General features: G+C 43.8%; 4 protein-coding genes and 2 long non-coding RNA genes across 15 annotated transcripts; 4 read left to right on the top strand and 2 right to left on the bottom strand.

Annotated features, from left to right (window-relative positions):
* Positions 1 to 16,446: 16,446 nt before the first annotated feature.
* On the bottom strand, positions 16,447 to 25,830 carry HUS1 (HUS1 checkpoint clamp component). Of its 2 annotated transcripts, XM_080977035.1 has the most exons (8): positions 25,564 to 25,691; positions 25,344 to 25,471; positions 25,082 to 25,258; positions 24,301 to 24,408; positions 22,918 to 22,992; positions 21,280 to 21,379; positions 17,972 to 18,091; positions 16,483 to 16,770 (listed from the first exon to the last, which is right to left on the bottom strand). In XM_080977035.1, exons 1-8 carry the CDS (start codon positions 25,613 to 25,615, stop codon positions 16,688 to 16,690), a joined length of 843 nt encoding a protein of 280 aa, XP_080833161.1. In that variant the 5' UTR covers positions 25,616 to 25,691; the 3' UTR covers positions 16,483 to 16,687. The 2 variants fall into 2 exon arrangements, with proteins under 2 accessions (XP_080833160.1, XP_080833161.1); XM_080977034.1 differs by lacking the exon at positions 25,344 to 25,471 and having other exon boundaries at positions 16,447 to 16,770; positions 25,564 to 25,830.
* Positions 25,831 to 25,933: 103 nt separating this feature from the next.
* Positions 25,934 to 42,968, bottom strand: SUN3 (Sad1 and UNC84 domain containing 3). 2 transcript variants are annotated; one of them, XM_080976925.1, is made up of 13 exons: positions 42,825 to 42,968; positions 40,657 to 40,797; positions 39,488 to 39,585; positions 38,389 to 38,479; positions 36,118 to 36,173; positions 34,036 to 34,124; positions 30,550 to 30,578; positions 29,709 to 29,880; positions 29,149 to 29,233; positions 28,169 to 28,284; positions 27,067 to 27,234; positions 26,443 to 26,535; positions 25,934 to 26,169 (listed from the first exon to the last, which is right to left on the bottom strand). In XM_080976925.1, the coding sequence occupies exons 2-13, from the start codon at positions 40,770 to 40,772 to the stop codon at positions 26,053 to 26,055; spliced, it is 1,230 nt and encodes a 409-aa protein (XP_080833051.1). In that variant the 5' UTR covers positions 40,773 to 40,797; positions 42,825 to 42,968; the 3' UTR covers positions 25,934 to 26,052. The 2 variants fall into 2 exon arrangements, with proteins under 2 accessions (XP_080833051.1, XP_080833052.1); XM_080976926.1 differs by lacking the exon at positions 42,825 to 42,968 and adding an exon at positions 42,592 to 42,795.
* Positions 38,512 to 40,638, top strand: LOC308460664. The gene is made up of 3 exons (XR_013978701.1): positions 38,512 to 39,460; positions 39,829 to 40,001; positions 40,275 to 40,638. It is a non-coding gene; the product is annotated as an uncharacterized lncRNA (long non-coding RNA).
* On the top strand, positions 42,632 to 61,182 carry LOC308460478 (uncharacterized protein C7orf57). Of its 4 annotated transcripts, none has more exons than XM_080976932.1 (10): positions 42,632 to 42,651; positions 43,528 to 43,584; positions 45,195 to 45,392; positions 46,435 to 46,555; positions 46,712 to 46,868; positions 52,226 to 52,273; positions 53,580 to 53,680; positions 55,153 to 55,268; positions 56,201 to 56,351; positions 60,377 to 61,182. In XM_080976932.1, exons 2-10 carry the CDS (start codon positions 43,530 to 43,532, stop codon positions 60,417 to 60,419), a joined length of 990 nt encoding a protein of 329 aa, XP_080833058.1. In that variant the 5' UTR covers positions 42,632 to 42,651; positions 43,528 to 43,529; the 3' UTR covers positions 60,420 to 61,182. The 4 variants fall into 4 exon arrangements, with proteins under 4 accessions (XP_080833058.1, XP_080833059.1, XP_080833061.1 ...); XM_080976933.1 differs by having other exon boundaries at positions 42,633 to 42,651; positions 56,201 to 56,218; XM_080976935.1 differs by lacking the exon at positions 42,632 to 42,651 and adding an exon at positions 42,992 to 43,126.
* LOC308460647 lies at positions 46,885 to 52,209 on the top strand. The gene is made up of 2 exons (XR_013978682.1): positions 46,885 to 47,755; positions 50,899 to 52,209. It is a non-coding gene; the product is annotated as an uncharacterized lncRNA (long non-coding RNA).
* A 3,097-nt stretch (positions 61,183 to 64,279) lies between the features above and the next one.
* Positions 64,280 to 75,016, top strand: UPP1 (uridine phosphorylase 1). 5 transcript variants are annotated; one of them, XM_080977018.1, is made up of 8 exons: positions 64,280 to 64,440; positions 67,037 to 67,099; positions 68,762 to 68,879; positions 69,102 to 69,260; positions 71,245 to 71,359; positions 71,465 to 71,674; positions 72,231 to 72,377; positions 73,449 to 75,016. In XM_080977018.1, exons 2-8 carry the CDS (start codon positions 67,053 to 67,055, stop codon positions 73,586 to 73,588), a joined length of 936 nt encoding a protein of 311 aa, XP_080833144.1. In that variant the 5' UTR covers positions 64,280 to 64,440; positions 67,037 to 67,052; the 3' UTR covers positions 73,589 to 75,016. The 5 variants fall into 5 exon arrangements, with proteins under 5 accessions (XP_080833144.1, XP_080833146.1, XP_080833145.1 ...); XM_080977020.1 differs by lacking the exon at positions 64,280 to 64,440 and adding an exon at positions 65,320 to 65,370; XM_080977019.1 differs by lacking the exon at positions 64,280 to 64,440 and adding an exon at positions 65,757 to 66,169 and having other exon boundaries at positions 67,032 to 67,099.
* Positions 75,017 to 142,964: the final 67,948 nt, after the last annotated feature.

Here is a 142,964-nt window from a genome sequence, read left to right on the forward strand (position 1 = left end):
TTCACCCAACAGCTGTTCAGGGGAGATTTGTCTGGGAGTCAGGTGCAGGTGCAGCCCAGTATGTACAGCTGCTTCAAGACATGGCTGACGCTAGAGGAGCCACTGCCACATTTTGGCCAGATGGCTCAGTTTGCCCATCTGCATCTCAGCTTATGGGATGAGCTTGACCCTCACACTGCCCATTGGCTCTCTGAAAGACTGTGGTTGAAGGCCTCCTGAACGGAAAACCTTCCAAGAGAGAGATGGCCTTGGGGAAGCAGGAAGAACTGAATACCTCATAGGCTCAGATTCCAGAATTAATTTTAGAAATCAGCCCAGTTAAACCAGCTTTCAGGAGAAATAGATGACACAGCAGAATGAACCTATAAAATGAAAGACAAGGGAAATCTTCTTGTGCCTATACATAATGCATGTATCAACACCACGTGCTCTCCCACTGAACAATGAGGACTGCAGGTAACGGATGGCTTCAATGAGCATCTTAATGAAGACTCCAAAGCAGGACAACATATTTAAAGATGGAAATTTTGATACATGCTGAACACCACCTTGATCCACTCAGACCACATTTTCAACATCTCACTCAATTTTGTCAATCTTAATTCTTCCCATTTTAAAACCATTTCTTATTGCTTTGGTATACTTTTAATCCCTAGGTGTGAGAGATAGAGGGCTGCTGAGAGCTCAATGAGGTTTTTGTTTGACCTCTGTTGTGATTTTGCTCTTACATTACTTTACTTACCGATTGATTTATCACATTTTATTATAAAATATTGTAATTTTTGCTTGATTATGTCCTTTACCACCTTGGCAGCCTTTGGGTCAAGGAGAAGTATATAAATAAACTGTAATCAGGTACCCTGTGGCTCCTAGAAGATGTCATCATGCAACAGTGGCCACAATCCCAGGAAACGGCTTCGACTGCCAGCTAAACCAGGGGAGGGTAGCCAATGGGTCTCAAACCCTTGGGGAGTTAGGGACTTCCCTGCACGCGAAGACGGGCTCTGGTGGATTGAGTAGATGAGACCAATAGTGAGTGAGTCCAACGGTCAAGAAAGCGGTTTCTGCCCCTGCCATAGAGGGAAGTGAGGGGCAGATGGGGCTCGTCCGCCTGGGAAAGGAGCCCATCTAGGAGAAGGAAAACTCTGATCCTAAACCTCCACCGCCTTGCTGGGTATCTTCAGGAGGAGAAAAGGCTCAGGGGGAAGCCCTCCACAAATCCAGAGTGGAGACAGTTGGATGGCGCCTTGTCCGCCTCCTTATAGCAACTCCTGCAGCCAAGCTGGTGCCAAACGTCTGGCTCTGCTTTCTTTTGGACCGCAACAGCGTGGCTGAGAGCGGGTCTTGTGTTTGGGCTGCCCAGGACCTCTGTACCCAGGCTTGCACCCCAGGGAGGTCACTCTGATGCTGCTAATGCAGGGGTTGGACTTCATCCCTGGAGGCGCACTCCACTGTTGCTTGAGATGGATGCTAACAATAGCTTCACAGTTTGGACATAACTGCTAACTATGGTTGATAAGCCCCCTGACAAGAGAGAAATGGAGAGTTGGGGGGTAACAGAGGACAAATGGAGTTCTATGTACTTATCCTTCGTTGCTGTGGAGCAGGGGTGGAACATCATGTGTGGCCCTGACCTGGTCCCAAGCACGGAGAATCCAAAGGACAAACCAGACACTCCAAAGGTCAAACAAAGACTCTGAGGAGCAGGCAGGGGTCTCTGATACTAGATGCTGAACTAGAAATTGCAAAAACCTGGAAGCCGACGGTCAACTTAATTTTTGAGCAACAGCTCCATAGACATTTGCATATCGTGCTTGTAGAAAAACATGCTCAGTGCACAATTGTCAGAAAGAAAGGCAACATTTTGACTTTTTAGCTACCTGAAGCCCACTCATAGAACATGTTAAGGGGCATAGACAATGTCCTTATCTTTTGTCTGACTTCCTGAGGTTGTGGAGTACCAGCTGAAGTAGCTTTTGTCCCCAGCCATTTGCACAAAATGGCAAACTCTCGGTTGGCATGCCCCACATCTTCCAAGTAAGGGGGACCTACCTTGTTACCACCCCCCAGAGTGGTGCAATCCAGAAAGATACTATGCATGGGAACTGAAATATAATTGTTGTGCCTTTAACTTTTCTGGTTATGTCTGCTTCTGTGCACGTAAGTACACAAGGGGTGTGGGACTGAGTTTGACCTTAGCTTGTCTAACAAGCAACTAGAGCAAACAAGAAAACCTCAGATATCTTCAGACAGAGTACAAAGAACCAAATGACTCCCTGCTAACGATGGAAAATAGCCTGTAATTATATTGCAGAGGTTATCTTGTGATTTATTTATGTTTTGTGCTACATTCGGAGGCAGCCTTTTGTAACTGTTCATTCATCTGGAAAAACTTATTAGGAAATATTTGTTTCTGTGTAGCTAAATATGTGCTCTTTGCGCGAAACGGGCGGGTGAGGAGGGGAGCAAGAGCTGTGCATGTTTAATTGACAGGGAGTTTGATGATCTCACTGTTGAGAGAGGATTTATTCCCAGGGATTGGAGTTGAAACAAAAGCCAAAATACTCATTTGGTGAACTTTAAACAATGGATATTGGAAAACTCTCACAAGATTACTAAATACCGTGTTATGTACTGTGGTTAGTCTCAACTATGGGTTCCAGCCTGCTTGTTGTGACAATATGCAGTTTAGGATTAACCACCAAACTGCACACAAAACTAAACTCCAAATTGAATCCTGGCAGCAGCAATCATGGTCAAGATAAACAATATATTTTCTTATATCAGTGTTACACCCCCAAAAAGGTACAATTAGTAAGCAGTTGCTGCCTGTGCAGTTAAATACATTTGCTCAACGCAAGCAGATAATGTCACACTATAGTAGTTGTTCTTCTTCCAGCATAGCATGCCACTAAGCCCCAGAAAGGAAGAACAGTGGAAGGCTGCATTTCACATGTGGTACAACGCTGCCCCCTCTGTTATATCACCGGGTGTTTGATTAAGAATACCAAATATTGCATTATTTTCTGTGTCTTTCCTCCAACCCTCGCACTACAAGCATTTGTTTCTGCCCCTTCTGAAAAGCAAGCGCTCTGTGTCAAGGAGAGAGCCAAACAGCCTCAGAACTGCAGCTGAACACCAGAAAAAAAGCCTGTTTTAAAGAAGTGAATGCTCCCCTTCATAAAACGGGAAATCTTATTTGCTTAAGACTGTTACACGCTGCCCCCAATCTCTGAGCAGTGTAAGGTTCCAGGGGCGCCAGTCGTGTTTACCCAGGTTCTGAGTTTCCCTTTGGACACTGAGGCGAAGCGGAGATTGTGGTGTCTTTCCACATATACACAACCTGAGCCTGGGATGGAGGGGCTTCCAGCCTTACACTCAAGAGGGTCCCGCTTCTTCCCATGTCAGGGTGGCCAGGACTTTTCCTCCAGCCCACATCACCCCCAGCTGCAATCCTTCCAACTCTATACACTCTGTCTTTTGAACTGAGTTGAAAGTGGGTCGCCTCTCATTTGCCCTCTGGCAGAGAGCCACTCCCTTTGTTCCAGTTAAGGACCCATCACTAGGCTTGCTTGCATTTTAACATACTAAATCCAGTGTCTGGCGCCCAGGAATTGGAAGGGGATCCCAGGCACCCCACAAACCAATGACAATAATATCGCTTTAAGAGCAAAATCATAAGGGACATACAGTGGTACCTCGGGTTACATACGCTTCAGGTTACAGACTCCGCTAACCCAGAAATATTACCTCGGGTTAAGAACTTTGCTTCAGGATGAGAGCAGAAATCATGTAGTGGCGACGCGGCAGCAGCAGGAGGCCACATTAGCTAAAGTGGTGCTTCAGGTTAAGAACAGTTTCAGGTTAAGAACGGACCTCCAGAACGAATTAAGTACTTAACCCGAGGTACCACTGTATATGAAATAAACAGGTTGGAATATACCTTTAAGGATCAAATTGTTTCAGCATACTGTTTTTCCTAGGTGAATAAGGAAACCATTTCACACTATGCAGCAACAGACCTGGATTTACCAGGGTGTACAAGCAGCAGTAGAGATTGTAGAGTAGAGTAGAGAATTTTGAGGTCTTAAATGTTCATAAGTGTACCAACCAAGCACGTACATAGATCAGCACAGGAAGAGCGACCTGAAACCATTTTTGATTCCCAAACTGATCTCAATTATTTCTCTGCAAGGTCAAAGGAAAATGGAAAAACCTCCCTATTGTCTTTTCCTTCACAAATCCTGTCTTAAGGGCACATTTAAGATATGAATAGGGTGTGAGTCTGACCTGGCTCAGGAACTAAGTATTTATCATTACAAAAGACTGGCCAGGCTCCCCAGGCAATCCAATCAAGTGACCATTAAACAGGTAACCTGGTGGACAGGAGGTAAACAAAGCACTCAGATTTCTACTGTAGACCACCCTTTCTGTGATGTAGGTATGATGTATCTGGGGGGTGGTCTTGATCTACAGGGTGGGAATTTCAGAAGTCTATATAAGGGCTTGCACACCATTGTTATGGGTTCCTCCTCCCTCCTGCATGTGGTGAGTGAGGACCCTGTTGCAACAGATCAGTAAAGATCAGGCTTACTAGCTGCTTTGCTTCTCAATATTCTCTGGTTGGCCTCTGTTATTTTCTCCTACCAATAGGGAACCTACGTAAGGACTCTATATGGGCTCTTGGATACCCCATAAGGGAAAAAGGGCAGATTTTTTTGTTTACAACAAGATCCAACCCATCTCTGCTCTGCAATGAGCATGTTCATATGTTGCTGGTGTCTCCAAACATGTTTCTCACATTTACACTTTATATTTTAGGTGGATACCTATAGACTAAAACAGGTAGTGGTTTTCAAAAGTGTGAGGCTGCTAGGGCCTTCCCAAGAAAATCACAGTCTTTTACTAGGGACGACACAAACACACACACAGTAGCCATTGATAGCCCTAACCTCCATCAATTTGTCCAGTCCTCTTTTAAAGCCATCTATGTTGGTGCCATCATGGCCTCCTCTTTGTTCCAGAGTTTGGCTGTGTGCTGCGTTCATAAACACTTTCTTTAATCTGCCCTGAATCTTCCAACATTCAGCTTCTTGGATGTCTAATAAGGAAAACTTGCAGATCCAGCTTTGCCCCAAACAGTTTATTCTAAAACTAAATTTCAATAGTGAGAGTCAACACACACACATGGGGGGGGGGCGGTTGAGAAGGGAGAGATCAGGGTAATACCACTGGGAAGGTTTCAAACAGGAAGTCCGCCTTCCTCTTTTGTAAATAGATTGAAGCAAAGAAGCTGCAAGCTAAAGTCTTGGAAAGCCTTTCGTAAAGGATTAAATTTCCATCGGTTAAAATTATTAAACCCCCCTTGGAAGCAGGAGAAGAGGGGGGAAATTTTAGATCGCCTAAGCCTGCAGGAGAGAGAGTGAAGAAAGATAAATTACCACTGTCTTGAGCCTGGGAACGGGCTGCCAGTAAGATTGACGTTTTGGGAAAGTTCATTGACTGTGAATAAAACGTATGTTGACAGATAGTTAAATAAGAGAAATATATTGTTTCCATTGTTTCCTTTTGCACTTAAAAAGGAGCAAAAGTAACTGAAAATTGAAACTAACTTTGTTGCTGGATCTGCGTTTAAAAGGACGGATACAAATAGAAATTGTTTCCTCTAGAGGGAGCTTTTGAAACTGTTGCAGGAGTGGAGCTGGGGAATTTTCCAGCTGCAGAGATAAAAGACCGTGAGAATTAGAGATTGACCTTGGACAAGAATGTCGACAGAAGAAGCCTTAGTGATTGCATTTTGCAAGATAAGTGCTTTATTGGAACAGCTTCATGAGAAGACGGATGTGATGACTATTAAAATTGATAATTTGGGACAAAAAATGACTGATTTGGGACAAAAAGTGAATATCTATACAGAAACTACTCAGGAATCGATTCAGGAATCTACTTTGACATGGCAAGTTGTGGAGAAGACGAGGGAGAAAGTTGTTGTTGAACCTCAAGTAATACAAGTGGAGAGAGCCCCAGCCTTACAGAGGCAATTTGATGAATATAAGCTGTTGCCTTCTACGAATGAATTTAGAGAAAGCCAGATTTGGAGGGATGGAGCCCCGCTTGGATTGGAGAAGGAAAGTTGGATAGATCCCCTTATGCAGGGATGTACTGGCTTTTGGGATCTGGATTTGGGTCAGGGGGAGATTGGAGTTGTGGGGGCCTTCAGCTTCGGAGGGATTTTGAAACACGTCCTGAAATATCTTTTGGACTTTAGTTTTGATTATGGAGAATGGGCTGACCTGTCGAGAAGGAATAAAGACATTGTTAGGTTGGAGCTTCCCCGAGATCTACTCCTCAGCGCCAAAGGAAGGAAATTAAGAACAAGATCAGCAGAAGATAAAGTAAAGTGCATGTATAAATATGAAGAAGATCTGCAGAAGGGACATGGAAAAGAGTTAAGAGCCTCGGACAGAAGATCACCAGGTTGATGGACCATATGGAATTGATAGAAAGGACTGGCAGAATCCGAGACCAGGGAGAAGAGACGGTGGAAGAAGATTGGAAAAAAGTTTAAAATTTATTTATAGAAATATTGTAAAATTAATGAGTGTTAGAAAAATGTTGGAATGAAATTACACGGCTTTAGTAGAAACGTTATAAGGAGTTAAGTACAAATAAGTTTCAGGGTATTAATGGTAAGATAAGGTTAAAATAAATTAAGACAATTATATGACAGAAAACAGTGAAAGATGGAAAGGATTTGCTGAAATAATTAATAATTAGAACACAAAAAAGGGAGGTGTGAGGAAGTCGATGAAACAAGTTAATGAAAGACAAAGATATGGAAATATTGGATGTGTTTTTAATTGTTTTTGCTTTTGCTTTTGTTTTGATGTATTGTGTTTTTTCTTTTTTCTTTCTTTTATGTATTGTAATGTATTGATTTGTATTGTTTACTTTTTCTCTTTTTCTTCCTTCTTTCTGTAATCTTTAAACTTTTAATAAATATTATTTTATTAAAAAAAAATACCACTGGGAGTGGCAGTTTAGGGAAGCAAAGGATTAAGAACTGAGACAAAGTCCTTGAGGCTTCCAACACTAAGAACAAGGAGCTGGTTCTAGATATGGGAGGGGACAGGAAACGAGTGTTTGTCCATGGAGTTTTCTTGGCAGGGACACTGGAGTGGCTTGCCAGTTCCTGCTCCAGGTGGATCACGTTTGGTCAAAACTCTCCACTATGACCTGTCCATCTTGGGTGCCCTGCACGGCGTAGCTCAGAGCTTCTCTGAGTTATTCAAGCCCCTTCGCCACGGCAAGACAGTGATCCATGAAGGGTGACAGCAGATGGTGACAGCAGTCACGAAATTAAAAGACGCCTGCTTCTTGGGAGAAAAGCAATGACAAACCTAGACAGCATCTTAAAAAGCAGAGACATCACCTTGCCAACAAAGGTCCATATAGTTAAAGCTATGCTTTTCCCAGTAGTGATGTATGGAAGTGAGAGTTGGACCATAAAGAAGGCTGATCACCGAAGAATTGATGCTTTTGAATTATGGTGCTGGAGGAGACTCTTGAGAGTCCCATGGACTGCAAGAAGACCAAACCTCTCCATTCTTAAGGAAATCAGCCCTGAGTGCTCACTGGAAGGACAGATCCTGAAGCTGAGGCTCCAATACTTTGGCCACCTCATGAGAAGAGGAGACTGCCTGGAAAAGACCCTGATGTTGGGAAAGATCACAAGGAGAAGGGGATGACAGAGGACAAGATGGTTGGATGGTGTTCTCGAAGCTACAAACATGAGTCTGACCAAACTGCGGGAGGCAGTGGAAGACAGGAGGGCCTGGTGTGCTCTGGTCCATGGGGTCACGACGAGTCGGACACGACTAAACGACTAAACAACAACAGGAAACGAGTGTACAGATTGAAAAAGAGTCACATGATGTAAATTCAAACCAAAGTCATATATATGTGATATATATGTTGAGAGGACAAGCCAACACCATTTTTTAAAAAAATCAAGGAAACACCCTGACAGATAATAATACAGTGGTACCTCGGGTTACAGACGCTTCAGGTTACAGAATCCGCTAACCCAGAAATATTACCTCGGGTTAAGAACTTTGCTTCAGGATGAGAACAGAAATTGTGCTCCGGCAGCGCAGCAGCAACAGGAGGCCCCATTAGCTAAAGTGGTGCTTCAGGTTAAGAACGGACCTCCGGAACAAATTAAGTACTTAACCCAAGGTACCACTGTAGTTCCAAATGTGTATTAGATTCCATTAAAGGCTGACCAGACCAGAGGAGCATCACACACCAAGACACAATGTTTGGGCTGTGACATGTTCTTCTAATGAGGCACTCATTTTGCCCCATTTCCCTGAGTGCAGGATTTGGCATGTTCTATTTTGAATGTTGATTATACACTGACATCAGAAATTGTTATTTAGACCCACGTTTCAGGAAAATGAAATTCTGGGCTGCTAAAAAGAAAGTGGGTTTTCATCATTATGTGGCACAAAGGGTAGCTTCCTTTGCAGAAAAGGCTGCCATGCCAAGGGAAAAGGACGCGGGCACAATGGCTGCAAACTGCCCTGAAGTTTTGCAAGCAAGAGAAATGAACCTTGATATAAGCTTATGATGTTTTGTATTAAATAAATAATGTGTGTTATTTTAAGAGTATGCTTTATGCTTTATCATGAATTTTGAATAGTGAGAAGGTATGGGAACAGATCAAAGAGATAGGGGAGGATTTGCGGTTCCAAATTTGAAGTTGTATTATGAAGCCTCGTACCTTTGCTGGGTTAAAGAATGGATTGTCATCAAAAACACAGATCTATTAGATTTAGAAGGCTTCAATATAAGATTTGGTTGGCACGCTTATTTGTGGCGTAATAAGGAAAAGGTCCACAAAGGATTCTCTAATCATATTATTAGAGGGCCACTGTTGGAAGTATGGGAGAGAAACAAAAAATTACTGGAAAGAAATACCCCTTGGTGGTTATCACCTACTGACATCTTAACAATAAAAAAAAATAAACATTGAAGGAGAAAGATGGACTTACGAAGATTTGCTAGTAAAAACAGAAAATGGATGGAAGATTAGGCCATATGAGGAGATAAAAAATAAATTGACAGGCTGGATCCAATTTCATCAAATCAATGCTATGTGGACTGAAGATAAAAAGAATGGGATGAACGGAAAAAAATCCAGATTCCAGGTAGAAATATTAGAAAATAAATCAAAACTATCAAAAATGTACAGCCAGTTGCTTGAATGGGACACCAAAGATGAAGAAATAAAAGAAGTAATGGTGAAATGGGCGATAGACTTTGGATACAACACAGAGTTTGATAAGTGGAAGAAACTTTGGGATAAAGGTATGAAATTTTCGGCATGCACAACACTTAGAGAGAACATAAATAAAATGATGTACAGGTGGTACATCACGCCGATAAAATTAGAAAAAATGTATAAAACCGGAGACAAATTATGCTGGAAATGCAAGATTAAAGAAGGCAATTTTTACCACATGTGGTGGTCTTGTGAGGTAATTAGAAAGTTTTGGGAGTCTATTTACAATGAATTAAAAAAAATATTTAAATATACCTTCACAAAAAAACCCGAGGCCTTCCTTCTGGGGATAATTGGAGAAGAAATTAAAAAGGAAGACCAAACACTCTTCCAATATGCAACAGTGGCTGCTAGAACACTAATAGCACAAAATTTGAAGACATCAAAAATCCCAACTATAAATGAGTGGCAATCAAAATTATTTGACTATATAGAATTGGCAAAAATGACACAGAAAATAAGAAACCAAAAAGTTACAAAGTTTAATAATGATTGGAATAAATTTATGACATATATTGAAACAGATGTAAAAAATCTAAAAATCACAGTAGGCTCGATATAACGCTTGCGACGCAAATAGTTTTAAGAAAATGAAACTGCAGATAGGAAACCTTTCGTAACATATTCCAAAACCGAGTTGAAGGGAAGTCAATTATTGTTGTGTGATTTAGTTATTTAGTTATTGTAAGCTTAACTTGTTGGTGTTTTATGTTATGTAATGTTTTTCTTTTTGTTGTTGGTTTTTTGTGTTTTTGTTTGTCTTTTTTGCTGCTTGAATGTTTGGTGTGGTATAATGAATTGAAACTAATAAAAATTAAAATTAAAAAAAATGAATAGTGAGTGAGTACTGATTTTTTAATGTAAGTTTATGTAAATTTTGTTACCTGGTTGAAATGCTGTTATCACACTCTGTGCTATGGTCTAAGGTGGTGGTTCCAAACTTTGGGGGGGGGGCACCCCCTTGGTTCCATAAATGCATCCCCAGTGCCCTACCCTAGAAAGACCACTTTTATTCAGAATAGCAGTTTGCACAACCCATTAAAGAAACAATAAAATTCATTGCACATTTATTCAAAATCCAATTAAAACTATTTAGTTTAATTAATTCAACAAGATGAACTTGATCCAGTGATGCTAGCTTTTCAAAGTTGTTTATACCTTCCGTGCCCCTCCACCCCCTTGCATCGTAGCCCCCTAGGTAATCCCACCACCCACTAAGGGAGCACTGGCCTTAGGACTAATGCCATAAAGGTTCCTTTTTTCGACCAGTGCTGCAGTGTGGCAGGAGTGAGCCTTTGCAATACAATAGGTATTTCTGGCCCAGCTTCTTCTAGCAATGCTTACAGCATCCTCACCCCACTGCCTGTAACCTGAGCTAGAGCTGGGCTAAGCGAAAAGCTCCCTCCTTGCAGTGGCAAAGTTCCTAATGCCCTTTTCCTCCTCCCTGTGCCCATTTCAGGATATCTTTTCAGGCCAAACGCTCACTGGGGGGGGGGGGCTGTGGAGAGGGAATTGTAGCTGCTCAACATGGATGGGATAACTGAATGCTCATAGGAAAGGCAACAAGAACAGATGAAAGGAAGTATAAGGTGGTGAGAAAAAGAAAGAACTGAAACATGGGAGAAGATGTTGGCAGAGAGGAAACAGCAACAGGGAGACAGCTGGTCTTTGGTGGGCTGTGAAAGAAGGCGGCAAGTCTGAGAGAGTGCCGGAAGGAGGCAAAAAGGCAAAGGGTGAGAGAGAAGAGAGAGAAACAAAGGCAAGACCAAGACAGGTGACATGAGGACAAACATAAAAGAAGGAAAGAAAAGAATGATGGAGAAAGAAAGGAGGCGGCAGAAGGAACAGGAAGCAAGTGGAGATGCAGATGAGGAGGGACAGCTGAATCCTTTTGGATGTCATGGAAGCCTTTTTGGTAAGAAAATGCAACCAGAATGGTGGTAAAGATGACCTGGCCTCTTGCACAACATCAAAGACAAGCTTTGCTGAAGAGAAAAACCCAGGGAAGCAAAGAAAAGACACAACTACTAAAAGGGTCCAAATATTTCCTCAACAATGCATGAAAGATGGGCTTACAGTCGTACCTTGGTTCTCGGACGGAATCTGTTCCAGAAGTCCTTTCGACTCCCGGAAACTTTTGAAAACCAAGGCGCAGCTTCCGAATGGCTGCAGGAGCTCCTTGCACTCAGTCAGAAGCCGCATCGGACGACCAGCTTCCAAAGAACATTTGCAAACAGGAACACTCACTTCCGGGGTTGCGGGGTTTGGGAGCCAAAATGTTCGAGTCACAAGGCATTCGAGAACCAAGGTATGACTGTACTAGTATTGGAGGGGGGCGGGAACAGCATCCGTCAGTGTGTGAAATGTAGCAAGACACAAGCAAATGAAAGTTTGAAATTTAGAAACAGAGCATCCAATTATTAAAACAAACCTGTTTTAATTTCCCCCCAAAGGGGTTTCCCCCCAAAATGGACACACTGTTTTCTGAAGAGCAAAGAAACCTTGCTCCATCCATTGCACACAGAGGAGCACTAGCTAGCTTTCCCATGTGTGGCCGCTGTCACAGGCTGACGGCTTCTTAGAGCCACAGGTGAGAGCTGAGTTCAGGGTGGTGACCAAAAGTGTCTCCCACTAGAGGTCTCTCCCTCTCCTTACACCTCATACACCCTGTAAACATCAAGGTGGTGTGCCACTGTAGCACATAAAGCACTATAGATAATCATTAGCATTGCTGGCCAATCAGCTGTAAAGGCCTGTAGGCATAGAAAGGTCTTCCAGAGACATCTGACAGTCTCGAGCAGCTTCTCTGAGGAGCCTTGTCTCCAGCAGCAAAGTCATCCACAGCCAATCCATCGCCTTCCTTAAGGATGAAATCCTCCACTTCCTTTGGAGACATGGAGCCTCACTCTCACATAGAGTTTGGGCTTAGGGTGCTCAGGGCCATCATCTCTGCTCCCAAGGAATGCTCAGTGTCCCTAACCGCACACGGGAATAATGTCTGCATGTGCCTTGGAACCAGAACAGTCTACGGAAACAGCCTAGTGGCATCCACCACTCACTGCCTTTAGCTGGTGGGCAGTCTCCGAAGCCAGGCAGTGGTCAAAGAGTGGGGCTTCCCATGGTGTGCTGCTAGGCTGCAGGCACCCTAGAGAGCGAGAAAGTGGGAGCAGGACTCCCCAGGACAAGGAACTGAGCAGATGAGCAAAGGCAAAGGCTGGCCCCGAAGTTTGTGCACCTGGAGCTCAGAGCTCTGCAAAGATGTCCACCTGCATCCCCAGTGGCCCCTCGCTGGCAGCTCCCAGTTCTAGCTCAACAGTTCCTGGTGGGACCAGCAGCACCAGCCGGATGGAGCGGGCAGGCGGCCGGGGGCGCGTCTGCACAAGTCACACCAAACCTGCTTCCCTAGAACAGGCAAACAGGTCCAAATCAAGAAAGCCCACCTTTGGTAATGCAGGCTATACTGCTGGTTTTCTTTTCAAAAACCTATTTCAGCCATCTGCATCTCACGAGAGAGATTAGAAGGGAGCATAATCGAAGTGTACGTGTACATTGTTCATTCGCACGAGCAAAGAGCACACGTGCCCCACAAAAGCCTTTCCCTTTCCAGAATCCCGCCGCGCATTTCCTGAATTCGCCCCACACTAGGAAGCAACTGCGAGAAGCAAACCGACAACAAACTTCATGTGGGGCAGCCCGAGAGCAAAGCGAGGTCGGCCGAGATTTCCTTGCAGGAAGGAAGGAAGGAAGGCAGCGCCGCCTTACCTGCTCGCCGCGTCCCTGCCCGGCGCCCCCGGAGCAGCGCCGCCTTTGCGCCCGCGGCCCCCAGGCGGGATCCGCCGAGAAGCGGCTCCGGTTGTCTTTCCGTTGCCGCTTTTCTCCCAGCCGCGCCTGCAGCCCAAGCCGGCGGGTCGGCGGGCGGGCGGGGCTTGTGCCGCGCAGGCAGCCCCTCGAGGAAGCGCCCTGCCCAGGAGGGGGATCCGGGCCCTGGCGAGGCCGCCATCCCGCCCCCCCCCCGCCCCGTGATGCGTTGCCCCAAATCACATAAGGCAACTGGATGCTTTTGTCTTTATTCTGTAAACTACCCTGTGATCATCAGATGAAAGGCAGTATAAAAAATTAATAATGATAATTGCAGCCATGGTTTCCTCTGGGTAAAATGACTTCTGATTTGGAAGTAAGACTGTCGTTCAAGGCACACTTAGCTGAAAGCAAATCACACAGAACTAAATTTAGTGGAACTTGTTTTCAAATAAGTGTGCCTATGACTGCAGCTTTACTTCAAAATCGGAAATAACTATCTGGAGAAAACAACAGCGGCATTTGTAATCCGCTTGCTGAGCAAGAAAGTGATTTGCAGAGATGTACAAGGGGTGGATCCCCATCCCAAACTGCAGCTTGGAACTTTCTTTTTAAAAATCCCTATGTGGTCCCCCCCCCCTTTTTTTTTTTGCTGTATAATTTAGTGGCAGGCCCATTCAGACAAGGACAAATCCCTAATTTTGACATTCATTTCAAAATGTCTGAACAAATTACCCAGCACCTACTGACCAAGTCAAGAACTTTCTTTCTAACACCACTACTAGAGTTTCAGCAGAGGAAAGGTTTAAAAGGCCTTGATGGGTGGAAAATCCTTGTGTTCTTTTCATTCTGCTTTGTCAGTTGAGAACTGACACAGGGGAAGATGATTTCGGTGGTGGCATCTGGACTTTCCTCTGCCTGCTTCGCACCAGGCAACTCCTGTTTTGAAAGTCAAATGCTGATGGCAGACTAACTGCACAGGGGACCTTCCTGCAAAGAAAACATCCTGCTTTTCCACTTCCACTTGACGCTGCAGTTTGCAAAGCCTTTCTGGAGACACAGAACAAACAGCATGGACCCACACAGACAGACAGACACACATTCTGCCAGAAAAAGAGAAGGATGTTATTCCAGGGCCCACCTATGGCAACATAACAGTTTGCATCAACTCCCAAAGCTTTTAAGTACAGGCGAAAACATGGTCCAGCTATTCACGGAGTGCTAACCAAAATATTGTTTCTCCAAGCACAGACAAAGCACACTTGCACTGCCTTGTAATTCATTCAGCTTAGGGACGCCCCCCGCTGTGCCTGCCACATCACATAAAGTTGAGGCTGTGTAGCGGTTTAGGGAAATGTATGTTCTGCCTTCTGACGCCATTCTCTACTCCAAGGGAAGGAGGGTGGCCGCATGATTTATTCATGCCTTGAGAGAGACATTGGACTCCTGTCAGTGCCAATTTTTCATTAAAAAAAAAATTCTGTTACTTCCATGGCTGATTGGTGGCCACTGAATCTTAGCAAGTGTAAGTATAAATGAGAAGAGTTCCTAAAGTTACGGTTCCTATGCCTGAAAGGAAAGAGGGTTACAAGTACAGACAAGCCTGGTGCTTCTTCTCCTTTCCCCTTTTACTGCTGTAGATGAGATATGAGAACAGGAAGAGGGTGGGAGTGTTTGAATTCTGCAGCTTCCTTGTGGTTTAAAGACATAGATCTCGAGTGCATGCTTGCCCCACAAGTTGTTGAAATGGAACACAGAGTGCAAGGGCCCTGCAGATAAAATGGTGGGACCTCTAGGAATTTCATCACGTGTTCCAAAAAATATTGCACTAAAGAGGCAACATATGATGGCTTGTGAAATTTTAGAATTGTCTAATATCAATATGCAGCACTCCAATTTTTTCAGGTAATCTTCCCAGAAATGTTAAAAATATAGAGACAGTCCAAACCTATTACATAAGTACTTTGAAAGGTGAGGACGCAATATTGGTGGGAGTTCCCTTTTAAACTTACAGTAAAGGCTGATGGGTTTCTGATGGCATCTATGCTTCGAGAGGCTAAATTTATTCTGGCCAGCCTGAATCTGTCACAAGACAGACATCTTGGATAACAGCTCCATACAGGATGAGCCAGGAATCCTGGGAACCAGTGTGTTCTAAGAAGAAAGAGAAATCCTGTTGCCTCCGAGTGCCTGTCTTGCTCCAACCCTGCCGTGCCTAGAGACAGCCAGTCAGCTCATGCATTCATAGCAGTAACCAGAGGAGGAATGACTATTAAGAAAATAAACGCCCTGGTGCATCTGAATCAGTGCAACCGGATGCCTTCATCTGCCCCAGCTGCAACAAAGTATGTCTCTCCCATATTGGTCTCTACAGCCACAGCAGGTGCTGCAATCTTTCAACCATTTGATTTCACCCCCAAAACACTCTCCTCCATTGTTTCCTAAGACAGCTGGATGCCAGCAATGAAATCCAATCGATTAGCAATTTAGGAGGTTTGTCCAGCTCAGGGGTCAGCAACCTTTTTTAGCCATGGGCCAGTCCACCATCCCTCAGACCTTGTTGGGGGGTGGACTATATGGGGGGGGGGTGAACAAATTTCTATGCCCCACAAATAACCCAGAGATGCATTTTAAATAAAAGGACACATTCTACTAATGTAAAAACACGCTGATTCCTGGACCGTCTGCGGGCCGGATTGAGAAGGCGATTGGGCCGCATCCGGACCCCGGGTCTTAGGTTGCCTACCCCTGGTCTAGCTAAATTAGTTATTTCACACCTTTAATTTCAGAGAATTAAAAGAATCTAACACAGAGCTCAAATACAGGAATGGGTCTAGCTTTCACCTCACATCAGAGACTAGCCTACCTTAATAAGCTTTTGATGCCCAAGCCTGAATTAAATTCTAGCACCTACAAACCTCTAACAGTATGATACATTTTTAGAATTACTTTACATACCTATAAATTAGTAAACTTCATTTATTGCTTAGAAAAGATGATCGTCTTAATGATAAACATTGTTGCCAATATATATATATATTGCCCAGTTAAAGTTTCTGATGTGTGTGCCCTGACCCTAGAGGTCCACAGCTACTTGGAAGTCAGAATCCTAACTGGGATCAATCTGTTGCCTAAATGGAAGCTCTGAGGGTACTGGAGAATTTTAATATGCAGTAATGAATGATGGAATGGACAGGAGGCGTAGAATATATGGAACTGACAGGTGACTGAGAAACAAGATTTTTTTAAAGAAAAAACCAACAGTTATTTTGCTGCATGGAGAACCAGAATAACTAAAGATCTAATGGACTGTTTCTTTAATAAAATATATAGCCCAGTCAAACAGATTTTTTTTTACTTCTTCTATTTACCAAATATAAGGTATTAAATATACAGTTCTCTGCACAGAATCTGATTACAAAAGGGGTTTAAACAAGCATAGCAAGCACTCGTGTCCCCCACCCCATCTTCCTGTGCCTGGTTCAGCGCCTTTGAGAAGACACTACAGCATTGAAAACAGGTGAGCTGGAACAACTGTTCAATTCATACAAGGGCTGGAATGAAATATTGAAGAGAAACATCTTCGTGGAGCAAGATGAAGTGAACAATCCTTTTGCTTGCAATATCTGCAAAACACAAGTCCATATTTTAAACTTCAAAGGATGACAGAGGGCCCAAAATATCATGTTCAACAATAGCCAACATTCTCCAGTTTTGAAGGCCAAACAGATGCAGAGGCCAAGCTGCAGGAGGTCTGGAATATTTTGAACATGGCTACCATCAACCTCCAAAACTTTTTTAAAACTGTTTTTCCCAACCAGGAGAAAGACAACAAAAAGAAAAGCTGTGTCAGGTCCTCCCTCCTAGACAAAAGGCACTTTCAACAACAGCCACTTGACAGCAGACCTGACTCTGCCTACAGATGCATATGCCCTGGTGGAGCTGGGCAAGGGAGGGCTGAGGTGAGTTACCGTATTTTTCGCCCCATAGGCGCACCTAGTTTTTTTTGGGGGGGGAAATAAAGATTTTTTTTTATTTCCCCCCCAGGTGCGGGGCTGGGGTGGGGGAAGCCCGAGCTTCCCCCGACCCCAGAACAGGCTGCTATCCGCAAGCTGTGGGAGAGCTGCGCGAAGCCCGAAGCCTGGGGTGTGCTGAGCTCAGTGCGCCCCAAGCTTCTGGGTGCAGGCAAGCTGTCCGCTAGCCATGGGAGAGCTGTGCGAAGTCGTGCAGCTCTCCCACGGCTTGCGGGTAGCTTCCTGAAGCCTGGAGAGCGAGAGGGGTCGGTGCGCACCAATCCCCCTCGCTCTCCAGGCTTCAATGAAAGCCTGCATTCGCCCCATAGGACGCACACACATTTCCCCTTCATTTTTGGAGAGGGAAAAGTGCGTCCTATAGGGAGAAAAATACGGTATATAAACATGATTCATACATACATATATAATTTTATTCGTATGCCACCTTTCCACAGTTAAAACCATGCTCAAGGTGGCTTACAACATGGTGTGTGGGGGGGAAACAGAACTTAATTACAAATATAATGAAAGTAGTCATAAACAATAAAGAAATATCAAAATATACACAACCAAATTTCCACATAAATCATAACATCTAAAATAAAGATAAGAAAAAATTACTATCAATAACAGCAACAATCCCCCCATGGTGTCCGGTTTGGCCCTAAGAATGCTGGTCCAAATACAGTGGTGTGTGGAAATGTTGAAATTTGCTTTTACAGGAAGGATATGGCAATCCCTTCCAAACACGTGGTATCTTCTTCATAGAGTGGCAAATGACTTGTTCAAACAACAGGCCAAAAGGGTCACTTACTACATAGTGCTTTTGTGGGATTCACTTGCTGCCCTGCAAGTAACTGGAGAAGTCTCTTAATGTCAATGCGGGCCTCGGCCATGGTCTCGAGATCTCTCTCTTGACTCAACTTTTGGGAGCCTACAGAAATTCACAAAAAATAGAAACTTTTATTAACTAGAACAAGTTTTTTAAAGGGTTGTACATAATTTCCATTAACAGTTTAAGGCTGTAATCTGTGCATTTTACTTCCAAGTACAGTGGTACCTCGAGTTACAAGCGTCTCAGGTTACAAACACTTCAGGTTACAAACTCCGCTAACCTGGAAGTTACCTCGAGTTGAGAACTTTGCCCCAGGATAAAAACGGAAATTGTGTGCTGGCGGCGCAGCGGCAGCAAGAGGCCCCATTAGTGAAAGCATGCCTCTAGTTAAGAGAACGGACCTCGGGAATGAATTAAGTTCGTAACTAGAGGTACCACTGTACATATGAACATGATCAAGCAGCCAGTATGTACTATGTTCTATTCCTCATTGTGACAACCACCTCATACTTCCATTTCAGAGAGAACAAACCAAGGCTAGTAGCTAACTTGTCAGCAGGGCAGTGGCTCTTTTTTGGGGGGTGTTATTGGGTTATTGTTCTTATTTTGTTTTTATATATTGTGATCTTTTCTGTGAACTGCCTTGAGACCTCCAGGTATAGGGGAGCATATAAATTCAATAAATAAAAAATAAAGTAAGTACCACGTGAGACCAGATCACAGCTCCAATCTCAGCCACTGGGGAGGGGTGGACCCAGAGCCACTTCACACGGATGCTTGCAAGAAAGTAAGTCTCTGGTTAGCTGTAGGAGCTACCAAAGCTGCCAGAAGTGGCTGAAGGAAGAGAGGAAGGAACTAGCAGTGGCAGGCACTGATGATGAACGTGTTGGAATGGGGCTCACTGACACTGACTACAGTAATATTCAGACCCTGTACTGCATCCAGCCAGAGGCTTCTGTACGCACAGAGATTTGTTCATAGGCAGAGGTGCTGTATTGGCACACCCCCACCCCAGAAAAAAAACACTTCATCACAACAGCCACCAGCTGAGCAAGTACCACACAAGAGCAGCAAGCAGGGAGGCAGGCAGGCAGGCAGGCCCCTGAAAAGTGGGGACTTTGAGGGCTGTGTGTGCACATGAAGGTTGGGAGAAGTTAAAAGCCTCCATTGGTAGTGGAAGCAAAGACGGCAGCAGAGACACCAGCTGCCCAGTCATCACCCATCTCAACTTCTTCTGAGGCAATTGTTATCCATACAATCTGCCTCTTGTGTCTCTCACCCCACACAACTCTCTTTCCTCGGTTGGAGTAATCTGGGGTGATTTTTGCACCCCCTGGGCCTGGGCAGTGGGGACCAGTTTCGCCAACCCCATGGTATGTCTCTGTTCATAGGCTCCTGTGTGTTCTGGTCATCATTGCAATACATTCAGGAAAAGGAGAAGACTAGTGTGTTACCAAAATGATTTTTCATAGTGCATCAGGTAATAAGCAGGACCACCAGGAGCCCCCAGTTTTAGTCATCATGTTTACCATGAAGTGTGCACAACCATCTTCTGTCACACCTAACAAATCCTAGCCACCATCCCAGTCTTGGAGCTGTGGTATCTGTCTGTGGAGATTATCTCTGCAAGTTGCACAGAACTTCAGAAACCCATCACAACTATGGAGAGCAATCCCTCCCCCAGCTGCAAGGATGGGAAGGAAACTGGCTTCAATTATGTACCTTCAAGGTGCTCCGAGTATCTCCGAAGCACAGGAGCAAACTGAGAAGCCCCAATCTTCTTCACAGATGCAAGAAAAGGAACTCTAGTACTGTGCCTTAAAAGGGCACCAGCAAATCAAACTAAGCCCAACCCTCCCTTGCCGCAATGGAGATCAGCAGGATATTTTGCTTCTGCGCTACAAACAACCATCTTTGTGTCCATATTGGATCTGTGGAAGAGGAGCAAACTGTTTCGGCAACTGCACCCGACTTCTGAGGCCCTTCTAAAGGACTGTGCAACTGCAGTGACAGTCTCCACCTCTCTCTATACAGTTCAAGCTGCAGAAGAAGACTAGAAGGAATTCCCAAGTCTGGAGCTGGGAAAAGGAACAGGATATTGTGCTATGATCACGGCACTTCTCCGTGCTTCTCTGGTAGTGCACCCCGTCCCTGGCTGGAGACAAGAGGAGCAGGCAGCCGTGAGATCTTGCAGTATAACTCAACGAGAGTTCTGTGAGATCTTGCAGGAAGCTGCCACTTCTTCTTGCTTCTCTGGTGGTGGTGGCGGCAGGGGTGGGGCACCTGCGAGAGTGCTGCCCCTTGGGATTCCACCCCCCAAGGCAGCTGCCTTAGTCCCCTTATGGGTGGCCCAGCTCTGGCTGTGATAGCATATGAGATCAGGAACAACACTTTGCAGGAGCAGCAAGAGCCTGGCAACCACACCTTTTTGGTTAATCATTAAGATCAGTTAAAATTTGTGAACTCCCAAGAATACTGACAAATAGCTATTTCACCCTATCCTCTAATTCTGTATTTGCAGAGGAGGTGGGGATTATGTTCTGGGCCCCCGTGTACATAAGTGAATTCTCATAAAGTGGGGAATGCTCTCTAAGCACCCTCTCTGCCGCTCTCTCTTCAATCCATACAAAAAAATACTAGAATTGAAGCTATGGGGCCGGTAGGAGGCTGGAAGACATGTGGGAAAGTGGCTGCTGTTGCTGCGCTACCGTGCACATCAGCTGTTACTCAGGGAGGCTGAGCAGTGTAAACAAAGCCCTGCTATGCCTCTGCTCTCTTCTAGGCTTCCTCCGACGTCCTCTTCAGGCTCTGTGGAGGGTCTTCTCACCAGCCACAAGGGCTCTCCAGCTCTCTCCTGCCATTTCCAGATATTTATTTATTTATTTATTTATTTCGTGGCACTGCACGTATATGTGGTCCCCTGCGAGTCATAATACACCTGTATTTTCCCCATTCATGATAATTAACTATGTATATTAGTCCATTGTTTGAAGCTACAATGTTATTTCAATTATTTGACCCGCAAATCAGTATTTCCTTCCTTTCACTTTGTTACTGACATCTGAGCGTGGGGAAAGAAAACTATTAAAGACAGACTCAAGCTAGCTCTATTTTACAACTATAAAATTGGCTAAAAATTGTTGGCGATTACTTTCAGAGCACTGCAAACCTATGCATGGTTACTCAGAAGCAAGCCCTTACTGCCTGATAAGTGTACACAGGACTGTAGCTTTTGTTGTGTACTTTTGTTAGGATCTGTTATCTGACAAAAAAAGAAAATTGCTTACCCCAGGGAGGATTCCCAAGGTCTTTAAAGTGGGTTGTAACACACACTAGATCAGTTTCTATTTTCAAGTTCATTTCTCCATTTAGATTTGCTTCTATTACCTACAATGTAAACAAAACAGTTCATATGCTTTTCACAACTACTAAATGTATTCTACCAACACCTGTTTGTCAAGGGAATGCACTTATAACAATTAAGGTTCTATTCCTAAATATAAGCCTCCAGACACATCAATAAATAAATGGAGACAACTCTGCTTAAGAGCTCTGCATCAACAAATCACCAAGCATCAAAAAGTCAGTTATATAAATTAGGGAGGTGTGTAAAAATATCATCCATGTGATGGTATCTAGTACTGTGAACAATGGAACAAAAGCGTCAACTGACTCAGACAAATAAGAAAGCCTAGCCTTCTCTGGTGCTGGTAAACCAGAAGACTGATCTGCAGATTTGGCAAGTGAAGCTTTCCAGTGCTGAGATAACACCACAATCTACTAATGATTTCAGATCAAGCTGCTGTTAAGACACAAGAGCAGGTAAAATTCTTGATAGCCAAAATTCCATAGCTACAAGTTAAACATGCATGTCATAAACATGCAATAAAAAAGAGGAAAATATTGTACATTCACAAGGTCAGTTTGGCAGGGATAACTAATTTGTATAGTCTTAGGGACCAGACAGTGGCCTGGGAATTATTGGCACCATCTCGCAATGAAGGCTGTACAGGTATACAGGACATGCAACCAGGTAAAGCAGTCTATATAAAATGTGTATCCTCAGGGCTTTTTTCCATATGGCACGTCTTAGGCACGTTCCAACTTAACAACTTTGGCTGGGTGATCCCCCCTTTAAAAAGCGCAATAACTTTGGGTGGGTGCTCCCCTAAAAAAGGTCAAGTTCTGGCACCACTTTTTCTAGAAAGAAAAAAAAAGCCCTGTGTATGCTTACTTATCACTTACAAAGTCGAAAAGAGATGGAATGTTGCAGTGTGGATCCTTTTTCCTTACATTACTTACTGGCATAGGCCAATGGTTTTCAAGTGGTGCCACGGTGCCCTAGGGTGCTTTGAATGATGGTCAAGTTTTAGTTTTTACCAGGTATCCCATAAGGAACTCAAGAAGCTGGTCAAGGAAGCAGTGGATTCAAAAAGGTTGAAAACCTCTGGGTTGAGGGATCATATAGGTATGATATGCTAGTCATCTCCTGTGGCTCCAATTGCTTACCAGCTGTGTACTCAGAGAGCAATCCTGGATAACTAAACCTTGATGGGAGTCTTACACGCAAAGTATCAAGTGAGAGCCAAGACCAGGCACCATTCACACAATTAGCAACTGCAAGATGGTCTTTTCTAAAGTAAATACCAAGCACGGGTATCCAATCTGGATCAGTACCATAGTGGGGGTAAAGAATTAAAGCCCTCCAGCTTCCCCCAAGGTCCCAAACTAGATTAGCCACACAAGCCTGCTATTTACTAAAATAAATAAATAAATAAAAAGTAAGAAAAAATGCACAATTTCCAGTTGTATGGTGTCTTGTCCAGTTTGACCCAGCGGTTAAAATGATTGCATAAAAACTCATCCCAAGTGATGCATCTCTCTCTCCCCACTTCTACTCCCACGTTAAGAATATAAGAACTTACTATAGAATTGGAGAGGTTTTTCATTCTCTCCACAACACTCTTCATGGTCTTCAGCGCTGGTAAATAAATGCTGACCTACAAAATCAAATCAACTCCCTTGAAAGTGCAGATGAGCCACGCCTGCCCCACACTGTTCCTGGGCAATGACCCCCAACGTCAATTTAAAAGGGATAAAGTCACATGCAAGGGCACAGTTCTATATAGCAACTACGAGAATGTTGAAGGGCGTAAGACACTGAGAAACTAGACTGATAATGAGAAAGGTTTGCAATAAAATGAACAATATATCATTATAAGCAGAAAGTGAACATTCCAGCAAGGCTTACAATGAACTATATAGCACAAAAATTATTGTTGTTGTATTGAAGAATGCTAAGCAGCTGGCCACAGGCTTCTGAATAAGGTCCTGTTTCAAAGAACTTCCTCAGATAACTGTAAAAAACATTCTTCACAAGGGAATGTTTACTCTCCCTTTCTTCTAATTAGAATAAGATAATTAAAGTTTTGTTTTATGTTTATTAACTTATTTGGAGAGAGATACATTTCTGAAGTCCTTGCAGTTGTCAAAACTGTAATCAGGGCCTTAAAACACTTTTGAGGAGATGAGTTTTTGGCTGAAATATGGATGCCTCCCTTAGCAATGAATTGTATTGGTGGTATGTATATTTGTTAACTGCTTGTGGGGAATAAACAACTGCTTCACATTAAGTGCAAACCAAGCCAATGAAATGGGAAAAAAATGAAGTAAACTCAGGTTGCATTATTTGAAAACACATTTGCTTTTGGCTGCGAGAGTTTTGGCTCTGAAAATATTTCAACTGCTCCAAGTTTGTGTTGTTTTTAAATGGGCAGCACTCAAGAGCGAGGACCAGTTGGTAGGTATGTTGGCAGCCAAGCATTAAGCTGAGTATTGTGAAGAGGGTGTGCATGGCTGTGTGAATGGTACATTAGTTAGGTTTGCAAGTCATATGAATGGGCAGCAGTGCATGAAAGAGTGAATGTGGAATGGACTCAGGAGATACTGTAAAGCACACTGTAAATTTTCACTGGTCTCAGATGGTAAAATACACATTCTCTCTAAAAAGAAGTTTTTGCACTAATTGCAATCCTTGGTAGAATAATGGCTGTAATTCGATTGAGTAATGGCTGTAATTCAAACATGAATAATGAAAAACAACTTTATGTAAAGTCAACTCATCCTCAGTTTACATTATCACAATGTGCTTATTAGTCTACAACACTTTTAGATTGAATGAAATCAATCATCTTAACTAAAAGGAAATTAATTTTGTTGTTGGAGTGGAATACCTTTGAGATGGGAAGTATTTGGAATACTGTTCAAACAATTTAACTTTGATATTGTGGAAACTGAAAGGGGCTCACATCAAAGTCGGGCACACTTGGTTCGCTGAAGTCATTCCACAGCTTTCTTGGGATAATACCCACAGGAATGTCGTGAGTCACGACACGGCTAGTGCTGGATAAAGAAGGCTAGAGAGAAGAAAACAAAAGGTTACATAACCAAAATTCACGACAGTGAAGGCTGTAATCCTATAAACACATATGGAAGAATGCCGCCTTTCTTTAAAAAAGGGGGGGGAGGGGGCTACGGCAGAGAAACTTCAGGTGTTCCAGGATGGGCATGATTATCTGGATCAACTTCAGTTCAGGCCTAGTTTTGGGACTGACTCATCCCCGGGATGAGTGTGGGGACAGGAGATACTGATCAACCGCGGAGACTCATACTCTCGGCAGCTTTTGATGCCATTGATCATGGTGCCCTCAGCCCAACTGCTCAGATGGGGCTCAAAGGCACAGTTACAGTGGTTTCATGTCTCCCTGCACAGGTGAGTCTAGAGAACAGCATTGCCCGAGTGTCCTTCGGTCCCCTAGTACCAATGCTATGGGGCTCTGCAGGGCACTATTTGGTCCCCAGCACTGTTTGACACCTGCCTGCAGCCCTGGGGGGTGGGCCCCGGGCCCTCTTCCCACCCCGGCTTCCACCATCTGGAACTGGGGCACAAATGGAGCTCCACCTGCCACTCGGGGGGAGGAATGCGGGCTTTCCTCCGGAAGAGACCTCACTTTTCACGGGCAAGAATCTGCCCTTTTTCCTGAGGCAGAGAGAGAGAGGCGCCCCCCCCCCGCATCCATTTCTACTCACCAATTCTACGGCGACAGTGAGGCAAGGGCAGCGCTTGTTCGTCAACTTGATTTTCACCGCCTTCGCATTCTGTGCCGTTTTTAAGGCTCGGGACAAGTTTTCCGGCGTCACCTCGAGATAGATTTCGTTTTTCTCTGCGGCTGCTCCCTCCATCTGGAACTCGTCGAAGACATTCCCCTGGAAGAGCGGAGCGGGGTGAGACAGACCGGGGCGCCCCCCCCCCCGCCCGGCTTCGGGTCCCGCCGCCCCGGCCCCGGCCTACCTGGCGGACCTCGCACCACAGGCGGGCGCCCCCCGCGGCCCCTCGGGCGCCCGCCACGAAGACCAGCCGCTCGGCCGTCAGGCGCAGCGCGCACGCCTTGGCCAGCTTGGCCACCGTCGCCACGGCGCCTGAGGGAGGAAGGAAGGAAGGAGAGCCGGGTGAGCCCCGAGGCCGCCCCGCCGGAAAGGGCGCCTTCCCCGCCCGCCCCCCCGCCACTCACGGCTGAAGTGCGCCAGGCAGCCGGCGTCCGAGATCTTGGCTCGGAAGCGCATCGCGATGGCGGGAGAAGCGGCGCGCCGGGAGGGGGGGGCGGGCGGGCCTCTCTCCCCGCTTCCCTCGGGGGCCGGAAGTGTCGCCAAGGACAGCCCCGCCCCGCCGCCGCGCCGGTTCCGCGGGAGAGGGCTCCGCAGGTCGCTCGCAACCGCTTCCTTTCGACCCCGAGTGCCCAGAAAAGCCTAAAAAGAAAACCCATCCTGTGGAGGGCATCTCCACCCCCTTCCCAATTTTTGTTCCCTAAATAGTTTAAAATTCAGCTATGCATCTTCTATGCGGTTATGAAAGTGACAAATAAAGCAACTTTCCACAAGCTGTTAACTGTTGTTGCATATTTCTTTTATAACTGAAAAAGCAGCGCAGCAAATTCTCTTCAGTTCAGCACTATGAGGCTTTGGCCTTATTTCTACACCAGCGGGCTCCCTTCGCAGAGCATCTAGATGTACTGCAGATTTCCATGCACCCTGAAGCGATAAATGCAGGTGTAGTTCGGGTGGCCCCAATTGCTCAGCACTTTCAGTTTCACGTAACTCATAGATTCAGACGATTCATTCTGAAAGTAAAGAAAGTAAGCATTTTAATCCTTGCCCTATTGGTGCAGCTGAATGAAATTATCCATCAGTTAAGTTTTCCCTGACATAAAATATAAGATAATCATACAGCCAGACTTCCGGAAACAGACTTCTGTTTTTCTGACTTTTACCCACAAGGTATTGGTGATCATAAAGACACACAGATCACATGGGCCAAGAGTATTAATTACCCAACTAGCTAACAACTGCATTTATTAGAATTTTGTGGCGATTTCCCGTCATATTCAACATACCTTCAGTTGGAATGTTTGGATTAAATCTCCTTCAGTGTCATAAAGAAACTGGCCTAGGAAAGTTCCCTGCTCCTCCTTTTCCTCTTTTAGTCCCTTGAGGGGGGACAGTAAAAAGCATATCATCAGCACTCAAGAAATAGGTTAGATCAGAAAACAAATGCACAGTTTCCAATGACAACTATGCTAGCTAGCAGCCCACATATCGGCCACACTTGCTAGGGCTGATGTGATTTGTAAAGCAGCAACATCTGGAGGGCCAAAAGTTCCCCATAACTGGCACAAACCAGTTACAGCATGTTTACTCAGAAGTAAGGCCTACCAACGCCCAGGTAAGTAGATCTAGGATTTACTTTTGATACATATGCTTCTGCTGTTAATGGGTTAGCAAGAATGTTCAGGATCCCTGAACTGTAGCTGCATGCACATAAGATGTTCAAAGCATTGGGAAATTATTTCAGCTAATTTCTTTAAGTTATCAATACAATTAAAAATACTACTGTTTAAATGTTATAGAGAAATGTTAAAGAGAAAAAATCCAAGTTGCATGTTATAATAATTTCATAATTTGCTTTGAAAAATACTCATTCCCTAACTCAAATCTGAAAACTGGAATATTACACTTACATAAATGGCAAAGTCTTTGGGAGCACTAGAAATCTCTCCTGTTGGGGAGACCTTCTTAGAAATATGCTCTATTGTAACAGATTTTGGAATAATTTCCTTGGCTAGCCTGACAACCGCTTCACCTTGATTCCCAGGGAAAGACCAGCAGTTTCCAGGGTGGTAATTGGGCTGCAAGAGAGCAGAGAAATTCTGAATGGGTTATATATTATGTGGCTAAGGTTATAGGTGCTATAATTCAGCCAAAGCAAATGAATTTAAACTGGTCCATGTAGTTAAAATTGACATTACAGGCAATTTACTTCAGGTTACGTTCCAAGGCACTGTGTGTTTAAGTGAAATCATGCATATTTGAAACACCATTGAAAAAGCCAGCAAACAGTCAAAAGTCAGACATTAAGCATCGCTGCCCCAATGCTGTGGAACACTCCTGCAGCAGAAATTCACTGGGCTTCCTTGCATTTGACTTTCAAATGTCTCTTGAATACTTTTTTTTATACCAGCAGGCCTATACAGTTCTTTAAATGGTGCTTGAGTCATTCTATATTGCTTCTAAATGGATTTTTATGTTTCTGTACACTAGCCCAATGTTCTGCAGTACACGGAACCCCCCATTTACATGCATTCAATATGTGCATGACTTTAAAAATTAAATATCCAGAGAAAACACCCCACCATTAATTTTCTTTTACCATCAATCTTTTATTTGACTTCATGCTCTGACATTTATCTTATAGCTCCCATTGTCCTTTTTCTTCCCTACTGTCGCACTTATGACTCATTTCTCAGCTTGTCTACAAAATTGCATAGCTCACACTGTACAGTATTCTGTTTTGATCACTAAAAGGCAAGATGAACCCTGAAAAAGTTGTGACTCGAGGCAATTTTCAAATTAATCATTCCTAAATCCCAGAGAATTTAAGAAACGCTCATTAGGATTTTACAAGAGCATTGGCCTGCCAGGCATAAGCAGTGTCAAAGGTTTTGGACAGAAAATATTGAAAAGGAATAAAATGGTTACCGGTACATAAGTGGAAAAAGTAGTATAGAAAGAAAATATCCAAAATAAGAAAACATGAATACTTTCTTGAAAGTTGATTTCTACCTCAAGAATTACATCTGGAGACCTCACAAAAGGAAGCATAACGAAGGACATCCAGAAGTATTTTCCTCCATCATGGCGGTAGCTTCTAGTAGTTCTGGACTGAACAATGTTGGCACCTAAAATCAAACAGTTGTAGAATAATACTTCTGATATTTCAGGCACACAACAGTAGTATAGCTTGTCACAGAAGACTATGCAGAGTCTAGGCTCTGCCAAAGTGCATGTGTGTGTTTACTTTTAGCTGTGCGAGTGGCTAATGGAGGCAGTTTGTCCACAAATGCACTTTCTCATAGTCTAGAGAAGGAAAACACACTGTGGAGATGGGAGACTACTGAAAAGGGCATTTATGCATGGGAGGAATTTTTAAAGGCTATGTCCCCAGTCGGTCTGTTAAAGGTAAAGGTAAAGGTAGCCCTGCCCGTATGGGCCAGTCGTGTCCGACTCTAGGGTTGCGCGCTCATCTCGCTCAAGAGGCCGGGAGCCAGCGCTGTCCGGAGACACTTCTGGGTCACGTGGCCAGCGTGACTAAGCGGCATCTGGCGAGCCAGCACCAGCGCCGCACACGGAAACGCCGTTTACCTCCCCGCTGGAGCGGTACCTATTTATCTACTTGCACTTTGACATGCTTTCAAACTGCTAGGTGGGCAGGAGCTGGGACCGAACGACGGGAGCTCACCCCGCCGTGGGGATTCAAACCGCCGACCTTGGGATCAGCAAGTCCTAGGCACTGAGGTTTTACCCACAGCGCCACCCGTGTCCCTAGTCGGTCTGTTAGTAATGCATAATAATAATAATCAGGAAAATGTCAGCAGGCCTTGCCCTCCCAATTTAAGGGCAGAATACTGCATCTTACTGGTGGAAACTGCTTACCAGAACTATCATCGTAATGATCACAGTGATATTGACAGACTCCTGTGTTTGAATAACAAAAAATGTCCAAAATACCATGGGCAAGTTTGTTTAACAACTGTTTCTAATACCTGCTGATTTGAGGGCATAGTCAGGCATTTGGACGTCATCTTCATCCAGCTTTTCCATTAGTTTTTTAAGCATCTTTTCAATACTCTGTCAATGGATAAGAGGTATAATTCATTTATCATTACCACAATAGGAAAACTTTAAAGAAACAATGGGCAACCTGAAGAATAATATTAAATTGTGACTGCAGTTTTTCAGAAATCAAAAAACTATAATTATTCATTGGGGGGCAGGGGAGGCAACCTGCACCTTAGAAGGTGCAGATAATAAAGGGTTGTCGTTGGCATTTCTGTTATTGTGCCTGACTATAGCATAGGTAGAATGAGGCCGACACTCTTGCCTCCCTCCCTTGGAATGTTGCTTGTTCTTCAGCTTCATGAGATGGAAGCTGAGAAATCACAAGGCAAAAGGTTGTGCGTATGTGCTGCAGTGTGCAATGGAGTGGCATAGTGTTAGCATCCAACTTATGGTACAGTTGTCAAGTAGGTTGGTCGTTCCTGATTAGAGTAAAATAGATACAAAAGTCTGACAGTTGTTTACAAATCACATTACTTCATCTTACCCATCTTGTAATGCCTTTGCTAGTATATCCTTCCAGTACTTTACTGACAGCATGATGGGCAATGTCCTTCATACCAGATCTCACATCATGAAGCCGCAATTGTAACTTATTCACCTGCTCCTTCAGAGGTGCAATTTCAAGTGCTTTTCTTTCCAAGATGTTATTTGCCTTGCTGGGGGAAAATAACAGAGGAAAGTACCATGCAAAGCACTGTTCCTTTAGTTGTGCATATATGTTCTGGCGTGCATGTGTCTGAGGCTGCTTTGCTGCAGTTCTAAGAATATTGTTACCTGCATTCTTTTATTGCTCTTGCATAAGCAAAGATGCATGTCTGGGACCTAGAAACTAAAGCATTTTAAACTTACTTTGCAGCCTGTGGTCTGTTTCATTGAAAAGGGGCCGAAATGGGGAATCAGCTGCTTCATATAGCTGAATGGAATAAAAAGTTAATATTCCTAGGCTTCATTAATCTGTCTAACAATGGGACTTAATAATCTGCTAGTAGGGCTCTCTATGTGCTAGCCCCATGTTTTTAAAACCGGCACCAGCCATTCTTTCGTTGTTAGCCCCCCCCCCCCCAATTAAAATATAATTAATATATCCTCTTACCAAGTCCCTTCAGACCTGGGTATGGGGAGTGCTGTTGACTAAATGGGACACAGCTGTGGGCAGCCTGAGAGCAGTCTCATAATCTTTGTGAGACTTTTGTGGGTGAGCTGTAAGTTTGTTTAGGCCCTGGGTGGGAGCCAGGAGAGAGGGGGAAGGTGTGTCAGATGGACAAGGAAATAAGGTACAGGCACTTGCCAAATATTTACATAAATTATTTTAAACTTGTTCTTACATTAGGGATCTCAGATCTTGTGTTTCACCCTGTATATAAAAAAAGGGGGGGGGAGAAGCAAGTTTAATTAGAAACAAGCTTACACCAAAGAGATCATTGCACAAAGGCAAGAAAGTAAAATAATGGAAATAAGAGTCTCATGCTTCTCATTACACCAATATCCTATGCACATTTGGGTCCCAGCAAATGGTCTTGAAGCAACTAATGCAGTAGCTTTGTTGAGGTTAAGAGAAGTTAAACAATCCTTTGGAGGGGTAAGCAGCTCTAAGTGGAATATAAGCAAACTAACTCTTATTCTGAGTAAACATGTTTAAATTGGATTTTATAATTACCCCCCCCCCATTTTTAAATAATTCAGCCACTGATGCCAAAGACAAAACACCCAGTGGCTTTTGGGTAGGGTCAGATCTAAGTAGCCCATGCCAGAAAATCTTGGTGCAGGAAAAAATGCTGGGCCATACTAAACAATATGCTAACTGAATTAATCTAGCTGATCTGGTTTGGCCCTTAGAGCAGTGGTGTGTGGTGAAATTTTTTGTAGGGTCACAGAGGCACCAGCTTGCAAGGGTGATGGGGGGGGCAATATCGCATGCCTGCATGAGCCTCGCACCTCCTTCCCTAAGCTGGGCAGAAGCTTCATGGGCTTTGCGAAGGAGGCGCCAGGCCTCTGACAGGATGCAGAAGGGCTCTTGGACCTCGTTGGAGCATCATGCCTCCCCAGGAGGGCTGTGCTATATCATCCGATACTAGGTTTTAGATCAAATTGTGATAATCGTTTTTTTAAAAAATGTGCTTGTAATTTATCGCATATCGTGTTTTTTGTGGTATTAAAAAATCACAATACTGGAAAAACCAGGAAGCCGATGCTTCTTCCTGTGGATGCTAACTCCACCTCGGTCAGCTCTTCCCTGCCTCCCGCAGCAGCAAGAAATTGCTATGAATGACTGCAGCAGGCTGAGTGAAATATCGCCCAGCAGAGCTTTGAGAACCGGTTAGCTCTCCGTCTCCCTGCCTGGCCAGCCAGCCAGCCAGCAAGCAGCGACTTCTTCCGGCCAGGCTCCTGCTTCAGGGCGCCAGGCTGGGAGTTGGCTTCAAGCCGGCAGCTTCAGACTTCGGGAGCCCCTTTTACTCCCCCTTCCTTTGGCATTTGGCCCTCTTCTGCCACCCCCTCCACCTGCCTGTGTGTCCGGGTGTCTGCCCCCCTCCTGATGGCGGGGTGGGGGGCGCAGCCACCAGCCGGGCTAAAAGCACGGCGTTTTTTATTAACCCAGCCAACAGTTCTCACTTCGTTTTCTGTAAGCTGCAGCCGCCCCCTTGTTAAAACTGTCCTGCTTGGGGGTGGGATGGTGTCTCCCTGACTCCCCCAGCGATGCTTCTTTCGGAGCCAGGCCAGGGCTGCGCAGAGGCTGCTTGAGCTCCATCTCTCTCCCCTCCTTGCTCTGTGAATGAGCCCCAATTCGCCTTCCCTGCCTCTCTCTCTGTCTCTCTCTCTCTCTCTCTCTCTCTCTGTGTTTTCAGATGTTTCTTCAGAATAAAAGGGGGGGGGGACACACCCAGTGTTTGTTGTGTGTGCCTTCCTTTGGGGTAGAAGCAGCCCACGCTGCCAGCCCCAAGTTAACTCTGTGAGTCTTTGGCTCTCCCCTCCCCTGACGCCAACAGGAGGGAAATACGCTCTTGACATGCTTGTTGGCTTGCAAGTTGCTTCAGAGTAAAAGGAAACCCCCCCCCCGCTTTGCGTTTGAGCCTCTTCTGGGTCTCCCCCCCCCCCTTATGCTGCTCATTTTCTCCTAGATGGCTACGCCAAGAGTGGACATTGACGAATGCCCTCGGATGGGGTGGAAGGCGCATTAGGCATCCTTCCCAATGTTGAAAGAGCTTGCAAATAAGTTTTTGGCTATCCCAAGAACAAGTGTGCAATCTGAAAGCGTGTTCAGCTTGGCTGGCAATGTTCTTCAAATACAAAGGGCATCACAACTGCCACAGAACACCAAAATGCAAATTTCACTTGCAAAAAAATATATATATATACATTTCATTTAATAATTTTGTTCTGTAAAATTTTATCCATGCTTTCCGGTTTGGCCTGGTTTATAAAAGAAATGCAAATTTTCCTCACAAAATATAAATTTTGTTTATATTTTGTTCTGCTAAAATTTATCCATTCCATTCTTTCTATTTTGGCCTCGTTTAGAAAAGAAAATTAACAAACAATCAAATAACTGGTGTTGTGCGATGTATACATTCAACTAAGACTCGATAGTGAATTATATTTGAGTATCTAAAAGTGTGAAACTGAATTTGCTTTTTTCTTGTTTAGTAATGTAATTAAATTTTTAGGGAACCTTTGGTATCTATGCTACTAATTACTTCCACAGTAATTTAATTTTAGAGAAAATGTACTATTATTGGTACAGTAGTACTATAACATAACAGTTGTAACAATATGTTAAGTAAAATTTTATCAGTTTTAGAGTTATACCCATAAGTAATAGCAGTTGCCAGCACCATGTTCACCTCTACATAGCTCCAGCCTTATTTTAGATATCGTAATGTTGAAAACCAGGTATCGCCCAGCCCTACTCCCTACTTAAGCTGGGCAGAAGTTTCCCGGGCTTTAGGAAGGAGGCTCAAGGCTTTAATACTTTTAATACTCTAATTTACCAGGAACATTTAGTGGACTAGGCTAGTCCCCCTAGTCCATTGACCGCATGCCACTGCCGTGGAGATAGTCCTCATTGCATTCACCCCCTTACTAAGGTATTTCCTCAAAGTTCAAAATCAGAAGGTTCTGCAGCTGACCTATAATCTGCCTTTAGTGCAGGGATCTTGCCAGTACAAACGTGATAAAAAAAAAGCTAATGGAAGCATCACTGAATGCTCACAAAGGTAAGGTGCTCTGAGGATGAGACTCCCTAATATTAGCCAAGCTGGAAATCTTTGGTTTTGCCAAAATTAGGGTCGCCACCTTTTTTACTGGCCCTGCTCTTATGCATTTAAACTGACATAAGCTGGTAAGCTGTCCCTGGCATGAAGTCAGAAAAAGCTTCACTGCAGTGCTATTTTTTGAAAGAAAGAGTTGCTGGAGCTCACCATGAACTTTCCCCTTGTTCTTTTAGAACGGCAATGGCACCCACCTGAGAGGTGCCAGAGTTGAGCTCTAGTGAGCTCCGGCTGGAAAAAAAGCCCTGCTTCACTGGCTTAGGTATGCTAGATGCTTTAGTTGAGATTTCTGCATAGCAGGGGGTTGGACTCGATAACTTTGGGGTCCCTTATGGTTCTATGAAACAGATGCAGGATTAGAAAAAGGTGTAATCCTACTCTCAACACAAAAGAGATCATAAGACATTCTATCTGTGAAACCTTCAAGGACAGCATTTGTTCTGGCTGCCAATTGAAATGAGATAATGCATAAACATAATTTGTGCTCTATAATTTCTCATATTTTACCTAGGGAGATTGTTGTAACAAAGCAAAACAAAAAATCACCTGGATGAGATCACAAATAGAGAAGTCCCTCCATTCTTCTCCAAAAATCTGAAATTTATTTCCATCAAATAGTCCCATGTAGGTAGCACCTATTAATAATAGTAATAAAAACCCTCTTTGTATTAACAAATTGATTATTCTCTTCCTTCTCAGCAGATTAAACATGGCAACAATCTCAGTATGTCATCCTACATGGCGGTGATTTTTTTCTAGAAAAATAGGTGCCAGCACTAACCATGAAGTTGTTGCAGTACCTCCTGAAAAAAGCGCTGCTACATGGGTAGGTTAGCTAACCCATAACATGGCTTTATCTGTTTCTTTTATTTCACACATTGTGTTCCCAAGTAAAACACTTGGAGCAGTGCAGGGGTTAAGAATGCAGAAGCCAGGCAAGAACAAAGGCTCTCTCATCAGCACTAGCGGAAATCAGAGTTAAGGTAACTAGACTGAGTACTGGGTCAGGACTGTGGAGAATAGAGTTCAAATCCCTTTGCGTAGCCAGGGAGCCAAAGGGGGTTCTTAAGCCAGTTGCTATCTGCACATGCTACTCAGGGTAGCCTTGAACCATAACTCAACTTCTTAACAAAAGTAGACTTTTAGACTTTCCCTTTCATAAGAATAAGGCCATCATGTCACCCAAATTGTTTTCCACCCAATTCACCATGAGGGAAGGAAATGGCATACACTGGACATCAGGCGGGGCCTCAGGGTGTACCTGACTTACACAGAGCCCTTAAGAAAATCAGAATCCTTGTCTGCCTCCTTCAAACAGGAGTCCCTGAGTAGGAAGGTACCTTGACACTATCAGCAGGTCAGGCAGGGACCGAATCATGCTTGCATACCAGGCAAAAGCCCAGAGTCCTCCAACAGGCATCAATATCACAGTGTGTGGAATCACCACCACAGCTTTTCACCTGGGCTCACCTGTCCACCTTCGCTTAAGTGGACAAATGTGCTTCTGCAGAAGCAGCTTCCGGCAGGAAGATGTTCCAGTGGGTTGTGGCTTAGGTTCTCCTCCCACATGGAGCAGCAGATGAAAACTGGTTTCCATCCTGTTCCTGTCAGCTCCACCTTGTACGCACCCCACCTAGGTCAAACCTAGGATTAGGGGGCAGCTTCTCTCAATCTGCATTTGCACAGTACTCTGGAAAGGTCAGACAGGGCTCCCCATGACAACTCTGCTGTCCTCTACCTGCCGCTAGCAGCTTTGCTCATATCTGGCGGTTACAGGAAGGCCACCTCCCATTCTGGCTGGTCTTAGCAATTTTTTATTTTTTTAAAAAATTAGCCTGCCTCTAGAAGATGAGTTAATTCATTCATGTATGTGCCATTCTATGCTGACCAGAAAGACATTTCACAGTAACTCCAACTTTCCATTCCCTGCTCTATAAAACATGTTATTAAATCACATGAATAATAGCTAGTACATAGAAGGACAGGTAACCAAAGTCCTCTTTGTGCCCATCAATTTAAGGTTACTATCCTCAGCATGCTGACAAACCTGCAATCCTAAACACATTTCATAGTGAGTAAGCCCCACTGGGAGTTACTTGCGAACAGACGTGCATAGGCTAGTGAAAGGTAAAGGTAAAGGACCCCAGGATGGTTAAGTCCAGTCAAAGGCGACTATGGGGTTGCGGCGCTCATCTCGCTTTCAGGCTGAAGGAGTTGGCGTTTGTCCAGACAGCTTTCCAGGTCATGTGGCCAGCAGGACTAAACCATTTCTGGCACAATGGAATACTGTGACGGAACCCAGAGCACATGGAAATGCCATTTACCTTCCTGCCACTGCGATACCTATTTATCTACTTGCACTGGCATGCTTTCGAATTGCTAGGTTGGCAAAAGCTAGGCCAGAGCAACGAGAGCTCACTCCATCGTGGGGATTAGAACCACCAACCTTCTGATCGGCAAGCCCAAGAGGCTCAGTGGTTTAGACTACAGTGCCATCCACGTCCAGCATAGACTAGTACAGTAAGTTCCACTGAATTATGTGAATCTTATGTCCTTGTAAACATGGCTAGCCATAATGTACACCAGTGCATACTCAGTGTATACTTAGCCCCGTAGGAAGAAGCGCACCAAAAAACAGTAGGAACAGGGTCACCCAAGACACAACTTTCTGAGCAGAGCTCGCCCTGCAAAACAACAAAGAGAATTGTTCTAGAATTACATTCTAGTCATATAAAACTTTGAACAAACAGCTAAGTTAGCTACTCCAACTTAGACACCCCAGAAAGCCCAGACTGTTGGTTCTATTATGGGCTTGATGCTGTTTACTGCTTTCAGGTATACTGTACAATAATCTGGTTCTAATTTCAATAAGATGGCTCCTTCAGATTTTTTAAGCATTCACTCCGATTTGCTTGAACAAATCTTACTCATCCTGTCTTTATTGAGCTTTCATTTTGATTTGTTTGCAGGGAGGTTATACAACAATGAACATTCATTCTGATTTTCTGGTGGGGTGTTTTTACATTTCCATTTATCATTTGTTCATTCTACACTTGTCAGTGTATTTCCTCACCACTTTCCTGCTTCTTTTTTAAAAAATGTGGAGACAGGAGACAGTGCTTTAACTGTTCAGATCTAAATTTCCTGGTATGCACTTCAATCTCCTGCAAAATAGTGACAGTTTAGAGGCATCTAGCTTGATAGTGAAATAGAGTTAGTGGATGCAACCTGGAGAAGTTCCCTTTACCTTTTAAAGCCTGCCTCCTTCTCAACCCCAATTAAGTGTTAGAAAAGCTCATGGAGAAATTGGCAGAACACATTTCCCCCGTTTTGAATGAATCCTGTTTCTGCACAAAAGCATTCATTGGCCGGCACAAGTGCATATATCTGGAGCGACTCTCCAAACTAGGGGTGGCTGGCATCGCTTTGCGGTGGTTCCAGTCCTACTTGGGTGGTTGTTCCCAGAGGGTGTGACTTGAGGAGTGCTTTTCAGCCCCGTGGAACCTTCAATTTAGGGTTCCGCAGGGCTCAATCCTATCCCCCATGTTGTTTAACTTCTACATGAAACCGCTGGGTGGGGTTATCCGGAGGTTTGGAGTACATTGTCAGCAGTATGCTGATGACACTCAGCTCTGTTTCTCCTTTACATCTGCAGTGGAAGTGCTGGATCAGTGTCTTGCCTCGGTCATGGACTGGATGAGAGCCAACAAAGGGAAGCTCAGTCCAGATAAGACTGAGGCACTGTTAGTGGGTGGTTCCCTAGACCAGATGGGTGGGAGATCACTTGCTCTTGATGGGGTTACACTTGCTCTGAAGGAGCAGGTTCGTAGCTTGGGGGTCCTCCTGAATCCTTGAGACTCAGGTGGCCTCAGTGGCCCGGAGTGCCTTCCATCAGCTTCGGCTGGTGGCCCAGCTACGCCCCTATCTGGACAGGGACAGCCTAACTACTGTTGTCTACGTTCTGGTAACCTCAAGGTTAGATTACTGAAATGTGTTATCAGTAGGGCTGCCTCTGAAGACGGTTCGGAAACTCCAGTTAGTGCAGAATTCAGCGGCCAGGTTGCTCACCAGAGCAAGATGGCTTGAGCATACTACACCAATCCTGGTCCAATTGCACTGGCTACCAATTAGTTTCTGGGCCAATTCAAAGTGCTGGTTTCGACCTATAAAGCCTTAAACGGCTCAGGACCACAATACCTCAAGGACCGCCTGTTTCCATATGAACCTACCCGAACCCTGAGATCATCTTCTGAGGCCCTTCTTCATGTGCCGCCTCCTCAAGAGGTCCGGAGGGTGGCAACACGAGAACGGGCCTTCTCTGCAGTGGCTCCCCAGTTGTGGAATGCTCTCCCCAGGGAAGTTCACTTGGTGCCTTCATTGTACACCGTGAGGTGCCTGGCAAAAACGTTTCTTTTTAACCAGGCCTTTGGTTGATCTGATTGACATCCGATGCTCTTTTAAATTGTGGTTCTTTTTTGGTGTGTGTGTGTGGGGGGTGTTATTGGGTTGTTGTTTTTATTTTGATTATATATACTGTGGTTTTTATGTTGCTCTTTTCTGTGAACTGCCATGAGACCTCTTTATATACGGTAGTATATAAATTCAATAAATAAGAATAAGCATGCATCATTGTTCGTTCCTGTGGATATCTCTGTGCAAGTGGAGGACTCAAACTGAGGAACCAGGTATTGCTTACTCCTTTGTCAGTCCCCCTTTGTACTGGTACATCAGTGCAGTGCAATGTATCACCAATATTAATACCTTGCAAAGTACAAAAATGGCACAGCGGCATGGTGCTAACACATGGCAAAGTGGGGCTTACTCCTGGGAAAATGGGGTTAGGATTGCAGCCTTTTTTCAGTTTGTTATTCAGAAAACATTCCCACCCCTCATATTTACCTTGATAAAGTGATGCAGACTCTTTTCACTAAGCAAAATGGAGTTATTAGGCTCAGCCCTATCAAATTACAGATGAGTCTAGTGAAACTTTCTGGAAAATACACACAAGAGGACAATTAAACAATGCAACACATTGTTAGAATGACTTTACAAAGCTCATGCTATGCAATTTCATGTTTGCTGTATTGGTCGTATTTATTCAGCAGATGCAGTTAATTTGTTAAGACCATACTTGCTGGCAGTTTTCCAGGAAAATGGGGAGGGGGTATATTGAAATCAATAGGAATTGAATGTGCTTAACTTTCATGAGATCACACCTTATATTACAGACATACTAGTGAAAATTACTGGAACATAATTTACAATTTGTTTTTTATAAATTGAAAAGATATAGCAAAGCTAACCTATAACGGGAGCCAAGTATGGGAAATGTAATTTTCCCACAGCTGAAGAATCTCTTATTTCTGTGAAATTCTAATTGTATTTATTGCCCTTATCCAACACAGATCCATTCTTCAGTATGTAACCTCAATGCAATTATTTCAAAAGAAATGTTCTCCATTTTCAATCATGCTGTTGTATTGACAAGCTGTTTGAACTAATGTTTATTAGCCTCTTTAATCAAGATTTGAAAAACAAAACAAAATCCAAGATTAAACTCTTTACACACCAGAAAAAAATATGAAAGCTTATGTCAACCAACTCCCCCACAGAAATGCTGCAAACCCATAGCATTATGAAAATAGACAGCAAATTTGGATAAAAAAGAAAATATGTAATTGTAGTGGCCCAATATGACTTTAGAACAGAGTCACAAAATGAGCTCTTGAGCTTCTAAAAATATTATTTCGAAATAAAAGGATAAAAGCAAAAAGAAACACTGTTTCAAGGGACAAACTACTTTAATTTAGTCAACCTGACCATTTTGAATCATTTTTTTCTTATTATGCTTTGGTATTTTTTGTTTGTAACACAGGACTGGAGGATGTGAAATAGTGAAGGAAATCTTGTCAACATGTTGGTTCAACATCTGGGTTCACAAACCATAAAAAATGCAAAAGCCCCCTTATAAGTGAGTAATAACTACAACTGAACTTACTCTTGGGTGGGCATGGACACTGAACATTTTTCCCTTTATGAGAGAAGAGAGGGTGGCTGTTGGTGCAGCTGCAAGGTGATTTTTTTCCTTGGGACAAACTACAAAATGAAAAAAGTGTTAGAGCTCAAGAAACGCCCAGGTGGATTTGACCAAAAGTCTTGTGCTTCTGGAAGATGCTTCTGGAAGAACCTAAGCAGGGCATGAAGGTGATGTTCATCCTCAGCATCTGCTGTTCAGAATATACTGCTTCTATACACACAGATTAATTTAGCTGCTATGGCTGGTACATCCCTGAAAGGCTAAGCTTATTCCGTTCTTTTTAAAATCCATTTAATCTACAGGTCACAATTTTTGTCTGTCCTGAACCTGAATGAGCTTCATTGAATGACCCCAGCTTCTAAATTATGAGGAGGTTCTGTTTTATTGGACTAATTTTACCTGTCTTTACCTATGTATTGCTTTTGATATTTCTACATTGTTTCATGGCATCTTGGATGCTAACACAGACATTACAGTGGTACCTCGCAAGACGAAATTAATCCGTTCCGCGAGTCTCTTCGTCTTGCGGTTTTTTCGTCTTGCGAAGCACGGCTATTAGCGGCTTAGCGGCTATTAACGGCTTAGCGGCTTTAAGAAAAAGGAAACAAACTCGCAAGACGTTTCGTCTTGCGAAGCAAGCCCATAGGGAAATTCGTCTTGCGGAACGACTCAAAAAACGCAAAACCCTTTCATCTAGCGAGTTTTTCGTCTTGCGAGGCATTCGTCTTGCGGGGCACCACTGTATAAGAAATATAAATAAATAATTAGAAAGGAAAACAAGTTTTTTATCCACTATCTATAGCAGGGTGGTGCAACCTCTCAGACACAAGAACATGAAAGCCACACACTGAATTAAATTTCCATATTGTAAATTAAAGTGTTTGTGTTATAGTTAATGCTATTTAAAATATTTAATTAAATATATATAAGTAAATACATGTAATAGATTTAATATCCTTAAATAACATGACATACAAAGTAATGTCTGTGCCATGCAGTCCCCAACCCCAAGCTACTACAGCTGGACAGCTATTTGGGAAGAATAAAGAGAGAACATTTCACCACATTTGTCATATTGTATGTTTCTTGAATACTGAAATAAATTAGTTAATATTCAAAATCATGCATACCTCTCCAAAAGTTGTTGGGTGTCAGAGTCTGAGGTCTCATTGTTACAGCCATTGTTTGCTTCATTAGAGTCTTCTGTTGAATAGATACTCCCTGAGCTCTTTGGGATTCTGTACATATTTTTATGCGCTTACTCCTTGATGCTAAAATAATATGAATAAGGAAATATATAAAAGGGAACTAAAAAGAATTGCAGCGTAAAGGTAAAGGTACCCCTGACCGTTAAGTCCAGTCGTGGACGACTCTGGGGTTGCGGTGCTCATCTTGCTTTACTGGCTGAGAGAGCCGATATTTGTCCGCAGACAGCTTCCGGGTCATGTGGCCAGCAGGACTAAGCCGCTTCTGGCGAACCAGAGCAGCACACGGAAACACCGTCACAGGGATTTGAACCGCTGACCTTCTGATTGGCAAGCCCTAGGCTCTGTGCTTTAGACCACAGCACCACCCGCATCCCTAATTGCAGGGTATACTGACCTAAAATAGCTAACAATGTGCCATTTTAAATGTGGGTGAAATGTTCATAACTGTATATATAAACCATATGTCTGAAACACTGCAGAAAAGGTCCTGAATAAATTGACCTCAAATACTTCTCTGCAACATCAAAGTGGAAAACCTCCCCATTGTCTCTTTCCTCACAAATCCTGTCCTCACAAATCCTGTGTTAAGGGCACATTCAAGATATGAACAGGGTGTGAGCCTGTGACCTAGGTTCTAGGGCTTGCCAATCAGAAGGTCGGCGGTTCGAATCCCCGTGACGGGGTGAGCTCCCATTGCTCGGTCCCTGCTCCTGCCCACCTAGCAGTTCGAAAGCACTTCAAGTGCAAGTAGATAAATAGGTACTGCTCCAGGTGGGAAGGTAAACGGCGTTTCCGTGCGCTGCTCTGGTTCGCCAGAAGCAGCTTAGTCATGCTGGCCACATGACCCGGAAGCTGTCTGCGGACAAATGCCGGCTCCCTCGGCCTATAAAGCGAGATGAGCGCCACAACCCCAGAGTCGTCCGCGACTGGACCTAATGGTCAGGGGTACCTTTACCTTTACTTTAATAACAAAAGAGTGGCCAAAACTCAAATAATGCAATCAGGTAATTTGCCAGACAGGAGATAAACAACACACTCAGGATTCTGTTTTAGACCGCCCCCCGTGATGTAGGTATGATGTATTGGGGGTGGTCTAGAGTTTGAAGGTGGGCAATTTTAAAAGTCTATATAAGGGCTTGCACGCTTGTGCTCCCCCCCCCCGTGTGCGTGTGGGGAGAACCCTGTTGCAACAGCTTTAATAAAGATCAGGCTTACTAGCTGCCTTGCTTCTCAATATTCTCTGGTTGGCCTCTGTTATGTTCTCCTACCAATAGGGAACCTATAAAAAGGAATCTATATGGGCTCTTGGGTACCCCAAGGGAAAAGGAGGTTTTTTACTTATATCAGTGTGAATGAAAAACATGTCAAACGTGCCATTACTATTATTGGAGGGGCACTTTCTACTTGAAATTAGACTTGCAAAAAGCATTTCTTCACCTTAAGCCGGACCTAAAATTACAACAAAAGTATAATTTCCTGAAACAAGTAATCAAACAAAAGTAAATTTAAAGGAATCCTGTTGGAAGTTTTACATATCAAAACTCCTTGAAAGGATTTGTACAGAACCAAGAAGAGGGGTTGCAAAAAGCCTCAAAGAGACCAACAGATATATTTAAGGAAAGCAGACTTGGTCTTGGCTGATCTTCTGGAAATGCAGCGGCAGCGTGCTGTCACACGGCCGGCCGGCCCCGCGCTCTGGCCCCCATATGGGCTGGGGCCTGCAGAGGGGGCAGAGGCCAGCAAGGATTTTGTGGGTGCCCCCCGGGCGTGGTGCCAGCGCTCTGTCACTCCTATTTCATAGAACCAGCCGAGCTTTCTTGGTGCGAGAGCTTCTCGTGGGGACAAGATTAAGATCACCTCTCAGCAGTGTGTATATGGGGACACACACGAGTGCTGGCTGTGCACGTGTGAATCCAGGTACACCCTCGTGGTAACGCGTTCCTGTTCGGACAAGCCACCTCAGAGGCTAAGGGAGCTGAGGTGACTGACATCTGCCTCGGGGCTTGAACTTCTCCCGCGAGTCCTCCTCGACTCCAGGGCTGCTGCGCCCTTTTGTAACCCGCTTTGAGGCCGGCGGGCGGGCGGCTCACCTCGCCGGCTGAGGAAGCCCCTGCCGCGGGGGTGGCCCTCCGTGGGGCGCAGTGGGGCGCCGGCGAGACCCCCTCGCTCGCTCGCTCGCTCTCTCTCTCTCTCCCGGCCGCCTCGCCTCCCTCCCTCCCCCGCTCGGCCTCCCGCTCCCGGGGCGCGCGAAGCCGCCGTTGCCGGGCGACGGGATTGTTTGCGGCCTCCTCCGCCTCTGGGTCGCTCTCGCGGCGGCGCCGGCGGCGGCCTCCCGTCCCACTTGGAACTCGGCGGCGGAGGGTGTCTTCCCCCGGGCGAGCTCCGGAACCAGGCGAGAGAGGGCGGCCAGGGAGGAAAGCGTCCTCCTCCTCTCGCGGAGGGTCTCCCGCCCCGCGCTCCCCCGGCAGCCTGAACCGAGGCCCGTCGGAGAAGCCTCCCCGGCTGGGTCGGGGGTGGGCGGCGTCTCCTTCGGGAGGGTCAGCGGGGAATCGGGTTGGCGGACCCGGGGATTCAGAAGGGAACCCGAGTCCGTCTCTGCCGCGACGCTGTGGGGAACGGGGCACTCGGTTCAGGATGCTCCGAGGTGGGCGGGAAAGTTAGCGCGAAGCCTTTCGGATTCAGAAGTGGGGCGGGGGGGGGGGGTCGGCCGGCTTGCCTGGCTTCTTTGGCGGGGATTTGGCCAAAGGCTTCCTTTTGAAAACACCCCCCCGTTCTCCTCTCCCCGTTCCGCAGGTATGAGGAATACAAATAAAGAGCCCCGCGGACCCCCAAATCGATACGCACCATGTGGCAAGTACACAGTTTATAAATGTGATCTTTCTCATGTAAAGCCTTTCAAAACTGCGCTCTTTTTTATTTTAGTGAAAATAGCTTACATTTGAATTTGACAGGACGCACAGAGCAAAGTATAATGACTGTGGATCAGTGTCTTCAGCGCAAAAGAAAGGCAAGAGGCAGGGGCAGAAAATGGTGGTCCTGACCACAGGACCTGCCAAGGCAGCCCCTGCCCTCCAGCCAGCCCTCAGCTATAGAGGCTCAGGAACAGCCAACGATGCTGTTTTCTATACGCCAATACTTTTTCCGTCTTAAAATCCAGCTACTACAAGTTCATTTTCTGTTTCACACAATTAAGTCCATAAGAAGTTTCCAATCCTTAATAAATGTCAGTGATTTTTCTTTAATTAATCACATTAACTTTGCCATCTCAGCTAAGTCGAATAATTTTACCAACCATTTCCCCATAGTAGGTAGGGCTGTATCTTTCCATCTTTGTGCATATATCTTTTCTCAAACTTTAGTTCGGGACTATATAATACCTTTCTCAGAACTAGATCCTGTGGTGTTTACAGTGTTTAGACATCTTCATTTTGTACAGTAAGCTCGCTACTTATGCACATTTAGCTCGTGTGCATTCAGCTTTACATGCTTGGCAATTTAAAAATAAAAGGGGAGGCAGGCAACCAGGAGAAAAGCTCCTATTCTCTCTTCCATGCAGGGGTGCCAGCTTGAATAAAATACTGGGGGAGCCCAGGTAAGCCACGCCCCACATAAATGTCGTGTGCACACACCATTTGAATGGCAATGCCCATCAACTTTGGGGGGTAGCTGCTCCCTCAAATATTTTATTGGTGGGCCGAAGGGACCTTGACCCCTAGGAGTTGGCTCCTATGCTTGCACACATACACATTCTTGTGCACACTTCTTGTTGTGTCCAGGAGGGAAAAATTGACCAAGATTCTAGTTTGGAGGAGAAGACTAAAAGAGGACCAACAGAAGCAGTCATGGAGCTGCTTGGAGACAAGAAGAAACAATTTGACTGGTGTGTTTTTGCAGTAAAGGGCAGGAAAAGAAGACCAGAAAAGCGGAAGTAAATGATGCCTTTTGGATCAATGAGGAACAGTGTAGAGCTAAAGGAGAAAGCCAGGAGGGTTACAGCAGCAGCCAAGCACCTTGCGGGGTTCACAGAAAGAGCTGGGGGGGGGGTATGTGTGGCCATTGGGCTGCAGGTTGGGCTATCCTGATGTAGAGACATTTCTATCTGACTTGGCATTGAAATGCCCTTGATCTTTCTAACTGATGAACAGTACCAGGAGAGGCAGCCAGGCTTTTAATTATGTGGGTTCCTGTTATATTAGGTCATTGGTTTTTGTAGTAATGGGGAGTAGAAGTTATATAAATTATTCTTTATAAATGTTTTTTTTTTTTTAAACTGGAATAGTTTTCCCGTTTTTCATTGTTTTTTATAATTATAATTATTACTTACTGAATATATAAAGACTGCCCTATCTATACCTGGAGGTCTTAGGGTGGTTCACAGAACAAAATCAAATTAAGTTTATACCACTTAATATAATACAAATCTCAAAATGTGATGTTCATCTTTTTGCTTGTTAATGCAGATTGGTACTATCATGTGCCACTCAAGCGATCAGAGGAGTCTGTTAATTCTGAAGCTCAACAGCAGCCAACATCCCAGATCCCAGGTCTCGGTGATTTTGGAGATCCTCACAGTGAGATTACATTTGGGGGGCGAAGGAAGTGGATTAAAGACACTGACTCGGAATATGTAAAGCTGGCAAAACAAGGAGGCCGACCTGGTAGTTAAAATTCATATGAATCTTATGGCGATTTCAGGAGGCTTGTACATATAAATGGTCTGGAAAGTGCTATAAGAAATTTGGGGACATTGGGGAGGATAAAACACACAAAATATGGATGTTCCATGCCACCTTGAAAGCGGTGATGTTGCAGAAATGCAGGTTCTTTTGTTTTGAAAGAACCCACAATTTTAGCAGTATTCTGTAACCTTTTGTGGCAATCTTGGTTGAATTCATACTTAACAAAAAATTGCACATTTACCTTTGAGTAAGGCCAACTGAAATCAGTGGGCTTACTTCAGAGTAAAAGTGCATTGACTCAAGCTGTAAATGCATCACCTTACCTGAAAGCAGCTATCAGAGGAAACTTGCACATTTTTTTCCAAATAAGTAACAGCCTTGGGGAACAATTTTATTTGTAAATCAGCATGGAGGGGAGTTAACCCAGGCATAAATGCAGTTGCTTTTGTGTTTTTATTTCTGTATATTGGTTTGCTCTGTTAGTAAGTAGAGATCTTCTGACAAATGATTGTTTCTCTTGAATTCAAATAGAAAAAAAAAATGAAATCATTTGATCTGTTTCCCTTCCCTCCTTTTCTGCCTCCATTTGGATATTTTCAGTATTCTTTTTTGTAGTGTAGGGAATTGGGGAAGGCAGGCAGATTTGTGTGTGAGCCATGGTGCATGAGTGTGTGTGTGAGAGAGAAAATAAGTTTCCCTGTCTACTTAAAAAAAATTCATGCTTGAAACATTTGTTGGGAAGGCACATTGGTTAGAGCAGCAGTGGACGACCTTCTCAGGGCCAAGGACCACATTCCCTCAGGGAAATGTGATTACAGGCTGCATACTAGTGGCAGGGCCAGCACCAAGAGATCCTGTCGTAGGTCTCTGCCACCTAGTATAGTTTGCCCCTTAATCTCATGGGGAGGGATAGAATGAAGCATTTTTCATATTGCCCTCTTGTTTTAAGAATGTCCAGAAAACTAGTTATCTATTTGTTTAAAAAAACAAAACTTAAATAACTTTGTCTCCTTCACTTAAGACTTGTTGAGACATTTTACACCTACTCCACGGAAAGTGTCTCTGGGGTCTTATGGTGCACCTGAGTGGTATACACATCATGGAAAACCTGCAGCAGCAACAGCAGCAGCTGATGAGTCTAAGTAAGTATTCTGTCTTCATGCTAATCTCTTTTGGGTGACTGAGGAAGAGTGGAGTTGAAGAATGTTGAAAGGAAGAAAATGTCACAGCATTTGGAAGCACCTGGAACCTTTCATAACAAAATACTTCACAGTAAATGGTAAAACTGTTTTCCGCAGGCCTCGAGTTTCAGCTATGCCAGACTACATGATCCACGAGGAGTTTAAGGCTGATCAACCTGCCAGCTATGAGCCTAAAAGAGGGCCTTTTGATTTTGATATGAAAAGTGTTTGGCAAAGAGATGCTGAAGACAAAGAGAACAAAGAGAAAAGAGAGGTATGTGAACCTCTCTTGGTTGGTGAGTGGGTCAGGACAGCAGCACCTCACGAAAATCCCAATGAACTAGCACACCTGGTGTTTTGTATTTCTCTGCCTAATAATGTGGGTCTCTGTCAAATTTGCAGTTGAAAATATATTCTTCTTCTTCTTCTTCTTCTTCTTCTTCTTCTTCTTCTTCTTCTTCTTCTTCTTATTTGTATATGCATCCATAGATTTCAGGGCAGATCTATATCAGGTATTGCTGTGGGTGCCAATCAAAAAATGGCCGCCATGGGGAAATGACATGGCATAACACAACACAGCTGCCATGGAGAGTGCGGCATAACACAAAATTAGAGAGTACAGTCGTGGTGAAGCTTTTCCCATGACTTTATTTCCCCACCAAAAAGGTTTCACTTACTGATTTTCTGTCTGCTACGATGCAGAAATGCCTGTTTTCCCCCAGTGCCAACCCTAAACCAAAGCCTAGGCTGCCATCCTGCATCCACTTACCTGGGAGCAAGCTCCATTAAATAAAAAGAAACTTACTTCTGAGTAGATTACATTATACTGTAAGTTAACTATACAGTGAATTCTTAATGAGTGCTTGATCTTTAACTGCTGTACAGCAAGTGACATGCCTCTTTGCAAATGTTTCAAATTTTCCTTTTGAAGTTAACATCCACTCAAACATTGTTTAACAGTATTTGCAGAAAATAACCTCTAGAAACTACCTGATCTCAGATGAAGCCACCACAAACAAAATGCACCCTGGCTGCTAGGGAAAGCAAGAGGACAAACTACAGAGATTCCAGGAACTAAAAAATAAGACCGAAGCAGGAAAAGTGCACTAAAGGGCAGGGTGGAAGAGCAGCTCTTTAGGACCCAGCATTTCCTGTTATCTGGTGTCCAAACAGCTCACTTATCAGTCACAAATCCGTCTTCACTCATTGGCTAAAAACATTGATAGGCAGGAGCAGACTGGCTCATTTCATAGAATTTGTGGAAGTGTTTAAAAATGATCATATCCCCTTTGGGGGCAAGGTGCTCGATAAGTTGGTCCAGCTGCAGGCATGCTTGGAGGAAACTGATCACTTGGATCCATTCCCCTCTGGTTTCAGGCCTGCCTGTGGCACTGAAACCACATTGGCCACTTGGGTTGATGACATTTGTTGGGAAAGAGATGGGAGCTTGAGTTTGCTTGTTCTGCTTGATCTCTTGGTGGCTTTCAATCCTGTTAACCACAATACCCTTCTAGAGGAGCATATTGTCTCAGGGAGGTTGGGGCTGGGGACCTTGTTCTTCAGTGGGTCCACTCCTACTTCCTGGGACATTTCTAAGAAGTAGTTATGGGAGGTTAGCATTTGGTGTCCTGTAGTGTCCCATAGGGTCGCATCTTGTTTCCCATGCTATTTAACATCTGTATGAGGTCTCTGGTTCTCTGATCAGGAGATTTGGAGTGGAACGTCATCAGTATGCAGATGACACCCAGTTCTATCTCTCTGTTTCATCTGAATCAGGAGAGGCAGTTGAGGTGTTAGACAGGTGCTTAGAGGCAGTGGTTTGGATGTGGGCCATTAAACTGAAGCTGAATCCTGAAAGTGGTGTTATGTGTCCCAAGTTCTGATGTCCAGGAGGTGAGGAGATGGCTTGTTCTGGTGAGAGCAGGTCCACAGCTTGGGGGTGTTTTTTGAATTCAGCGCTGACACTGGAGGCTCAGGTGGCCTTGGTGACCAGGAGTGCCTTTTCCCCCAACTGTGGCTGGTTCACCAGCTATGATACCTTTTAAACAAAACAATTTGGTCACTGTACTCCATGCTGTGATAACTTCCAGATCATATTGTTGCACTCTGTTCTGTGTGGGGCTGCCCTTGAAGTTACAACAGGAGCTTCAATTAGTCCAAAGTGCAGCGGCCAGATTACTGGCTGGCGTTCTGTTTCGATCTCACATAACCCCTGTTTTAAAACAGCTGCAGTAGCTGCCAATTTGTTTCTGAGCCCATGGTGTTCACAGTGTTTATAGCTCTGATTGACTCAGGCCCCAAAGCAACTTACAATCACAAAAATCAGGTGGGTCCTAAAAATATACCTCTCCGTAAGAAGAGCTCTGCTGGACAAGGCCAATGGCCCGCCCACTCCAGCCTCCTGCTGTCATAGTGGTCAACCAGATGCCTGTGGGAAACCAGTTATTACCCAACTTTCACCCTAAGGTCACATAATAATCACTGCCATGGGGCCTTAGGATGAAAGGGGGGTAATAAATGAAAATAATAATAATATTTTTTCTATTGAATTACACAAGTTTATTTGCACTGAACATGAAATGTCACCATATGATGCTGTTTCATTCAGAACCAAGCTGTGTCCTGGAACTGGAAAGAAACTATCAGCGGCTAAATTGATGTTGGCTCTGTATAGACTCCAGAATCCTTAAAACTAGACTAGTTGCAGACCCTTCCTTTACCTTCCAGCCACAGAATGTGTTGTAGGACTTAACAACACAATCCTCATATATAATGTCTTCCACGAACTGCAGCAGATTTGGGGGCTGGGGTGCAGACACTTGTATTTTTTGTCACTTTTAGAAAAAGCTGGAGTGTGCCTACAGTTTATAGAAATCAACTTTTTTTTGGAAAAAGTATGGTATTTGGGTGCTAAAATCTACCATATGTTTTGGATAGTCGTTTTTCTGTATGTCTCTCTTCTCTATGGGTCTGGCTACCTCTCAAGATACTGTATTGTTGCCAAACTCTGTACAAGGGTTCCCGAGGGGGAGATGGTAGTTTTCATCAATGTTTGGATGCCAAGGCACCATTTTGAATCAAGATGGCGGATCAAAGCATGACTTTGGTGTGAGTTTGCCTGGTTTTTGACGTAATGGGTCCAGACTACACCAATTTGGATGGTTCTGAAGATACTGTTGTCCCATTTGGCAGGATAGTTCCTACCTGCACCAGTTTGGATGCCTCTTGAGATACTGTCACCAAACTCTGCATCAGGGTTCCTCATATGGAGGTGGTCTCATATTCATCTGTCTTTGGACACCAGGCACCATTTTGAATCAAGGTGGCAGACCGAAATGTGACTTTGGTGTAACTGCTCAATTTGGTAGGATGGGCTCAAAGTACACAGATTTTTATACCTCTGAAGATATTGTCACCCCATTTTATAGGACTTTGCCCAATTTGGAATGACAGTTCCAACCTGCACCAATTTAGATGCCTCTTGAGATAACATCACCAAACTCAGCAAGACAGTTCCCAAGGTAGAGGTGGTGATCTAATGTTACAGTTGGACACTGGGCACCATGTTGACTCAAGATGACGGATTGATATATGACTTTGCCCAGTATAGCATGACAGGTCCAAATTACGCAGAATTGTACACCTCTAAAGATACTATCACCCTGTTTGGTGGGACTTTGCCAAATGTGATGTGACGTTGCAAACCAGTGCCAAGCTTAGATGCCTTTGAAGAGATAGCGTCAGCACGATCGTTCCCAAGGTGGAGGAGGTGGTCTATGTTTAGATGCCAGATGACACGTTGAATCAAGATGACAGGCCAAATTAACGCTAAGTAAACATTAGCTCCCTTTGCCACACTCAAATTGATTTGGGGCTGGGTCAAGCATTCCCCAGGGAAGGGTGAAGCCCGGGTGGGTAAGTGGATAGTTGTGCACAGCCCTAAAACTCACTAATTACACTATCCTTTGAAAAATCACAATATTTTGGGGTTTCTTCAGATTCCTGGGAAGTGCCAGGCACTTCCCACTAGTGAAGAATATAGTGTGAAACAATTCCTTTGAAGGGTGTAAATTTCTTATGTAACTTGGTTGAGGTTCCTGCATTGCAGGGATTTGAACTCGATGACCCGGGGGGGGGGGGTTCCAACTCATTCTGTGATCCTGGTTATGACTTAAGATGCTTTTTGTATCATTGTAATTAAGCTGACAAACTAATAAAATTATTATCAGGTTTGTTGGTTTTTTTATTTCCCTGCTTAAATTATACAAATTTTGTGAAACTAAGACCTTGACTAAATGGGAAAGAGATTTCTCTGTTCAGGGATAGCTTCTTGTGCCCTTTGAGGACATTCGTGGCAACAGCAGGACTGGGGGAAGAAGTGAAGCAGGTGAGATTTTTGCTCTCTGCACCAGCATCCTTGCTTAGTAACATCGAACCATAGTTTGGCATAGCACTGCATGCAAACCAGGTCATAGTATCTTAATTTGGTGCATTTGTCTCCCAGCTCTTTTAAGGATCCCTCTGAAGTAATATTGGGCACAATTCAGCAAAATTAAGCATAGTAGTTGATTTCAGTAGCAAAGTTGTTTTGATTAAAACCTCTCCCACTTAATTGGGTGAAATTAACTTTGAATGGATAGTGTGGCTTTTGTCCTTCAACAGGAATCACATATACCGTAAACTTAATTTACCGGTAATTGCCTGATGGCCAACCCTTATGGCTAAACCTTGAGAAATAACTGCTGAAATCTTGGATTTAAATTTCATTAGCTTTCTGAAACTTTCATTTTATTTATCTTCTCAGAAGCAAGTCCCATTGGGTGTAATGGGCCTAACTCTCAGATAAGTACATTACTGGATTGCAGTCATAAACTATTTTCAGATACCTGCTTATTTAGAGTTATGGGTTTTAATTGTTTTGTCAGGGTATAAGAAATACTAGCCAGGAGTACTGTTTAAAGTTCAGCCTCCTTAGTTTATTCTATCAGGGAAAAGTGTGTTAGTTCCAGTTAAAGAAATAAATCCTTAAGGACATATCACAGTACAAAAACATTTTAATCCCAGAGGGTTCTTCTCAGGTCTCATTAAAAACATGGAAGCCTCTTGTGCATTCTAGATCAGGTTATTCAAGTGATTATAGATCCATTCTTTTCAGCTTCCAGAATATATGTTCTTTTTTCTGAACATTAATGTTTATTTGGGAGTGTTTTCAGGAACACTGGTTATCTTTTTATATTATTATTATTAAAGCTTCCATACTCTGTTTCTAAAGAGTATGGAACTAGATGCAAAATGGGATAATCAGGAACAAAGGGATCTGTTGAGGGTTACCCTTTTAAAAAAATTAAAAGCAGTATCAGAATCTTGCTGGAGCTGTGGCTCAGAGAGGAGACATAATATTGTGTACATCATTTTCATGATTTAAATTTTACCTCGCCCCCCCCCCCCCCAAGCAGAAAGGTTCTATTCTTTCTGAAATGAAGTTTGTACGGAGGCAAGTCAGGTAGTATACACTTTATGTGACCAAGCTGATCATTTTTGTAAAACATTAAACACTCTTTCCTAATCTCTTTTCTGTTATCTTTAAGATCCATTACTTAAATTGTGTTTTTGTTTTTTAAATCCCAACAGGAAAATGGAGTACAAGTTGAGGGCTCTCCAGGCAGCACAAAAGAAGAGGTGAGTTTTTCTGAAACTAGAATTGGATTTGATAAAAGACAGAGGGAAAATCTCAAATTGACCATTTTAAAGACTAAGCCAAGAAACAGGTATTTGGCGATTCCATCAGCACATCATTGCAAAATCTTTCTCCAAGTTACTGTTGTGGTCTCCCCTCCTTTTAAAAGTCAGTGTTGATTCCTGAATGCATTTGTATTTTTAGTAGTTTTCTAGCCAGCTTCAAAGTTTCAGATTCTGGTAAAGAATAAAACTGGTTAGCATGAAAAGCTTTTTAGTACTGTTCCAATCAGTGCTCTTTTAGTATTCCAATCAGCCTGACTAAGGAGTTCACTCTGTGGTGAAGGGCTGGGATGGGCACGTGTAAGCTCATATTCCACTCACGATCTCTTATCTTGGTTAATAAATTCTGAAGTTTCTGTATGCATCACCCTGTGTGTACTCAAGTTTTGTCATTCTGAAGTATGCATCTGCTCGAAAATGTGAGCTTTTTCTCAAAACCTGAGACTAAACTTGACAAGATTTTAAATGTGTTCTTGTATTTAACATGCAGGGTGGTAATCGTAACTGGAATCACAGCAGGTTTATAAAGCAATTTTAACTCTCTGCCTTCCTCCCGAGGAAAACCCTTCCTCTGGTATTTGCTTTGTAGGGTGAGGAGGAAATCCTAAATTGTCACCAGTGGGGGATTTCCTTCCAAATCTGCACACAAAATTTAAAGAGGCATATAACAGCACGGGCAGTTTGGCCCTTATATTTTAAGATAAAGCTTACAATTTTAGCATTCAAATGGCACATACCACTGGTAATCAGAACTTGAATAAACACAGGTAGTGCAGACACAACATTGCAAATGTGAACTTGCACACATGCTCCTTCCAGCACCTTCTCACTTCAGTGTACATATTTAAAACCTGCACGTTAAAGGTGCACTTAACCTTGCATTAAGCCCTAACAGAAACCAAGCAACCTTAACCACACTTTGGAAGTAATGCTAAGGGTCAATCTACATCTTCTGTTACAACTGATTTGAATTGGGTTTATAGCATATGGGGAACGGATCCAGTCTTGATCAGCCCAACTCAAAAGTTCTAGCCATCACATATCTTTTTTATTTCTCAGCCTAGACAGATCAGATTACTTTGAGTGACAACATCACAAAAACAGGAGCCTAATACAGGAGCCATGTACAGATTGCTACAGAATATATTGCAGGGAATATTCTTTCTTTTTAGCTGTTATTTCAACCTGTTTTAATCATAGGTATATGTATGTCCATTACTGAATTAGCATTATCTTTTTTACACAGATAAAGCTTCCTGCTATAACGCCAAGATACCCACACAGAACACCACAACCTATTGCAGCTAAAGAATTTCATGGAGGAAACCGACTCTACTTCCCTCCAATGTTAGCTAAATATAATTGCTGTGTTTTAAATCCAGACCTTACAGATGGATGTGCAAGTACTCAACTTGCCAGTGTAAAGCTGTGCATAAAATTGTTACCCTTTGCTCCAGTTCAGTTTGCTGTATGAATTAGTGTATTGCATCGTAGTGATGGCTATATGCTGATCTTAACAATAAGCATATAATCACAATAAGATATAGTTGGTAGGCATTGGGGAGGCAGTATGCACACTTTTTAAAAAAGTGTAGTTTATTAAAAACTACCCTAGATTATCATATGTACACTGTATCAGTTATTTGTCAGTGTACCAGATGAGAAGCCTCGTTGGATGTCATGTTACATGACTGGTAATCTGGAACAGGTGAAAATGGAGACCAGAGTACACCTTGCTTTATTTTGGGAACATATTCAAGGGCGTAGCACAGGTTCTCTGCACCCAGGATGCGTGTGTGTGCTGGGGCGGGGGCAGAGTGTTGCTGCGCGAGCCCAAGCCCTCACCGCTCACCAAGCCACAGTGGTCTGAGCCGGCAGCGAGTGAGGCAAGGGGATGGATGGAGAAAGGCTCAAAGCCAGCTCACAGTGAGGGCAGACCAGCAGCGGTTGCCAGAGGCTCTCACCTCTCCTTGGTGGGTGGTGCTGCTGCTGCCATCCTCCTTCCTCTCAGCCAGCCATGAGGAGAAGGAGGTGCTGCTGCAGCCCTGAAGGCCCAGCCAGGGCACAGCTTGGTGAGGGAGGGAGCCTGTCGTGGGGGTGCCTGGTTGTGCCATCTTGCGCCCTCTCAGCAATGCATGCCCCCCCAATGCTATGCTCCTGATATCATTTGGGATTGCTGTAGGCTTGACGTCTTTCGATCACATAAGTTACTTGTCTTAGTTATTCATATTTACCAGTAGTTCCTGTTTTGACTGGGGTTACTTGAAACAACTTTTTATTCACTGCTGGATGTTGAGAAGGTGTGCATCAATGTATGTTGTCCCTATGTGAAGACTTGCACGTGGATCTGTTTTACCAGCTGGCATTCAAAGCTGGTTATATAGCTGGCATACTTCTACTAGAGGCCTTTTTGCCACAAAGCCAGAATGCTTTTAATACCAAAGGAAGCTTCAAAAACACTTTTTAATATAGCACAGAGACCTGGTGTTTAAAAAACCTCACCAGACTTGCTCAAACCTTTGGATCCACCTAATGTAATTCTTTGGCTCTCTGCTTCTCTGCATGTTTGCATTGGGATGCTCTGATGACCATCAGGTTCCCCAGTACATATATTTGTTGTCAACACTAACAGTAAATTACTGTAAGTAACTGTTGAAAAACCATGGCGCCAGGTACCATTTGGACTCACAGCACTCTTCTAAAAATGTCAAAGACTTTTATTTTCCTATTTTTAAAAATGGTTATCATAGTAAAGAAAAAGAAAAGATGGGTACCAGTTTTGATAAAAGGCTTGCTTCTTGTTTGGTGTTCTCGTATAGGCCTGCTCACAAAAAAAACGAACCTGTAAACTTCAGCAAACTGATCAGCAGTGGTTATGGAGATGAGTGGCTTCAACAGCGTGATGACTGGGAGAAAAAGAACTCGCAGCCTAATGGTAAAATTTTAGTTACAGATAGGTAGCCGTGTTGGTCTGCCATAGTCAAAAATAAAAAAAATCCTTCCAGTAGCACCTTTAAGACCAACTAAGTTAGTTCTTGGTATGAGCTTTCGTGTGCAAGCACACTTCTTCAGATACACTGGCAGTGTATCTGAAGAAGTGTGCTTGCACACGAAAGCTCATACCAAGAACTAACTTAGTTGGTCTTAGTTGGTCTTAAAGGTGCTACTGGAAGGTAAAATTTTAGACTTTAAAAAAATAAGCAGTATTTACTGACCTATGTCTTTCTTTGTAACGTAGACCTATGCAAATATGTGTATTAATCCCATAAAACATTCCAATAGATATATGGAAATTGGGCTTCAACTCATAGCTTATTCATTGTATTGCTTACAAACCCGGTACATTGTTTATTCGGGACAAGTTTTGGGGATTTTGTTTCTGTTCAGATAGAGTAGAGCTAACTTAATCTGCATTCATTCTGCAGTATTTGTAGAGCATATAGAAAATAAACTGCTTGAATGCTGTATGTTATACACTAAACCTTTACACAATTTTATATGTAACGTCTGTAAACTCCAACGGAAATTGCTTCCAGGGAAGCATGTACTGGACTTTAGTCTGACATCATTGCTTATGCCAAATCATAATTCCACTTAAAGATGCAAGGTAGCATGGGATAAATGGCACCCAAATATAATATTTATTTTAAAATGCTCCTTTTGAAAAGACTTGCCTTCTAATAAGATAATAGCATTTATGGAATGAAGCCTGTGCAAATATCCTATTGTATTCAAAAGCTTTTGGACACCTTTTTAGCTCATTTGTCCCCTAACAAATACCTTGTAAGACTATTAAAGCAACCGAGGCTTATTTTATGACCTGAATGCATATTAAAGAAAGAATTCCTTTTCTGTTGTTTCTTACAGATTCTCTTCTTCCTCCAAGTGAGTACCAGAAGAAAATAGAAAAGAGGCAGAAAGCTAGGAAACACACATTGTCATACAAAAGAAAACCTAGATCTCAATCTGGACTTGAACTGGGGGCCCAGCCTAAGAAGCCATTCTTCAGCCTCAGAATGTATGCCACCCAAAACACTATCCTACCAGCCCATTTCTGCCTTAACAGACCTAAGAATTATTCATTTCCAAACATATACAGTCTTTTTCTTTAATTGTCAGTAGAATTTAACAGTGAAGGAAAGTAACCTTTTTAAACGTAAAGCTTATTACAAATGTTTTTAATATCAATTTTTACTTCTAGCTTAAGTAATTAATTGGGAAAAAACCTTTTGCTTTGTATAGAGCAGTGGTTTGTTTCTCTTTCCCACCCATTCACTGTTATCCGCTGGCAGAGATCTCCTTTGGTGTCCCAGGGGTGGGCGCTCTCATAAATTCTGCAGCAGCCTCTCCTGTCTCTCCTCAACACCTCACACTTCCCTTAAATTCACTTCCCTCAAGTCTTTGCAATTGGGTATTAGCAGACCTAGAAGAAAATATTTTCTTCTCAATTTTTATTCTTGGGCATATCCAAATAGAGGGCAGTAACACTGCATTTATTTTAAATTGGTTGAAAGTTTTGCTTTGGAAATTCATAATAAAATACAATGATACATTCTACACAAGGTCCCCAATCATGAGAGGGAGATCAGCATATATGCAGTGATGCTTACCTCATTTTTTTCTGCACTGCATCACTGGCTGATTTTAAAAACACTAGAAGCATAGAATTGTAGAGCTGGAAGCGACCTAGGGGATCATCTAGTCCAGGCATGGCAAACTTGGCCCTCCAGCTGTTTTGGGACTACAACTCCCATCATCCCTAGCTACCAGGACCTGTGGTCAGGGATGATGGGAATTGTAGTCCCCAAACAGCTGGAGGGCCAGGTTTGGCCATGCCTGATTCTAGTCCAACCCCCTGAGTAGCTGCTTGCAATGCATTGTGGGATGCTGCTGTTTGGAGAAACAAAATTAAAGTCCTACAGCACTTGCCTATTTTCCACTTGTGCCTCACTGGATGAGGCCATTATGCAGAAGGCTGCAAACTCAAGAAGAATCTAGAGTTCATGATGTAATGCACATACACAATAGTAGGGCTGGAAGGTATATGTAAGTCAAGTGTTTCCATGTATATAGAATTTATCACATCCAAACTGTTTCTTAGAACTTAATTCCACATTTCAGAAGCTCACAGGTAGGAAGGTTATATTTGTGTTGTAGTGTCTGTAGAGAATGGATCAAGCATAGTTAAGATATCCACAGTGATTTCCAAAGGGACCATGTATGTGCTATGTTGGAGAAGGTAAGAAAAGGCAAGAAAACTGATTAGCCAGGATGGCTGAGACAAGGGGAGAGTTGTTCTATGGAGTTTATTAAACTTGTTCATGCAGCTGAGGTCTACTAAAGCAAAGCAGAATACTTTTAGAAAAGGACAATAATCCAAATTAGGACAATGAACTATTGTGTGTCAGAATAACAACTCTGTTATATGCCTCAATTATTACATAAAACCCATCATTTTAAAAATTATGCTGCAATCCCATTCAGCCAATGTTTCTTTATATTTCTGAGCAGGCATGCATGGGATTGCACTGTGACGCTCTAGTCCTGTAGAAGTAGAAGTAGGATCCACTGACAGCAGGGTTTTTTTTCCGAGTAAAGGTGCACAGCATTACATGCCATGACTAGAATCATACACCCGGCCTAGGAATTTAGTTTAAAGGTATTCATAATCTACCTGCACACATGGGATGCCATGTGCTTGGCAGGCTAATGGACCCCACATCAGCACCATCTCCATTGGTTCATGTGTGCTGGTTAAACATGGAATTTACTATTCTAGGACAGTATTTCCATAGATTTGGGGGGGGGGGGGTAATGTGGAAGTCATCAATGTAATAGAATACTGAGGATATAAAAAAGTGTATTTTTGTTATTTTAAAGAACTTCAGTACTACCATTTAGAACAGACCTCACACGCAATTCATCAAAACCGTTAATAGAACAATAAACAGAGCAATAAAACCCTATTTCCATCTAACCATAAACTCACTAAAACAAGCCCTGCTCAAAGAGCCCCAATTATCTAGCATTCCAATTTAAACTCCAAATGCCTTTCTAAACAGATGTGACTTTGAAGCTAGTTTAAGTGAAATTGGGGAGGGCATCTCCCCAAGGATTGAATTCCATAGGTAAGGGGCCAGGGCAGAGAAGACCCTGTTTCTTATGACCGCCAAACTAATACATTTTACTGTAGGCATCTCAACAGGGTCTCCATATTGCTGCAGGTGGTCCCTAAGGTAACCTGGTCCCATGCCATTTAAAGCAGGGGCGGTTAACCCTTTTCGGGCCAAGGACCACATTGGCCTATGGTCATCCTTCCAGGAGCAAAAGTTGGTGTGGTGAGCACTGGATTTCTCAGTACTGCCTTCCAAAAGACTTTCCCGCCAACTCTGCACTATTTTAAAGCATTTTTAATCATGCATTATTACATACAGATACAGGCTGCAGGTTTGCCACCACTATTTTAGAGCTTCCTTGGCAATCACCAGCACTTTGATTTGGACTGGGAACAAACTAGCAGCCACTGTAGCTGGCACAATATTGATGTCACATAACTGACTGCTTGGCCCCCACAAATACATGGGTAGCCACATCTAAAACAGCGCTTGAATAACTATAGGAGGTTATCCAGAAAGGGTAACAACAGGCTTATCAACCTAAGCTGGTTAAAGGCTCTTCTGGATACCACATCTAATTCCCTGTGTTAGAAGAGAGCCCAGAAACACACCCAAGTGCACACCTGACCCTTCGGGGGAAGAAGTGCAATTCTAGTATCTGAAGCTGCAACCAACAGCGCTTGCATTTCATTTCTTTTATTGATTTGGTTGCATTTATGAATTGCTTCCTATGTAACCTCTTGAAGTGGTTTAACACTAAAAGCACCAACAAGAAAAACATACCAAAAAAATCATATACGGTATGGTTGCATCTTATGAGGGGGCGGGGTATGTTCTGGGGTGGTGCATATATGCAAAAATGGGCCGGCTGCCCCACCAGCCTTACCTTCCAGAGCTGGTGTGCCCAGCAGGCCTTTCCAATGGTTGATGTTTTGTTGTGTTCTTTAGATTTTGTTGGAGTGGCAACCCAGTCAGATGGGCATCATATGTTGTTATTTTGTGACCCTTGGGGTCCCTTCCAACTCTACAATTCTATGCTTCTACCTCCCTCCCCTCAAGCAAAGCAGATTACTTTTAAACTCTCCAGATTGCTTAACAGACAAGTCCTCCTCAGCATGCAGGCTCTGGGATGCTCTCAGGGCCTTCCAGGTTTCCGTGCAAGAGCACCCCATATTTCATTTGACAGTCATTTAGATATTTGAAGCTGGCTGTCATATCTTCTCTCAGTCTCCTCTTTCCCAGGCTAAACATATCCAACTTGCTCAACTATTCCTTCTAGACCCTTGGTCATATTGGTTGCCCTCCTCTGCACACCTTCCAGCTTGTCAATATCCTTCTTAAATTGTAGCACCCAGAACTGGACACCGTATTCCTGGTGTGGTCTGACCAAGGCAAAATAGAGCCGGACTATTATTTCCCTTGATCTGGACACTATACTTCTGTTGATGCAGACTGGAAGAGCATTGGCTTTTTTTGTTGCTGCATCACATTTTAGGCTTATGGTCATCTAAGACCCCTTGTTGTTGTTGTTTAGTCGTGTCCGACTGTTCGTGACCCCATGGACGAGAGCACGCCAGGCACTCCTGTCTTCCACTGCCTCCTGCAGTTTGGTCAAACTCATGTTAGTGGCTTCGAGAACACTGTCCAACCATCTCGTCCTCTGCCGTCCCCTCCTCCTAAGACCCCTAGAATGTACTATTAAAGCAACACTGTTCACACTGAAAAGGAAATTAGAAAGAGGAAGGGCAGTCCAAATGTACAAGGAGCAACCCAATTTCATTGCTGTTAGTTCATTTCAATATTACACAAGCAGGGCCATCCTTCATTGACCTCAGATAATCTTTTTTGTACAAGAAAGAAATTGATATTTAATGTCTTTGAGTGAGAAAATAAAATGCTCATTTTTCTGTCACCTCTTGTTTTTCAGATTCAGAGACATCCCAGCCAGAATCAACACAAACAGACAATGAGTAAAAGCAGATACTTCATAGAATTGTCAAAATTCTCACTATTTCAAAACAGCACTGAGTGCAGAAGACTATAATAGAGCTTAGGAAGCAGGCTTCAATAATTATATGTTGATGTGTTAGATTATGTGTCTTTTTAACCAGGATATTTAAACAATGGACCACATTCATTCCTGTTGGTTTTTCTGTTTGTTTCAGTAAGTTTGCAACTGACATGAGTTTGGTCCAATAATCTACCCCAGTAAGTTTTTAAAGCCTGGATGCTTGCTTCTGCTATTAATGCCTCCGCCTGTATCTGAACCTGCTTTCTGCTTCTACTTTTCACCCACTTCTACCAAGGTTTGCCTTGTATCCTCATGTTCTAAAGCTACGTGGGCTGCTTGAGAGTTGGTGAACAGTAGCATCCCTGCAGTCCCGGGACCTGGTTAATGGATGCTTTGCTATGGGGTTGCACTACTGAAGAGAGTCTGTAGTGGAACAAAACACTTGAGACCAGTTTGAGCAACATAACCTTTGCAAAGCTGAGTCTTTATTTTTCTGCTTCCAAGTGTTGAATGGGGTAAGTAAAAAGCCAGATTGTTGTGATGTTTTATATATTTTGAACTTGTATGTATATTGGCATTGAGATTATTATTCAGGAGGTTGGATTGAAATGATCGTTTTCAACACCATTCTCATTTTGTTCTGATGTATACCTCACATCATATAAACTTGCATATATACTTGGAATTCTGTTTGAATAAACATCATAAGAGAATGATAACAATTGCCTTTTAACTATTTCTTAAAACATTAAAGTGGTTTTTTTATCGACTAGGCACATTAGCCAAGACAATTTATGTTACAACATCAAAGGACAAAATTATGATGCAAAATCTACTCAAAAGTTACATTTCACCTGAAACAAAGAGCATATCAAATGAGAATATCATATAGCTTCTGGAGTACTTGAGTCCTGTGTCCAGTTCTGGGAGACACACTTTAAGCTAGAATGTGTGCAGAGGAGGCAACCAGGAGTCTGGAAACCAAGCCCTATGAGGAACAGTTGGGGAGTTGGGCATGTTGAGCCTAGAGAAGAGAGGAGATATGATAGCCATCTTTAAACATCCAAAAAGTTGCCCCATGGAAGATGGAGCAAGCTTTGTTTATGTTGCTCTGGAGAGTAGGACCCGACCCAGTGGATTCAGGTTACAAGAAAAGATTCTGACTAAACATCAGAAAGAACTTTCTGATGGGAATAACTGTTTGACAATGAAACAGACACCCTCAGAAGACGGTGGACTCTCCTTCATTGGAGGTTTTTATGCAGAGGTTGGACTGTCATCTTTTGCGGATGCTTCAGTTGCAATTTGATGACTCAAGTTCTCTTTCAATTCTACAATTTGATGTTTCTCTAATAGCTGGTGCAGTAGTGAGTGACACAACTGGTTTTATATGTCCAGTCCATTTTGCAATGGTCAGCAACCTGGCTGTCAAATTCTGCACAAGCTTTAGCTTCTTAACAGGGTCAGATTTAGGAGTGTGCGTGTGCATGCACTGGGCACTGAGCCGAGGGGGGCACCATCTCAAAGCCAGGTAAGCGAGGCACTGGGATTTGGGAAGGAGGCATGAGCCCTCAGGCCCTCTTCCCCAAGCCGTTAGCGCTTTCCCAGCCAGGTACCTCCTTCCCAAAGCCAGGCGCTTCCTTACCTGCCTTTGGGAAGGCTGGGCAGGGGCACCAGTTTTTGGCCTCGCACAGGGTGCCATAGTACCCAAGTCCACCACTGTTCTTCATCTTCAAAGGCAGCCCTATGTATAATGCATTGGAATAATCTAGCCTGGAGGTTACTAAAGCACAGCTAGCAGATGTTAGGCTGTCCCTGTCCAGAGAAGGGTGAAGCAGAGCTGCCAGTAGCAGCTGATGGAAGGTGCACTGTACCACTGAGGCCACTTGAGGCCCAAATTGCAGCAATGGACCTGGGAGTGCCCCCAAGCTATGCACCTGCTCCTTCAGAGGGAGTGTAACCCCATTCAGAGCAGGGCTCATCCCACTCATCTGGTTTAGGGACCTGCCCACTAACAATCTTGTTTGGACCAGGCTTCAGTTTATTGGCTCTTATGTGATTCACTACTAAGGCAAGACATTGATCCAAAATATCCACTGCTGCACCTGCAGGTGTAAAAGAAGAGTAGAGTTATGTGTTACCAGATGATTGCTGGCAGCATGCTTCAAATCTCTGGTTGGCCCCCATTCAGTGGTTTCATGTAGATATTGAACATCATGGGGGATAAAAATTGAACACTGCAGAAGCCCACACTGAAGGCTCTACGGGGCTGAAAAGCACTTTCAGAGCATCAGCCTCTGAAAATGACCTTCCAAGCAGGATTGGAACTACCACAGTGTGTGGTCATCCACCCCCAGTTCAGGCAGCTACAATAGGAGGATACCATGTTCAAGGAGACTGGAAGCCACTGAGTGACACACTCCTGACAAAAGTCATTATATGAAGCAGCCAAGGCAGTTTCAAGGTCAAAACTGGACTAAACCCACGATTGAAATGGAAAATGGAATGCAACATGGAATAACTCAATAGTTTTTTTTCTTACTTAGTAACTGGTTTGTTGCTATTGCTTTATCATACGATGGCTATGCATCATAGCTGATTATACAATTTAATTTAAAATTTATAATGAAATATTAAACTGGAGGCACTTGTTCCTTTCTCCAAAACCTTCATCTCCAAGACCATTTTTACATAGCTTGCCATTTAAGAACTGAGTTGTGCTGCAGGATGGTGTATCATCAGCCACTAGCATATGAACATTTCTAAGATAAGAAAATGTCTTTATAGTATCTGCTCACCAGACATGCAAAGACTGAAAAAGCAAAGCTTGACACAGCTGGGACTCCGCCTCAGGGCCATGTGGAGAGTGGCAGGTGATGGGGGCAGCAGCAAACAAATGTTAGGACCTCTGCAGTCAGAGGAGCTGGCTGAGCAGGTACCTGTTTGCAGATGTTCATTTAGCTTCTTCTCAAACAATGCTTTATTCTAAACCAGCTTCGGTCTGATTTGAGAACTAGCTATGTTCAACTGGCAGTTGAAGCCCGAATTTCCTGCAGGTGGGTGGTCTTTCATGTCCCCCGCATTGCCTATGGCAAAATTGGGGGGAGGGGAGAGATGGTAATAATGATGATGATGTTTCTGTCTCTACACAGCTCTCTCTGCCAGTAAAAAGACAATCCAAGATACTTGCTTGCACCCACAAAGGGAGGGAGTCAATGTGTCTCTGTGCCCCTCTGTAAAATGCTTTCCCATTAAAAACAGACATCCCAGTTCAAGAGCATTATAGGGCTGCTTTGCAGCATATGCAACGGTGAGTTTTTCAGTGTGATCCTAACCATGTCCTACTCAAACACAAAGCCTATTAAATTCAGTTGGACTTTCTCCCAGATAAATGGGAATAGGATTGCTTGCCTCCATTACTTGAGAAGAAAGCCTGTTAACTCATTGAAACTTACTTCTGCACCATGGGCTGTGATCTTATGCATTCACATTTACTTGGAAGGAAGATGACAGCCGTATGGAGTTTGGGATGAGTTTGGGGCAGGGAAACCAGTCAGTCAATTCACCTCAGGTTAAGACATGATCCCCACTTCCTCGCCACCCACAGGTGTGGGCAGACAGCGTAGAAACGTGAAAAAGCAGTGAGGAACCCAACAATGTTCAAGCTCAAGCTGAAACACGGCGGGGGGCGGGGGAAGAAACCTGATCTCCCTGTTTTAAGCTGGTAATGCCAGCCTCTATCTCTTTCTCCGACCAAATTAAAATCCGATTGCCTCTTTTTGGACGCTCACTCAGAGGCAGCCTGTAGAAGTGTCCTGCATGCCTACTCGACCTTCATTTCCCTGCCAGGGGACGAGGTGGTTGTGCTTCGAGAGAGCGCGTTGGAAGGGGCTTTCGCACAAGCACACTGATGAATGTGATGTGAGGAGAGGTGACCTCCGCAAGGCGACAAGGACACTCGACCCTTTCCAGCAAGGCGTGTGTGGGTGTGTGCTGGGTACACTGGCTGACCCGCACCTGCCCCCCCATGTGTTCTTTCAGTGCCTGGGGGTTGTCTGAATGCCTGCTATGTGTCTAACTGCTTGCCACGGAACTGGAAAATGTTCAGCCACTTATGCTGGGGCGGGACATTGTCTGCCCCAAATAATCCAGCTAGCCTTTTCACAAGTAAATTATAGGAATGTAGTTTCACAATTGTCTAGGAAGTTTATTCCGCTGATCATCTTACATTTTGCCTACTCTCTAGATCGTTACTTAATATTTGTGATCACAGCTGATGGTAATATAACTGTTAAATGTTTTTTTCTGTTGAAGAAATTTTGGTTTCTTTAGAGGATGTTTGCTAGTTAAAGGGATTGCGGCGGTGATCTCTGGCCTCACTTTGTGTGATGTTATTTCAGAATTTCCCCCGTTGCGTCCTTCAGTGCTTCCGGCATATTGTGTCAAACTACTAGCTAGATTGTGAAGTAAACTTCAGGAAAGTCCACGCCCTGAACAAGGAGCTATTTCTGCTCGCCTTGAGAGCGCCTTTCCCTGCCTCTTTTGGCTTGCAAGTTCAGAGCAGGTCTCAGAGAGAGGCGCTCTTCCCGCAGGCCGGATCCTGCCCTCGCACAGGGTTCTAAGTAGGGAGGCGCGGACCAGTTTCTTCGGAAGTGCGGACCCTCGGGCTTCCCAAGAGAACTTCCTCGGGCTCTTCGGAAAGCTCAGCCTGTGTTGCCCCCCCCCCCCGGGAAGCGCTCCTGCGAAGTAGCCGCGGCGGCGGGAGGATCCCTTTCCCGAGCGCTTGGCCGCGCGGCTGGCCGGGTCTCTGCCAGGCGGGAGCGACGGGGCGGGAGGAGCCCGGGCGCCGCCAGGAAGGAAGGAAGGAAGGAAGGGGCGGCATCTCGGCTGCTCGCCTTGGTCCTTCTCGGGTAGGCTTCCCCGCGCCCCGCCCGCCCGCCCGCCTCTCGGGTCTCCTTTCCCGGCCAGAGGCCTCCGGGGCCGGGCGACGGAGGCGAGAGCGCGCTTGCTCTGGTGCGCGGCCCCCGGGCGGAGGGCGAGGCGGCGGAGCTGGGGCTTGTCAGCGCCGGGCGCGCGCACCTGCCGCCCCCCCCTCGCCATGTTTCTTCCGCGGCTCCCGAAGAGCCCGAGCGGCGGGCGGAGGACGGCGCCCGGCTCGCCTTCTTGCTTTGCTACGGTATCCGCTCGGCAGCCGGCGCTTCGCCACGGCTCACTCCGCGCCCGCGTCCAGTCAGGGAGGAAGTACAATGGAAAGAAAGGCACCTGGGGCCTCATGGGAACCGGGCTGGTCGCGTGTTTGGTGTTTGGCTGGATGCGGCTGTTGCCCCACTCCTCTAATTCCACTTTGCTTTCAGCAGCCCATAGGGAAAAGATGCAGCCCCACTGATGGTTGCTGAAAAAGCATGCTCACTGTATTTTAATTAAAATAACTTGTGGACAGAGCTACTATTGCTCAAGGCACCTCTATTGAAACAGGCTTCTCACGGACTGGAGCAGGAAAGGAAAAGGAGAGGAAGGGAAGGGAAGCGGACACCTTTCATGCGGGCAACTCCAAATCCTTGCCTGACTTGGAGCAACTCCCATTGGACACAATTCGGAAACTTCCATTGCTCCAAAATGCAGCAGCCAGATTACTGGCTGGGGTTCCACGCAGACCCCCTGTAACTCCTGTTTTGGTTGCTATTTTGTTTCAAAGCCCAATTCAAGGTGCTCAGATTAGTGTTTAACTCCCTAAACCAGGGGTCTGCAACCCGCGGCTCCGGAGCCGCATGTGGCTCTTTTACACCAGGGCGGATACTAGCGAGGGGAGGAGATGCATTGTGTGCCCCGACACTCCCCACTGTGGCGGGCGCTGTACTGGCTGTGACATCGCATGGGGGTGGTGCGTGCGTTAGTCACGCACCGTCCCGACGTCACCTTCCCGCCCGCTGTCAGATCGCGGCTCCGGAGATATATTTGTTTTAAATGTCGCAATGGTTTTGCGGCTCCCAGGTTTTTTTCTTCGGAAACGGGTCCAAGTGGCTCTTTTTGTCTTAAAGGTTGCAGACCCCTGCCCTAAACCATACAGCCCCAACATATCTGAAAGACCGCTTCCTTCCCTCCTACAAACCCTCTTGGGTGCTCAGACCGGCAGGGGGAGCCCTCTTGGTAGTTCCAGCACTCTCCAGACTCTCAGCGGGGGCTTGGGAGAGGGCCTTCTCTGTGGCAGCCCCCAAGATGTGGAGCTCCCTCCCTACAAAGGTACATCTGGCGACCTCATTATACAGGTTTCTGTGAATGCTGAATGCTTACCCATTGACACCTGAGATGTATATCTGCAGGCCCCATCTTATTTTTGGTAGTTGCATTTTTAATTGTAAGTTTTTAAACTGCATTTTAAATTGTAACTTGCCCTGGGACAATACAGTGAAGGATGGGTAAGAAAGTAAAATAATGAGAGCAATCATAATACTGATAGTAACCAGTAATAATAATAATGTATTTCTGTAGCTGGCAAACCATCTTGTTCCTTATACAATTTTTCACAGTGCTGACCATGTGATGTATATGTCCCATTTCTTAAATTTCCTTCCTCAGAGTCTGACTGAATATCATGGCTTCTGGGGATGCTGTGGAGAAGACCATGAACACATCTTCCACGTAAGAAGTGAATCAAGTGCTATTTAATAGGTTTAGGTATAAATTGCCTCACAAATTGTGGGAGGGGGGAGTAGGGGGACATTGCTTTCAAACTTCCATTATATTGCTATCACTCAAGTGGGGGTGGATAAGACAGGACGTGGGACAGGGACATCTGCTTGCTATTGTGCCCTTTCTTCAATTGCTCCACCTGCTCTTATACTTACACTTACTTGACTTTCAAGTAACCTTTAAGAACATGATTTATTGCTGCGAAACCTTTGTTTTTAAGAAATCTTGTCTTGATTGCCTTCTAAATAACAATCATGCAGTTGTGCCCATAGAAATGTAATTCTGCAAACAGCAGATCAATGAATTAGGGAATTTTGCACATGAGGGCTAGAAAGTATTCAGGCCTTTGTTTGAATGGATGTGGAAGAAGCTGTGGGATTGTGCCTGCGAGTCTTACACCTTAGTGCAATCTGTGTAATGTCTGAAAGCACCTACATGCATATTAACTATGTACACACAGATCTCCCATACATCACGTTGTGTGTGCATAGAGAGCATGGTCAGCGGGCGTGACAGGTATAATCCTGCTCCCTCATCACTCTGCATTCTGAAGGGTAGCTACAAGAAAGGAGATCCCAACTAAGCCACCCCACAACACACAAGATGCCTCTGAAAGGAAAATAAGCAATCTTTACTAATTTTGAGATGCTGAACACAAAAACAAGGGGGGTGGGTGGGATCTCTTGGTTGGTTCCTGTTTAGAAGATACAAAGATGGTCATGCATAAGCAACTCACGCCACACTGAGTACAGAATTTCATTTGGTAACACTGCATTTCAAGCTTCTGGTTGCGACATACGGTGCCATCTTGCACCAGCTCATCAGGTACACCAGGACCAATGGCATGCAGCTGAGTAGTGCAGTTGAGTCATGACATTGTGGCTTTATGATGGCAGTGTGGCGTAATGGTTAGAGTGTTGGACTAGGACCTGAGAAAGCTGGGTTCGAGTCCCTACTCAGCCATGAAGCTCCCTCGGTGACCTTGGGGTCAGGCACCATCTTTTAGCCAAACCTACCTCACAGGGTTGTTGTGAGGAGGAAACGGGGAGGAGGAGAACCATGTCAATAATAATAATAATAATAATAATAATAATAATAATAACTAAGCAATCATTAGTATAAAGCAAAGTATCAACTGGTGAGCAAGTCATTTGTGCGACTTTGTGGGCTACTCTCCCATTTACCCTGCGTCACAAGTGATCCCCGCAGTGTAAATCCACCTGTAGTGAGGCCTCGTAAATGTGTTAATAGTGCAGATAACTTTTGTTACATTTGCGAGGAAGTGACATCTGCAAGCCAGAAAAAAGGCCATCACTCCAATGGTGAAAAATGCATATCAGCTTTATTCTGGATGGCAACAGAACGAACTCCAGCCCATCTCCTTCCCTTCTCCAATCTGGCTGGTTCCTTCACTGAGTCCCTGGGCAGGCTCAGCTGAGTTAGGTGGGCCCAACTCCACTCTTGGTAATACGATATGTGAGACAATTCTAAACATTCAAGGCTGTGATCCAGAAGAATCCTAATTGTCCAGACATTATACTTGTTGGCTTGTTTAAAGATGCTTGTTCTGCTGCTATAAATTCATACTAAGTTTCTCCCTTCTTTTGACAGGGAAACCCCCATTCGTGTCCCAAATCAACATCTTGAGAAGATGAGTGATGACATCCTGTACCATTTTGCTCTGGGGACTGGCACCCATGACTTCCCTGCCTTGTTTGGAGATGTAAAGGTTTGGAGATGTAAATGGTGCTGGTGACAACAAGGTCGCAGGGTTGATCCCCATGTGCGGCAGCTGCATATTCCTGCATTGTCTAGTGTGAATTGTTAAAAGGTGTCTTTGTAGCATGAACAGGCTTTTCATATTTCTATTTTTTAAATGTTTTTAAAAATGCATTGTTAAATATTTCCATAGTTAATATTCTTACAGTTTCCTCTCTTTGATCTTGCCTAGTTTGTGTGTGTTGGAGGAAGCCCTTCGCGAATGAAAGCTTTTATTACCTACATAGCTGAAGAGCTGGGAGTTGGCAGCCCAGGCCAGGACTACCCCAATATCTGTGCAGGAACCGATCGTTACGCGATGTACAAAGCAGGGCCTGTGCTATCCGTCAGTGTAAGTGGGCCAGATATTTGTGGGCATGCAATACATTGTCTATCAATTAAAACTGAATTTTCTCTTTTAAAAATATCTCTAAATGATCATTAATGCATTATTAGATTAGATTTGTATATATACAAACTGCATATGTACAATTGACAAAGGACACAAAACTGTGGGCTAATGGGGGCTTTGGGCTTGTGCTTTGTGTTCCTCTGGAGCAGCCTTTCTCAACCTGTGGGTCCCCAGATGTTGTTGAACTACAACTCCCATCACCCCTAGCTAGCAAGGCCAGAGCTCAGGGATGATGGGAGTTGTAGTCCAACAACATCTGGGGACCCACAGGTTGAGAACCATTGCGGAGGCTCCAGGACAGGGCAGCCTCTCACAGTGGAGAGGTTCCTTCCTTTGGCTTCCAGGCAGAAACTAAAACCATCCAAGGGAGCTTTCTGGCATGCCCAAACTCAGCACTAAGCAGGAACACTCCTCCCCTGTCAGGAGATGGGTGATCCTTAGCGCTGGGCTCAGGAAAGCATTCAGATGTGCCAATCAGCTCCCTGCAGAATGCTGTTGCGCCCAAACTCAGCGCTGAATAACAGAGAAAAATCTCTTCCCTTCCCTTTTAAGCACAATCAGTCTTAAAGAGGAAGAGGAACAATGATCACAAGAAATTTTGCATGTAAAACACATATTAGTTACTATCTCATCACATTTTCTTAGTGGTAAAAATGGAAAAAAGAAAAGAATAAAGTTAAAGAATATAGATTTTTCTTTACATTTGTTGAGATGGAAAAAAGCACATGTTTTGTGGTCAACATTACACACTAAACCAATGTACATTTTATTTTCCTAAGCTCATCTGATTTTCCTCCTAACATAAAATGTCTTGTCAGTTCACCAAATGATAAGGCAAGGCTATCAGTACACTAAAGGGTCATTAACCTGTTCTTTATTTTCTTGCAGAGGTGCTTAACTGAGCTTCAGGGGGCGAAATAGAGAAATCCTGAGTCACCTTGCATGTCATACTTCTGATTGTTTTTATTCACATGTAAAATGCTATTGTGAAAACCTGTTGCCAAATGATAAAATTTGGGGAAATAACTTTAAAATTATATAGAACATGCTAATAATATAATAAAATGAAAAATGAGCCTATTGACATTTTCATGGAATTACCCAGGAATCCATGAAAATATTCCCAAATTAATTTACAGGTGGCATGTTACACCCATTAAATTGAGTGATATACGGATTATATACGGATTGAGTGATATACAAAGAATGCTGGAGAGGCTATAACACAAAAGGAGCTTTCTACCACTTGTGGTGGGATTGCTCTACAGTCAATCAATTTTTGCGAAAGGTATTTGAGGAAATTGGCAAAGCTGAAAGCTTCCATAGTTGTGTTGCTATTTCTGTTTGATAATCAATATGCTGATATACCTTACAAGGTTTTTGATAACTTTCATGTTAGTGACGGCTTACCAACTGATTGCTAAACACTGGGGAAATGGCCTATTTCTAGATGGTGCACTAACCTTTGGCAAATGGTCCTGGCTGAGAAATTAACAGGTAGATTAAAAGCTCTGAAGGGTTTAAATAAAATTGCCTTTGATGATGCATGATGTTGCTTTCTTGCTGGTGTGAATAAATGTAGCCACACTATAGCTCGTCCACTTTTAGGAGAGACTCTTTTAGTTAATATACTTGACTTCACATTGTACACTCTTGCAACCGCAAGTCTCTTTATCATTAATATTTGCTACTATGGTTATCTGCAGACTGTATTTTGAAAATCTCCGAATAAAAAATGGCTTTAGTGCAATATTTTCTTTCAGGATAAATGCTTTGCTTGCTTCCTGCTTCAATGCTTCAATATAATAGAAGGTTGTAACCATCAAAATAGTTATTTTCTTCCTTTCCCACATCCCCACAATAACCTAGAACAGAATGATTTATTCACTATGGATTTTCCCCACCCCCACTTTTTTCATTTCAGCATGGAATGGGGATTCCTTCCATTGCTATCATGCTGCATGAACTCTTCAAGCTGCTGTGTCATTCCAGGTGTTCCAATGTAACCATTATTCGTATCGGCACATCTGGGGGAATAGGTATTCCTCATGCCCTTACTACTTTAAAGCAAAAAATGAAATGAAATCACAGTTATTGGTTTGTGAGCTCTAGATATAATTATGAAACATATATTTGAAATGTAGGTTTGGCACCAGGATCTGTGGTGATCACCAAGCAATCTGTAGATGCCACCTTCAGACCTCAGTTTGAACAGTTTGTTCTGGGAAAGCCTGTATATCGTAGCACAAACCTAGACGAGGAACTGGCTCAGGACTTGATGGAGTGCGCCAAGGAACTGGATCAATTCAAAACAGTCTTTGGGAACACCATGTGCACTCTGGATTTCTATGAAGGTAAGGCTGAAAGGTGCAACCATACTCAAGAACAACAAAGCAAAGGAAACGGAAGAGAAGCAAAACATTTAAAACGTTCGCTAAACATGTGCATTTAAAAACAAAACGGAATAATATTGAAACAATAAAATCAGAATATTTGGATAATTAAACCAATAGTGCCCCACAAGTCTGACCTAGTTTACACAAGCAGAATCTTGATAGGTTAAAGGAACAGCTTCACCTTACATTTTAGACTACATGTGAGGGGATTATTCTCATAGTTGAATGCTTCCCCATGAAAAATAACACATATAACTGATGGTGTGGCTTAATTCTCAGAACTATGTTCTGATCTGCACATTGGCCCAAGTAGGGTGGAGGGAAATGGGATGGTTTGGTCCCAAATGCAGAGTGAGCCGAAATCTTCTCCAGCCATTCAGTAGCTCTGGTTCCATCCATTGGCCAAAGTTCAAGCGGTGAGCCGGGTATAGCTGATCAGGCAATTCAACTGCATGGGGTATTATTGTAGAGATTTCATTGCATGTATTAAAATCTGCATTTCATACATTTGTAGGCCAAGCTCGTCTTGATGGTGCAATCTGCTCATACACTGAGCAAGAGAAGGCACAATATTTAGCGGCAGCTTACGAGGCCGGAGTCAGAAATATTGAGATGGAATCTTCTGTTTTTGCAGCCATGTGCAATATTATAGGTATCAAAGGTAAGCAGCACTTGTGTCCAGTCTTACATAATTCACTAGTTTCAACAGTCAATAGTTTATCATGTAATTCACAGCCACAGAGGAGTTTTAATACTGATCATACATGCTGAGTATCTTAATGCTTTAGTATAATTTTTAATCAGTAATTCCAGGTGCAATCCATAATAGCTTATCTAAGGCTGGAGACAGACAATAGTTTGAAAAGTTAAGTCTGAAAATTTTGGGCTCAGTTTTTCTTTCAAAGCTCTAAGCCTCTTGCCCTACATTCCAAATCCAGAATAACAGCATATTTCAGAACTATTGCTGTGTCCATTAGAAATTCTCTTATTTTGACCAAAACATGCATCACAGTTCATGTTTGATGTTTCCAACTGATTTGATGCCACTTGCAGTTTATACTGCTTCTTTCTCTTGCTTGATTTATGATTTGGCCCTTTTCTGGTCCTAAGCAGCTCATGTGGGATGCTTGATAATCTCCCGTTACCCTTAATATGATCTCAGTCAAAGTTCAACATACGTCCGCAGTGCAGAATTTCCACTAATTAGCCATGACATGATTAAGAATGCTTTTAGGTTTGAAGGTGAAGAACCTTTAACTAGATCCAAACTTCAGAACCACAGAAAGAAAGCTTTAAAGTATCCTATTTTATTTTAAATATAAGAACAAATCACAAGAGCTGGTTCTGTGGGGAAAAGTGAGGTAGCAGCAAATACACCACAGCAAAGATCTGATGAGTTATGTCCTGCTGACCACAGCTCCCTGAGGAACAAAATAATCACCCTGTGTGCACAGAGGAACTTCCTTGCTCTTCTGTTTTTTGAAGGTGGAGGTAAAACAGCCTATGGGCTAGTTAACAAATGCCCAATTCCTGCTGAAGGTTTTGTTTCCATTGTGAATTGGCTTTATCTGTCACTTTTCCCTATGTTTGACTGTTTCTTTGTTTGCTGGGTTAATTCATCAGTTCCAGTACATCTTATCCTGGGTAAAGTGTCCTTTCCCCCACATGGTTCATAGTGTTATTTTCAAGTAACCTCTGTGTCTTGGTCTTGGGTTTTGTTTTATAAACGCAGGTGCTGTGGTCTGTGTAACACTCCTGAACCGACTGGAGGGCGACCAAATCTCCACCCCCCACGATGTGCTGGGTGAATACCAGAAGAGGCCGCAGATATTGGTGGGGCACTGGATTAAGAAACGTCTTGGGAAAAAGTGACCTTGCCATTTTTAGTTAGCTTTATACTGTAAATAAATACAAAACTCAACATTTCTTCATTTTTAATTCATGATAAATAACCTTGTAACTCAGGGGTGACAAGCTTTTTTGGGGCTGAGAGCACATTTACCCCTGCTCAAGCTCCTGGGGATCACATTTCAACGTAGGCATGGTTGAGGTGTGAAAGTGGACATGTGTGTTGTTTTTTAATGGGCGGTGTTAGAAAGCTTGGAAGGGCCAGAAAAAACCTTTTAGAATCACAGCAAGGAAGCCAATGAGAACAGTAAAGGGAAAATAATTTTAATCAATTAATTTATTGATTATAAATGGGAAAATAGCTTGGTTTTACAGAGTTCTAACCCCAGCAGATGTTTCTAAGTGGTGCGTGAGGGTAAGCTCTACAATAAAAATGGATATACAGGCAAGGACCAACTAGCGCATGTTCAGTTTTTACCCAACTGCACACATGTGCATCTTGGGGACCTGGATGTGGCCAGAAAAGGGGTCAGAATGGGCTTGTACACGCTCCGCCGTCACGTGTGATGAGCCAAAATGCAACCCCCACGCAAAACAGGGGTTGCCTGTATAAACTGAGAGCCTCTGGAGGTTAAAAAAGAAGAAGAGAATTTTCTTTCTGTTTGGTATGATTTTATTGTTTACGTTAATAATGCAGAACATAACCAGTCTTCGCCAACTTCCAGCCTGTGGATAGTACAATAGAGCAGGAATACACCCAGAGCTTCACAAACTATGGTTTGCTGGAAATGCAGCTGACCCCCCCTTGCAAAATAAGGAGTATCCATGTTTATTGTGTTTATAGAATGTTCTTCTGAGTGACACATTGAGCATCAAACCAGCCATGGTTAAGTTGTTTAGCTAAATAGTTGGGTTTAGAGTTGACCATGAAAGGTCTAATTTCCAGGACTAATTATCAAAGATTTTTATGGGATCAGGATGAGTCAAGAGTTGGTTGGGAGAAGTGGAGGACATTCAACACTATTTGTTACGATGCCCTTTATATATATCCCCTAGACAAAAATTCCTCGATTGCATCCTTTGCTCTCTTTCCAACCGACCTCCCCTTGAGCAAATCTATTTTGCTTGCCGGCAATAATGTATTTATTACTGCACTGGTTCCAGAATTTGTCTTGGCTGCAAGTAAGTTGAGAGCTAGGCACCAAGACAAGTATCATAAGGGGGAGTGTGAGACGTGTAATACTTCACTTAGGCAAGAGTGATTTTTACATTTTTGTAAGTTTGCTTTGCTGTTGCTGTTGTTCAGTTTTAAATCAATTATTTGTATTCTACGCATTGTGACCAATTGCGACAGCTTATACCTTTTAGTAATAAAGATCCATTCATTCATTGTGTTTTTAATTTTTTTATAGGCTTGTTGTAATTTCTATTAAATTAAATGTCTGGAATGTATTGCTGATGTCTCTGGCCCTCTTTTTGTCTCTTGCTCTGATTTTTCATGCCTCTTTTTGTGATGGTTTTTTTCTATGAGTGATTTTTCATTTTAATTTTGAAAAAGCATGTTAAAAATGTGGAAAAATTGGGAGGGGGGGCCCTTTTGAGTACCACAGTATCCCATTGGTGGTTCCATAGGAGTAGTCAATAATATTTTGTGTTTTATTTTGCTTAAAGAATTACTAGTCATTTAAATAACAGATTTTCCTGCAGTGGAGGAGCGTTGTCCTTCCTGCTGACTCCACCTGGCAGGACTGGGCAAATTAAGTAACTCTTACCTTGATGGGCGGGGGGGGGGGCAGCTGCTCCAGTTTTGATCCTGCCTAGGCTCCCTGTGCAGGTCGTGGGACAGACTCTGCCTTCAACTCTCTTTTGCCTTTGTGTTGCTTGGTCTGTGAGCAAGAGAAAGATCCTGTCAGAGAGGACCTTTGGGGTAGTAACCAGCTTTATTCTGAGCACGGCACAAATCCCTTGTGGACTCCCAGCCTTCTTTTTTCAGCCAGTGCCTCCAATGGGCAGGCTGGGGGAGCAGAGGCTTCCTGGCCGGTTGCTTCAGGGGTCGGCCCAGGGAATAGGGCTGGGAGAGGGGACTATCCCAATGGGGTGGGGGTAGCAGATTGGCTCAGGGAGCTTGTTTCACCTTCCCTTTCATCAATGCCAAGGCTCTCAACCCTGAGTTTGGCCAGTGGATTTGGCAGATTTTGATCCCAGAGGTCAAGCGGGGAACTTTGCCCATTCTACCTTTAAAATGAATGAATGAATGAATGAATGAATGTTTTAATTGATTGTATAGTTTGGGGAAAATAAGTTCTGAGTTTGGAAGGCTTCTGTTGTGTGTGTGTGTGTGTGTGTGTGTGTGTGTCAGAGAGAGAGAGAGTGAGAGAGCGCACACCCAATGGTCCACTCCTGCCATATTCCTGTCTCTCTTGCCTACTGCACTAATCTGGCTTGGAAAGGCATTGCCTTCCCTGCAAAATGTTCCCATCTGGGCTACACAACACAGCAGGCATCAGTGGAGTTCTAAGTTTCTTCTCATAGCTTTAGCTAGTTTGTTTGTTTCTGTGTTTGTTGGAGATAACAGGAATTTAGTGGCCACTGGATGTCGCTGGTGCTCCACAAAGCAAAGAAAGGAACAAGAGAGTTTTTTCTCCACCATTATTTGGCTTGTTTATTCTTTTGGCTTGCAAATTATCTTTTAACTGTCCCCAAACTTTTTTGTGTCAAATTTATGCAGCTGACTTCAAACCGTTTGTTCTGAGGACCAATTGCACAACTAATTGTGCAACGCAAGTTCTACTAATGTTAATCACTGAGTGCCATCTCCTTGGGCTTCTTGCAGCCATGGAGTTCTCGGTTAAGCAGAGGTTTTCCTTCAACTCACCTGATACTTCCATAAACAACCTTCCTGCAATTTGTTTTCTCCTCTTAGATCCTGCATTCTTGCCATCTTTTGCTTGTTCGGGTTTAATGGTCCCTTGTGGTGGTGGGGGTGGGGAGTTCCTTTTACTATTATTATTATTATTATTATTTTACAAATTGGTGGTCTTTTCCATTTTTTTCCTTTAACTGTTTTTATGTATGTAACCACAGCGGCATGAAATCTTTATGCTGCGGGAGAGCAATCCCTGCAGAGACTTGGGAGGGAAGCTGCGCGCCCGCCAGCCTTATGGTTGGTGGGGTGCAGCTGGGGGGGCATGCCGGGAAAGGGGAGGCCGCTGGCAAAGCCGCGCAGCTCCCCCACTTGCTGGGGCACTCCTGAGAGGCCGGCGCCCTGGCGCGACGCACCACTAAGCTCTATGGGAAAGACGGCTCTGTTTATATACGAAGTCCACATTGGGGTTTGAAGTTTAAGGGGGGGAAATAGTAGATTATATTAAGTGACCTGCTAACGAGGATGAAACTCAGTATGAGGGAACTTTAAAATGCAACTATATGTAATTACAGGTAGAATAGGATTATAATTATTGAGTGTTAAAATGAAATTTTGAATCTTGAAACCAAATAAAATATTAATATAAAAATCTTAATGAAAAATCAGTATCACCATCTAATTGCGCCCCCAGTCCTCTCCATCAGTCTCAGTCCCTGATTGCTGGGTCCCAAATTTACCGGGGGCAAAGAGAGCACCTTCACTTATGTATTATATGATCCTGTGCATGTATAGGATGGTCTGAACCCAGGTGGCGGAGAAGATGAGTAAGCCACACTTCAAACAGCGTCAAAGGGCCTTGGGTCATAAATGAGAGAGCCCCTTTGAACTCTAGCTTATTTATTCTAGGGCTCTGCAACAAAACACGTCTATCCCCATCGGTTTCTACAGCCACAGCAGGTCCTGCAACCGGCCAACAGTTGGGCCTCACCTCCTCCATTGTCTCCCAAGATAGAAGGATGCCAACCTAGGCAAGTACTAGCAGAACACACACAAACACCTGGCTTTCCTGCAGCAGACAGGAGTTGAAAGACAATGAAGAACGTTACTGGCTGCCATGAAAAGAGTAAATGGAGACACTTCAAAGGGAAAAACAAATCAGACATGCAAGATAGTTGCACAATTAGAATTTACATAGAGAATTGTGTAGTTTGCACAACTGTGTTTCTTGCGTTTGCTGAAATGGAGTCTGACTCATTCCTTCTGCAGTGGTCACAGGAATAGAAGCCAGTAAATTGCAAAAAAGGAGACAGAGCACTGGATTGTCTCACCAGCTGCCATGGGTGTTGGTGATCAAGAAATCCCACCATCTCCATCTCTCTCTCTCTCTCTCTCTCTCTCTCTCTCTCTCTCTCTCTCTCTCTCTGTGTGTGTGTGTGTGTGAATGAGTACATCCACACTCTTCAGATGAATTGTAAAGTTTCTTCCATTGCAGCAGTTCTTCTCTCGTGTCCTCTCAGCTGCCTTGGCTGGAAGATGGTATGTGGAAGTGTTTTAGACCTCAGCAAGCAGAGGACCAGCCTCTGAACAGTTCTATCACCTGGACATATAGTAATCAATATTTGCCTGCCTTTTAGCACCTAGTAAATTTATATGACTGACGACCATAAACAGCCCATGGGCACATGTGCATTTTATTCTTCCAAAATGCTTTCCATTTCCCTTCTGTGTTCTTGCTGCTGGGATTTAATCTACTGGCAGCCAGGAGCAAATGTCCTATTTCGTAGATGCCCAAGAAGAGCCCTCCCCTCCCCCCACATAAAAGGAGTTAAATTGATGGGCTACAATAAATCTCCTGGGCCAGTTCTAATGATTCAGACCATTGGCTGCTGCCCTGTTTGAGGACTGTATGTCACTTTCTTAGTAATGTCCTGACATTTGGCTGCTTTCGAGTTTTGGATTAAAATGGATGGATTTGAGAAGCTGAAGCCTGTGCTGAAATCTTGACACAGATGTCTGGAATTCAGCTTTACTTTGAGAAAACAAGAAAATGGGACTATGTTCTTTCGCGCCTGTGATTTGTGTATTTTCTTTGTATCGTGGGTACCTATGGTCTTTCCCCACTCATCCTTACAAGTACCTGATCAATATGCTATTGTCAGCTTGCAGTGCAATCATCCAGCGACTTTCCCTGTGAACAGTGCCATAGTCTGACATGTTATGGTGGAGGAGGGACTGAAGGGCACAGTAGTGTAGGGAAAACAGCAAAAACCTATAGGAATGTAGCCTTAGATTTACATTAAAGTTATAAAAAATATTTCATAAATGAAATTAATTTAATGAACTAAAAAATAAGTGTCGCAGTGCTGCATTTGTACTAACTGACTCTTCCCCAACTTAGTGCCTTCCAGGTGTTTTGGATACAACTCCCAGTATCTCCAGTCAGCATGGCTGATGGTCAGAGATGATGGGACTGTAGTCCACAAAATATAGGGGGCACCAGGTTGGGCAAGGCAGCTCCCAATTTACACAGGTCCAATTGATGCTCAACTGTGTGCGTTATGCCAAACCTGGAAGTGACTTTAAAAAAGGCAAAAGCAGCCCTAAAAGAGCCCAGAAAGGGCAAAAAATCAGCAAAAACAGCTCCTAGCAATCCAGCACCTAGCAATCGTGTGGAGGCCTATGAAGAGTTGGAGTTTCAGCAAGGAGGTTTGGAGGAAGTGACTGTGGTGGACTTTGGCATCTGGTAAGTGCTACTGGCTTTGTAAAGGGTTTTTCATAGAATCATAGAATTGGAAGAGATCCAAGGATCATCTAGCCCAACCCCCTACAATGGAGGAATCTCAGCTAAAACATCCATGACAGATGGACATCCAGCCTCTGTTTAAAAATCTCCAAGGAAGGAGAGTCCACCACCTCCCACTGCCAAACAGTTCTTACTGTCAGAAAGTTTTTCTAAATGTTTAGTCGGAATCTCCTTTCTTGTAATTTGAAGCCATTGGTTTGAGTCCTACTCTCCAGAGCAGGAGAAAACAAGCATGCTCCCTCCCTCTTCCATGTGACAAGCCTTAAGATATTTGAAGATGGCTATCGTATCTCCTCTCAGTCTCTTCTTTTCCAGACTGAACAAATTCAGCTCCTTCAAGCGCTCCTTTGTTTCCAGACCCATGATCTCCTTAGTTGCTCTCCTCTGCACACATTCCAGCTTGTCAACATCCTCCTTAAATTGTGGTGCCCAGAATTGGACACAGGACTCCAGACGTGGTCTGACCAAGGCAGAATAGAGTGGGACTCTGACTTCCCTTGATCTGGACACTGGACTTCCGTTGATGCAGCCTAGAATAGCATTAGCTTTTTTGCTGCTGCTGCAAACTGTTATGTTAAGCGTGTGGTCCACCAAGACCCCCAGATCCTTTCCACATGTACTGTTAGTAAGCCAGGTGTTCCCCATCCTCTATTTGTGCACCTGGTTCTTCCTGCCTAAGTGCAGAACCTGGCATTTATCCCTATTGAAATTCACTTTGTTAGCTTGCGCCCAGTTCTCCAATCTGTTAAGGTCATTTTGAATTCTGATTCTGTCTGCGGTGTTAGCTCCCCCTCCCAGTTTGGTGTCACCTGCAAATTTGATGAGCATCCCCTCAATTCCTTCATCCAAGTCATTTATAAAGACATTGAACAACAACAGGCCCAGGACAGAACCCTGCAGAACCCCACTGGTCACTTTTCCCCAGGATGACGAGGAACCTTGAATGAGTACTGCTTGGGTTTGGTCAGTCAACCAATCAAAGGCTCTAAAATTAAAAGGGCTTCCAGAGGTTTAGAGGTCGTTTGCAGACTTTTCCAATGTCGTTTCAAATATATGCTATTTCGCTTAAACATGTGGTGCCTTGTAACCCCTGTGTAAATGGAGAGTTGCCTGTATGCTGAAAACTGTACAAAAAGGGAGACATGGCAAATAATACCTAGCAATAACAGCTGCTTAAATTAAAGCTAAGTAGTAATCAATCATATTCACTTCAAAGATGAGAAGGGAGAATTGGGATGAATTAGAAAGTATAATTTAATTGTAGATGTAATTGCATTTGTTACATGTAATTACATTCATACGTCAAGCATGACAACTTTTAACAATTGGGTCAGATTTTTGATCAGCTAAATTATTAATGTAAATATTACAGTGGTTCAGAAATTTAAATAACTATGTGTTTGGTGGGTCCCTTTTAAACAGTGACTTTTTAAAGTTGCAAAACCTGTATCCTCTGTTATGAGAATTGTCTGAATGCCTAGTCAATCCAGTGGTGATTTGTACAGCTGTATGTCAACACAGCGGGTGGCGCTGTGGTCTAAACCACTGAGCCTCTTGGGCTTGCCGATCAGAAGGTCAGCAGTTTGAATCCCTGTGACGGAGTGAGCTCCTGTTACTCGGTCCCAGCTTCTGCCAACCTAGCAGTTCGAAAGCACGCCAAAAGTGCCAGTAGATAAATAGGTACCGCTCCGGCGGAAAGGTAAACGGCGTTTCCATGCGCTGCTCTGGTTCGCCAGAAGCAGCTTGGTCATGCTGGCCACATGACCCAGAAAAACTGTCTGCAGACAAACGCCAGCTCCCTTGGCCTGTAAAGCGAGATGAGCGCCACAACCCCAGAGTCGTCTGCAACTGGACTTAACTGCCAGGGGTCCTTTACCTTTTTTTTATGTTGACACAACTTGCCATAAGGGTTAGAAATCTGGAGGTGATTTTCATTTGTCTCGGCATCATGGTGCAGAGGCCCAGCCCAGCCTCCTCCTCCTCCCTGGGGCTGGGAGTCAGTGGGCAGCTGGTCCTTGCAGAGTGGGGCTGCCAAGGCCACGCTCCGCATGCCTGTGGTCACCCGCTGCTACTCCCTCAGTGCTCGGAGCTTTGACCTGGGCTATGGGGGCCTACGTAGGAACCGACCTTCTCCACTGGCAGATCGTTGACTTTTCAAGTTGGGGGTGCTGGCAGCAGCAGACGGGCAGCAGCGGGTGCTGGTTGCTGACCCCAACCCCAATAAGATAAAGAGTGAACACATAAATGGCTAAACTTATGTGCACCTCTGTAAATTTATATGTTTGCAGCCACCGCAATCTCTAAGCAGTGTGAGATTCCAGGGGTCGCAGGTGCTTAGCCAGGGTTTGTGTTTCCTTTTGGGAATGAGGCACAGCGAAGACTGGGGTGTCTTTGTGATACACATATATACACCCAGAGCCTAGGATGGGGGGTTCACAGCATTAGCACCCCAAGAGGGCCTTGCTTTCCCCCATAGCCACAGCCTCAGATTCAAACAGAAATCTAACGTCATTCTGACTCTCTCTCCTGCTTGCTGATTTTCTTCTAGCTTACATCACTCCAAACTCTCAACTCTGGCTTTGTCGCTCTAACTACCCATAAGTTGTGGGAGGGCCACCCACCTGCCGACTTGCAGAGAGCCACTTTCCTCTATTCCCCATAATGGCTTATTCCACCTCAATAGGAAGTTAGCCTGGCTTATATTTGACACTTACTGGCAGGAGTGCTAACTTAAAAAATATATGAGGGGGGCAGGTAAGCCGTGCCCTGCGTAATCAGTCACAAGATTCAGCACACACTCAACATTTGAATGGCAATGCTCATCAACTTTGGGGGGTCCAGACTCCAGCCCCACTGAATATTTTATGGGGGGTGAAGGGACCTCAGCATCTAGGTGGAGCTGGCTCCTATGCTTGCTGGATCCAGTGCTGAGGAGAGTCTTGGCCTACAGCTTACTCTCCACCAAAAAACACTCATAACAATACTGAAGGTGGGAAATTGCTGTCAGCTGATGAATAGCTGCTTAATTCCCTAATTTCACCAGTCCTTTGGTATACAAACTCCTCCTGCAATAGCAGAAAAACTTATTTTACTCACAGTTCATCAGTGGAGTATTAGGACATGCTGCCTGAGCACTGGGGATCAAAGAAGGGGATTTGACTAAAACTGACAGCCCAACCTGCTAAATACAGCAAGGACAAAAATATTTCAGGGATGACTTCTTTGGAGCCAGAAGCACTCAGTCTCAAGGATGACTGGACAGCTCAGCTCCAAAGCTTCGAAGCAGAGCTAGCCAAAAGCCACTAGAAAGCAGGCTCACTGACTTAGGTGTGCATTTGGAAGACATCGCCAATTTGGTGGTAGACACTGGATCTCAGCCTAAACAACTCCGAAGAACTACTCAAGCTTAAAGAGAATACAGTAGTACCTCGGTTTTTGAACAGCTTAGTGCACAAACAACTTGAAACCCGAATGCTGCAAAACCAGAAGAGAAATAAAAAATTCAGCAGACTGGCTGAAGTCAGATTTTCCATTTCACATTGAATGACAAAAACAAGCCTTTTGGGACACTGGGAGATGTGTGGATAAAATAAATTATTCTTAAGGTTTTTGTCTCATACACATAGCATGAAAACTGAGACTGCAGTAATCTTTAAGAAATTGGGTCCTCCCTTAAAGAGGGCGCGTATTGCGGTGAGACCTGGAAAACCGACTCCCTGTGTTGTGGGTGGGTACGATTGGTCAGTCACACCACCTGATTGGTAGGTCCCTCATAGCTGGGTGCAATCTGGCCAATGGGGCGCAGTCCAAATGGTTTGAGGGACCTATTTATGCCCATGCACGTGACCCAGAGCTTTCTCTTTCAGTGCATGCATCGGAACACCCACCCACCTCTCCCTACTTTTAGGGCTTTGTGCTTGACCTTGCTATGCCGTCGTGTGTCGTCTGTCCTTGAGAAAGGGGCACGGCAGGAATTTCCCCCACTTGGCTGATTGGCTGTTGCCATTTGGGTTTTGCCTGCCGCGTAGCAAATCATCACAACTTGTAAGGTTGCAGATAGGCTCTGGTTCAGGTGATAGGGATGGGAGAATGCTCTCGCCATCCCTATGTGAAGGGTATTCCGGTAAAGGAATCCAGGGCCTCGATGGTTTGGTCAACCCCTGAGACGGGGTTGTGCCCGTGCCTGAGTCCAGGGGGACATTTGGGTGGTGGAGATAGCCTGTTCCCGGCTTTCCACGTATCCAGGTGTTCACCCTAGGCTGACCTATGTTGGAACCCTGGGTCAGCGCTTACCTACATGGCAGGGAGCTAGTCAAACCAGAGCCTATGCAACCAGTCACTTTCTGTATTCAATAAAGCTATGGCCTAAATTCTGCCAAAAACCAGAACCAAAATTTGAGTCAAGTGTGAATTTATTTAGGGGGGAGGTTTCTGGGTCTGAACACGCAGTTAAAGCGGGCTTAGATTCACCAGCCCAGTTTTGTCTTAACTGCTCCTTGGCGGCTGAGGAGCTCACTGCCATGGCCCAAAATCTGTTTCTTCATTCTCTGCTTTACATACAGGGCAAGGACTCCCACCAATTATCTGGAATAGGGCTGGAAGAAGATCTCATTTATATAACTGAGCAGTCTGGAGCATGGTTATATCACTTTAGAGTTTGTTAGGCTTGCTTCTTGCTGATCCTTACAATCTAAAGTGACAGGCTAGGAAGGAAATAGATGCCTTTCAGGAGAAAAGATCCTGGAGCAATGAGCTGAAAAGGGGTTTTGCTGCTTTTCCTTTTCACATTTTGTGTGTATGGCAGTTTATGAATGCAGATATACTGCAAATGTTAAACTTCTTCAATTCTATCCCTTTGCAGTTCAAAAGCCAGGGAACATCCATCCCCTTATTTATATTTCATGGTAAATATGAGGTGTGGATGGCTAGAGATTTTTGTACAAAATATTAACATTTTGTTTGCCAAAGAGGACACTATTATTGTTCAAAATAGCTAGGAAAACTTCTTAAATAGGCCTATAGTGCTACTATAACCTTTTGTTTTTTTTAAAAAATGATTAACCACCTGGCTTATAAATGATTAGAGCACTATCTGGCCAAAATTAAGCATTTTGAATGCAAATATATTGCGAACGATAAACCTCTTCAATTCTCTCCCCTTGCAATTCAAGAGCCAGGGAGCATCCATCCCCCTAACTATAAAAAGGTAAAGGGACCCCTGATCATTCGGTCCAGTTGTGACCGACTCTGGGGTTGCGGTGCTCATCTCGCTTTATTGGCCGAGGGAGCCCCCGTACAGCTTCCGGGTCATGTGGCCAGCATGACTAAGCTGCTTCTGGCGAACCAGAGCAGCGCACGGAAACACCGTTTACCTTCCCACCGGAGCGGTACCTATTTATCTACTTGCATTTTGATGTGCTTTCAAACTAATTATAATTCACTGTAAATATAAGGTGTGCATGGCCAGAGATTTTTGTACAAAATATTATGCAGACTGAAGGTGCAGATAAGTGAATAAACCACATTTCTTAAAGCTACAGCACTCTCCTCCAGACTCCATTCTCCAAAGGAACCCAGACCCCGGGAGAGTGCCTGGATCCCGCCCCCCCCCCCCGGGGATCTTGCTACCGCTCGGCAGAGAGAGTCTGGAGTGACACCCGACTTTTGTAACACAGTGAAACAAGAAGAGGCAGCAAGGGGAACATGGAAAGAAGCAGACCTAGAAAAAAGAATGTGAGATAATTTGGGATGTAGATTTGGGAATAAATATAAGAGGATTGAAAGAAGCACCAGGTTTGGAAGCCTTTTCGGAAGAGCTGCTTGGTGCAATGTTAGAAACAAGAGAGGGGTAAAAGCAGCACAACTAGAGCACACAGATAGGCAGAATTCAAAAAGGGCCAAGAATAAATTAAAAGTGAATTCTATTGCAATTTAGGAGAAGGAAACGTTGATGTCAGTGATGAGGCAGAATCCGCTGGCAATGGCAGGTGGCCATGAATTCCTGTTTCCCCCAGATATTTCACCAATAACCCACATAAAAGAAAAAGTGGAGCTTCCTTACTATAATGCTAAGGAAGAAAGGTTTAACTCATAGATGGGAATTAGCTTTTATTTATTTATAATATCAAGCAAAACTAGTAACAGGACTGTGGAAGGGAGGAAATGGCTAAGGAGCTAGAAGGGGAGAATGGAAAAGAGAAAACTATGGATAAACTGCAAAAGGAAAGAAGATGATAAAGAAAAGGTAGAGAGGGCAAGGGAAAGAATCACAAGGACTGTAGCTTTGATATAAAACTGTTTTGTCCTTTTGGTTTTGTTTCTCTGTGTCTCTCCTCCATCCTTGCATTTCACTTAACTTACTACGCTTCATTTCATAGGATTTCCAGGATCTCCCTTTCTGCAATACGCTCTTGCTAGTCTGTCATTTTGCTGGATACATTTTTTGAGCCTTAAAATGTCACTTGTCCTTGATCTCCTTAATGGGAAATGAAAGTGGTGCAGTTAGCAGCAATATGTCATATCTTGCTGAAATATACTCGGAGTCGCAAAGTGATTTCATGCTCTTTATTCAGCTCATAGTGGTGAGGAGGAATGAATAATTGTCCCCTCACAGTATCTGCTTTATATACATTATTTACACAATGGGCTGCACATGATTGGCTAATTCTGGAATTCTACTGTAAGCCAATCAGGTTGTGGATTCACTTCTATCTGGAGCAGGATTGGGTGGTTCCTGCCAACCAATCATACTGCTGCATTGTTCTAGGACCAATCAGACTGCTGCATTCTGAATCCTATTGTTCTAGGACCAATCAGACTGCTGCCTTTTGGATCCTATTGTTCTAGGACCAATCAGACTGCTACAGTTTGGATCCTATTCAACTCAGTACATAACACCCCTCCCCTCTAAGTTCCAGTCCTGCCCGGGAGGTCGCATTCATAGTCCTCAAGGTATGCCGGCGGCCTACGTGTGCGTTGTGGCCTGGGGTGTTCCCTGGTCCGGGCTCCGGGTTCTGGCTCGTGTTCCAAGGATGCTGGCTGTGATGCGGCTGTTTGGTCTGGTGCAACCGGCTCGCTCAGTCGTGGTTCTGGTTCCGGTGTCCTTTCGGCCTCACGGGTCCTCTCTGTATTTACTGATTCTGCCTCTCCTGCTGGCCCCTCCTGCTCTATGGGCCTCACTGCCCCGCTGTTCCCTTGGGACTCCTCTGACCTGTCCTCCTCCTGGTTTTCTCCCGGGAATCGTCGCCGTATCTGGTCGCAGTGGCGGCGCCAGCATTGCCCCCCATCCGTTAGCACCTCGTACGACACGGGGCCAGTGACCCTGGTGATTGTGGCGGGTACCCATGCTGGGCCTGCCCCAAAATTCTTTGCGTACACTGGGTCCTGGGCCTCGAAGGTCCGGGGGTTCCTGCCTTCCCCCACCACTACCTCATCCTGAGCTCTATCGGGGTGAAGGCGGTCCAATCTGATTGCAAGGCGCCGACCCATTAGTAGTTCAGCGGGGCTCCGGCCAGTCGTTGAGCTGGGGGTGCTGTGCTGTGCTAGAAGGAATGTGGCAAGGCGGTACTCCCAGTCCCCTTGCGTCATGCGGCGAAGGGTGTCCTTGGTGGTCCGCACCATGCGTTCTGCTTGGCCATTGGTGGCAGGGTGGAACGGCGCCGAACGGATGTGGCGGATGGCGTTCTGCGCTGTGAAGGTTTGGAATTCTCCTGACGTAAATGCAGTCCCGTTGTCTGAGACGAGAGTGTCAGGGAGCCCGTGGGTTGCAAACAGCCTGCGTAGTACCCGGATGGCTGCGGACGTGGAAGTGGACGGTACCAGTGCGACTTCCAGCCATTTGGTGTAGGAGTCCACCACTATGAAGAATGTTTTCCCCTGAAAGGGGCCAGCGAAATCCACATGCAGGCGTGACCATGGTGCTCGGGCGGACTCCCAGGACTGGACTGGGGCCCTTGGGGGATCTGGGCGGGATTCTTGGCAGGCCTGGCAGTGTTTGACCCAGGCCTCTATCTCTCCATCGATCCCCGGCCACCACACATAACTCCTGGCAAGGGCCTTCATTCTTACTACCCCTGGATGTGTCTCGTGTAGGGCTGTGAGGACCCTTTTGCAGAGGGGCTGGGGAACAACGACTCTGCTTCCCCATAACAGGCACCCCTTGTGGGCCGACAGTTCATGTTTGCGGGTTGTGTAGCCGGCGAATTCTGGCCCGGGGCTGCTGCTGGGCCATCCCCTCCACACCCAGTCCAGGACCCGGGAGATGACCCTATCTTTCTTGGAATGGTGTGCAACTTCTTGTGCCTGAATGGGGCGGTCGGGAAGCAGCTCCAGGCTCATAACCTCTTGTGCAGGTGCTGGGTCAGGGCCTGTTTCCGGTAGTGGTAGCCTGCTGAGGGCGTCCGCATGGCCCATCGCCTTCCCAGGTCGGTGAATCAGTGCATACTGGTAGCTGGCAAGGAAAATTGACCACCTGAGGACGCGAGGAGACAGCACTTGGGGGGTCTGCTTTTCGGGGGCAAACAAGCCAAGCAACGGCTTGTGGTCAGTCACCACGGTGAAGGGCCGCCCGTACAAGAAATCATGGAATTTTTTTACTCCCTTTACGATTGCCAGACCCTCCTTGTCGATTTGCGAGTAGTTCCGCTCGGTTGTGTTGAGTGTCTGGGAAAAGTACGCCACCGGTACCTCTCTTCCATCCGGGAGTTGGTGCCCCAGGACAGCTCCAATGCCATAGGGTGAGGCGTCGCATGCTAGCACCACCGGCAGCCTCTCGTCGAAGTGTGCCAAGACCGAGTTTGAGACAAGCAAGTCCTTGACTGCCTGGAATGCGGCCACCTGGCGCTGGCCCCACACCCAAGGGGCCCGCTTGTCCAGGAGTCTGTGTAGGGGCTCCGCTACCGCCGCCTTGTGGGGAAGGAAGGAATGGTAAAAGTTCAATAGTCCCAAGAAGGCCTGAAGTTCAGTCTTGCTCTTGGGCGCTGGGGCATCACAAATGGCCCGTACCTTGTCCCCAGTCGGGTGGACCCCTTCTGCGTCCACCATAAATCCCAGAAAGTCCACCTGAGGCACTCCTAGTAGACATTTTTCCCGCTTCACCTTGAGACCCGCCGTCTGGAAACGGTGCAGAACGGTGCGGAGGCGGTCCTCAAACTCCTCTGGTGTGGGGCCGGCAATCAACACATCATCGAAGAAGGGGGTGACGCCAGGAATCCCTTTAAGGAGAGAGTCCATTATATTCTGGAATATGCCTGGTGCCACGCTGACACCGAATTGCAGCCGCTTTACCCTGAACGCTCCTCTGTGCGTCACAATCGTCTGTGCCTCTGCTGTGGCCTCATCTACTGGCAGCTGTTGATATGCTTGGGCCAAGTCCAGCTTGCCAAAAATTTTCGACCCAGCCAGGGTGGCAAGGACATGGCTGACCACTGGCACTGGGTATGCGTGGGCCGTGAGGGCCTTGTTTATGGTACATTTGTAGTCTGCGCAGATGCGGACCGAACCATTAGGCTTGACGGGTGTGACGATTGGGGTTTCCCAGGGAGCATTAGGCACCGGCTCCAGCACTCCTTGCTCTACGAGTCGGTCCAATTCCTCGTCTATACGGGGTTTCAAGGCGAACGGGACCCGGCGGGCCTTGAGCCTGACCGGTCGTACTGCGGGGTCAAGCTGTAGCGCAATGGGGGGGCCCGTATACTGTCCCAATTTCCCATCGAAAACCCCTGGAAATTCCTTGCATATGGCGTCCACGTCCACTTGTAAGCTAGTGTGGTTCACCCCGGTGACAGCTAGCCCCAGTGGTCCAAACCATGCCAATCCCAGTAAGCTAATGTAGGGGCCCTTGACCACAAGCAAGTCCAGTTGCCGCGTCCGCCCTCGGTATTGCACCCTGAAGGTCCCCACCCCCATTGTGGGGACCTTACGTTTCTGGAAGTCCCGGAGGGTGAATGGGGCCGGCCTGAGTTTGGGACCCCCAGTGGGACACAGTTTCCTTAAGGTCCTTGCCGAGATTATGGATAGAGTTGAACCCGTGTCAAGCTCCATGCGGCATGGGGCCCCCTCTATCTGTACCTCTACATAAATTTTCTCTACGTTGGGGTGGGGCAACTGGTATACCTGGAAGTCCGTGAGCTCCGTCGAGTTGCCTTGGTGCGTTGGGCCCCGGGACCTGGGGCTCTTGGATTGGTCATCTGATGCCTGGTGTCGGGTGGGCCGAGCCCGACACACCCGGGCGATGTGTCCCGATTTTCTGCACTGCCTGCACTCTGCGTTGCGGAAACGGCAGGTCCTCCTCTCGTGACTCTCCCCGCAGCTTGCGCAGTTCCCTCCTTCTCGTCGAGGCAGCTGTGGTCTGTGCGCTGCTTGAGTGCGCTGCTGTACTCGGTGCACCTCCTCCCTGTCGGATCCTGAGTCGTCGGTGAGGTCTTCATGGTGGACCCTCGGTTGGGATGGCAGGCTCGGCCGTGCCTCTTGGGTCGACCTCTCGGCAGCTTCTGTTGCCAGGGCCTCCTCCAGAGCGACCTGGAACGTTAGGTCCTTCTTAGCGTAGAGGCGTCGTTGCAGCTTCTCATCCTTCAGGCCACCGACGAGGCGGTCACGAAGCATGTTCTCCAGCTCTGAGAAGTTGCAGAACCGGGCGGCTTGGCGGAGAGAGGTCACAAACCCAGTTATGGTTTCCCCAGGGGCTTGCCGCTTTGCGTAGAAGGCATTTCGACGAGCCACCACTGAGGGCTGCGGCGAAAAGTGCCCCTTCAGCTGTTCCATTATTGTTTTGTATGGAACAGTAGCGACGTCTTCAGGCGCAAGGAGAGCCCGGGCGATTTCAAACGTCTCCTCTCCGCAGACGCTGAAGAATATCGCCCTCTTCTTGGCGTCTTCTTCGTCGGTGACCCCTTTGGCTTCTAGGAGGAAGGTGAAACGGGAGGCGTACGCTTCCCAGTCTCCAGATGCTGGGTTGAATGGCGAGAAGCTGCTGTTGGCTGCCATTCTGAGTTCCTTGTGCCCCGGAGCTGAAGCCTGGATACACGGTGCGAGGCAGCGGTGCGGCAGTTGGCGGTGCTGCGGTGCTGTGTGTGGCAGTCAGCTCAGCGGGATCCCACCTTCGTTGCCAGTGAAATATACTCGGAGTCGCAAAGTGATTTCATGCTCTTTATTCAGCTCATAGTGGTGAGGAGGAATGAATAATTGTCCCCTCACAGTATCTGCTTTATATACATTATTTACACAATGGGCTGCACATGATTGGCTAATTCTGGAATTCTACTGTAAGCCAATCAGGTTGTGGATTCACTTCTATCTGGAGCAGGATTGGGTGGTTCCTGCCAACCAATCATACTGCTGCATTGTTCTAGGACCAATCAGACTGCTGCATTCTGAATCCTATTGTTCTAGGACCAATCAGACTGCTGCCTTTTGGATCCTATTGTTCTAGGACCAATCAGACTGCTACAGTTTGGATCCTATTCAACTCAGTACATAACACTTGCGATTGTAAATACAGACATAAAATCATATAAATAATTTAGGCATGTTTTGGAGTAACCCAGAAAATCAGCCTTTGTCTTTATTTCTAACATCTTTGGCACACACTCTTGAATCATCCATTCAGCAATAAATCACAGCCAAACTGTTATTGAGAAAGCTTCCTTCCCTGCCCTGAACAGTTGTATATTAGAGTTTAAAAGGGCACATTATAATGTAAATTATTGTCAGAGAGTGCCTTTTGACTGATGTTGTATCAAATTATTGCATTAACCTTTCACTAATTAATGGACACATTTCTACTTTGACCTTTTAGGGCCTGTTAATCTGACAGTAAATGTTATAATTTAGCCATAATTTTATGAAGAAGAATGGTAAATTAGGGTATGAGGAAATTGCTCTATGAGTCATTGTAATCTTGAACACCTCTGTGCAGTGTTTTACAAAATACTTTTCTTCTGTTGCAAAACGAATCACTCAGTAAATCACAGTGTGTGTTTATATAAGTGTGTGTGTGTGTGTGTGTGTGAGAGAGAGAGAGAGAGGGGGGGGGGGAGAGAGAGAGAGAGAGAGAGAGAGAGAGAGAAGCCTAGTTGCCTGCATGCAAGATACTTTTTTGTGAGTAGATTCTCACAAAATGCCTTTCAACGCAGCCCAGCTTAGATGGACACAAAAATAGTCTGCAAGGAACTCCAGAAGCATCTCTTCAAGCTGGGGAAATGAGCAGTAAAATAGCAAGTTCAATTCACTGTAAACAATTGCAAAATGATGCACACTGAACCCAAAATTTTAATTTCACATGTATATGAATGGGGTCTGTGTTAAATAGTGGGTAGACATAGCAGACGACGCAGCGATTTCTCCAAAGCAGCTCTTTATTTGTAAACTGAAACAGAACTGAACAGCAAACAGCTCAGCCAGCCTGCTTTTATAGGCAGCCGGCTGTCAACATTGTAGCAACAGCAACCCAGGGTTTCCCACCTAAAGTAACTGACGTGGACCTGAGTGAAAACTACACACGATACTCCTGGTGGCCAGGGGGAGAACTTCAATACACAACAGTCTGAACTGGCAGGGCTTCACCAGGAATGTGACCTTAGGGTCAGAATGGATAGTTCAATGATTTGCCACCTCTTACCTGCGTCATGCCCTTGTGGGACAGCCCCAGCCAATCAGCTCTCTTTGTGGGTGTGGCCACTTGTGCGGCCGGCTGGCCCCCCCTCTCCCCATCACCGGATCAGCCAACTCACCCACCCTCTTTTCATGCTTTGCTCAGATATGACCTTGCTATGGACAATTGTCGGTCGCCATATTGTTGGGGCCGGGTAGGAATTTTTCCACTTGGCAAATTGTCACTGGCCATTTGGTTTTCGCCTACCAAACAGCAAATGTCACACCTTTGTGTGAGGTCAGGCATTGGGTAAGCCGTCGTTTGGTTGGAGGGGAGGTTGTAGCCTTAGCCTGCCCCTCCTCACCAAGGGCACCCTGTTAAAGGGATCCAGGGTGTGAATCCTGTCTGAAGCCTGGGCATGGGCTAAGGCCGTGTCACAGACCCAATGGGAACCCCTCAGGGTGCCCCTATTTGATGTAAGGCATAGGGCACTCCTATCAGTGGTCTACCCTTCAGTGCAGACGGGCAGGAGTCAAGATATAGCCTGGCATCACCCCAATGCCTAAGCCAAACCATTCACATCTGTAACCAATAAAGTTGTGGCCTATTTGAACCCATAAACCAAAATACTCTGTGTCCATGTGCTTTATTGTTCTCCTGGGAACTTTGTGGCTCAGGTGCGTCGGCACGCAAATGTGGGTCAAGCGGAAAACCACCAAGACCCGTCTAGGACAAAACAAATGGAAGTGTGGGGAAGCCCTGGGGCTACCAGTGGAAGCCAGGAAAAGAACTCTGGAGGAGTTAGGTGTGTTTACTGTTCTAGGATATGATTGTGTTATATGACAAAGTGAAACAGCATTCGGCTGAATTGATAGCATATGCATAAGGGTGCCAACATTAATGCTGTGCTTTATTTTTATTTTTTATTTTTGCAGCTTTTGTACCTGGTTCCATCCAGCCTTTGCAACTGGCATTATTGCTGTTTTCCAGCTACCAGCCTTCATTTTCCACAAGAACCTGGCAGCTGCTGCTCTCCTGTGGATTCTCTTTGGGTAGGTGATTGGAAACGCTGCCCCAGAACCAGGGCTGGTGTTACAGAAGCAGAAATCTCAAAGGCTGCCATACCCCACTGCTTAGGAACATGATATTCTCACTTTGAAGATGATTACTGCTTCACAGCACAGGCTGAGAGAACAAGTTGCTGCACGGGGCCTAATGCACAGTGCAGGCGGGGGGTGGGGGAGCAGGTGGGGAAGATTTTCCACACTCATTAGGAGAAAAGCTTCAAAAGATCCACACACACATATGGATATTATTTCATTATTAGAAACAGAGTGCGTGCTATCTTTGCTAAAGGTCTCCTCAAAATGCCCCCCAACACACCCCACCCGATCCATGGCCAAAATAACTTCAGTTCAGCTTATGGGAGAGAGAGTCATTACAATATTACAATATTACAATAATATATATTTGTTTATATCCCAGCTTTTTCCATGACAGGGCTCAATATGCTTTAGAGATAAAAACAAGAACTGCTAAAAACATAGAAAAAGCAATCATTAAAAAGCAATTAAGCATAGATAGAGTTAAAACACACACCCCTGTTTAAAACATACCAATGATTACAATTAAAAGAGCATGGCCCCAGCCCTTTCATTAAAAGCAGGCAGTTCCCAAAACTCTGCTGGAACAAAAAGATCCGTGGAAGGACAGTTTCTCTAGGGAGGGAATCCCAATGCTGCCTGGGAGCAACCACCGAGAAGGCCCTCTCCCGCATCCCCACCAAACGTGCCTGTGAGACTGAGAGGATTTCGTCTTTCGGGTAGCTTGAACCTAAGCTGTGACTGGTGGCAGGAACCATCCCCTCAGGCCATGAAGCAATAGCCAGGCTCTGGACGCAACCAGTCAGACCCCCTCTGCAATATCTTAGAAGCCAGGAAGGACAGGGGTTGGGAGGCCACGCGGTTGTTTGGGTGGCACGCATATTTATGGTATGATAAAACGAAAGCACAAAAAGGATTCCTGAACCACTTGATAAGAAAATCAATCTACGAGGTATTGGGATAAGTACAAAAACTTATTAGAATGGAGGACACCCTGGTGGCTCTCTCCCTTGGAAGCAATTTCGGTTAAAAAATTAAATCTGAGAGGTGATTGAGCCACCTATAAGGACTTGTTAATAGAGGCAGGAGACCAACTAAAACTGAGAAAATTTGAAGATATTAGAGAATTATTAACGGATTGGCTACAGCATCACCAATTAAATGATTGATTAAAAAAAAGGTTTTGATACAGTGAGATCAAGGTTTGAAAAAGAACTGCTGGAAAATAATGTGAAAGTGTTATAAAAATGTACAAATTACTTTTAGAATGGTATACAAAAGATGAAGAAGTTAAGGCAGTGATGATACATTGGGCTAAAGATTTTGGGTACAATATTCAAATTTCATCTCGGGAAAAGTTATGGAAAGAGGAAATAAAGTTTACTGGATGCTGTTTGTTGAAAGAAAACTATACGAAAGTGATGTACTATTGGTATCTAACACCGAGTAAAATTGCAAAAATGTACAAAACAAGTTCAAATCTGTGTTGGAAATGTAATGGGAGGGAGGGTCCTTTTTACCATATGTGGTGGACATGTACATTGGTAAAGGCTTTCTGGGTAATGGTATATAATGAACTAAAGAAAATGTTTAAAAATACATTTGTTAAAAAAAAGAAGCCTTTTTACTAGGTATAATAGGTGAAGTGTTACCAAGAAAGGATAAAATACTTTTTATGTATGCAACAACAGCATCAAGAATGCTACTAGCCCAGAGATGGAAGGAAGGAGAAGTCCCAACCAAAGAAGAGTGGCAGATGAATCTGATGGAGATGCAGAGATGGCGAAACCGATGGGGAAGATCCGAAACCAGGAAGATCAAGTATTTTCCAAAGACTGGAGTAAAGTTGTAATTTATTTAAAAGACCTCTGTAAACAGTTAAAATCACTGGCAGGGATGTAATGACACTTGCAATGTGGGATTTTTTAATGTTAATTATGGATATTTAACAGATGGATAACGGTAAAAGATGCAATAAAAAAATTCCTTCCTGTAGCACCTTAAAGACCAACTAAGTTAGTTCTTGGTATAAGCTTTCGTGTGCATGCACACTTCTTCAGATACACTGAAACAGAAGTTACCAGATCCTTCTATATATTGAGAAGGTGGGGAGGGGTATTACTTAGAAGGGTGGTGGGAATCGGAGATTGGCAGATAGCTGAGATGAGCCTGTTGACGACTCTTAACGACTGTAATAGGTCTTACAGAAAAGGCAAGGGGTGAGAAGGTGAGAAATGGCTTAGTCATGTATAATGAGATAAGAATCCGATGTCTCTGTTCAGACCAGGTTTCTCCATTGTTTTAAGTTTGGTAATGACTTGTAGTTCAGCAGCTTCTCTTTCCAGTCTATTTCTGAAATTCCTTTGTAGTAAAACAGCTACTTTGAGATCTTGTATAGAATGTCCTGGGAGATTGAAGTGTTCTCCTACTAGTTTCTCTGTTTTGTGATTCTTGATGTCAGATTTATGTCCGTTTATTCTTTGGCGTAAGGTTTGGCCTGTTTGTCCAATATAGAGAGCTGAAGGACACTGTTGGCATTTGATGGCATACACAATGTTAGACGATGAGCAATTAAATAGTCCCGAGATGGTATGTGTGATGTTGTTGGGGCCAGTAATGGTGTTGTCCGGGTGTATGTGGCAGCAAAGTTGGCATCTGGGTTTATTGCAGGCTCTGGTGCCAGTGTCCGTGTTAAGTCTGGTTGTAGTATTATTGTGGGTTAGGAGTTGTTTAAGATTGGGTGGCTGTCTGTAGGCAATGAAAGGTCTTCCTCCCAGAGCTTGAGAAAGAGAACTGTCATTGTCCAGGAGAGGTTGTAGATCTCTGATGATGCGTTGAACTGTTTTAACTTGGGAGCTGTATGTGATGACTAGTGGAGTTCTGTTATTTTCTTTTTTGGGTCTGTCTTGCAGCAAGTTCTCTCTGGGTATCAGTCTGGCTCTGTTGATCTGTTGTCTAACTTCATCTGCTGGGTATTTTAGTTCTGAGAAGGTTTGCTGTAGATCTCTTAGGTGAGAGTCTCTGTCTGTAGAATTGGAACAGATGCGGCTGTAACGTAGTGCCTGGCTATATACAATGGACTGTTTGGTATGTTTGGGATGGTAGCTAGAGGCATGTAGATATGTTTGTCGGTCAGTTGGTTTACGGTATAAGGTGGTGTCTATGTGTCCATCCTGTATTTTTATAGTAGTGTCCAAAAAATGTATTTCTTGCATAGATTGATTCATTGTAAGGTTGATTGTGGGGTGAAAATCATTGAATTTCTGGTGAAAGGTGTCCAGGGTCTGTTGACCATGTGTCCAGATGATAAAAATATCGTCAATGTATCGTAGGTACAAGAGAGGTTTGAGTGGGTAGGAGTTTAGGAAACGTTGTTCTAAATCTGCCATGAAGATGTTGGCATACTGTGGGGCCATGCGGGTGCCCATTGCTGTGCCGCTGATCTGAAGGTAAAAGATGCAGTAAATTTAATCTTAAACATGGAACCCAGGGAGGGAGGGAAGGAGGTCTGAAGGTTCTAAAGAACCTTGTACAGTACTTGAATGTTTGAAATGGTTATGTTAAAATGTATAAAATTGTGGAAAAAACCAATAAAAAATTATATATATAAAAAGAGAGGGCAAGTGGTCGGATGCATTGATGCCAGTACTTTGTCCACACCAGCTGATCGCATAATGAAACTGGTCCCACAACACATCCTCCATGTGGGCACTGGCTGCAGGTGCAGAATCTCCAAAGTTGAGCCACTTTATTCTCATAGTGTGTCGCTGGTTGGTCCCAGGGGGCTGTTGAGGGCTCAAGAGGTCCCTCCCTGCAGTGGGAGGCAGTAACCTCTGGACTGTCTGAAATAACTCCGCTGGCCGGCTACTAGGGGATGCAATGCAGGCTGTAAAATGAGCCCTTTTTGCAGCCCGCATGGTGGGCAAAATTAAGCCAGTGCTTGGTCACTTCACAGGGAGGCTTGCACCACTCGTGCTCCAGTCTTCACCGGGCTTTTTTCAAAGCCTGGAGCCCCTCAGATGACCAAGCCCCACCTCACCCCAGGCTACACAACACCACATATGATCCTTTGGAGAGTGAAGCAGATTTGAAGGCTTAGCTCAACTTTATCTGGTCCTTCTGCTTCCTTTATTAATGGGCAAAGGAGCAAGTCAAATTCTCTTTCAGTTCACTATGTTAAATTGCACTGATTTAAAAGAAAGATGAATGGCAAGTAATTAAAATGATATCTAATAAATAATGCTGCTGATTCAAAATGCTAGCTGGGGGTGTCAGACTCTTTACACAACTGTAGGCCTACACAAGTCCAGGACGTCTGTTATTGGCAACGGAGGGGAGGTGGGTATTCGCAGGTGAAGCCCAGCTTTAGAGACCACTAAAGCAGCACGGAGGTTCACTGAGTCGTGAAAATGTTTCTGTTCTTCTAATCTGCTATGCAGTACAAGCTGCCGTCTGGGGATTCTTCGTGAGTGGAGAAGGTTCTGTTATATTAGGAAAGCCAGTTAGAAATTTAAGAAAACCTATTTGTAGAAGCTGAAACGGCTAGGCTCATTTTTATGTTGAATTGTCACTTTAAAAATGAAAACGTACAACAGGTGCACTGTTAAACATTACCTGCAATCTTAGGCACAGGCTACCCAAATCCCTTGGACATCAATGGACCTTCTTAAACAACCTAACTGTGTACAGGATTGCAGCCACATGCTGAAGATGTGCATTTATTGTATAATATGATTAGAAACTCTACCAAATGTTCTCCTATTTCCTGTTTTTCAGAAGAGAGGGAGAGATATTTCCCCTCAAAACACCTTACTGGTGCAGGTATTCAACTTTCGTGAATTTCCATTGACTCCGTTTTCTGACATTTATCTACTGATTATTCTTTTGATGCTATTTATTTATTGATGCTTAGTATTATTAGTTTTGAAAATGGATAGAATAAACACATAATTGTATACTGAACTAGAGAGAGTACAAATACATATGCACAAAGCAGACTTCATCATACTTCAAAGTGTTTTTTTTAAAAAAATATTCTTTTTTCTCTCTAATACATTATAAATATTTTCCATTTGTCAATGAAATCATTATATAGCTCTCTTCATTCTCTGACTCTGACCATGTTAATTTGATCAAACTTACTATCTTCCATACTTTTATTATCCAATCATTGAGTACTGGATTTCTTATATTTTTCCATTTATGAGAAATGGTCAAATGAGCTGCAATTAATTAATTTAGGACAATTTCTCTATTATCTGTCAAGACCAAATCTTTAATATAGCCAAATGAAATAACTAATGAGTATGTTGTTTCCATTTCATCATTCCAGATGCAGAAGATCTACTGTAAAGCAAACTTCCTCATATTACTTCTCCAACATAAAGAAGACAGTTGAACTGCTGGGCGGCTGGTGGCACAGCAGCAGAATCTTTCCTGGGCAACTGCTCAAACCCAGCCTGCCCTCAAAGCCAGTCGACTGTGGGGCAGGGACAGACCCCTGCAATGCCCCCTCCCTGCAGGCAGCAACCCCCCACCTGCCTCCGCCACTAGGTCTCACCTGCTGTTGCAGAGATGAGAGGGAATAGGCCAGGCTTCACCCAGCCAGGTCTCTGTAACGCAAACCAAATTGCACTGATCTTGACAAAAGAGCGCTAATGAAAGGGAGCAGGAGGAGGAATCCCCCCTCCCACTAATATCCTAATATTGCAGTCCAGCTGGGACTGCGGTTTGAGATACAGGATTGTTACCAGCCACCCCAGTCCCGGCCAAGCTGTGAGCAGCCCTCAGCCAGGATCTGTGCTGCTTTTGGAGAATTGAAAACCTGGCAGAGGCTGTCACAGCTTTGAGAAATAGGATTTATTTACACCTGAGTTTAGAGGGAGGGAGTCCAGCTTTCACAGCATGGTCAACTCAACAACTTTTCTGTCTGGATTTTCACATTTTGAAATATGGCACCCTAGCTAAAGACAGTCTTCCCCCGTCACCTCACACCCAGTGACCTTCGAGATCCTCAGCCTCTGTTCACACCTGGGGTGGACACTTCTTAATGGCCCTGGCTTGGCCAGGTTCTTTTACATAGGCTAGCTCAGAAATTCCTCTGCCGTACTTCTCCCTTCACATCCCAAATAATCAAAACCCTACCATTTATAAATTTATAGGGTTTATAACAATGCATCCATTGTCAGCGGCGGAGCATAGGCCTGCGCTGCCCAGGGCAGACGTGCTCCCGAGGGGGGGTGGAGCATGGGATAGCTGCTCAGGGGCAGAGCGAGCCCCCAATGGCGGACATTTGTCGCGCTGCCCGCCCGCAATTCCCAAGCGTACCCATTCGCAGCGCACTGAATGTCACCCCCCCGGGGATGACACCCAGGGCAGACCCACTGCACCCTCCTTCCTCCGCGACTGTCCATCGTTAAGACTGCAGAAGAGAAGGACGTCTTTTGAAAAGACCTGTTTTATGCTGTCCGATGTGGAGAGGTATATATCCTTTAGAAGACCCAATTTTCTTGCAAAGGCTTTACAAATTCGTGTAATAAAGCTTAAAAGGGGAATGGGAAATGATTTATCCTCTCAAGGTCAGGGAGTAGAAATTTTAAACCACTATTCATAGTTGTATTCTTGTCATTATTATTTTCACGTGTGTAGTGGCTGTTTGCTAGACACAATAAATTGAACTGCACTGAACTGAACTTACAACAGTATGAAAGATGGCAAACTCTGTAAGCTCTGTGAGCTTAAAACACGAGGTGCTTGCTGTTCCTTTCTAGAGATAAGAGGCGGAAGCAGTGAACTCTGCCTGGGCCAGTCTGTTGAAGTGTTTATGCAGCACCTCCAATGATGCTCCAGTCGAGATGGGAGAATGAACTCAGACATTACAAAACACCTGTGGCTTCCCACCAGAGGAAACTGGGCCTGGCTAAGTGCTGGACCCCTGGAACGTCTCAAGCTTGGAGACATGAGGTGGACATAATACTAAAATATTTTGCCAATGTGTCCTGCCTAATTATTTCAATGGATCACACTGAAATTTTTCATCTCCACAGTTGTCTGACTGCCAAAAGATGACTTTCTAACCAGTAATATTTCTTCTTAGATGTGAAAGCTGTTGGCAAGTGATGACCTTTCCAATTATAGTTGTAATTAATATATCAAGTAATGGTGCTCCAGTAGGAGAATTAAAGCAAATTTATTATAATGAACATCAAACATCCCCACCGTATTAATTCTGTCACTGTTCTTTTTAAAAAAATCTATGCACCTCATTAATAGCATTGAACAATTCAATTAGTGGCATTGAATATTTTGGCATTCATTCCTTTACAACGTTGATCTGAACTCTGGCAATTTTACTGAGAAGTTTTATTTAATTAACTTCCACTTCATTTGTTTAATTTCCCTTTTCACTTCAGTATTTGGTTTCTGCTGGATTTGTCTTCTTTTTCTCCCCTATAGACTCCTGCATGGCTGGTCTGGTCTGACAGATGCGGAGATCAGAAGCCCCCTACCTGATAGACCCCCTCCCTCAAACGCAGAAGCCACAGCACTACTAGCCTTGGATTTCCCAGGGACAAGTAAGAAAAAAGAGGTGTTTCTTCCCTATTTTCAATCTTTTATTTTAATATATATTCTCACGTATACTAATAAAACAGGATGAATCGGAAGGGTCAACTGTAAGGAAGGATGGATAGAAGTCCTTAGCCCATACAAACAGGTTTTAAAAATTAATTTCCCTTCTCTTAGTCCCAATCCTAATATTAAAGCAGGCAGGCAAGGTCTGGACGTGCATGTGTTTTCCATACCTTATGTCACACTGGAAGCTATTGTTAATCACCCCTTAATTACCCCTGTCAACAGCAGATGTGAATATAACCAGCCCTGAATCCTCCCCAGAAGTCCGATAACTATATCCTTCTTGATTATGATATGGCAATATACAAATGTTGGTGAAGAAAATAACATTAGTACAAAATGTGAGAGCTATTTTCTTTTCACGTGCACAAGTCTTTGTATTTAGTTGATTTTGAGAAGGCGAGAGATGAGCTTTTCTCTAAAGCCAAGAGCTGGATTAAGCAGCAGGAATAAATAGGATCCATTTACTGTCATTATGTTTAATGACTCACCATTGCAATCAAGCCTTGGCAAAGAATTCTATTTAAAGAAACTGTTCAGCTACAAAATTATGATAAAAATGATGGCGTCAGAAGGAAAGTATGAAACCCATTTTGGGAGCCCATTGCAAAGGGTCAGTTTTTTTATCACAAATCACAAATCTGCCTAGTGAGGCGTGCAAGGCAAGATTCCCCAGGAAAGTGAGCGGGGCGAGTTGGGAGTAAGCTCACAGGTTAGCAAAAGAGAAGCACAGCAGACAGAAACTGAAAGCTGACAGTTAAAGTTATGTCTCAGTGCCACATTATTCAGATATGAATCAGATATGTTAAATCCAAAACTCTGCCCCCCGCAACTGACTGATCATAACCTCCCCCCCCCCTTTTCAGGTAAGCTGGATGGAATGTGGCAGGCACAGGAGCCCCTCCAGACTATAATAATATAATAATAATAATTTATTATTTATACCCCGCCCATCTGGCTGGGTTTCCCCAGCCACTCTAAGCATGCCAAACTGCAGGCAAATCAACTCAGTGGGTTTTATATGCAGCGATACTTTTTTAAAAAAAGTAAGCCTGTAATTTAATTATTTTCTGCCAGAGTTGGAGGCAATTTGTCTGCATGGTTGTGCTTTCTGAGGGGATGCTCATGCCAATTTTCAGAACAATAGGTGCAGAGATTTTTCCACAAGAGCAAACTAAAGAGAGGAGGATGAAACTTTGAAAGCAACTAGAAAAAACCAGGAGAAAAACAATTGGAAATGAGTAAGCAGCAAGAAACACACAGACACAGCAGTGGGTGAAGGGGACAGTAAGAGAGGTTTGCACAAGCAAAGGGAGGAAGAAGAGAAAGCAAAAGGCATGAAAAGCAAGTCCAGCTTCTTTTGGATGCAGCAGATTAGGCAGGTCCCGGCTTTGGACCCAGAGACCGGGAGGGTGGGGGGGGGGCGGAGGAGGACAAGCCGGGTTCCTCACCTTGATCTTTCTGCAGTGCTTGATCCCATTGGCCACAAAATCTTTCTGCTCAACCCTGGAATGGGAGTTGGGGCCACAGTGAGAAGATGGTCCCTCTCCTAACTGAAGGTGAGTTTCAGAAAGTAGCATTTCAGGGTTTTTTCCTGATTCCATGGCATGCACTGTGGAATCCTGCAAGGATCTATTTTGCCCAACATGATTTTAAACAATTGTATGAAGGTGAGGTCATCTGAGAGTTTGAAAGTGACTAGAAGTGGGGCAGGCTAGAGGTGTATGAAGTGGAGAAGTGGTTGCATAATCCCTCAGAACACTAGAACTTAAGTCCATCCAATGAGCCGAATGTTGGAAGATTCAGGACAGAAAAAAGAAAGTACTTCAAAGTTAAACTGCAGAATTTGCTCCCACAAAGGCAAGCAAAAGACAATCTGGAGGCTTTCCCATTTCCTTCCTCCTTGCAGAGTGTATATATATGAGATCTTAGAATTCCTAAGGTCTCATTCATTCATATATATATATATATATATATATATATATATATATATATCATATGTTCATAAATGTACAAGGCAAACACATACATAAGTATATAAACCCCGTGTCTGAAATAGGACAGGAGAGCAACCCTGAAGCCATTTTGACTCTCCCAAATTGACCTCAAGTGTTTCTCTGCAAGGCGGAAGGAAATGGGAACGCCTCTCCATTGTCTTTTGCTTACCTGTCTTAAGGGCGTATGTGTGTATGAATAGGGTGAGTCTGTGACCTGGATCCAGGAATTAAAGTATTTACCATCATAAAAGAATGGCCGGGCTGTCCAGGTAATGTAGTCAGGTATCCATTGTCAGGTATCCTGGCAGACAGGATTTCTGCTGTAGACCACCTATTTTTGGGATGTATGTATGATGTTTTGGGGGTGGTATCTGGCTACGGGGTGGGCAATTTCAGAAGTCTATATAAGGGCTTGTGCACCATTGTTCTGGGTTCCTCCTCCCTCTGGCACGTGGTGAGTGAGGTCCCTGTTGCAACAGCTTTAATAAAGATCAGGCTTACTAGCTGCTTTGCTTCTCAATATTCTCTGGTTGGCCTCTGTTATTTTCTCCTACTGATAGGGAACCTATTTAAGGACTCTATACGGGCTCTTGGATACCCCATAAGGGAAAAGGAGCAGTTTTTTCCTATAACAATAGTGATGGCCCTCAACTTGCATGACTTTAGAAAGAGGATTAGACAAATTCATGGAGGACAGTGGCTGCCAGCTATATTTTCCCTCCCCTGTTGGAGGCAGTGTTCCTCTGAATACAGTTGCTGCCCATTACAGGGGAGGAGAGTGCTGTTGCACTTGGGTCCTGCTTCTGGGCTTTCCGTATGCATCTGGCTGGCCCCGTGAGACCAGAATAGTGTTACAAAAGCACCTGTTCCACTCTCTGCCAAGCTGCAGCAAGAGCGCATGGGATCCCAGATGCCCACACAGGGTCTGTGTCACTTTGGAGAAAAGAAAACATGGTGGAGGCTGTTGTGGTTTAAGGAAGAGGGGTTATTCGCCTATTTACACCCTCAGTCTGTACGGAGGGGGTCCAGATCTTACACCTTGGCTCAGAGCACTGCAGGCAGTCCTTCCTTCACCCTCGCGAAGATGGATCTTGGCCTTTCTTCCTCGTTCTTCTTCCCAGAGGCCCCTTGCCCTTGCCCAGAGCAGTTACCCTGGCAGCCTTCCAAATCTCCAGTCTCTGGTCACACCTGGGACAAGGAGTTGCGGAGCATCCTCAATGACTCTCTGTTGTAATGCTAACAGCTCTGCTGTTCCCTCTGCCAGCCAAGTGCCCCTGGCAAGTGTCTGCTGGGCTGGACTGGGCTTGGAGGCCACCAATTGTATAACAATAGATATAGTTCAGTGTCTGATCCATTTTCATTATATGACATTACAGTAACGTATTTGTGAACAACTTGTGACCCACAAAGCTGAATAAAGTTTTGCAGGGCGGTTATAAAATAACCTTGTATCTATGTTTTAAGGGCCTTCACTCTGAACATGAGTTAATACATTCAAAGTGGCATTAACCATCATGGGGTGAGTTACCACCCAGACATTTCCCACTGGCACCTCCCAATTTAGCTCCCAAGTTTTTCCCTTATGGCAACAAGCAGTAATCATCCATGATGACTCAACTTGTGATGAGTGATGCTATCAGCTTCAAAATTTTAGGTAATCAAGTGGATAATTGCAAGTAACACATGAATCGTGTCGTGCGTACCGTTGAGTTTATCAGCAAAATGATACTGTCTCTGCCATGGAGGTAAAATGGCTTGAATTCAAAGTGAAGAGTAAGGAAAGAGGTGTCATTTTTGTTCCCCTTTCTCAGTGCATTTGTCAACCTGGCAGGTGACTTGTTTTTCTGAGTGGAATCCATAATTAGGTTTAATTTATTAAAGTTATAACTTCAGAGTTTAGAACTTTCCCGAGTAGATGATAAAATACACAAGATGAAAGTTAGGTGCGTCTCATACTTCTGAAGAGTAACTAATTGGGATGAATTAAAAAAGAGCAATTCTTATCAAGAGTATTTTTATCAGAGTTATATTCTGATGTAACAAAAGTAAAGAAAATAGACTGAAAGCCGGTGTGTATCATGGCGCCATCGGCAATGGCGGACTCCCTCTGATCTGGAGGGACTAGCTCCACGCGAAACGGGTCTTTTCCGCTACGGCGAAGCGGGGACCCATTCAAAAATCACAGACGGATGAAGCCTGTGACCATGGGACTCGGCGGGCACCTTTAGCGCCCCCCCAACCCGCAAAAGAACCCACTAACGGGCTCCGGAGCGAAGAGGGGGAAGTGGCGCGGTGCTGAGAGTCAACTGCTTCTTCCGTGGAGCGAAGCTGCACAGCCGTTGCCGGAGAGTGCTGCCTTTTTCCTGGGACAATTTGGCTTCTAAAATAATCGCCTGTGAGTACTTAAATTTTGGACAATTGGACTTTAAATAAGGACTTGCGAGCAGAAAGGAAAATTGGACTTAAAAGTTTACCTCAGTTTGGCACTGAAACGGGAAGGTCTAAACAGGAAGTCAGCCTTCCGTTTCTTTGTAGATAGATTAAAGCAAAGACATGGCAAACTAGAGCTCAGAAAATCGCTTGTAAAAGATTAACTTTCATCATTTAAAATTGTTGAACCCCCCTTCGGAAGCAGAAGAGGGGGGATTTTTTCGGACTGTTTAAACCTGCAGAAGTGAGTGTAAAGTAAAGTAACTTTCCACCGTCCTGATCCTGGAGCGGGGTGTCAGGACTGACGTTTTTTGAAGCTCATTGACCAGAGACAAACGTTTTTGACAGATAGCTATAAGAAGAGAAACACTGATTCCATTGTTCCCCTTCGCATTTTAAAGGAACAAATATTGACAAAATATCTGAAAAAGGAAACTTTGTTGTTAGACTTGTCTTTAAAAGAAAGAACAAATAGAAGTTTTCCCCCTAGAGGGAGACTGTGAAACTATAACCAACTCCGGGGAGCTTGCAGCTGTTACAGATTACAATCGTGGGAATAGACTTCTGACCTTGCAGGACAATGTATTCAGAAGCTCTGTTGCGTGCTTTCTGTAAAACAAATGCCCTACTGGAACAGCTACATGAGAAGACGGACTTGATGACTGATGCGATCAGAAATTTTGAACAGGCAGTGGGAAATTATACGGAGCCCACCCAGGAATTAAATCAGGAGTGTGCCCTGACAGAACAGATGAGGGAAAAGGATGTTGCTGAATCTTTGGCGCCAGAGATGAAGGGAGCTGTGGCCCAGCAGGAACATGAGCTTTTGGACTTGACAAATGAACTTGGAAAAAGCCAGATTTGGAAAGATAAAGTTTGGTTTGGTTTGGAAATGGGGGGTTGGATAGACCCCCCCTATGCAGGGATGTTTGGACCTTTCAAGTCTGGCAATGGGCCGTGAGATGTTTGGGGTTGTGGGGGCTCTTAATTTTGGAGGGATTTTGAAACATGTTCTTAAATACCACATGGAGTTTAGTGTGGACTATGGAAAAGGGGCTGATTTGTCGAGAAGGGTCAAAAACATTGTTAAGCTGGAGTTCCCACGAGTGAAAGGAGCAGGAGACAAAGGAAAATACAGTTATGAATATGAAGAAGAGCTGCGGAAGGGACATGGAAGAGACTTAAGGGCCTCAGATACAAGGTTACCAGGTTAATGCGCTAGATCGATGGGATAATAAGGACTGACAAAACCCGGGACCAGGAGGAAGGGACGCTGGATGAAGACTGGATTGTTTTTATTTCTTTTTTTTACTACTAGGATTGTTTAATAAAATTGATGAATGTTAGAAAAATGTTGGAACGAAATTACTTGGCTTTAGCAAAAATGTTTAAAGAATTATGTAAGAATATTATGGTTATGAGAAGTTGGTAAAAATAAGATTTAAGCTTTAAGCTTTAAGGTTCTTTATAGTAAGATAAGATTAAAATAGATTAAGGTAATGTAATGACAGAATATTATGAAATATGGAAAGGATTTGCTGTGACAATTAACAACTAGGATACAACAAAAGGGAGGAGGAGGAGGTCAAAGAAAGAAGGTAATGACAGTTGAGGATTTGAGAATGATGGATTTGTTTTTGAGTGTTTGTGGTGTATTTTTGTTTTTTGAATTTGTATTGTTTGATGTGGTTTGTTTTTTCTTTGTTTTTTTCCTCTTTTTTTTGCTTTGTTCTCCTTTGTAATTCTAAAAATTTTCAATAATATCATTAAAAAAAAAAAAAAGAGTTTATCAGCAAAATGATACTGTCTCTGCCATGGAGGTAAAATGGCTTGAATTCAAAGTGAAGAGTAAGGAAAGAGGTGTCATTTTTGTTCCCCTTTCTCAGTGCATTTGTCAACCTGGCAGGTGACTTGTTTTTCTGAGTGGAATCCATAATTAGGTTTAATTTATTAAAGTTATAACTTCAGAGTTTAGAACTTTCCCGAGTAGATGATAAAATACACAAGATGAAAGTTAGGTGCGTCTCATACTTCTGAAGAGTAACTAATTGGGATGAATTAAAAAAGAGCAATTCTTATCAAGAGTATTTTTATCAGAGTTATATTTTGATGTAACAAAAGTAAAGAAAATAGACTGAAAGCCGGTGTGTATCATGGATGATATTTTGCACTTGCTGTGAAGCATTAAGCAAGTCAAATAATCCACCACAAGTCTATGGATTGAGCATCGGGTGAAGGAGGCTGTAGTGCCAAAGCCCACCTGGGGCCTAGGAAAGGCGCTCAGAATTCATAGACTTGCAGAGAGGGAACAGACCTTCTGTGAATTAGAAGCACCTTTCATATGATTCATCTCACTTAAAGCATTCGTGGAAGATGGCCATCCAACCTCTGCTTAAAAACCTGCCACCTTCTGAGGTATCCAGCAGAAAGTTCTCCTTCGTTCTAAGTTACAGAGCTGGTGTGAAGGTAAAATGAGGCTTCCTAGAAGTTCTTTGAAGGAAGGCTGAAATACATGAAACACAGTCTGGGGCCCAGTCTGGCACGGCTGCCCAAAGGCGTCCACAGAATCTTTTGGGCCCAGCTCACTTTGTGTGCATTGGGCCCTGACCTACCTGAGAGCTGCATGTGCCATGTGCCATATAAATATATGCATCTTCCTTTGCAGGAGAAGTGGAGGACCCCCAAGTAAAACAGGGGTTCTCATGTAGACATGTTATTCTTATGTGCCAGTATAGAAAAACACTGGTTCTCTTTCCTCTTGCATTCTGGGAACTATTTCTAGCTTCTTATAATCAGACACGCTTCTCTCCTTCACGCACAAGGCGCAAGCCTGTCCCTGGCACACAAATCCCTACATTCCATTCCTTGCATACCACTTTTTTATTTTAGTTCACGTTAAGTTCACAATGATATGTTAATCCTCAATGTATAAATAATTATGTGAGTTTAAATATGATCATAATATCAGTAATTGCCTTAGTCATATTATAATCAATTTTAGTCATAAGTGGATTAAGAGCTTATATACCTGTCTAAGTGCAGCTCTTGCATATTTTCTTTCATGTACCAAAGATTGATGAACCTATGTAAGCCCGCCTTACATATATGTAATCCAATAAGAATTCAGTTTCTTTGTTTACTTTTAACCAATCAGCCGCAAGCATACCGTGGCCATGCTTTTTAACTTTGAATAAAAGAGAGAAGCTGTGGAGCCAGAGAGACACACAGAGAAAGACACAGAGACGCACACTCTCTCATCTCATCTGGCTCATCACACGCAAGCTCTGAAACAAACATCTCTTTGTCTGCCGTTATTTATCAACGCAACATTCTCATACAGAACAAAAAATCTGACAGAAAGAATGTGAGCAGGTGAAGGTTTTCCCATAATTGTATTTCCATATTAGAAAAGGTTAACCTGTTGAAATTTTGCATGATAACACAGCTGTTAGGATGGCAAGAACCCTGCTTTCCAACCCTAAACTAAAGCATAGGATACAATTCTGTACCCACTTAGGGCTTATCCACACTTCCTCTTGTCCTGCTCTCCCCCCCCCCCCCGGAAAACCTCTCTTTAGCACCTAATTGCAGTGAATTATGGCAGATTTCCATTTCTTCTTATTTAATGCTAAAGTGCAGGTTTTCCCTGGGAAGGGAGTGGGGAAGGAGGAAACCGCTCATAGCCAAGCTTTCTATGAATCAGTTGCCAAATTAGTCCCGTATGAAACTGAATACGAATAGGACTTATTCATAGATAAAACATGCAATGATCAGCTTGTGTCAAGACTAGTTAAAGCTTTGGAGCTGTAAGAATTTGCAGGGGTGGAAGTACGCAGAAAAATATGGAAGCGAGCCAATTCCAAATCAGCACGGGGTGACGTTCACAGATCATTGGAAAAGATTCTGTCCATGTCTTCAGAATTCCAAATAAGAATAAACAGAGCAGAACTCTTTAATACACATGTTAGATAGCTAACTTTTTTGAAAGTAGACTGAATAGGCACCTGATGTGACATATCTTTGACTGTCAGGGGTAACTTTTCTGTCATTCCACCCTGTATTGCTGACTCACTTGAGAACTTAGATGATTTTTATATTATTAGTCCCAACTGACCTAGATGAAGCAGCCTCAGGTGAGGAGATCCTGTTAAATCAAAGTCTGCCTTGATCTGAGATAATGCTTCAACTGCCTACTAATCTCCTTGACAGCTTGTGACACAGCAGGTAGCTAATTAAATTTGCCTCTTGAGGGACAGCTACCACCATAACCATGTTTGAAACAGGTCCTCTAAATTGTTTAAACATATTGGTTTGTTGGATAGGTTGAAAACCGTGTTTTCTGGGATGGTATGCTTATAAAAGACTTTAAAGGGCACCCTTTAAGAAATTAGGAGCAGCAGCAAATACACCTTGACTCTTGGGAAGGGAGGAGGTAATGTGACCAGATTAGCTCCTGTGTAGATGCTCCACAAGGCCTCTCAGGAGCTTGTAGTTTACTACTTGTGGGAGACTAGAAGAGAGGATTAGACAAAGGTAGGGAGGAGATGTGAGTCCCATTTCAAACTGAGCGCATTTTGAAGGAGGCTGCAAACCCAATTCTCAGCACCTAGGAAACGTGGCTGATGGACTGCATTGTCCTTGTGATCTAAAGGTTGCATTGCTACATCCGATGGTACAATCCAAATCCAAGATCCACTGGAATGAGTGAGTTAGGAATAGGTTGGGCTACTGGGCTACTTGAGGCTGGGCCTGCATAATTCCCTTATCCCAGCTCAGCTGGAGATAGGCTGGTGTGAACTCCCCATCTGGCCAAACCTTGTTGGCATATTATTTAGCTACATGCCGAGATCTAGGATTGGGGTAAGGATTCTTTGGTGAGAGAAACCCAGCAAAGATTTAAAATCACAAAACGTGCAGCAAAGTAAAGCGTGGGAATATAGGCTGATAGACCTTTAAAATACCCCCTTCTAAGTTCCTTCTAATGTTTCCCTCCTCCCCAGCATAGAAAAAGACTGCATTTGGGAAGTTAAAAACAGTTTATTTACAAACTCTCCAAAGAGTGTTTTTCCATATAGCAGTAAAAACGAAACAAAAATCAGGCAATGAAACTTGACTTAGTTGCAGTGGTGAAAGCTCCTAAATTATTGGTATAGGAACACAAGAAAGGCTTGTTAGAGCCATGCGGTCTAAGCCTGGAGCAACCAGCTCAGTGCTGCTCCTTCACATGCAGCTTCCCTGAAAAACAAGGGACTTGAAAAATAATTTGCAACTACAGTAGCTCACCTTCCCCCCATCCAGGTTCACAGAAGGGTTCTAAGCATAAAGGATGAGTGGCATTTACAATTGCGCCTGCTGCTGCAAACATTGCTGCAGATGCTAGAGTTACGTATTTTTCCTGCCCAAGAACACTTGTATTTAAAAGCACATAGTAGCGGCCATTGTGGAAACAGTTGGAAATATGGCTGTGCGTGTATTGGGTCTCCAGTCCTAAATACCTCCCAGTCTCCAGACTCATGTAAGACTAAAGTGTCTTTCACAGGCTCCCACGTTGGTCAGGGATATTCTGATTGATTAATTGATTTATTAGCACTTTATATCGTATATTTAGCACTTTATATCGTAACACACCATCCCAATCGCCATGAGATCCCAAGAGATGCCAGGTGCGCTTACCGGATAATCTGCTGCTGTATGCAAAATCTGAAAATGGCACTGTGGATTTCTATTGATGGTAAAAGCAGGATTTTTCTTTTTCTTTGTGTTAATGCCTGGAAATAACTGTTTAAATTGAAAGCATACATCCCCATAATTGTTCGTACTAAAAAGCCTCACTAAGTCCTTTCCTTAACGGTCTCCTGTTCCTTTCCTATCATCTCAATTATTCTGGTCTGAAATTACAAACATTAAATCCCTCTTGTAAAAGATGGAATTGCACCTCTAAGGTATCTTTTTATGAGAGCAGCATGAAAAAGAAAATACTTTTTTATATTAAAACCCCCCACTACAGAATAGGCCATTTAATCATTTTTTGAAGTAAGGCTCTTTGGTGCTATAGACTCCTTTATTGTTTAGTGAGCTTCTGGGTTATTTGCAGTACCTTATTTTCTGTATTGATTTTCAGAAATATTACACTATGGGTTAAAAAAATCTGAGTGTGTACATTAAGTTTCAGGAGGTGCAGAAAAAAATTGGGAGAACTTTCATGTTTCATAAATTAAGCAAGGTGAGACTTAAATCTCAAGCAGTTTAAATGAGAGTAGTGCTTAAAATATTATCAAACTTGGGTACATGGAGAAAGGGAGGACAATGTTATAAAATCAAGTACCAATTCTGCAAGTCAAAATAAAGCCACATTTTAAAAATAGCAGTGAATTTGTTCATGCATACCCATCACTCGTTTACTACAAGATCATAATGACAGTGACATGCAGATGTGAAACAGCTGCCATAGATGAAACTCTGAATCTACACAAAATGCCTGGACTGCACCACTTCAGGCTGCAGGTGGGGGAATTACTCGACTAATTCAGTTTTTCCACAATAGGTCATTGTGGAAGAAAAGGTACTGAAAAACACATTCTATTAAATAAAACTGTGTACATATGAAGCTGCCTTAGATCAGGTTAAACTGTTTGTCTATACAGTCTAACGTTGTCAACTTTATATAATAATAATAATAATTTATTATTTATACCCCGCCCATCTGGCTGGGATTCCCCAGCCACTCTGGGTAGCTTCCAACAAAATATTAAAATACAATAGTGCGTCAAACATTAAAAGCTTCCCTAAACAGGGCTGCCTTCAGATGTCTTCTAAAAGTCTGGTAGCTATTTTTCTCTTTGACATCTGCTGGGAGGGCGTTCCACAGGGCGGGTGCCGCTACCGAGAAGGCCCTCTGCCTGGTTCCCTGTAACTTGGCTTCTTGCAGTGAGGGAACTGCCAGAAGGCCCTTGGAGCTGGACCTCAGTGTCCGGGGAGAACGATGGGGGGGACTTTGGCTGCCAGTGAAACTCAGCAGAGGTCCTTCTTCCTAATCCTTTTATATTTTTCTCTTTATCTGGTGATTGAACCTGGGACATTTTGCATGCAAAACACATGGTCTCCACTAAGCCATGATTCCTCCCTAAAATAGGTTTGGGTTTTTCAGAATTGTTCATTGCTTCCCACTATGAAGGTCTTGAAGCGACTTACAGTAAAATAATAAAATTAAAATACCATAATAAAATGATGTTGGCTGTTGTGTGTGCCCAAATGTTGAGGGTGGCTGGGCTGGGGCAGGGGGAAGAGTCTTTGGTGCCTGGTGGGCCTCACTATAGGCTTCATTAGATTTATTAAAGGTATTTATAGTGGATAAGGAAGCTGTTAGAAGAACTGAATAAATGCAGCATGTGTTAAGAGTATACTTTAGGAAGGGGAAGGGTTGTAAGCTCAGTGGCAGAGCCCCTGCTTTTCAGGCAGAAGATCCTGGGTTCAACCCTGTTGGCATCTCCATATAGGTGTTGGGACACGTGCAGAGTGCAAAAGACCAGAGAAATGCCACTTCTAAGAAGAGTCAGTTGCTTTTACTGACAGTAATGCAATTCCAGGTACGTGCAAACAGCATACGGTTGTAGACACAGAATGCAGTCTCCTTACAGGAGAGATTTTCAACCTTTTTGAGTCCATGGCTCCCTTGACACCCCCTGTGCCTATTCAATTTTATTTTCCTAGATGTGGAACAAAAGCCACTGGCAACTTGCAAGACATTAAGACATTGTTGTTATTGGAAGCACCAGAAAACACCAGCACCTTCCAGTGCTCCAATTCATGCTGTTTTCTTCCCACATCACTTTAGCAGAGCATGTATGGATTAAGTGAGTTGTTGGCATCTGTCTGTCTCGAGAGACAATGGAGTGCACCCCTCAGGGTGAAGTCAAAGTGCTGGAGAATTGCAGCACCTGCTCGGCTGCAGAGACCAGGTAACTTGCAGTTGCCGCCCCCCCCCCCACCAGAGGTACGTACTTCCCCTCCCCAAGCGCCCCAGAGAGGAGTAGACTGGGCCAATAGTTCCCACCTTTATCAACTGTGCTGTAGATTTTCACAGTTTTTGAGCTGTGTAGTACAGAGAAAGCTACCTAACGCTGGAGACTCCACGGCAGTGGCCAGCAATAGATTGCTCACTCTTGCATGATCTCTAATGAAACATTTTAAATACATCACCGTTTGTCTCTACAGAAATACGGGTGATGTATTGAAGTTGCGAAGATGGATAGAGTTAACAAGGATGTTTAATTTAGGTGAGAACCAAGCTGAGGCAGCCTTTGCAAGAGATCATTAATTATTTCCGTATTCTGGCATCCACATACAGAGCCCTTGTTAAGCTGCAGTTTGCAAAAATGCTGGCTGACGTGGACGGCTTCAGCAGTCTCATAAAATGAGGCTGCTGTATGTGGTGGAGTTCCAGTGCAAATAAATCAAAATCCTGATGAGTAGAAGACAAGAGGTGTCTCTGTGGCTTTTGAAATGACCCTCAAAACAAACAAGGGGACATACAAAAGCTTTTCAAACCAAGAGCCATTTTCTGACCAGTGAAATTTAATCTTCATGGCACTTTGAATGTACTGTTCCCCTTCTCCCCATTCAAAGCCTTTTCACATGTGTGGATTAAATTTCTCCTTTTTATGATTACCTTAAACTTACCATGTTCCCACCTTTTAAATATTTTTCCTATCTAATTCAGTTGAGGTAGTTACTGAAAGGAGTCAAAATGAAATTACACACAAACAAGTTTTTTATTTGTATTGCTGGAATAGTCTTCAAATACATTGCAGTTGGACGAGAAGGAAAACGCTCTTGGTAGAACAACATAAGCTGAATCCCAATTTTTCACCACCCGTCTGCTACAAAAAACCCCCACTGTACATGAACTAAAAGGGTAGGGGGAGGACATGAAGCTCAAGATAAATAAAAATAATGATGTAAGATATATAAATAATAGATCAAATGACATATGTGGGAAATTTTTATTTTATTACTCAAAAAATTAAGTCAGTTGCTCAAATACTAAATGCATAGAATACTCTCAAAGAGAATGGAACAAAAAAAGACTGCAAGAATTTTGTAAACGGCTGAAAAGTTCTTTCTCCACCCAGACGTCCTTCCTTGTGGTCAGGTTCCCTCCTATTTCAGCAACTGTCTACAGGGATTTTGGTGCTGGCTTTCCCTGCCAGGTCCTTCATATCCCTTGTACAGGCTCATGACTCCAAGTCTGCCAAGTCTTGTTTCATGGAAACTAGAATCTAACAGGCTGCATCCAATGATATTCTCAAGAATATGGAGCTGGTCAAAATAACTCTAATTTCATTTGCAACCTATAACCACCAGAGAGCTCCCAAAGATGGTTGGCAAGAATATCTGGGCACCCATTTTTAAAAACCTGGATCCATGCATGCAGCAATTTTGGTACATAATATAAAGTAGGTCCATTCCTTGTGGTCTGGCAGAAGCCAGATGATGTCATATACACAAAAGTGTACAAAAGTTTAATGTCCTGTTATGAGTCCAGAAGAGTTCAGGGATCCAGTAAACCAGTCACAATGGTGGGCCAAAAAAATGACCCTGGCAACATATTCTGTTCCACAGGAAACTGGTGAGGTTCTAGAAAGTGAATTTGTAAGAGAAACTAAAAGTCTGACAGCAGCACTCAAACTAAAAATCACTGAAAATGAGCTTCCAAGACCAAAGTTCAAAGATTACTGTAGAGTGGCAACATGCTTTACCTGATCATGGAGATTTTCTTTGTAGACATTCAGAAAATCACACAATCTTCTGAAATCCTTTTTTTTTACTTGTGGCAGTTCTCTCTTTAAGGAGTAAACAATTTGCTTCTGCCAGACCACAAGGAATGGACCTACTTTATATTATGTACCAAAATGTCACAACAGAAAAGCAGCATAGAAAATGACTATTGCAGGCACCCTGTAGACAACAAGGAATTACTTTAGACTCCTTTACCAACAATTCATCCTGCAGATGTGTGTCCAAAGTAGTCAGGAGAAGTCCTCAATTTCTTTTTCTGTTACAGATAGGTAGCCATGTTGGTCTGCCATAGTCAAAATAAAAAAAAATCCTTCCAGTAGCACCTTTAAGACCAACTAAGTTAGTTCTTGGTATGAGCTTTTGTGTGCAAGCACACGAAAGCTCATACCAAGAACTAACTTAGTTGGTCTTAAAGGTGCTACTGGAAGGATTTCTTTTATTCTTTTTCTGTGACCCTCTTTGTAAACTACCTTGACATACATGTTCTGCTTAATCTATTGCAAATTGATTAGCTGTTATTTGCAAGGATAATTGTTTTCGTGTTACATGCATAAAACTTCAAAAAACTTTCCGTGTGGGCCATGAAGTTCATGTTTGGTATTGCAAGGGTTGAAATTAATCAAGTACGGATTTAGAGAAGAACATTTGTTCCAGCCCAGCCTGACAAGGTGCACTTTGCTACATCAACACCGTATGGGATTTCTCACCTTCGCAGCAACGTGCCGACATTTCTAACCTCTAGCCATATGCTGTTTGCAAAAATTGTGGCAATATATCAGTGCCAATAATAATAAGAGGTTCAGAAGCAATAGTAGCACCATTGTGCTTCTTATGGTGTATGTTATCCCTGAAAAATTAACAACCAACTTGTTTGATTTTAAGTTTATATTATGAAGATGTCAGTTTTTGTAATGGTCATGAACTCTTTTTGTGATGTATGAATAAATGTTAAGGTAGTTGGAGAATGTTTCTTATCAATAGGATAATCTTACCGATCAAAAGATTATTATTATTATTATTTATTTATTGGAAGGAAACTCTGAACAGCCCCAATTTGCAGTTTCCATCAGCAAAATGCAGACATACAATTCTGTGGAAAAGTGGCCCTTATAACCCTTAAAAGGTCAAGGTCAAGGGACCCCTGACCATTAGGTCCAGTCGCGGCCGACTCTGGGGTTGCGGCGCTCATCTCGCTTTACTGGCTGAGGGAGCCGGCATACAGCTTCCGGGTCACGTGGCCAGCAGGACTAAGCCGCTTCTGGCGAACCAGAGCAGCGCACGGAAACGCCGTTTACCTTCCCGCCAGAGTGGTACCTATTTATCTACTTGCACTTTGATGTGCTTTCGAACTGCTAGGTTGGCAGGAGCAAGGACCGAGCAACGGGAGCTCACCCCGTGGCGGGGATTCGAACCGCCGACCTTCTGATCGGCAAGTCCTAGGCTCTGTGGTTTAACCCACAGCGCCACCCGCATCCCTTATAACCCTTACCCTAACTCTAATCAGCAGGTTTAGGATGATCAGCAACGATTTCAATTTTTATTCTTTTTAGATGACTCGAAGCACAAGCTCTTGGACTTATCTGTTTATCTCTATGTATTTATAAACCACTTAATATTTTGAAAATCATTAAGTGGTTCTAGAAATGCTACAATAGTCACCTGCAGGAAATGGGCCCCCTCCCAAATACCCCCCCTGAGTATATTTCAGATGACAGCGCATGTGTTTCTCTTTGCGGAATATGAAACATTTTCACAAATAAACATCAATGTTCTGTAGTGGAACTCTGCTTATGTTGCTTGAGGCAGGGGTCGCCAGCCCTGTGCGCATGAAGGTTTTCATTGATAACCTGTTTTTGTTTTTTTGTTTTTGTTTTAAAAAAAGAGGAAAGGGGCTAAGTCTCTAGGCATCCTACAAAAAAGATATGAAACAAAATATGCAGGTACTCTTCTAAGTAATTTCTGTGAAATGAGCAAGCCTGTCTGCTCCTGCTTCTCAGTGATTTATAGTATTAGACCAACAAATGAAGCCAGAGTTGACGTGAATTTGGACACCATGTGATAGGATCTCTGAGGTTCTCAAGAAGTTTCCCCCTCCTCTTTAATGCACTTTTCCTGATTCGGTCTTATTCCCTGTATTGGGAAGTGCTCTGTAGTGGAAAGTTTTTAATATTTGACATTTTATTATGTTTTTATATTTTGCTGGAAGCCGCCTAGAGTGGCTGGGTATAAATAATAAAATTATCATTATTATTGCTAAAGAGAAATTAAAGAGATTAAACCTTTTCTCATTTGGAAACACATTATGGGGAAAGCTTCACCATGATTATTTGGGTTGTGCACTGGATTTAGCCAGGTCCCAAGCCAAGTCGGGCACATTCAGAGGGGCTGGGGAGTTGTGTGAATTTGGTACAGACAGCTATGGATCGCTGCAGGTCGGGCCGGATGACCCAGAGCAATCCATGTCTGTTGGGGGGCAGGGCATCAGGCAGGAAGGAGAGGCAGGCAGGGGAAACCATGTTCTAGATTCACAGAGAGGAAGCCCACCTTACTGATCTGTTTTCTCCAGAACGAGTTAGTAGTACGCCAGCCCTAAGTGGCACAAAAGAATTCTGCTCCATGGCATTTGCAACCTGACTTGACCTGCCGGGGGAGGGAACTGGCACTTGTCCCACCGATTCCATGTTTAAGCCTCACAGCACCTGACACACACAGTTAGCCTGCCATTGTGCATTCAACCCACACACAGGAACAAAACAAAAATGTCATCACAGAATGAAAGATGCATCATTGCACCACCCCATGTATTGCAATTTTAATTGAGGAGATAAAATTATCAGAAATAGAGCACAGGACTCAGAACATTAAAGAAAAGTCCCAATACTTTTAGACCAATCAATTGTACAAAAGGGCTACATTGTCTTGGGATCTTCATCAACCATCAAAGTAAAACTTGCTAAGAATCAGACCAAGAAGAGCTCTGGAGAGCTTCCTTTTATCATAGCAATAGTCTCCCTTAAGCGCTTGAGTTAAGGCTTAGTCTGTGCTTTGAAATTCCTAATTTGATGGGGTTTTAGATCTCCATAGTTAAGAGTTAGCTTGAGGGTCAGACTTGGCCTACTCTACAAGGTATTGCTAATGGACAGATAAGATACATTTTATATCTAGTTTTAGATCTTAGCCTTTTGAATTTGTTGTGTTCTGCTCACCCAACATCTATATTCCAAGTACAGTAATGGGAATTTAGATGTTATAACAATTTAAGCATATTTAAACAGGATATTGTCCACTTCCTTGTACTCCTTTCTTGAGAATCAGGTTAGGAGTAACAATCTGAAATTAAATTTGGTTTCCAAGGATCTCCTGATATCATGATGTTCACACATCACTTAATTCCTGCAATATCAGGTGATGACTTGTGTGCATAAAAGTAGTTATCACAGATATAACACAAAAAGAATTCAGCTGCATTAAGTTGTGTATCGGTTCAGGAACTTGAGACCTATGAAAGGAATGCCACACTTAGGGGGGAATAAAAACAGTTCCTGGACACCTGCATTCCTGGACATCAGTGGAGGTCAGGGATGGTCATTGGAGGGATGAGGCATGCAGGCAAAGTGGCTGCCTGACCCTCACGGAGCGCAGACAACTGGAGCAAGCAGTTTTGAGCACACATGCTTCCATTCAGCCTTGGTTCGTGAGGCAGGCCCAACTTGTCAAACAGAGCCAAATAAGATGCAGGAGTGAGGGGGTTCAAAATAATACAAAATACAAAATAGAGCTGATAGGGATAATTATGTGACAATTGACAAGGCGAAGGTGGTTTCTGTGGAACTCTGTAACTGACCTTAAGGTGATCCTCCTTCAGCAAAGGAACTTCAAAGGGAGGCTGCTGTGCGGAACCATTGATTCATCAGGATTCATCAGGAAGTTCTGTTTTGTCACCTGTGGCTGGAATAGAGTTTAGAGGTGGGGTCCCCCCCCCAGCATGTATTCATTATAATTAACTTATTAATGTCAGAATGCTGGAGTTTTGCTGAAATGTTATTGTGCAGGGTGCACTGTGTATGACTTGCCAACAACAAAAAAGACTTTATTGTTGGGGGAGGTCTTGTGGGGGGGTGTAAATAATTATTTATTCTATTTTTACTTGATGCATTGCACTTCTCAACCTTCGCAATAACTGCTATTGACTCAAATATAAGAAATATCTATCTGTACTTCTAAAGACATTTTTATTATTCTTCAAGATAAATAAAAATATACAAAAAAAATAATACCACGATGCTTGTATTATAGCCACATGTCATTCTCCCTCATGTTCCCAGCTACTGTTTGCCTTCAAAGCTGCTATTTCTGCACCTTTGAGGATCTCAAGGACAATATTCAAAGACGTGACTAGCAACAGATGTAATTGGATCCTGTTATCCACTCTGGGTGGAACAGAATGAGTTCATTCCACCTATTATTAAAACTCAGCTAAGGAGATCCTGTTTAGCTGAAATCAGGGAAATGACCAGTGGAAGCTCTTAATAATAACTAATTGTAACAGTATATAGAAGAAGAGCATGGTTGTATGCTTTCTCCAGCGTTTGTCCAGTCCATTTTATGCTCTGGGTTCTTTCATTTGCTCATTCAGTAGTTGCTGCATGACACCAACAGTTGGTGCTGTGTTTTTAGTATTTTCAACATACTGAGTACCTTCCTAGAATTCCTCTCTTACAGCAAGTAGCCATGTAGCTGCACATTACTACCAGCACATTCGATGGAGTCTAGAAAGGAGATGTCTCCCCAGAAGTCTAGAGCAAGCCGTTTGCATTCTCTCTTTCTCCCCACACTCCTCTCTCTGCTCCAGTCACAAGAGCCACAAGAAAGGATGTCAGAGGTTTTTGCACAATCCCAGCTCTCTTGCCATCCAGCAACCCTTTACAAGTTCATTTACAGGGCTTGTTGGGAAATGCAACTGTGGAAAAGAAAGAAATATAGCAATGCTCTCCAACTTTTTAGATGGGAGGACCTAAAAAAAGGGGGGGAGGTGAGCAAAGGGACCTGCGCCCCTAGGAGTGGGGTGATATGAAAGAGTGTGGCTTTGAGATTTGGCTGATTTGTGGGGGGGGGGGGTGGATATTTTATTTAATTGCTTGCAAATCTTCCTGGCAGGGCTGTGCCCTAATAAAGCAGCCCCAAGGAAATCAGTGGAACAAGGACTTAGTAATGACTTGCTCTTGCTATATTGCACTTAGGTAGAGTTAGACATGCATTGACTAAGTCTTATTGATCTTTGGTGTCTTAAGTGCTGACTTTTTTCTTCAACCATGGTGATTTTCTCCATTTTCTGTCCCCTAACTTGGTCACATATGTCATTTTCCATTGACTTGTTCTCTGTTATTGCTCCAATTAGAAACCTGAAAGGCAGTCTAGAGTGAGTTTAGAAGTTCTTAATTCCCAAACACAATGAACAGATTTTGCCGCGATCAGCAGCACGCAATCCAGGGAACTGCTTTCATTAAAGACTCTTCTGGCAGCCACAAATAATGCCTCAGGCACTCACTGTCCCTGGTGTGCTCCTTAATACTTTCAGTTGCTCTATTAGACCATATACTTCCTCTACCATTAAATTGATTTAGCAGCAGCAAGCGAATTCACACCCTGCCTTTGTTGCCTTGCATTTTGGAGATTCCCATTCATTTCTTTAAAGTCAACATCTAAAGCTTAGCATTTCTTCATCCTAATATTATCATGCCATTTTAACAACTTTGAGGAATATTGAAAGAAAGGAAAGATACACATGTGCAGATGAGCCTAGCTCTTTATAGCAGTGTGGTTAGTGTCATAGCTGTCAACTTACGGATTTGAAAATAAGGGACCAGCAGCCTCAAAAATAAGGGATCAGCAGCCAAAATAAGGGATTTTGCTTCGCTTATGCAGAAATCCGGCACTGATGGAGCCAGGCTGCTTTTACTGCGACTGACTGTGTTTTGCAGGGGGTTGGACTAGATGATCCTAAGGGTCTACAACTCCGACCATAGAAGAGTGGCAGACAAAACTGATGAACGATGTCGAGATGGCAAAGCTTACAGGCAGAATTAGAAACCAGGAAGAGGACCTCTTTAATAAAGAATGGGGAAAGTTTATAATTTATTTGAAAAGTAAAGAGTTGCATACATTGGTAGGATTGACAGAAAACTTGTAGTAAAAATTTGAACTATGGGTGGACAAATGATTTATAAAAATTAAAATGCTGCACTGGTTGGAGGGCATGCTAAGCAGCACGTCGGGGCTGCCGTCGTCCTGGCGCGAGGAGTTCCATCGGCCCTTCCCCGCCCGAGAGAGAGGGAGAGAGATTCTCTTCCATGCCGCCAGCGACCCCGACATGAGGCGGTTGCGGCGCTGTGGCAGCCACTGAAGCGCCGCCCTTCTGTGTCCCTCCCCATCCCCTCCTCTTCCTCCTCAGGCCACCTCCTCAGCCGCTGCCTCCGGCTTCCCCTGGCAGCGCGGCGGAAGTCTCACAAGAGAGGGGCTGCCTGCCTGCCTGCCCGCCACTACCCGTCTCCTCACGACGCTCCCCTGAGGGGGAAAAGGGAGAGACAGAGACACAGCAGCTCATGTGCATGCTCTCTCTCGCACTCTCGCGGCGGAGGACCCCGAGCCACTGCTCCCGAGCCGGGCGAGCATGAAACCTGGGAAATTTAAGGGACATTGTTAAGTTGTGGCCGAACATATCAGACGACACAGAGATTCTTCAAACAGCTCTTCTTTATTCTGAGGCCAGAACTGAACTGAGCTGAAGGGCTCAGTCAGCCTGCTTATATAGAGCTCCTGTACCTTGTTACTGTAACAGTTTTCTAAAACTATCCAATCACTGAACGTCACTTTCGATCCTTCATTTGCATACAAACTATCCAATCACTGAACGTCACTTTCGATCCTTCATTTGCATAACTATCTACAGTATCCCCCTGCTGGCCCAGGGTGAGAACTTCAGTACATAACAGACATCATCAATAAGGGACAGCAGCGGGACACGGCGCTGGGATAAGGGAGTTTCCCGCCAAATAAGGGAAGGTTGACAGCTATGGTTAGTGTTTGTTGTTGTCACCCAGTGCTGCACAATTTTTGACAGAGGAACTTGTACAGAAAAATTTAGGCTGAGGAGGGCTGTGTACATGATACTACTGAACAGCCTGCTGAATGCAGGGCTGCTGCCAAGTTGCCTGGTGCTGTGGAAAATAATGTCTGAAGGGAAACTTGCACAGCAAAGTTGGATGGGAATGCCTGCAGAAAGTCCTGGCATTTCCCAATCACCTGAGGACCCACAAAGTCACCCAGAGAAAGGGGGCAGCCTGCCCTGTCCCACACGGCTTGCTCCAGGTGTGTATTGAATCCTCAGAATGTCACACAAGTAGCTTAGCAGTCTACTGGCATAGCAGAGTCTAGAATCATAGAGTTGAGTTGGAAGCTACCTTGAAGGTCATCCAGTCCAACCTGCTGCAATGCAGAAAGGTGAAATATAGTAGTCATGGGAGATTTCAACCACCCCAATATCTGTTGGAATTCAAACTCTGCCAACAAATCCCTCCATTGCCTCACTGACAATTTCATTTCCCAGAAGATGGAAGAAGCCAGAATGGGATCACCTGTTGTGGACCTGGTCCTCACCAACAGGGAGGAACTGGTCAATGAAGTGGAAGTGCTAGGAACTTGAGGGAAAGTGGCATCTTGGGTTTCTTGATACAGAGGGAAGGGAAAACTGAGTGTAGTCAGACATGAGAATAGGCCTTTTCTGCAGTGCCCCCTCCCATTTGTGGGACACTCTCCCCAGGAAGGCTCCTCTGTCAGCTTCATGACATATCTTTAGGCACCAGGTGAAAATCTATGGCTGTTTAAACTGTTGCGGGGGTGTGTGTGTGTGATACTGTGTTATGTATTTCTGTGTTTTTATATAGTAAACTGCCCTGTGATTCTTGGATGAAGGGCAGTTCAGAAATTTGATATATACTACTACAAATAATAATAATAATAAATAATAATAATAATAATAATAATATACTTTGGAGCAAGAGCTGCAAGTGGCTGAGGCAGCAGGCAGTGGGTGCTGGGCCTGTGAGTGGGTTGTGCGCCCTGCTTGCCTGCACCTTAAAGGGTCAGTTCCCTTCAGTCTCCCATCCCTGTGGTCTCCCTTCCGCCCAGTCTGCCTCAAGTCCACATATTCAAGCAGGCTTCCTCTGGTGTGCCCTGCAGGCTTCCACAGCCCCAAGCATCAATTCATGCCTCTGTATCCTGGGACCATTCTGGCAGGTGGGTGTGCCTCAGCCAAAGTTGCCCATAGCTCTACACTCCCTTTATGTGGCAGGTGGGGGCACTGAGTTTGGCAGGTGTGTGCCTTTCCTCTAGTGGCTCTCCGTATCAGAGCCCTTTCCTTTGCCTCCTCTAATGGCATTGTGTTGTGCAAGCTTGCTGCTTCTTTCCTGGCTATTGCCTAGCAACTGTGGCGCTTTTGTGCCATTCTTCACTGCACCAAGTAGCAGATTGCAGGGTTTTTCTCTTCTTTTGTCAGTTCAGCTTTTAGCCCTTTTTCTTGTCGAGACTGGAAGGCCTGCTAACCCGGCTGGTGCGAGTTGTAACTGTGCTGCACTTTCTTACCGTTTTAGAGTTCTCACTCCTGTTGATTAAAAAAGGCCAGGCAAAAGGAGGGAGTAGGAGCTGTGAAGCAGACCCCCGAGTACCCCCCAGTTCAGCGGCTTGCCTCAGATGAGGACTTGGACATTTTGCAAGAGGAAGGAGCAAAAGGCTCCTAGGGACCTGGAAGCACGGCCAGGGAAGAAGGTCCCCGCCAGGAAATCCACCAAGCTGTCCTCCAAGTCTAATCTGGCTGCCACAGTAATGGTGGTGGTGAAGGAAGCAGCTAGTTAGCCAGTGCAGATCCCAGCAGGCACTGCGGCTGCAACAAGCACCATGCTTCAGATGCCAAGACTGGTCTCAGCTTCAGAGGTCTTGGTCACCCTCTCTACCATGGTGTTAGCCACCCCCCAAAGTGGCCCCCATCATCCCAAGTGCTCCTGCCCATTGCTCCAATGTCAATGGAGATACGCAGAAGCAACATTTGACCATTGATTCCCTCACCCCACTCAGATCCATTAATGATCTAGGTTTTTTCCTGAGTATCTTCTAATGACACCATAAAAAGAAAAACCTTGGGGAATGGAAGATTCTTGTTAAAACAGCACATGTTGCCTTTTATCCTCTATCCAGAGCAAATCTGGTTCAGAGCAGAAGAAAAGCACCTTGTATTGTGGCGATGTGCTTTGTTTGCCCCATGACAGTCCTGTACTGTAACGTTGGGTAACTAGGACTGTGGGAGAGAGTCCACTTTGAGCCAGCAGCCAAACTTCTCTTTCTTGGGTGTCCTGTAAAAAGAAAGTCAGAAGAACAAGGAGTGTATTTGATCCTTGTGTAAAACATGTTGCTCTTCTTTAGCAGGATCAATGGATTTAGGAACACTAAAGCAAAGTAAAATGTAATCAATACAGAGCTGCAATATTTCTGGAAATATAGATCCCATCAAAAAAAATCCAGTCCCCTCTCTCCCAGGGTTTTTCTTCCCAGAATAAATGGCCCTTTGGCAGTGGTGGGGTGGGAGTGAGGAGTGATATAGATATGTTCCAAAAGAAATCTGATCCAGACTTAAAAAGCATGAAATGTTTTGTTTTTTCTGTTATTTATTAATTTAACAAAATTCATTATACCTCTTGATTGTAATAAAACATTTAAGTAGATTATAAGAAATGCATTATAAATAACTTAGCAATCAAAACTGCATTAGTATTTAGAAGATAGTGTTTAGAATAGATGTATTTGTTTTATTAAACACATATATAGGAACAAATGTACCCAGAATTAGAGCTGGACTGACCCAGGCATGCCATTTCTGTGGTTCTGCTATGCTGGGCAGCAGTGGCAGCAGTGCACTGGAGTTGTGATCCTGCACCCTCCCAATTGCAAAATCAAAAACATTAGAAATTAAAAGCTGTCGTAGGTATGTCAATCACTGTCCTCCCAGTCCCACTGATGCTCAGCGAGGGTCCTCCCACGTGAGCTGCTCATAGAAGGACGGCAGGAGTGTTGTGGTGGCACATGGGACTTCTCCCCCCCCCACCTGAAGCACAATAACACGACCAAGAAGAGGCAAGCAAGAAAGAAGGAACTACGATGGTGGTGCCAAGGAATAATATCGTCACTGTCTTCTTTTTGTCATGAAAAAGTGTAAAATTTGCGTGTCAATTACTCAGTTTGGGGAAGGGCAGCACAAAATGTGGGGTTTGTGGCACAAAACCTTGGCACCTGTTTGGAGCCATTCAGACAATATTGGAATTTTTGCCATTAACTTGTGAGCCTGATTTGCTTTGTCAATTTCTCAGTTTGAGGGATGGCACAAAATGCAGGGTTCACAGCACAAAATGGCACAAAACTAGCACAAAACTTTGGCATCAGTTTTTTTTGGATGGGATCCAGAATTTCAAGGTCCCGTGTTAGTGAAGTTGAATTGAAGGCATTGTGACAGAACTGTTCTTACACTGTACTGCACACACATTTTCGGACAGCACGATGATCTCTGATGGTTCCAGAGGTGTCTGAGGCCTGAAGCGTTGGGAGCAACCCTTGAGTGTGCACATAGGGAACAACTAGTTTTTAAAATCATATTCCTTTCTCCTCTCTGAAAGAAACAACAGCTATGCGCAAATGAGAGCAGTTAGACTGCAGTTACAAAACAGACTGTTTAGCACATTCCTATGCTGCATAATGCTTTACTGCAGAGGCAGAAGGAGAATGGATACCTATGGGGTCCGTGACAACCAGCCAATGAGAAATCTGAAATGTGTCTATTCAAGCATGTTTAGACCTTTGGAGAATCCCCAGAAGGAATCTTTGCCTCATTGCTTTTAAGCCCTCCTTAAGTTTTAGAGTCTGCCCCGGGTTACTGCCTCTGACACAAGTTCATTTCATCTTGAGCATCTGTCCCTTTCCTTCCCTTTAGCATTTGGAAATGAGGTCACCATCTTTTCTTTTTTAAGAGCGCAGAGTTCTAATGTTTCAAGTCTCCCTTTTAAATTGGGTTCACTGAGTCTTTTAATCTTTCTGGCTGCACCTCTTTACATTTTATAGGTTTTATAGGCAAATCCTCAGCAGGTAGAAATCTGAAAAATTCTATGGAGCTTAGTGGAGTGTCACAAAGGAGACCCTCAGTGGTTTGGTCTCACCAGTCTAAAATAGGCTGAAAAAGGAAAGGACTGTGCAGCCTATTAAGGGAGTCTGTGGCATCACTTGCATTTTGCACCTCCAGGATTTGATAGCTGTGGGTCACGATCCTAAAAGGGCTCCTCTGCCAACTGAGTGGCCATCACTTTCAGCTGGATTTGCATTCAGAACCATTTCCATTTGGGGGCTGCAGCCCGGGGAACCCCCGCTTCATCTTCTTTGCTCCCTTTATTTTGATGCCATCCCTTTTTCTCATGTTTTAGTTATCCCACACATGGGGTGGTATTCAGCTAAGCTATACTCAGAGTATACACATTTAAATTCATGAACATGACTAAGTCAACACCATCAATCTCAGTGGGTCTATTCTGAGTAACACTTAGTTGAATGCCACACACATTCTCCAATCTTGTCTTCCAGTCCTCCAGTTTCTCGAAAGTGCTGTTCCCCCATGAAAGGGGCTTCCACTATGTGGCCTCTTTCTCAGGACACCTCAGAATTTCCCTCTAATGCTGGTGGTGGGAGCTTGAGGTTACCTTGAGATTGCAGTGGGGTGGATTTGCTTTCCATTGGACATTTCTCCAGCACTCCTTGGCCTGGCAGGCGGCCCAAACTTCCTGATCTGGGAGAAATTACCTCATGACATTGCTCCCTAGGAAGCTGCCTTATACCAAGTCTTATCATCAAATCACAGAAGTGTAGAGTTGGAAGGGACCCAGAGAGTCATCCAGTCCAACCCCCTGCAATGCATGTTTCGCAACTAAAGGATCCATCTTGCTTGGTATCTGGTATCTGACTGGCACCAGCTTTCCAAGTTTCAGACAGGGGGCTTCCTTAGCCCCACGTGGCGCTCCCCACCCTTGGGCATGTCTTAACTGAAGCACAGGAAGCTGGGGGGAGACTGGCTACCTTGCATCTGAGATCAATGCGCTTGCAGCTTTTGTTTAGACGATAAACCCTTCAGTTTTACAAAGAAGATTTCATGTCAATTACATTTTTTAAAGTAAATTTCAAAAGTCAGTTTGATAATGTTATAATTCCACATGGATCATTCACCATTTATGGGTTCCCTGACATCTCAGCTCCCCAATGTTCCATGTTGCCTGAAAAGGTGAACCAGCATGTGACAAATCAAGGTGCAACTTTCCTGCTGAAACCTTTTCTTGACATGGACACAAGGGCAGCCCCAGCTGCAATTCAGTGTGGGACCTTCTGGGTTGACAAACAGGGTTTTTTTTATATGAAAGAGACTGCTTGGAGGGCTCTGTAGTAGCAGTGAAGAAATTTCAAAAGTGTCAGCAGTTGCGGGGGGGGGGGGGCAGGATGTTTTGAAACCTTTACACAGGAACCCATCAAAATCATGCCATCTGACTGTGTGTGTATGCAAAATTCTTGAATAATTTCACAATCAGTGAGTCAGAAATATTTAGTAATTGAACACAAATGAAAGACATTGAATCTCCATAAGTAGGTGCAATTACTCCAGGCTTCTGTTTAAAAGGCTGCGTGGAATAAATATTCCAGACCGCTGGCAGGGATTGCGGAGGAAGGCTGTCAGGCTGAAGAAGGGACCCAATAGGATGGTGCCTATAATTATATGGATAGATTATCACATATCCTTACAAAGGGCTTGCCTCTTTCAGTCTGAGGCAAATGACACTACTAACTGAGCACCTTCTGAGGGGTTCTGCCTGACTGAGAATCCTGCAAAGTGTTGCATTTAATATTGGGTGGGAAGGTATAAAGCACAGCCAGAAATAAAATCTTCTGGACCAGGAGTTGAAGCATTGTTAGAGAACCACAAACAGAAGGAGCAAAACTGTTCCCCAACTGGGGAATGAGAACTAGATTAGTTTATTTCTGGTAGGCGTCACTCTCACATGCATTCATCTGTAAATCCCTCTTCCGCATACGTCTGAAGGGCTTTTAAAAATCTGCACTAAAATTCACACACACACAGTTTCTAAAATATTATTATGGGTTTGCAAGGGGGAGCGACCCAGGCAGAATGCCTTGGAATTCTTGGAATAGCCGGGCCAGCTTCCTGGTGAGGCAATAGCTTGGGTGATGGGCCATTAAGGGGAAGAGCGGAAGGGACTCTGGCATCAAGCAGGTGGCTGGGGCCCCTCTCTCAACTCAGAGGTGGTGAGAAGGGCAAAGGCAGAGTTGGAGATCAGAGAGTGAAGTGATGTGAACTAGAGGAGAAGCAGCAGGCTAGGAAACCAGAGAGAGATGCTCAATTTCTGTTTGACTCCAAGGCTGTGACCATGAGAGAAGAAAGACCTTCCTGGGATGTTGATACTGTAGGCCCTTCCATAGTAGGCTCAGGTTGTATAAATGTGCAAATAAAGTATTCCACTACAATTTTATTTATTTATTTATTTGCTCCCAAGGCAGTTGAAGGGGCATAGTGTGCTACTTCATCATCTCTCTAGTTCAGGTGGGTTTGAATAAATGCCTTTTATAAACTATTAACATACCTCAAATGACATTTCTGTAGGTTTATTAACATAGGCTCTTCTTATTTCTTCATCAGCCCAGAGTGTAACAATTAGACAGGAGGGCCACAGGAACTGGCTGCTATAGAAATGACAGCTGCCTCTCAGAAAAGAGAAATAAAGTATTTTTCTGCCTCTTTCAAAAATATCCCTTCCACCTACCCCAGGTGACTCTTTTATTTCTTCCAAACATTAAAAGGGCAAGCATCTGTATAAGCAACATCCCATGGTCTTCAGTTCATCCTTTCAAACAGTGTAGCTTTCATCACTGCAACAGATGTTTCCCTTCTAATTAGAGTTTGAGGACCAAATTTTCCTCCACTATCTTTCAGTTTCTTCCATCACCACCTGTTTTTGTTTTCAGGTTCACAGCAGGACATCTTTAAATGATGAAATGATTTTCACTAAATCATAGAAAATTACCAGCATTTTAGTGTGAATTTCTACTCCTAAACAAATTTGATGCAATATCCTCTAGTATACAGTGGTGCCTTGGCTCTCAAACTTAATCCGTTCCAGAAGTCTGTTCCAAAACCAAAGCATTCCAATACAAAGGTGGGCTTTCCCATAGAAAGTAATGCAAAATGGATTAATCGGTTCCAGACTTTTAAAAACAACCCCTAAAATAGCAATTTAACATGAATTTTACTATCTAACGAGACCATTGATCCATAAAATGAAAGCAATAATCAATGTACTGTCCTATAAATTAAATAAAAGAGTATTGTAGATAATTAAAATTATAATAATTTTTTTCCCTTACCTGCACTGATGATAGTCATTTTTTGGATGGGGGGCTTTTATCCATTTCCACAGTCACACAATCAATCAATCAATCAGTAGCTGAACCCACACAGTCACAAAAACAAATTAACTGAAAAAGCCTCAAAACAAAAAACGCAAAATAAATAGCAAAAACAAAAGCACCAAATATAAGCTCCAAATATCACCTTAGAACACTATAATCAGAAACAGAAGGCTTGAATTACAATGGGGGGGGGACGCAAATTAGCAGCGCAACAGGAGACACAGGGGGACTCAAAACGGAGCATGTTTAGCTTTCGAAAAAAAGTTCAAAAACTGGAACCAACTTCCGGTTTTGCAATGTTCGTGTTCCAAGTTGTTCGTGAACAAAGCTGTTCAAAAACTGAGGTACCACTGTATACAGTTTTGCAAAGCAATTTCCTCTAATATAATGCATTTTTGTATGCAATCTTTACTAATATATGCATTCTTATGAACACTTTGTTCTAGTATCTGCATCTTTATTCACATTTCTTGGCTGGAGAATTAGGTACACTGCAAAATTAAGAGAAGGATAATGGTGTTTTAGTTTACAGTGGTACCTCGGGTTAAGAACTTAATTCGTTCTGGAGGTCTGTTCTTAACCTGAAATGCTTCTTAATCTGAGGTACCACTTTAGCTAATGGGGCCTCCCGCTGCTGCTGTGCCACCGCCGCATGATTTCTGTTCTTATCCTGAAGCAAAGTTCTTAACCCGAGGTACTAATTCTGGGTTAGCGGAGTCTATAACCTGAAGTGTCTGTAACCTGAAGCGTCTGTAACCTGAGGTACCACTGTATATATTGTTTCAGAAAGTATGAATTCAGTAGATTTGCCTTTAAATGCAAATGTAATCAAAATTCTCCCCTGTCCCTAGACATATATGCCGTCCCAAAGCTGAGAGGAAGCAGGAATTTGCAGGCTCAGAGATCTCTTTGTGACAAGCCAATTAGTAGAGAAAATTGATGCAGTATTGCAACCTCTCGGTGATTATGGAAGCAATGACTGCTTCTAGAAATAGTGGTAGATAACACTGTTTTCCCAAAGAATAGCTGGTTCAGTTGCTTATTTCAGTTATTACTCCTCGGATGTTACAGGTTTTTAGGTTTTAGATGGCAAATGCTTAGCTTGTTTCCAGTTTTGTTACGTAGGCATTTCAGCTTAATACTTTAGTTCTTAAACAAGGCACTACATTCTGTCAGTTTCCCCACCATATATCAATCACACACCTGGGGTACTTCTAGCAGGATAACAGACCCAGGGGGTCCCCTCATCCCTCTTCACTGGCTTGGGATTCTTCTCTCCCCTCATGACTGACAGGAGACCCAAGGAGATGCTATCCTCACAGCTCTACTTCTCCTGGCTCAGACTCAGCCCTCCAGTTCACTCCTGTCTGAATACTTTCCCTAGACATTACACACTGTCTTCCAGTCTAAGCTCAGAGGCTCCTTTTTCTAGCTGTAGATATTTTCCTGAGCGTGGTTGTTCCACACAGACCAGGCCCAGCTCTCCTTCTCTCCCTCCGGCTCTCTCTTCAACCATCTCTCCATCTGAGCTCTTTCTCAGAAATGAGTCCTTTTATACTCCCTCTCAAAGTGCTGGCTCCACCCCCTCTGACTAGCTATATTGGTAGCCAATCAGAGAGAAGCTCCAGCCCTCTGGTGGAGTTCTGAGGAATTGCACCACCAGACTCTGGTCTAGCTCAGCTGTCTACCACAGTAGCCTTGTTTATAGCTATTCACAAATTATTAAGAATCACATTAAGATGCAATAAAGCTATAATAATTCCTATATATAATGAAACAGAGAGCAATCTGGTAATTTTTGATCTATTAGTTTACCATCAGTAATGAGTAGGATGTGTGAAATGCAAAGACTGGACTGAAGACTCAGGGCACTTTCAGACTGCTGTTATTTTCAGATGAGATTCAACCATATACCGGCAAATTCAGGTTGTGCAATAAAAGCTGATCTGGAGTTCCTGAACAACAAACTTGCTCCCCCCCCAAACCAGTCTTTGCCCAATAATGTGCCTGGAGATTGATCCTGGAGCCATGCAAATCAGGTGCTGTACAACTGAGCTACAGCCCTTCCCCTTGAAACTGAAATTATTTTGGACTTCCGGGTCAGCGCCATTGGTGAATAGCGGAGTTCCTCCGACTGGAGGAACGGGCTCCGTGAAAACTGGGTCTTCCCGCCGCAGCGAAGGTGGGGACCCGCTAGAAATCCCAGGCAGAGGAAGCCTGGGAATGTGGGGTTCGGCAGGGCACCAGAAGCGCCCCCCTACTCGCGGGGAATCTCATTTAGGGGCTCCGGAGCGAAGTGGGGTGAGAAGCGCGGTGCTACGAACTGACTGCTACTTTCACGGAGTGAAGCCGCACAGCCATTGCCAGAGTGCGCTGACTTTTTCCTGTGGACAATTGGACTTAAAACAAGTACCCGTGAGTAGAAACGGAAAATTGGATCAAGAAATTGTTTTAATTTGGCAACGAAGCGGGAAGGTGTAAACAGGAAGTCCGCCTTCCGTTTCCTTGTATATAGACTAAAGCAAAAAATTTTGCAAGCTAAAGCCGGGAAGCTGTCAAAAAAGGACTAAATTTCCTCCATTTAGAACCACTGAAACCCCCCTTGGAAGCAGGAGAAAAGGGGGAGGAACTCTCTTTAACCCTACCAGGAGAGGGAGTTAAGAAGGATAAGTTTCCATCGTCTCTAACCTGGGAACGGGGTGTCAGAGACAGAAACTGTTGCTGAGGTTCATTGATGGTGAACGTAACACTTTGACAGATAGCTAATGAAGAGAAACAAGTTGATTCTAATGTTGCCTTTTGCATCTTAAAGAAACAAAATATCTGAAAAACGTCTGAAATATCTGAAAAATGAAAGTAACTTTCCTTTGTCTTTAAAAAAAAAATGGCTACAAGTAGATTGTCTCCTCTAGAGGGAGCTTGCTAAACTGTTGTTGCAGCATATCTGAGACCCAACATCTGTGAGATTAAGACTGTGGGAACAGACTTTTTCGACCTTGAACAAAGATGAGCTGGGAGAAAGACTGGTTGCTTGCTCTATGCAAGACAAATGCTTTGCTGGAACAGATGCGTGAAAAGATGGCCTTAATGAATGAGAAAATGGATTTGACTGTTGTGATTAATAACATTGATACAGAAATCAGTCAGGAACCAACCTATGAATTTGTACTGACTGGGCAAGTGCAGATGACAATGGAGGAGGATGCAGCTGCACCTCAAATAGTACAAATGGAGAGACCCGAGGCCCTACAGGAGCATAAGCCACTGTTAATGAAGATTGAAGCTGGAGCGGGCCAAGGGAAGTCTGGAGATGAGGAGATCTCTAGCTTTGGAGAGATTCTGAAATTTAATTTTAAATTCATCTTGGATTACATCGAGGACTGTGGGGAGTGGGACTGTGGGGAATGGGTGAGCTGTATGAAGGAGGATGGAGACAATTCTGGGTTGGAATCCCCCAGAGACCTACTCCCCAATGAGAAAGGAAAGAAACTAAGACAGAGACCAACAAGAGACAAGGAAAAGGGCAAGCACAAACAAGATGAAGAAGAATTGCAGAAGGGACATGGAAGAGATTTAAGGGCCTCGGACATAAGGCTTCCAGGTTGATGGACTAGACGGAATGGACAATAAGGACAATAAGGACTGACATGACCCGAGACCAGGAAGAAGAGACGCTGGATGATTGGAAGAGAATTTATAATGGAAACTTTTTTATTTTAGAATCAGCTAATGAATATTAGGGAAAATGTGGGAATGAAGCTATACGACTCTAGCAGAAATGATATTAGGAGTTATGTACATTTGAAATTTAATAATAATAATAATAAATTTTATTTATATCCCGCCCTCCCCAGCCGAAGCATTTAAGTTTTAAGGCACTTAGGGGTAAGATAAGGATAAATAAATTAAGGTAATCTGAATAATAGAATATGGGGAAAGATGGTAAGGATTTGTTGAGCTAATTATTAGGATAAATTGTTAAGACAAATTTTATAACAAAAATTGAGAAAGATGGAAAGAATTTGTTGAAATAATTACTAAACTAGAATACAAAAACGGAGGTGTGAGGAGGTCAGTGAAACAAGCAAATGGAAATTATGGATATGCAATTTGGGATTTGTGTTTTTTTTTCTTTTTTTTTTCTTTTTTACTTTTTTATTGCTGTATTGTTATATTGGGTTTTTACATTTTGTGCTTTTCTCTTTTTTTATTGTTTTCTTTTTTCTTTTTTTGTATTGTAGTGTTGTTTGTTATTTTTTATTTTTCTTGCAATTTTGAAATTATCAATAAATATTATTTATTAAAAAAAAGAAAAAGAAACTGAAATTATTTTGGAGGCAAGTTGCTTTCTTATGCTGGTTAACGTTACTCAGGTTTTTATTTTATTTTTGTATAGGTTTAATTGCTATGCCTTGCTCTTAACATGAGTAGTTTGATCCTCTCCCCCCACATCACACACATATCGAGTGTGTGCTTGAAAAATGGAAGTTAAACTATATATATATTCAGAAGCACATGGGGCAAAGGCAAGGGCAATTCTACATTCCTATTTATTAACTGTGAGAAGAACTTCACATGTTCTAAGAAAATATCTCAGTGACACTTAAATAGCTATCAAGCTTCAGAAAAAAACCTATTCCATTTTTTAAAAATGAGTTAATTTGAAAAATGAATTGTTTTTTTGTCTTACAGTCATATCATTTTCACTTTAAAATTCTAGGCCAAGAAATTAAAGCCACTCTCTTCAAGTTTCTATGAAATTTTTTTTTTTTAAGTACCAAATTTCCATCCCAATTTTGTACTAATAATGGAGGTACAATGCCTGCTTGATATGTACTCTTTTCAGCTGCCAGGGTTTTCACACTAAAGGTTTGTTTCATGACAGTGAATAAAGGGCGACATCACATTTCTCAAGCACTTTGAAGCAGCTGCGGGGGTCACCCCCTTCCCACTTGGGTCTCATCCATTCCAACTTCCATGGCAACATGTGGAAGAGCAGCAGGCTTGATCCTGGCTGGGTGAGGCCTTCGCCATGGGAACTGCATGAGGTCTCCTTCAGCATAGGAAGAGCAGGCAGCATTTGCTACAACTTTCAGTTCCTTCCATTTATTTGCATTTCTGTTCACCATGTTATAGATGCCATTAGGTGCAAAACACTTTAAAGGTGAGCAAGATATTATTGCTTAGTTTATTATTGCATAATCCATGGCAAGATTATTCTTGTGTAATGTCGCACCTATGTGCATGTGTGCTCCTTCCTGTGCACTGATAAAACACTACCCCAAAAGAGTCTTGCTACACGTATTTATTTTTCAAAAAATCACATCACTGCTGTTTTTATCAGTATATACATGTGCTTCAGTAATGTTCAAGGGAGTGGGGAGAATGCAAATCAGCTGAAATAATTGCTGTGGCAGACCTCATACACATAATGATCTCTGCAAGATATGAGAACAAAGAGGGTACAGTGCAGATCAGCTGAGGAGTGGGTGCATTTCACCCCCATGGCAGTCATAGCTTCAGAGGTTTAAATCTTCCCATCAACCCCATTGAAACAATGTGGATGAAAACAGGGCCCTCCTATAATTAAGCTCACTTTACTTATTAGCAGTCAACAAAACGTTAAAACATATCATACCAGTTGACAATGACAATTGGTGGCCCCAGAGACTGAGAGGAGCACGGTTCCTGTGCAGCTCCCTGAGGTTCTTGGAAATCTATACAAAATTCAGAATTGGGAGTGGAAAATAAAAGGAGCCATTTCTGAGGGCTTAATTTGAGATGGGAGACAGTGATTAGGATAAGGTTTGTCAGAGAGAGTTAGTTCAAATTTGAGTTTAACATCCGCTCTGAGAATATCTATAGCTAGAGGAAGGAGCCTTGTAGCCTAGATAGGAAGACCATGTTGAGTGTCTGGGGAGAGTATTCAGTGAACTGGAGGACTGAGTTTGAGCCAGAAGAAGGTGACACTGTGAGGAGGATACCGTCTCATTGGATCTCCTTCCAGTCAGGAGAGGAGACATCTTCTAGAAAGAGAAGAAGAACCCAAGTCCAGTTAAGAAGGCTGTGGAGATCTCATGGGTCTGTTGTATTATTTGAAAGTACCTCAGGAGTGGGATTGTTAAGAGGTTGGGTAACTGACTGTTAAGTTGTGGGTGAACATATCAGACGACACAGCGATTCTTCAAACAGCTCTTGTTTATTCACAGGCCAGAACAGAACTGAACTGAAGGGTTCAGCCAGCCTGCTTATATAGAGCACCACTACAACGCAACTGTAACCATTTTCTGTAACTATCCAATCACTGAACGTCACTTTCGAACCCTTATTTGCATATGTGGACCTGAGTGAAAACTATCTACAGTATCCCCCTGCTGGCCCAGGGTGAGAACTTCAGTACATAACACTGACCAAAAGTGCCCCCTGCTCCTGAACCAAATTAACAAGCTGAGAAGGAAGCTGTGCTGTGTCAGAAGTATTTAACTGCAATGTCTGTCCTAACGAGGTGAAGCAACGAGAGTGAAGTTCAGAAACTGAGTTAAGCATTTTACCACCTATTCTAGAAATCTGAACATCTACCTGAAGTGTAACAACTGATATTTAGCAACTGAAGTTTAAGAAAAGCTATGCATATACTACTGTGTTTAAGCCTGTGATGTCTTGATATTTAGTTTAAGTAAGTTAACTTCTACCTGAAAGAAAGCATATCCTGACCCATCTTTGTTTTACCAACTTTGTTTTGTAAATAAAACATTTCTTCTTTGTTCAACTTCCACCCAAGTCTCCAAATTACTTAAGTTTTCCCTCACACAAACCCCCCAAAGTATAACTTGTGGTAATTTAGAAATTTAATTAACTGGTGTACCGTGTGGGAAGGACGTGGGTGGCACTGTGGTCTAAACCACAGAGCCTAGGACTTGCCAATCAGAAGGTCGGAGGTTCGAATCCCCGCGACGGGGTGAGCTCCTGTATCTCCTAGCAGTTTAAAAGCTCCTGTAGCTCCTAGCAGTTTAAAAGCTCCTGTAGCTCCTAGCAGTTTAAAAGCTCCTGCCAACCTAGCAGTTTAAAAGCATGTCAAAGTGCAAGTAGATAAATAGGCACCGCTCTGGCAGGAAGGTAAACGGCGTTTCTGTGCGCTGCTCTAGTTTCGCCAGAAGCACCTTAGTCATTCTGGCCACATGACCCGGAAAAACTGTCTGTGGACAAACGTCAGCACCCTCAGCCAGTAAAGCGAGATGAGTGCTGCAACCCCAAAGTTGTTCACGACTGAAAATACCTGTCAGGACTGTCAGGAGTCCTTTACCTTTACTTTTACCGTGTGGTAGGTTCACCACAGGTTTAACTGGGGGCAGTTAGCGGTGGGATCTGCTACACACATCAACAAAGAACGCTTAGTTTATTACACGAAATGAATATGACAGAATACATACATGTTGTTTCAGACAGTAAAATTACAATTTAGGCAGGCAGCAAATCATACCATACATACATGACTTTATCTGGAGAGGAACAGAACTCCTAACTATTTCAAAGCCTATAGAACATGGACCTGGCAATTTTGCCAGCGAACCCACACTAATAGCAAGTTAAGAAATGGAGGTGGGGGTGGGGGAGAAAAATAATATACCTGTCCTTAAGGTGTGTGCTGATTCCTTGGGAGCACTGGGCAAGTTCTGTCCTGTTGGAGCTAGAAGAGCTAACTGCCTATTTTGAACCTGGGGTCAAGGCATGCCGGTGGTGAGGGAAGGGGGACCTTGAGATAAGCAATTAGTTTTACTGTGCTTTTGAATTTATTCCCTGCCAGCTACTCAACTCTCCCATCTTGCAAATTAAGTGTTTGAATGAAAATCACCCTAGTGATTGTGGGCTACCCTAGTGGGCTGGGACTGAACTGGCGATCTTTTGTCTGCCCCCTGCTTTGCAATTATCTTGATGGCCCCAATTGAAGGAGTTAAATAGACTGTACTTGGCAACTAAATTTGCTTTATGCAAACTCAGGATATGCCTGAATGCCTTTCAGGAGACAGGCTGGAATCAGACTTGTCCAATGCCGATCAGAAGGTTGGCGGTTCGAATCCCTGCGACGGGGTGAGCTCCCGTTGCTCTGTCCCAGCTCCTGCCAACCTAGCAGTTCGAAAGCATGTCAAAGTGCAAGTAGATAAATAGGTACCGCTCCGGCGGGAAGGTAAACAGTGTTTCTGTGTGCTGCTCTGGTTCTCCAGAAGCGGCTTAGTCATGCTGGCCACATGACCTGGAAGCTGTACGCCGGCTCCCTCGGCCAATAAAGCGACATGAGCGCCACAACCCCAGAGTCGTCCGCGACTGGACTTAACAGTCAGGGGTACCTTTACCTTTACCTAACTTTGTCAATTATCAAAGCAGAAAATGGCAAAAGCCAGTACATGTATTTATTTATTACAATATACCATGTATATGCACGATGCTTCGGGTGTCATACATCAGCATTATCTTCACAACCACTATCCAGAGGTAGCCAGAATGCTTCAACCCGAGGGTACCTGAGACCATTCTTTTGGTTCAAGCACAACACACTGGGCAAAATGCATTATTTTCCAAATGCTCAATTTTACTTTAATCTTCCAGCCAGATTTCAAAATGCTGTACTTATTAGTGAGAAGCACCTCCTGCAATGATATTGTACATTATTATTAGTGATTAAATTCTGTCTAATTACTAATTCCCAAGAGAACACTTAGAACCATCTGAATCTTTATAATGGGGGCCTGAGAATTAAAAGAACAAGCTTGCATCTGTCTTTGAATAGTGAGAGTGACACCAATTATTTGTTATATTCATTGCTCAGCTATTATTTGATCTGTTCACTGAGCATAATAAACATAATTAAAATTAATGATATTTAAAGAATACACAGAGGAACAGATGTCAAAATTGGTTGTAAGAGTGATGTCTGGATGTTGGAAGATGCTCAGTTCACACATGTATGTTCAGCACTTAATAATGGCAGTATTATGAGGACTTGCAGAAGGCACAGCAAAGTAAACATGAAAGATGCACCTAGCATTTCACTCCCCAAAATAATCCCTTTTCTGTGGAATCAATCCACGTGTATTTGAAGATTTCCCAATTTCCCCTCCTAAATTGTGCAGGTTTTCCCTAAGCAGAAAAAATGCAATAAATCCAATTAAAAGGTACAAAAAGTGGTAGTTCTTTTGATTCAGCTGAAACCAAAGTTATTCAGTATTCAGAGATGCCTCTGATGTCATTTTTTTGTGAGTGCACAACACAACCCCTCTTCCTCTCTTCCATTCTGGTCCCCTGCAGTGAACCTGCTTATTTTCATTTCCAGGAACGGCTACAGCAAGGTGTCTTTCCTGTTCACTTTGGAAAATACTGCTGCAAGCTGTGGTTGCAGTGACAGAGGCATTTCATCATACTGGCAGCAAATGACACTGTATCTCATAGAAATTTGGGAGGAGCAATTCAGGGGCAGCTCTGCAGAAGCCACAGAAATATCAAATGTTTTGAGCACATTGCTTGAGAGATGTGTACATAGGACCACAAACATACAGCTTTTGTATAAGAGGAAAGTGCAAACATGTACTCAGTGGTCACTGGGCAAAAGATTCCTGCATTGCAGGGGGCTGGACTAGATGACCCTCATAACACCAGAATAGGGGCTAATTCCACAATCTGCCCTTATTTCAACCAGTTTCACCACATCCCATGTGAAGCCAAAAGGGGTTGCTGGAAGGCTCAGCTTCAGCTGAAAAAGGCGTCCTGAATGAGAAATATGTCACTCAGGAACTTCAAAGAGCAAATGTGTCTGAGTACCTCCAGGAGGATGTTACTGGTCTGTTGAACTGCAATTATTAAAAAACAAAAACAAATGAAAACTGTGGCATGTCTTGCACTCCAGAAAAACTGAGGAAATTTCCTTACTAATGGGCATCACTAGCACACCACATAAAAGCCAAGTCAAACTTTCCATTCTTAGTAAAATGTCATTTTATCACACCTCCTTTTCTATTAGTTGCCCACCAGAACTTGTATACCACTGAAAGACTTGTCTTAGTAAACTTTAAATGGCACAATATTTCATTATTATTATTGACCATGCAATTAAACACGGCTGTAATAAATGTAGGGGTTGCTCGTGCGTAAGTTGGTGCCACTCCTGGCTAGGTTGCCTTGTTAAACCTTTTCTGTCTGGACAGCCCTTCACTTCGTGGCTGTTCAGTCGCTAGCAGAATCTGTCAGTGGGCGTTTCTTAAACCTTTTCCAGCATAAAAGCTGTTTGACCCCAAGTCTCCTCCTACTCTCCCTGCGCGGAAGTCTTCTGCGCAGGGAGGGTGTGGGTAGCGGAGGACCTGTGCTCTCCTCGCTGGTCTCCAGCGAGGAGTCCTGGAGCCCCCATCTGCCCCCCTTTATCCTTGGTGTTACGCTGATTTCCTTCCCCAGCTGGTGAGCTGCCTCCCCCCCTGCTGGGCCCTTCTCCAGCATCACTTGAGAGCCTAGCCTCTGCCTCTGGCTCCGATGTCAGTTCCCTGACAACGGCAATTAGCTGCTTCAAAACAGAATTCCATGTTTTTACTCCTTTATCTTAATTTCTAAAGTAGAGCCATTAAATAAATAAAAAAAACCCCAGAAACTGATGAGAACATAAACTGATGACTGTATGGTGTGGGCATGACTCAGTGAAAAAGCAGAGCCTGAGGCCAGTCTTCAGTATTTCCTATTGCTAAAAGTTAATATCATCTGTTTTGGATGAACAATGTCTATAAATAAAGCACATTGTTACTTGAAACAAGGTTTCCTTCTGTCCCTCCATTGCTTGCTTTCCCAATCCCTGTCAACTATGCAGCAGTCAGAGTGCCACCACTAACAGGGCCCCCCCCTGTCGATTGTAGGGCTGGAAATATTTGGGTCCCAAGTCATTTAGGGCTTTGTAAACTTGCACCAGAAAGTGCAGAGCTTTCCAGATGGGTGACACATGGTCCCATCCGAATGGCCCACTTATCAACCTTGCAACCACGTTCTGTACTAACTGCAACCTCCAGTCCATCCTCAAGGGCAACTCCATGTGGAACACATTGCAGTAGTCTAAGTGGGAGATCAGTAGAGCATGGATAATAGAGGCCAAGCTATCCCATCCAGGAACAGCAATGGCTGGAAAACAAAGCCTAAGCTGGGAATAGGCACTGCTAGCCACAGAAGCCAATTGAAACACAGACAATGGGTTGGGAAAGGGTAAATGAGGCAGTGTGTCAGAGACGCATGGCATCCCCCTCAATTTAGTTTGGAGGACGAGGGGGCAGTGTGCTTCCTGTGCTTCACCTCCTTGATCCCGGGGACTGGGCTGAGTCAAAGTAGGGCTGGAGGGATGGATTGCTGGAGAGATGTGCTGAATGCAGGTCTTAAATTTGCTGCTCAGGAAAGCAAGAAGACAAGTGTCAGAGGCTGGTGCTCCGCATCGTCACCTTCATGCCTGACAGTCACGTGGCTAATGGTAAAGAACAAGTTGAAGATTAACAGGTGCAAAGAGGAAGTGAATTTGCTTCCCAAAGTTCTGTTCTGTGTTGTAAAATATTCACTGAACATTTGTTGAATATTCAGCGCATAATTCATTTTGGTATTTTACATTCAGTGATATTTCATTTTTATATGTGATCTTTTACAGTATTAGTTTTCAGGCATATTGGTATTTAACATTCAATTATATTTCATTTCACTGTGATATTTCATGGTATTTGATTGTTGTCAGGCCATATTAGATGGTGTTTAACTGTATTTCTATAATTGAAGACCAATTCCATTAAGATAACATGCAAGACATCTGACACAGTTTGACAGCTTGAAAGAGTTTAATTCTTTCTTTTTAATAAGAATTTCTTCTTGTCTGCTAAAATCAAAAATATGAAAACATTGATGTCCCAAACATTCTATTTTTACATTTTGAGGTAAATATTCTGATTTTTGCAAGATTGCACGGGGTTGCAAATCAATATTTAATTCTATTTCAAATGCAAAAACTTCATGAAAGTAAAATTCAGTGTAGCAATGATGGTCCTGTGAACAGCAAAAATAAAATAAAATATATACACAATGGATCTGATTACTGCAGTTTAAAAAACGTATGCTGCATTTAAGTTGAATTTATGTGCTTCAGTAAGGTTCATTCTCAGAGAAGGTTTTAGAGTTTACACAAACGGTTGGTTTTTAGGTCAACCACAACTGAATACACTTCAAATACTTTGTTCATTAACATTCTATAAAAATTGTCAAAAACAATTAAACTTTTTTCCCAGTCATCTTGAACCTGATAAACATTTATGCAATGTAATCCTGTCACGTTGAGATTGTAGGATAATATATGCTTTTGATGACTTTCAACCCAGATGTTAGAAAATCCGTATGTTTTAGAGGCCCTTGATGTATTTATTATGTATGAATACTTGTGTTGCTTATCTCAAAATGTATTTATAATTATTTTTACAGCTCATACAACAGGTATAAAACTGGATAATAAATAACTCTTTTGGATTAGAAGATGCCGGAAAAGTTGCACATCATGCCAAAACTGCCTCTGACAGCAATTAAGTCTGAAGGAAAAAATGCCCACTGGTTCTAAATGGGGCAAAGAATGGGGGGGGGGGGAATGTCAACAATACTGGTGCCAAAAAGAGCTGTCCTCTTGAAGACAAAATCATTTATGTCAGTTCAATTTACTGGCAGTACATCAAGTATGCAAGAAGAGAATACAAGGGTACATGAAGTTTATTAATGGTCCACAGACTCTCAGATTCCAAAAACAAAACCATTTGATTTTTTTAAGATATGAAAAAACTCCACCAACATTACATTTAACAGTTAAAATGTGACCAAATAGAGAAAAAAATATAATGAGTAATCCTTAGCATTTCTTTAAAACTGCTTACAAACCTTTACAGCTTGGAATAGAAACAACGCAGCTAATTCAGATAAACAGGGTTGTGTGTCCCCCCGTCCATGATGGTGACAGGCCACCTGTTCAAGATCTGCCCAGGAAGGAAGCCATCATGGGGCCAAAAAGCTTCATTGTTTCATGTATATACGTAATATGGTTCTGATATAGAACTCTGATAATCACTTTTATCACTTGCAGTATCCAAAACCCTTTCTTAATACATGGGAAATGCCATAGTTTTAGTTCTATCATAATCTAGGCAAAACAGGGGTGGTGGCAGTTTTACTCTCTGGGTGTTGACACCACCTAAACCGCAAGGAAACACTGACCTTAATTTTGGGGTCAGGTTTACTTGACATGTACTTTTGACATTAAGAGGGTTTTATTTTTAAAGGGCATGCTCGGGCCTTTCCTTAAAAACTATATTAAATGAGCAAATCAGCTCCCGCCACCTTCCCTATCCTTTCACAGTTCACCCTAACCCCTCACAGCTCGCCTAGACCCTCGGTCAATAAATGTGGCCTCCTGTCAGGCCTTGTCCAAAAGGTGGTTCCTTTTTACTCCGTCTTCTGGGTAGGAAGTTTGCCTGAGAAATAAACTTTTTCTCACTATTTGAAAATGATCACACGAGATGCAGCTGCGTTGTTTTGTTGGTCCCCCTCTTCAAGGCCATGGTGGCAACCCAGTGAGTTGGGGGA

This window comes from Podarcis pityusensis (genome assembly GCF_964106645.2).
Source record: "Podarcis pityusensis genome assembly, chromosome: 13".
Classification (NCBI taxonomy): Eukaryota; Metazoa; Chordata; class Lepidosauria; order Squamata; family Lacertidae; genus Podarcis; species Podarcis pityusensis.

Excerpts from the sequence above, each read along its gene's own strand:
- HUS1 (XM_080977034.1), bottom strand. The coding sequence starts at position 25,815 with ATGGGTTTTCTTTTTAGGCTTTTCTGGGCACTCGGGGTCGAAAGGAAG. Across the intron at positions 21,380-22,917 it reads AAAACCTCTCCAATTCTATA|GTAATAGAAGCAAATCTAAA; the intron begins GTAAGTTCTTAT and ends TTTACATTGTAG. Across the intron at positions 18,092-21,279 it reads CCTTGGGAATCCTCCCTGGG|GCTCCCAAAAGTTGAGTCAA; the intron begins GTAAGCAATTTT and ends GAATTTCTGTAG.
- SUN3 (XM_080976925.1), bottom strand. The coding sequence starts at position 40,772 with ATGTACAGAATCCCAAAGAGCTCAGGGAGTATCTATTCAACAGAAGAC. Across the intron at positions 30,579-34,035 it reads CTATTTGTGATCTCATCCAG|GGTGAAACACAAGATCTGAG; the intron begins GTGATTTTTTGT and ends TTTTATATACAG. Across the intron at positions 29,881-30,549 it reads CAAGATCTGAGATCCCTAAT|CAAGGCAAATAACATCTTGG; the intron begins GTAAGAACAAGT and ends ATTTTCCCCCAG.
- LOC308460478 (XM_080976934.1), top strand. Across the intron at positions 52,274-53,579 it reads CAGGCAGCACAAAAGAAGAG|ATAAAGCTTCCTGCTATAAC; the intron begins GTGAGTTTTTCT and ends TTTTTTACACAG. Across the intron at positions 56,352-60,376 it reads CCATTCTTCAGCCTCAGAAT|ATTCAGAGACATCCCAGCCA; the intron begins GTATGCCACCCA and ends CTTGTTTTTCAG.
- UPP1 (XM_080977018.1), top strand. The coding sequence starts at position 67,053 with ATGGCTTCTGGGGATGCTGTGGAGAAGACCATGAACACATCTTCCAC. Across the intron at positions 69,261-71,244 it reads GGCCTGTGCTATCCGTCAGT|CATGGAATGGGGATTCCTTC; the intron begins GTAAGTGGGCCA and ends TTTTCATTTCAG. Across the intron at positions 72,378-73,448 it reads CAATATTATAGGTATCAAAG|GTGCTGTGGTCTGTGTAACA; the intron begins GTAAGCAGCACT and ends TTATAAACGCAG.